This window comes from Periophthalmus magnuspinnatus, chromosome 16 (assembly GCF_009829125.3).
Source record: "Periophthalmus magnuspinnatus isolate fPerMag1 chromosome 16, fPerMag1.2.pri, whole genome shotgun sequence".
Lineage (NCBI taxonomy): Eukaryota > Metazoa > Chordata > Actinopteri > Gobiiformes > Gobiidae > Periophthalmus > Periophthalmus magnuspinnatus.
This window is the reverse complement of record NC_047141.1, coordinates 29,196,410-29,340,588: the sequence shown is the minus strand read 5'-3', so window position 1 is coordinate 29,340,588 and position 144,179 is coordinate 29,196,410. Positions and strand designations below refer to the sequence as shown.

The window sequence follows — 144,179 nt, the reverse complement described above, 5'->3', positions numbered from 1 at the left end:
CTTGTGATGTCATCATGTGGTGATACAGGAAGTGCCCCACTGTGTTTTTAAACTCCACACACCTTCATTTCTAGAATCATTTGGATCATTTCAGCTCCTGGAATTGCCAATCTCTGCTGACCTAAAGGTAAAAGGTAGACGTTAACTTTAAAACTACCACTTCATGACATCACAAGGTGGAACAGAGCATTTTGAGCTTTAGAGATGTAGACAGACTAATAATAAAGTGTTACTCAAACGTGTGAATGAAACAACTTAAAGCTCACAAGAGTCCATTTTATGCACTAACATGAGACCCTTAATAATGATTATGTCAAAATGACTAAACAAAAACCTTATTAAAGATGTAAACTTTATCACTAAGAACATTTAAATTCATATATTTCATCTTTCTGGTTGGGGAACACTACAGGGATGTAAAGGTCAAGGTCACTATGGTGAACTGGTCCTGAACTTCTCTGGTGGAGCGTTGTCTCCATGGAGATGTTATTGCTTTGCCTGGAATGTTCCACGATGTGTCATTAAAGTGATATATATATTTTATGCTGCACAATATCATCAAAGCACGTTCTTACTTTGTGGATTTTGTTTAGTAAAAATGTCATTAAAGCTTTTTTTTTATTATTCTGGTTTATCGCCACGAGATGAGCGGGTGATGCAGATCGAGGTACAGGTCAAATCTATGGAGAGGAGAGCAGATTTAGACCTGGAGTTGTGTTTTGTTTCATTCACACACGTTTAACACACGAACCCTGCGGATTTAGGCCGAGTTAAAAATGGAAAACACTCTGTTCCACCTTGTGATGTCATCATGTGGTAATGCAGGAAGTGCTCCTCTGTGTTTTTAAACTCTACACACCTTCATTTCTAGAATCATTTAGATCATTTCAGCTCTGGAATTGACAATCTCTGCTGACCTAAAGATAAAAGGTAGACGTTAACTTGAAAACTACCACTTGATGACATCACAAGGTGGAACAGAGCATTTTGAGCTTTGGAGATGTTACAGACTAATAATAAAGAGTGACTCAAACATGTGTGAATGAAACAAAACACAACTCCAGGTCTGTTTTTGACAAGGGAACAACATTTTAAAGTAACTAAAAGCTCACGCGACTCCATTTTGTGTAGAACCTTTAAGGTGAATTACTTAAATGTGCACTGTGGAACTTTTCTAGAACAGCGTAAGCCACCTACTCGTCTCCGTGGAGATGTTATTGCTTTACCAAGACGCTCCACAGTAGAACCTCAAACGTACACATCTACACAGACACAACCACGTTTAGAGGAAGTTAGAGGTCAGATCTGTGGAAAAGCGAGCACATTTATAGTAAGAAAGTGAGTTTTTCAAGGTATTTTTGCGAATTAATACAGCTTTAATTGAACAAATGCACGATAGACACTGTATATTCAATGCCGTACTGCGGAACATTCAAGGCAAAGCGATAACACACTTACATTAAACATTAGAAATAATCATTTGAGACGAGGACAAATGGAAAAATAGCGTCAGACTAGTCGTTAGCTGCAACCCTGCGAATATAAATATATCTATACACGCTGTTATGAAACTCCAATCTCAACTGGTCAACTCAATTAAACATTATTACGACAAATATTTATAACAAATGAGGGATATTTTGAGTTATGCAAATGAGTGACTGTAAGACTGAAATGAGCGTGAGATGTGAACACAGCTGCAGCGCCTTCCGTCTTCAAATACCAATAGCTGCATTTGACCGCTAGCCATCATTTTCCCCTCTCATAACGGCGCAGAACGCAAATAATTTCCTTTTGTAATTTAACTGTCCAAGCAGATCCTTCTCCGCGGAGCTATATGCAAATGAATACAGTAATCATACAGCACAACAAAAGCAGGAGCTGTGAGCGGTCTCTCAGCGCGCTCCTTCGCTCTCCCGTCTCTACAGATGTCTATCTTATTATTTGGGACCACGGCTTAATGAAACAGAAAATCCTCCTCTGATGGCATCTTTTTTGGGAGAGAGCTATCAGCACTTCACCAATTACACGCATCCATTACGGCTAACAAGCGCTCACTCACACCGAACCGTATTCAACCTGGTCTGTCTGCCACCGCTCTCCTCCAATCAAATTAAAGAGACAGACTGGCCGCACGAGGAGAGTCGAATATCACGATCGTCTAGGAGTCTGCTGGTTCTTGAGGTACTTGAACTTTCTGGTGATATGCAAAACTAGAATATTAAGTGTTTTTTTGGCAATGAGGGCCAGCTCCAGCTCGTGGTGCCTAAGACGAGACTTAAAACCAGAGGAGACACAGCCTTTTCTGTGGCTGGTCCAAAGCTCTGGAATGTTCTGCCTCCTCACGTCAAAACAGCTCCACTGTGGAGAGTTTTAAGTCTCGTCTTAAGACCCACTTTTACTCTCTGGGTTTTGACTCTGCGTGAGTCTTATGGTCCTCTGTCTTTTATTGATTTGTTCCTTTTGATTTTATTTGCTTGTTTTATTTGATTTTATTGTTTTATTGGTTATTGTTTTATTGCTTTTATATACATATTTATTATTTTAATTTTGCTATTTGATTTTAGTCTAAATGTTGATTTACTTAATTAGTTGTTTTTATTTATAATGTATTTGTGCAGCACTTTGGAAACTGCGTTTGTTTGTGAAATGTGCGATATAAATAAAGTGGATTGGATTCGAATGAGCTCACAAACATTGGTATAAAGCAGGACTGTCAAACTCGCGGAACCGGGGCCAATTGCGGCCCGCGAGATGATATTTTGTGACCCGCAGGATAATATGAAAGTTTAATGTAGAGCCAAAACACTCGCGCTGTGTACTCCCGTCACAAAAGATTCAACTAATAACGATGTATATCCATAAAATCCACAAGAATTGGCATATTTTTCATGTATGTTGAAAACAGCGATGACTTTTGAGATTTTAACAAAGCTTTTTTTTGTGAAATACTTGATGCGGCTCAGCTTCATCCAGGTATAAAGTGATATTTTTGCATCATAGTTAAACGGCTCATATCACACTGTTTTCTGATCTGTGTTATGATGTTGTTTCCTCATCACAAACAGACCTGTGTTTTCTTGTTTCATTCACACATGTTTAAGACACAAAACGCTGCATATTTAGGCGTAGCTCTTCTCTCAAATGGAAATCACTCTGTTCCATCTAGAATCACTTGAGTACAGCTGCAGTGTGACTCTGAAGTGCTGTAGGTTTGCAATTTGTTTTCTCCCCCGACAAAACCCACAATGTCGATGAAACGTTCTGCACCGACAAAGACGCCTACGAAGGTTTGAACTTTGTGTTTAAACAAGAGAGAAATGTGAGAAAAGTGTATAAAGTGTGTGGTGAGGCGTTTTACAGCAAAAAACATACTGAACAAAAGGTAAAAAGTAGATGTTAATTTGAAAACTACCACTTCATGACATCACAAAGTGGAGTTTTTGAGGAGGTAACAGCATTAGAACATGGCTCAAACTCACTTTTGCGTAATACAGGAGCTTTAAAGACACATTATGTAACTTTTCTGGTAAAGAGTCTACCACTGGTTTGTCCCAATGAAGTGTTATGTTATTGCTTTGCCTGGAATATTCCATAGACTGGCATTAGACCTATCACACTGCATGTAGCTCACAGCTGCTTATTTAATGCCGCACTGTGGAACTTTACAGACCATGCAATAACATCTCCATGGAAACGAGCAGGTGACGGATCCTCCACCAGATAAGTTCCATAGTGCAGCTTTTCACCAGGTCATTCTTCTTCTGCTTGAAAATGATTTAGTTCTGGTCTAAGTGCTAGTGTAGTCCTAATATAAATCCTGGTTTAGTCTTAGTTTAGTCCTGGTCTAAGTTCTGGTTTAGTCCTTATTTAGTTCTGGTCTAAGTCCTGGTGTAGTTTTGGTCTAAATCCTGCTTTAGTCTTGGTCTAAATCCTGGTTTAGTCCTGGTCTAAATCCTGGTTTATTCCTCATTTAGTCCGGGTTCAGTCCTAGTCTAAATCCTGGTTTAGTCCTTATTTAGTCCTGGTTTAAGTCCTGGTGTAGACCTGGTCTAAATCCTGGTTCAGTCCTGGTCTAAATCGAATTATTCCTTATTTAGTCCTGGTTCAGTCCTGGTCTAAATCCTGATTTAGTCCTTATTTAGTCTTGGTCTAAATCCTGGTTTAGTCCTGGTCTAAGTCCTGGTGTAGTCCTGGTCTAAATTCTGATTTAGTCTTAGGTCATATTCACACTAGCACTGGTTAGTACACTTTAATCGAACTCTAGTTCTTTTGGACACAAAGTCCGGTTCGTTTGGTCAGGTGTGAATGCACAATCGAACTCTGATACGGTCCAAAAAAGCGAACTCTGGTCCGCCAAACAAACCTAGGTCTCGTCCGGTTGAAGTGAACTCTGGTACGGTTCGAATGCATATGTGAACGCCAAGCGGACCACAGGCCGCTCCAAAGACAGGAAGCGGATTACATGCAGAGCATTCTGGGTAAATAAAACCAAAACAAACATGGGTGCAAAGCTAGCGGAGCGGAGAAATGGCTCGTGGTCAGACGTGGAGTGAAGAGGAGGTAAAAGCCCTCATAGAAATATGGTCTGACCAAAATATATGTCAGTTACTCGTGACCACGCACAAAAACAACGAGGTTTATAAATTAATAAGTGAAAAAATGAAAGCAGTAGGATTCCCCCGCACTGTAGCGCAATGTCGGACAAAAGTAAAAAAACTTCGTCAACAATACATAAAAATACGTTGACCAATAGACAAGCGGCGTCTATTGGTTTCCTTCCATGGTTTTTGGTACAGCGCCACCACATGTGAAGGATTAGACAAGCTTCTCAAAAGGTTTGGTTCGTTTGACAAAAAGCAGTGTGAAAGCAAACCGCTCCAGTTGAAAATCTTAACAATGTTTCAATTTTGGTCCCGAATCGAACCGAGTCTACTGGACCATTAGGTGTGAAAACCACCTACGTCCTTATTTAGTCCTGGTCTAAATCCTGGTTCAGTCCTGGTCTAAATCCTGTTTTAGTCTTGATTAGTCTGATGCTTAAGCCTCATTAGGACACACATGTTGACAGCAGCCCTGACACAGTCGTATACAAACATAATTATTCCAGCTCAAATGGATCATAAAAAGTATGTTTTTAGTGGAATAATCTTTTAAAGATTTTCTGAACAGGATCTTTCTCATTGTGATGCCAGTCAGCCCCACGATAACTGTGGCTGTAGTAATGTAATATAAAGTGCCTTGGAGGGTTTTAAAAAGAGCTATAATATCTGAATAAATTATTATTGTAAAAGAAGAGGTTTTATTGAAATCTTAACTGTCCCGTCCAATCCTGTCCTCCATAAACTGACAGGCGTATTTAGAGTGGACTTCAAACGTATTCCTGACACATTATCATTACTAAAATCGTACTTATTTTGGTCCGTATCACCCGCTCTCGTGTAACACTCAGCGTCTGTGTGTTTTTAATGAAGGAGAGTCTGCTCTGATTTGGACAAGGGGAAAAACAAACGACCTCGTGCCGCCCCATGAGGGTTTTGGCAGCAGATTAGGACCTGTCAACATGGCCGACAAACCCAAAGAAGCATGATTTCCATATTTACTCCACTGTGTACCCAGCGCTATTCCAACCGCTAGCATTAGCATAAGCAAACAACATGCTCTGAAACCAAACATGTGACGAGAAGAACCACGGAAAAAAACTCATCTGTGTCTGTCACAAGTGGAACAAACACAATATGTTTCATCTGAGGCGACAGGTTTAAAAGTGAATGAAAAATACACAAATATTTATACACCAGCTGATACTACTACCATGGCTACTATTACTACAGCTACTACAACTATGGCTACCACTACTGATACTGCTGTTACTACTGCTATTACTACTGCTACTAATATGGCTGCTACTACTACAACTACGGCTACCTCTACTGATACTGCTATTACTACTGCTACTACTATTACTGCTGCTACTACTGCTAATACTGCTATTATTACTACTGCTACTACAACAACTATTACTACTGCTATTAGTATTGCTGCTGCTACCACTACTACTGCTACTACTACTACTACTAATATGGTTGCTACTACTACTGCATTAACTACTACTGCTATTACTATTGCTACCACTACTTCTGCTGTTATTGCTGCAACTACTGCTACTGCTGCTACTGCTACTGCTACTGCTACTACTACTACTACTACTACTACTACTACTACTACTACTGCTAATAGTGCTATTACTACTATTGCTATTATTATTGCTGCTACTACTACTGCTGCTACTGAGCCTACTACTGCTACTGCTACAACTACTATGGCTGCTACTACTGCTACTACTACTACTACTGCTGCTATTATTATTGCTACTACTACTGATACTATTGCTACTTCTACTACTACTGACGCTACTGCTACGTCTACTGCAAAGCCTACTTCTATTTCTATTACTACAGCTCCTACTTCTACTTCTACTACTACTACATCTGACACAAAACTCAAATCAGTGTTTCCTCTAAATAAATGAGTACTACAGTTTGAGCAGGATCCATATAAACTAACAAACATGTACTGCAGTAACCTGAGAGTGTACTGTTAGTGGCCTGGTTGAGAAAGGAAGGGCATCTGGCATAAAAGTCACAATACAAAACGATTACTACTGTGGCAGCATTGCCCGACTGTGGAGAGATTAACCTTCAGAGCTGTGACTGGAAGGGCATCTGGAGTAAAAGTCTGCCAAAGTCACCATGTAAAACGATTACTACTATTACAGCGTTTACTGGTTGAACAGAAGCCGCGGTAAAGTAACATCTGTGTACATTAGGCTTCAGAGTACACTGGCTGGTGGTGAGAGGAAGGGCATCTGGCGTAAAAGTCTGCCAAAATCACCATGCAAAACGATTACTACTGTTACAGCTTTGAGTGAGTGACTGGTGGAACAGAAATCATCGTAAACTCACATGTGGACACAGTAACCTTCAGAGGACACGGGCTGGTTGTGTTAGGAAGGGCATCTGGCATAAAAAAGTCACTAAATTACTACATTACACTATATTACAGCACTGACTGGTTGAATAGAGCCCATAGTAAACTCACATGTGGACAGAGTAACCGTATTTTCCGGAGCAGACAAAAAAAACAAAAACATATATTTCACATATAAGTCGCATCTGCGTGTAAGTCGCACCAGTCAAAAAACACATAATAATAATAATGAAGAAAAAATATATATTTCACATATAAGTCCCACTGGAGTATATGTCACACCGTGCAAAAAAATGCATAATAATGAAGGGAAAAAAATTTACATATAAGTCGCACTGTGCAAAAAAAAAAAAAAAAAAGCATAATAATGAAGAAAAAAAAAAATTCACATATAAGTCACATCTGAGTATAAGTCGCACTGTGCAAAAAAAAAAAAAAAAAGCATAATAATGAAGAAAAAAAATATATAGTAAGTATAAGTATAAGTCGCACTGGAGTACAAGTTGCACCTGTCAAAAAATGCATAGTAATGAACAAAAAAAGCAAAACAGTCGGATCTGAGTATAAGTCGCACCCCTGACCAAACTATGAAAAAAAGTGTGATTTGTACTCCGAAAAATACAGTAACCATCAGAGTTGTGATAAGAAGGACATCTGGCATAAAAATCTGCTAAAGTCACCATGTAACTTTCAGAGTACACTGGCTGGTTGTGATGGGAAGGGCATCTGGCATAAAAGTCTACTACATTATGAACATCACCATGTAACTTTCAGAGTCGCAGTTTTTTTCATAGTTTGTCCGGGGGTGTGACTTATACTCAGATGCGACTTATATGTGAAATTATTAAAATATATAATTTTACGTCTTCGTTATCATCACACTGATGACCACACGGGGGTGCTCTAGAATTGCGCGCCAGTATGTTTGTTTTTTCTGCTTTATTTATCTGATTAACTGTTAATGTCTTACGTTAACAAACCAGACACGTGTTCAGTTCTGTCTGTGCTTCATGGAGCTGAATAAATATAAATGTGTTACGTTAACGTGATGTACTGATATTGTGTTCTGCGTCCTGATTGGCTAAGGGACTGTTTTAATTTTTGATTTACGTATAATATTATTACTATTATTTACTTTGTAATGATTTATATATTTTTTTTTTATTATTTCTTGTGTGATGCTCTTATTCATTGATTTACTCAAGATTTGTGTGAGTAATTAATTAATTTATTTTTGTATTATTATTATTATTATTGTTATTATTACTATATTTTGTTATTATTATTACTTATATTATTTTTTGTATTATTATTTTTTTAAGTTGTATTTCTTGTTATATAAAAAATTAAAAAGGTGTGTATGCATTTGCTGTTTTAAATCAGTGTACTGTAATATTTGTTCACACATTAATAAAAATATGAAACAAAAAAGAAACAAACGTAACCCCTGCGATAAACGAGGGACCACTGTACTGCTATTCAGCCTGTTGTTCTCTATTTTATTATTATTATTTTTATTTTAACTTTTCTTTCAAGATAAAATGTTTGTTCTTAGTCTTGGATTTTGTAAAATAAATTCCCCGCCAAAAAACTGCGACTTATAGTCCAGAGCGACTTACATATGTTTTTTTTCTTCATTATTATGCATTTTTTGGCTGGTGCGACTTATACTCCAGCGCAATTTATACTCCAGAAAATACGGTACAATGCCTGGTTGTATTGCGAAGGGCATCTGGCATAAAAAGTCACAAACTTACAACAATACAGCGCTGACCGGTTGAACAGAGCACATATAAAGTCACATGTGGACACAGTAACCTTCAGAGTACAGTGTGTGCACAATACAAATGGGCAGAGAAAGCCTCAGCTGTGGACCCAACCTTTGCTACGGCACAGAGCGGCGAGCAGGTTGTGAACAAAATGTGCTCAAGGGGGAGGATGAAAGAGGGGGAGAGGGGCAGAGAGAGAGGGAGAGACGGAGAGTGGGAGAGAGGGCTGCTGGGATAATGAGGCGCCACAGAACAAGGTAAATTGTGGGGGTATCTTAATCTTTCATCCCAGGCTTCCAAGATGGATTCCCTTTGGGCTGCGGCAAAGTGTGAGCGGCACGCACACACCGGCGTTCAACAGGCACGAGGCAGGAGCTGCCCGATACGGGAGGGAACGCACCTGCCAATTGGCGTTTTCCAGCAAATCCTACTTAAAAATGAGTCTTTGGTTCAAAAAAAAAAGTGACGAAAAAACACTGGGAAAAGAAATATCTACGACGCAAAGTGAGTCGTGTAGTTTTAGGTTTATTTAAATGGACCAAACCAGATGGAAAGACTGTGGCTCCTTCATTTAAACAAAGATTAAATGAATTAAAATAAGTTCATATTGTTTAGTTTGCAGGTATAAAGTGTGTGGTGAGGGGTTTTACAGCAAAAAACATAGAGAATAACTGTAAAAAATAAAGCTGATACTTCTCAGATTTCGCTTATTGCGGGTTATTTTTAGAACGTGACCTCCAAGATAAACGAGGGACCACTGTATCACAATTTTCTTGGCGCTAGATCATAATTTTGATTTCATGATTCTTGAAAACTTTGTATGTTTATATTGTCTTATCGAGGCTGACCAGTAGGAGGCGTGGGTGGGCAAAAGTGTATAAAGTATAAAGTGTGTGGTGAGGGGTTTTACAGTCTTAAAACATATAGAATTATTGTAAAAAATAAAATAATACTTGACGGATTTCACCTATTGCGGGTTATTTTAAAAACGTAACCCCCGCGATAAAGGAGGGGCCGCTGTATTTCTTCTTAAAGACGTACTATGTAACTTTTCGGGTAGGATCTGGGGTCTGCTTGTTGTGTTGCTTTGCTCTGATCTGAAGGTTGGCGGTTCGAATCTCGCTCTCAACATAAACATCAGTGGTTGAGCGTTCAGATCCGCTGGCCCACAGGTTGGCGGTACGATTCCAGCTCCTACAGATGAATGCTGCAGTTGTGTCTTTGGGCAAGACACTTAACACTGTGAATGGGTGTGTGGTTCCTTCATGTAAAGTGCGTTTTCGAGTCTTGAAGGTAAAAAAGCGCTGTATAAATGTGTCCGTTTTTAGAATACTCCAAAGTATGGCATTAAACTTATCAATCTCCATGGAGACGACGTTACCTACACATACATGTCTGATCTGTTGAGCTCATTTACAGTAAGAATACATTATTTTAAAGGTAATTTCCACAAACAAAATCACCTGTAAAGACAGATACAGTACATTTAATGCCATCCATCCATCCATCCATTTTCTTCCGCTTATCCGGGGCCGGGTCGCGGGGGCAGCAGTCTAAGCAGGGACTCCCAGACTTCCCTCACCCCGGACACGTCCTCCAGCTCCTCCGGTGGGACCCCAAGGCGTTCCCAGGCCAGCCGAGAGACATAGTCCCTCCAGCGTGTCCTGGGTCTTCCCCGGGGCCTCCTCCCGGTGGGACATGCCCAGAACACCTCCCTAGGGAGGCGTCCAGGAGGCATCCTGAGCAGATGCCCGAGCCACCTCAGCTGGTTCCTCTCAACGTGTAGGAGCAGCGGCTCTACTCCGAGCTCCTCCCGTGTGACCGAGCTCCTCACCCTATCCCTAAGGGTGCGCCCGGCCACTCTGCGGAGGAAGCCCATTTCAGCCGCTTGTATCCGCGATCTTGTCCTTTCGGTCATTACCCAAAGCTCATGACCATAGGTGAGGGTAGGAACGTAGATTGACCGGTAAATCGAGAGCTTCGCCTTCCGGCTCAGCTCCTTCTTTACCACAACGGACCGATACAGCGACCGCATCACTGCAGACGCTGCACCGATCCGCCTGTCAATCTCACGCTCCATCCTTCCCTCACTCGTGAACAAGACCCCGAGATACTTGAACTCCTCCACTTGGGGCAGAGACTCACCACCCACCCGGAGAGAGCAAACCACCTTTTTCCGGTCGAGAACCATGGCCTCGGATTTGGAGGAGCTGATTCTCATCCCAGCCGCTTCACACTCGGCTGCAAACCGCCCCAGTGCTGCAGGTCCTGGCTCGAAGAAGCCATCAGGACAACATCATCTGCAAACAGCAGAGATGAAATCCTGTGGTTCCCAAACCAGGCCCCCTCCGGCCCCTGGCTGCGCCTAGAAATTCTGTCCATAAATATAATGAACAGAACCGGTGACAAAGGGCAGCCCTGGCGGAGTCCAACATGCACTGGGAACAGGTCTGACTTACTGCCGGCAATGCGAACACAGCTCCTGCTCCGGTCATACAGGGACCGGACAGCCCTTAGCAAAGAGCCCCGGACCCCATACTCCCAGAGCACCCCCCAAAGGACACCACGAGGGACACGGTCGAATGCCTTCTCCAGATCCACAAAACACATGTGGACTGGTTGGGCATACTCCCATGAGCCCTCGAGGACCCGATGGAGAGTATAGAGCTGGTCCAGTGTTCCACGACCAGGACGAAAACCACACTGCTCCTCCTGAATCCGAGGTTCGACTATCGGTCGGATTCTCCTCTCCAGCACCCTGGAATAGACCTTACCGGGAAGGCTGAGGAGTGTGATTCCCCTGTAATTGGAACACACCCTCCGGTCCCCCTTCTTATACAGAGGGACCACCACCCCGGTCTGCCATTCCACAGGTACTGTCCCCGACCGCCACGCGATGTTGCAGAGACGTGTCAGCCAAGACAGTCCCACAACATCCAGAGACTTGAGGTACTCAGGACGGATCTCATCCACCCCCGGAGCCTTGCCACCGAGGAGCTTGCCAACCACCTCAGTGACTTCAGCCAGGGTGATGGACGAGTCCGCCCCTGGGTCCCCAGTTTCTGCTTCCTCCTCGGAAGACGTGACAGTGGGATTGAGGAGATCCTCAAAGTATTCCTTCCACCGCCCGACAACATCCCCAGTCGAGGTCAGCAGCTCTCCACCCGCACTGTAAACAGTGTTGGTGAAGCACTGCTTTCCCCTCCTGAGGCGTCGGACGGTTTGCCAGAATCTCTTTGAGGCCGTCCGATAGTCCTCCTCCATGGCCTCCCCGAACTCCTCCCAACCCCGAGTTTTTGCCTCTGTGACTGCCCGAGCCGCGGCACGCTTGGCCTGCCGGTACTCATCAGCTGCCTCAGGAGTCCCACGAGCCAACAAGGCTCGATAGGACTCCTTCTTCAGCTTGACGGCATCCCTTACTTCCGGTGTCCACCACCGGGTTCGGGGATTGCCGCCGCGACAAGCACCACAGACCTTACGACCACAGCTACGAGCAGCCGCATCAACAATAGAGGTGGAGAACATGGCCCACTCGGAGTCCATGTCTCCAACCTCCCCCGGGATCAGGGAGAAGCTCTCCCGGAGGTGGGAGTTGAAGACCCCCCTGACAGAGGGCTCCGCCAGACGTTCCCAGCAGACCCTCACAATACGCTTGGGCCTGCCAGGTCTGTCCGGCTTCCTCCTCCGCCAGCGGATCCAACTCACCACCAGGTGGTGATCAGTTGACAGCTCAGCCCCTCTCTTCACCCGAGTGTCCAAGACACGCGGTCGGAGGTCAGATGACACGACAACAAAGTCGATCATCGACCTCCGACCTAGAGTGTCCTGGTGCCATGTGCACCGATGGACACCCTTGTGCTCGAACATGGTGTTTGTTATGGACAAGCTGTGACTAGCACAGAAGTCCAATAACAAAACACCGCTCGGGTTCAGATTGGGGAGGCCGTTCCTCCCAATCACGCCCCTCCAAGTGTCACTGTCGTTACCCACATGGGCGTTGAAGTCCCCCAGGAGAACAACGGAGTCCCCGGTTGGTGCACTGTCTAGTACCCCTCCCAGGGACTCCAAGAAGGCCGGGTACTCTGCACTGCTGTTTGGCCCGTAGGCCGACACAACAGTGAGAGACCTGTCCCCGACCCGAAGGCGCAGGGACGCGACCCTCTCGTTCACCGGAGTGAACCCCAACACGCAGCGGCTGAGCTGTGGGGCAATGAGCAAGCCCACACCAGCTCGCCGCCGCTCCCCGCGGGCAACGCCAGAGAAATGGAGAGTCCAACCCCTCTCAAGAAGTTGGGTTCCAGAGCCCAAGCTGTGCATGGAGGTGAGGCCGACTATATCTAGCCGGTAACGCTCAACCTCCCGCACAAGCTCAGGCTCCTTCCCCCCCAGCGAGGTGACATTCCATGTCCCCAGAGCTAGTCTCCATGTCCGGAGATCCGGTCGTCGAGGTCCCCGCCTTCGACTGCTACCCGGATCTCTCCGCACCCGCCCCTCATGGCTCCTCCCGCAGGTGGTGGGTCCACGGGAGGACATTTAATGCCGTACTGTGGAATAATCCAGGCAAAGCAATAACGTCTCCATGGATACCAGCAGCACACAGGCTAAATGTAATTGTTTTTGAGAGGTTGGACTGGGCAGAGCTGGTTGTTTGTTGGGAGACAGTCTGCATTTCCGCGGTGGCATTGATTGGTCATTATTTCCGTGTTTGGGCAGAATTCACGGGACGAGTAAACATCCCGTCTGTGAACGCGGGACAAACGGCTACGATGGGAAAAGACGCGGTTTAAATGGACTGTAAGAGGCCAAAATATGAGCTCCTCTGCCTCTGCGGGAAGAAACGAGGGAGGGAAGCAAACTGTTAATGAAGATGTGACTCCAGTGAAATGTGATGAGTTGTTTTTTTGTTTTTTTTGCTGATTTATTTCCTGGTGAATCCAAACTGACACGTCTGTTTGTTTTGTACAGACTGACACCGGCCTGGTCCCCACGTCCTGTGTTGTGTCACATGGAAAACGAAGGAGCTGATTGGTTGATTCACAAATGATTTACACATAAAATCCCATTTGTATCACCTCAGATTAACAGAATTTACCGCTTTCCTCATTGATTCTGATTCCACAACGTTTTCAGTCCTTTGTGATATTTTTTTCCCTTTATTTTTCACGATCATTATCAGAATCAAAAGACTTTTATCGCCATTGTCAGTGAACACAACTCACAAACTGGGCACTCGATTCGTTGATAAAGTGCAACACAAAAACACTGAATAATAATAACATAAAAACGTAGACACATCGCTATTATAATTAAAAATATATACAACAACATCAGAACAACAGTGCAAACATGACATATTAAGAGGACTGGTATTCCTGATATGGAGGGGCCGTGCATGTCCCTGATTGGCTAATCCACCTGTCAATAATGCCCCTTTGAGGAAGATCCACCAGTGACAGACTCATATCTTCATAAAGAATCGAAGAAATGTGTAAATCCTTGCACAGAACACATCCCATAAAACTAAATCATGATAAGAGTTAACGTTAGAGTAAGAGTGTCTGGTTATTTGGTATAAAACCTACATATTAGTACATTTAAGGAGTTATATTGTATTAAAGGTCTATTAAAATAAAGTGGTATCATGTGTTTGATTACGACGATGCAGTTTTATGTAACAGTTTGCATTAGAATGGGGTTATTAGCATGATTACATAACATTTCGTAGTTTAAGTTCGTCTTTATCTCTGTTTTGTGATTGTTTTTGTTGTTGTTGTGTACGTGTGTGTGTGTTTGCTTTGGTAATGGTCACATGGTCATGGTCAAATTTCTGTATAGCGCTTTTCCACGTTCTAAGCAAGAAATACACGCTTTATATCAGGGGCATCAAACTTATTTTCACCAAGGGCCATATCAGCAAAATGGCCGCCATCAAGGGCCAGATGTAATGGCGACAGCGTTAATGTCACTAAATGTAACCGAATGTCGATGTAGACTGTACTGACCCCGCCGCATAACACAAAAAACATACAGGTTTTTCTCCTCAAAGCGCAAACTTATATTCACCTTCACCTTTTTTCCTCCCAACTTCCTTCCACGCCGACAATTTTCCTCTTCATAAACATTTTGTGATGATTATTTGCAAATATTTCTCAGTTCCACTTGCTGGGAAAATCTCATTAGTTTATTTTTAGTGCACAAATTACAGCAGTATAGACTTAAATTAAAAGGCATGACTGTCATTTTAAAATATCTTCTTACAGGCCACATCAAATGACGTGGCGGGCCGCATTTGGCCCCCGGGCCTTGAGTTTGACACATGTGCTTTATATGAAGGAACCACACACACACAGTCATTTGTAGGAGCTGGAATCGCACCGTCAACCTTCAGATCTGGGGACAAACTCTACCAACTGAGCCACTGTCATCTGTTATTAACGTTTGTGTTGGTTATTTTCAGCTCTGTTCAACCAGTTAATGAAACGTTTTATTGAATTCCTTATTATTAAATATATTACCCTTTACATTAACCTCCTGAGACCCGAGCTTTTTCATGACTTTATTAATTTCTCTTTGTTATTTGGGCTTTGATGGCTGTAAAAAAACAGAATTATCTTTTTACATTATGAGAAAAATGATGTCCACATATGAGAAGATTCGTTCTACGTTTTAATCATTTTGACAGAACAAAATAAAGTCACAGTTGAATGATGATTTGCAAAAACTATTTATTAAGCGCCTGGACACAGCAACATTTTTCTTAAGTGTAAAAACAAAATGAGAAACAACAATTGTGCGTAATAAAGTGTTATACTCTTCTGTCACCAGTAAGTGGCAGTATAATGAGCTCATATGTGGACACCAGGACCTTGTACAGAAAATATGACACAAAATTGACTCTTGTGAGCTTTAAAACATGTTATAATGTTGTTTCCTCCTCAAAAACAGACCTGGAGTTGTTTGAGAAACCCGCATTATTAGTCTATCTCCATCTCCAAAGCTCAAAAACGCTCTGTCCCACCTGATGATGTCATGAAGTGGTAGTTTCCAAGTTAACATCTTTTAGTTCAGTAGAGATCGACAATTCCAGGTCTGAAATCATCCGAATGATTCTAGTTTAGTTTGTGGAGTTTAAAAACACATGGGAGCACTTCCTGTATGACCACATGATGACATCACAAGGTGGAACGAAGTGTTTTCAGAACTCAGAAGCCTAAATATGCAAGTTTTTTGTGTTAAACATGTGCGAATGAAGCAAAAAAACACAAATCCAGGTCTGTTTTTCATGAGGAAACAACATTATAACACAGATCAGAGAGCGGTGTAATATAACCCTTTAAATAAACTGTAAATAATACTTTTTTAACGTGTATTTTATCTCGTTGTGGCTTGTTCCTCGTGTCCATTACAGCGTGTACAGTGGAGCGTGTCGAAATAGGGTTAGTGTAAAGATGGAGGAGGGAGGCGAGGGGGGAGGGGCATAAGCACACATAGGATGAAAGGAATACTGGCGGTTTTTTTTTTTTTCTTTTTTCAACTTCACAGATCAAGCCGGGAGTTGTAGAACCCCGCGGCGCTGGGGACATGATGAAAGCAAAACAGGCATCTTTTTTTTCTTTTTTTGTTCACGCAGGCCACCGTACATACGCTCTGTGCAACTGGAGTAACACGGAACAAAAGGATATGAATATGGACAATTACGATCGACAGAAAATCGCAACGAGGAGACGAGGAGATTGTGTTGTACTACACGGAATAAAGCGGAGTGGAGACGAGTTGTAGATCAGACTCGAGGCTCGGAGCGCGGCGCACGGCACATATGTGGATGTTTATGTATGAAGGCGGATACAGGTGCAGAGGGAGAGAGACGCGCTATTCAAATGTTCTGAGCAGAAGTTAAGGCCGGGCTCCAAACGCTCTCTGAGGCCTGATGTGGAAATAACAGCTGTAGCGCGATGTTGTATGTAAAAAAATCTACACGGGAATGCTCACAGTTTGGATCGAGAGTACAGTTGTCTCTCATTATAATGCGGTTTACCTTTCACGGTGTTGCTTTTGGCGCAGTTTTTGCAAGTTTCTCCCCGACAAAACCCACAATTGTTGATGAAACTTTCTGCACCGACAAACGTTCTACGAAGGTTTGAACTTTGTGAGTGTTTAAACGAGAGAGAAATGTGAGAAAATGTTAACGTCTGTGTGAGAAAAGTGTATAAAGTGTGTGGTGAGGGGATTTACAGCCAAAAACATGTAGAATAATTGTAAAAAATAAAGCTGATTACAACTATTACGGGTTATTTTTAGAACGCAACCCCCGCGATAAACGAGGTACCACTGTATTTCACACTTTTAACATTGTGATTTGCCTTGAAAGTTCCACAATACGGCATTAAAGTTTCCTTACAGAGACAATAAAGTGTAGCTTAACCATAACCATAGACTTATCTCCATGGAAACAAGTAGCTACAGGTCAGATCTGTGGAGAATGACTTTAAACATCACAGGCTGTATGAGAAAAGTGTATAAAGTGTGTGGTGAGGGGTTTTTACAGCAAAAAAAACATATAGAATAATTGTAAAAAATAAAGCTGATACTTCGACCGCTGTAATTCGAAGCTTTCTATTAAATCTGATGTTTAAAAGTTGTTATGTCTCGGAGCAGCTTTGGTGTTGTTTAAATCATATTGTACACCATTATACACCGCACACCTCTGGACTCATTACAGAAAGATTGCAGGGGGATTATAATGACGCTTTACGGGTGCTCTTTACGGGTGCTCTTGAGGAGGCCGCGATGGACGAGCGCGACCGAGATGTTTGTCACTTTACAACCTGCACTAAGAACTTTAATGTACAGTTTTATTTGCAGCTGAATAAGTAAGAAAAAGAAATAATAATGTCACTCACAAAGATAAGATTCAGTGTAATCCTCTTCAGTCTAAGATGTGGAGACACTGCTGTGGCTTTTTTTAAAAAACCTAAATGTGATGCGGTCGTTGTATCGGAGGAGCTGAGTCGAAAGGCGGAGGTCTCGATTTACTGGTCAGTCTACGTTCCTGCCTTCACCTACGGTCACGAGCGCTGGGTAATGACCGAAAGGACGAGTTCGCGGATACAAACGGTCGAAATGGACATCCTCCGCAGGGTGGCCGGGACACACTGGAGGGGTATGTTTCTCTGCTGCCCTGGGAACGCCTTGGGGTCCCAACGGAGGAGCTGGAGCATGTGTCTGGGGTGAGGGAAGTCTGGGAGTCCCTGCTTAGACCGCTGCCCCCGTGACCCGGCTTCGGATAAGCATAAGAAAATGGACCAATGGCCCTAAATGTTACTGTTTGTACTGTCACTGTCCTTGTCTGTTTTTAAAAATGGACCATGAGTTCGGAATAAAGATGAATTAAATTGCGTAATCACAAACTGGAAATGTGCTTTAGTGTTAAGCAAAGAGTAATAATATAGAAATTGTAGAAGCAAAGTACAAAATAATCAATAGGGGGAAAAAAACTGTCTCTTGACCCAATCTGTGAGTAAAACATCATCATTTTAAAACAGGAACGTGGGGCTTGGACGTCATTTATCTCTATTTATAACTCCATCCTCAGACCTCAATCAAAATGAGGAAAACAGTAGTGACAGCCAGTATGCTAATAGTGTGAGAGCGCCATTAGCGGCAGGAACGATTATGCAAAATATGACTCAGATATATAAGACCGAGCTAGCAAACAGAAACTGTAAACAATCGGTGCGTTAGTTTCAGTTTCAGTTAAATATAAAGCAGACAACACAAAATGATGTTGGAATAAAACGCAAGTAACGTACGTTCATTTAAAGTTACTGATGATTTGAAATTCGCTCATGTCCCTCCCCACTCTTCACCCCCATTTCACACCACCATATTGTCGCATCAACTCTGTTAAACTCAGAGCGCTAGAACGGTTAAAGGTGCACTGTGTAACTTTTCTTGGCGGGATGTCAGCCACCTGCTTGTCTCCATGGCGATGTTCCTTTTGCCTGTGATGTTTAAAGTCATTCTCCACAGATCTGACCTGCAACTACTTGTTTCCATGGAGATAAGTCTATGGTTATGGTTAACGTACACTTTATTGTCTCTGTAGGGAAGGTTTAATGCCGTATTGTGGAACTTTCAAGGCAAATCACGATGTTAAAAGCGTGAAATACACTGGTCCATCGTTATCATTCTAAAAATAACCCGCAATAGATGAAATCCGCGAAGTATCAGCTTTATTTTTTGCAGTTATTCTCTATGTTTTTGTCTGTAAAACCCCTCACCACACACTTTATACACTTTTCTCATACAGCCTGTGATGTTTAAAGTCATTCTCCACAGATCTGACCTGCAACTACTTGTTTCCATGGAGATAAGTCTATGGTTAAGGTTAACGTACACTTTATTGTCTCTGTAGGGAAGGTTTAATGCCGTATTGTGGAACTTTCAAGGCAAATCACGATGTTAAAAGCGTGAAATACACTGGTCCATCGTTATCATTCTAAAAATAACCCGCAATAGATGAAATCCGCGAAGTATCAGCTTTATTTTTTGCAGTTATTCTCTATGTTTTTGTCTGTAAAACCCCTCACCACACACTTTATACACTTTTCTCACACTGGCGTTAACATTTTCTCACATTTCTCTCTCGTTTAAACTCTCTCAAAGTTCAAACCTTCGTAGGCGCCTTTGTCGGTGCAGAACGTTTCATCGACATTGTGGGTTTTGTCGGGGAGAAAACTGTAAACAATAGGTGTGTTAGTTTCAGTTTCAGTTAAATATAAAGCAGCGTCCAACAGCGATCCGATCAGAACTGAAGAAGCGGAAACGTCTTCACTCGTAAACTTTTGTCCAGTTGACAGAATTTAGTTTTATTTTTAAAGTATAGATAAGTCCCAAGACACATTTTCTGAGTTTGCACAAACAAATAAATCCTCCAGACCGTGCAGATACAAGTACACGGCTTTGGAGTAAACCGCCGCACCAAAAAGCACGTCTCCTTTTACTCGAAACACTCCTGGAATGCTTTCAGAAGAAGACGTATTTGGTTGGAAGTTTGCTGCGGCGTTAACTCATCCCAGCACATGACTCACACTTTTGGAAGGCACATTAACAACAGGGACGGGAATGAAATGAACTGTCTCTCATGTCTGATTATTGATGCATCTCAGTTCAATTCAGATGATTTATGTGTGTTTCAAATCAAACCGCGGCTCGTGTTTCTGTCTTTTGGTGATGTAAACAAGGACGCGCTCGCGAATCGGAAAATTAATCAACAATTCAATCCACTTTCCGCATCCCACAGTGCCACTAAATAGAATACGTACTATATCAAACCGCTCATTATTAAAGATCAGTAAAAGCTTTTCTAAGACGAAGCCTGAGCGCTGGCATCCAAACGGCGTCTCCTTACGATGATGGATTACACTCGGTGGCTGCAGTGGGCACGCGGGACATCGGGGATCGCTTTATCCTATCCGCTTTCCCATCACGGCCATTAGGGGGCCACGCACGGCGCTGACCCGGGATCAGTGTTTTGGCTGCTCTGATCCAACTGCCTGTAACTCAATCTTATTAGAGCGTTAAGTCATTACGGCATGTACACACCGAGGCCTCACAATGCAATTAGCCATTAGCCCATCACACTGACAAAGCATGGCTAATGAGCTGATCGCGAGCGTACGGGCGCCAAGGCAAAAACACAGCTATGCAGACGAAAGCGGAGAGCTCAGAGTCCGGGTGAAACTGTATTTACGTGTTGAAGAAATGAGCGGGGTTGAAGTATTGTCTGGAAAACCAGCAGATAACGTAGGATTAGTCTGCGCTTTGCTTCTTTCCATTCATTTCTTTTGGGTTTAACTTTACGGCACTGATATTTTATGAATGAAAGAAAAACAAAAACGTGGCTGTGTGCACTTCAACAGACTACTACTACTACTACTACTACTACTTATTACTTAATCAGTTTCTTTATAAGGTGTAGAGAAAAACTGGAGATTGAACCGTTGTCCTTCGTTTTATCGTGATTCAACTTTCGCGGTCTCGCTGTTTCATGTTTTTTTTCTTACATCGTCTGAACGTGCATTGTGTTCTGCGTCCTGATTGGCTGTTGGACTGTAGACCATTGTGTTGTGCGTCCTGATTGGCTGTTGGACTGTAGACCATTGTCCATCAGTCTCCTCCGTGCCGTGTCTCCTGTACAGTACAGAATGTGTTCAGACAAATTTACATAAACGTTGGATCGCAGTGTGACTCTGAAGTGCTGTATGTTTGCAATTTGTTTTCTCCACCGACAAAACCCACAATGTCGATGAAACGTTCTGCACCGACAAAGGCGCCTACGAAGGTTTGAACTTTGAGGATGTTTAAACGAGAGAGAAATGTGAGAAAATGTTAATGCCTGTGTGAGAAAAGTGTATAAAGTGTGTGGTGAGGGGATTTACAGACAAAAACATAGAGAATAACTGTAAAAAATAAAGCTGATACTTCGCCGATTTCAACTATCGTGGGTTATTCTTGGAATGATAACAATGGACCAGTGTATTTCACGCTTTTAACATCGCGATTTGCCTTGAAAGTTCCACAATACGGCATTAAACCTTCTCTACAGAGACAATAAAGTGAACCATAACCATAGACTTATCTCCATGGAAACAAGTAGTTGCAGGTCAGATCTGTGGAGAATGACTTTAAACATCACAGGCAAAAGGAACATCGCCATGGAGACGAGCAGGTGGCAGATTATCCCACCAAGAAAAGTTACACAGTGCACCTTTAACTGTTCTAGTGCTCTGAGTTTAACAGAGTTGATGCGACAATATGGTGGTGTGAAATGGGGATGAAGAGTGGGGAGAGACATGAGCGAATTTCAAATCATCAGTAACTTCAAATGAACGTACGTTACTTGAGTTTTATTCCAACATCATTTTGTGTTTTGTGTCTCGGTCCTGGGCACATCTTTTTTTTTTAAGGGACAAAACTTTTATTTATTTATACTGTGTGTATAGTTTTATAGAAAAGTCGTACATTTGTTTTGCTTTGATAAAAGAGGCGTCGGGTCGTTCGGCTGAAGTCTGAGTGTGTGGGTGAAAGGACTGGATTGTGTTTAGGTCAGACCCGGACAGATCAAAGAGGCCTGAGAGAAACAGACTCAGATCTGTGCGCGCGCACACACACACACACGCACCTAAAACACACATCTAGAACACACACGCTCCTAGAACACACACGCATCTAGAACACACACCTAGAACACACACGCACCTAAAACACACACGCACCTAGAACACACACGCACCTAAAACACACACGCACCTAGAACACACACGCACCTAAAACACACACGCACCTAGAACACACACGCACCTAGAACACACACGCACCTAAAACACACACGCACCTAGAACACACACGCACCTAAAACACACACGCACCTAAAACACACACGCACCTAGAACACACACGCACCTAAAACACACACGCACCTAAAACACACACGCACCTAGAACACACACGCACCTAAAACACACACGCACCTAGAACACACACGCACCTAAAACACACACGCACCTAAAACACACACGCACCTAGAACACACACGCACCTAGAACACAACGCACCTAGAACACACACGCACCTAAAACACACACGCACCTAGAACACACACGCACCTAAAACACACACGCACCTAGAACACACACGCACCTAAAACACACACGCACCTAGAACACAACGCACCTAGAACACACACGCACCTAAAACACACACGCACCTAAAACACACACGCACCTAAAACACACACACGCACCTAAAACACACACGCACCTAAAACACACACGCACCTAAAACACACACGCACCTAGAACACACACGCACCTAAAACACACACGCACCTAGAACACACACGCACCCAGAACACACACGCACCCAGAACACACACGCACCCAAAACACACACGCACCTAGAACACACACGCACCTAAAACACACACGCACCTAGAACACACACGCACCTAGAACACACACGCACCTAGAACACAACGCACCTAGAACACACACGCACCTAGAACACGCACATGCATCTAGAACACGCACATGCACCTAGAACATACACATCCTAAGGACACACTCACCTACAACACACACATACCTGTGCACCTAGAAAACCCACATACACACACACAAACATTCACCTAGAACACATACAAGTACCCTGAAGACACACACAAACATACACATGCACCTAGAACATGTGTGTTTGAAACATACACACACACACCTAGAATACACACAAGCACCCTGAGGACGCACCCACACACACACACGCACCTACAATAAACACACACATGCATCTAGAACAAACACACCCTAACAATACACACACATACACTAGCACCCTAAAGACACACACATGTACACCCCTACACACCCTAAAGACACACACATGTACACACATACACACCCTAAAGACACACACATGTACACCCCTACACACCCTAAAGACACACACGCAAGCACCCAAAGGACACACACACACACACACAATCACCCTAAGGATAAAGATGCTCCCACAAAACACACACAAATACATGTTGGATTTCCTTGCATTCTGGGGACATTACATTGACTTAAATTCATTCCTGAAACTGATCCTAAGTCACAGACTGAATAAACAAGGACTGAGTGAGTGTGATGTCACCACAGCTTCAGCTCCAGTCAAATGAAGCTCGAGGCTAGCGGCCAATCTGAAGCCGAGTTCCATATTTGGAAGTCTGACCGTGTGTATCATAGCAACCAAAGAGCCAATCCAGAGCGAGGCTGTTGAACGTAACACCTCTTCCCGCCTACACCGTTGCTTTAGCAAGGAGCGAGCGCTTAGCAACGCTGTCAATCAAACTTGTTGCTAACGCTAGCGGGAGTGACCTCAGGGAAAGACGGCGCCTGATTTGTCTGTTATTAATGTTCATATCTTGATTTACAGACAATAGTGAAATAAAAAACCCAGGATCACATCGATCGGGTTAATACGAACATTTAAGACCAAAATGACGAGTCTGACAGCAGCATTTACAGAGAGAGGGGCGACAGATTTTCAATAGAAAGTGAATTGGAGCCAGAGTCGATGGAACCGGAAGTGTGCCCATGATCACTTCCTGTTTGGGACGCTGTGGTTAGCAGGTTAGCTATGTCCATTTATATAAACATTCTATGTTCTAAACTTCAACCACAGTCAGTACTTACATAACCTTAATGTAAACTCTAAACTTAATATTTTGACCCATATCTGAACTTTAAATCATTTTGATGACAGGTCCCCACAATGTGTGTGTGAGTGTGTGTGTGTGTGCAGATTTTAGTCCCCACAATGTGACAAATACACACACAAGCACGCAAAGGACACAACAAACACACGCATACACACAAAAGTACTCTAAGGACATGCACACACGCACACACACATACACACACAATCACCCAAAGGACATACACACACACCCAAAGCACACATATACACACAAGCACCCAAAGGACATACACACACACACGCCCACAAAAGTACTCTAAGGACACACACACACAGAGACACACACACAAGTACTCTAAGGGCACACACACGAGCACCCAAAGGTCACACACACACACACACCCAAAGCACACATACACACACTCAAAGGACACACACAAGCACTCAAAGGACACACACTCACACAAACACTCAAAGAACACACACACACAATCACCCAAAGGACACACACACAAGCACCCAAAGCACACAGAGACACACACACGCCCACACACCCCCACACATTGGACACACACACACTGGACACACACACATACACACTGGGGGCACATACACACACACACACCCCGGGGACACACACACACAAAGGGCACACACACACTCACACACACTCCTGTCTGTGTGTGTGACGGAGGCGGTGGGCGATACGTCGTCCGTCAGATCGGCTCCAAATTGTTGCTTTGGGTGAATCCAAAATCAGAAGAAGAAAAAGTGTCCAAATAAAAGACACAAACAAAACGCGACTGTACGGCGCCGTTTGTGCATGTTTAATTTTACACTTCATTAATTTTTTGTGCGATACAACCAAGATATTCCCAGGCACGTTGTAGCACATTAGGCCCCTGATGAGCTGCAAAAACACCATTTGATTATCAGTATAGATAGTAAATTTTTGTCAATATCGCCCACCCCTACGTGAAGGTAATATCCTGTAACACAAGAAGCAACACACATGGCAACAACGCACAACCGAGACAAGATTAACCTGATGTTTGAAAGAAAAGACACACAGAACCACTGGCGTTAATTAAAGAGAATCAGATTTTATGAAGCAATTCTCAGGAAGTTAAGTGCAGCACTGACCCTCCAGCCCCACCCCAGACAGACAATGTCAAATAAACTAACACATTTAAAATAGGGCATAGACCATACCAGTCTGGGCTAGGAGCGACATCACCCGTATAGCAACCCGCCTTAGCAACCCAGAAGTAGGTCTTTTTAGTGTTGGCGAGGTTACTAGAGCAGAACTGGACGGTATCGGAGCCGCTCACACACTCTGGGAACTGCTGGGTTTAATATAGAAGCCCCGGATGTCTTTTCTGTAGACGTCAAACGGCAGCAGCTATAGGCCCGGTCGGCGTCTGACGTCTGGCACGCCCGTGTGTTTCCGTGATATAATTCATGGCCGTGTTAGCCAATGAGGACCCTGTTTGAATTCGGGAGTACCACACGCGCCGTCGCCTCCCGGGTCTCGCAGAAACCAACGCCTGGAGTTTGGAGTTGGAATGAGAAAAAGAACCGTGAGAAGCTGGAAAAAAAAACAACAAAAAACGGGATCTGTTGGGGTTTTTTTTGCCTTCGTGTGCGTGCGTCTGTGTGTGTGCGTGTGTGTTCGCCTGGATGTGAGATCAGATGACTGCAGGCCACGCTTCTGATTGTGGATTATTGAGGTCTGGATTGAAATGGGGGGGATCATGAGCGGCGCAGATATTGTGCGTGTTAAATATGCATGGGATACAAAGAGTGTGTGGGCTTTTCCCGTACGTCTATCAGTCAGAGGAGAACAAGGGAGCGCCGGAGTCATGCTGCAGGGACTGATTAGAGACGTGCGGCAGGCTCGCAGCACGCGCCCTGTCGAATCAAAACACACACGTTTAGCATAAAGGAGGGTGGAGGGTGGGGTAGGGTCGGGGGGTTAACGCTGCTGTCGAGGATGGGGTTAGGAGGGGAGAACAATATAACGCAAAATGAACAGTGTAATGGTATCGATTAAGAGGAAGAAGAAATAGCGCTTAGGTTCATCGTTTGACTCAGATAAACAGTTCCAGTTGAAAATATACAGTTAAAATGTCAGATTTTATTGTGTTTTCTTGTTGGTTTAGTTGTACTTTGCACTAAAATATCGAGAATTTCATAGTTTCGTTTGGTTTAACTTGAAGTTCCTGTGTGTTTATATGTTAACGTTTTTTTTTTAGCTTGATTCTAAGTTGATGGAAAGTACAATATATCATTTTTAACTCTCGTAAAAAGAGGCTAGGCAAGCAGGCAGGTCTACAGCTTAAGACCGCCTTCAGCCTGATTTAAATATTTCAGCTTTTGTTGATTAAAGTAGGAGCGAAAGTGGCTTGGACCAGTACTTTGGGGAGAGACGTTATTCTATATTTGAGATAAACAGTTCCAGTTGAAAATATACAGTTAAAATGTCAAATTTTATTGTGTTTTCTTTGTGGTTTAGTTGTAATTTGCACTAAAATATTGAGAATTTCATAGTTTCGTTTTGATTTTACTTGAACTTCCTGTAAGTTTATAGGCTGACTTTTTTTTACCTTGATTCTAAGTGGATGGAAAGTACAATATATCATTTTTAACTCTCGTAAAATAGGGTTTTGTGTGTCAGACAAGCACATTGATCATGGAAGTTGCAAACGATTGAGCTGCTGTAGTTATTTTGGCAACCCTCCATCATCACTGCGCAAACGTGTTGTGTATTTCAGATATTTTTCAATGTGGAAAAAGTCCCCACAGTGTCGTTATATTGATTTTTAAACATGATATTCCTCCTCGTGTTGCGCAAACCAAACGTTTAGCATGCAAAGTTGATCCCAGGCTCGTCTAGGCAAGCAGGCAGGTCTACAGCTTAAGACCGCCTTCAGCCTGATTTAAATATTTCAGCTTTCGTTGATTAAAGTAGGAGCGAAAGTGGCTTGGACCTGTACTTTGGGGAGGGACATTATTCTATATTACCCAGCAGGTACCAGGTGATGCGGGCGCTAAGGGGCACCATGGCAACGCCGGAAAAATGCCTTGCAACGCCATGGCAACAGCGGCCTCCATCGCTCAGTGTGGTGGTGTGATGCAGCCCAGACTTGCTACAGTGGCGTGGTCGTCAGATACACACTTCAGTCACATCAGCAACAATAACATATTTCATTAATAATTTCTTCAGTCAGGTAATTAGCATCATCTTTAACAATCAGTCAATAGGAGCAAGAACACAGTATCTACTGGTCTCTGTTTTTTGCTAAGTGAGACACAAAAGTGAAAGGACAAAAATAGATGAGTAGCACAGGATCAAACTCAGAAAAAAAAGAGAATTGTGGGAGAATGTTCTTTGATTATAATGAACATATTCGAACCATAGTGTAGGATTAAGCAGGCGAAAGCAAACAGCAGGATGTCTGAAGAGGATTTAACGCTTAAAAGGAACTGAGTGTCAAAATGCAATGCTAGGTAGTACAAGAGTGTGATAGACTGATCGCTAGAGTAGATACAGATGGGTAGAGTTTTGACTTTTACTTGTCTTTTTTGTCACAGGCACTAATGTCTTCACAGTCATATAGGAGGAATCAAAATCCAAAAATGATTTCAGTGTCTAGAATCGCTACAAAGCTAAAACATTGAAAACTATTTTATCTAACACTTCCTCCAAATATACCAAACTTAACTAATATATATACCTGTATGTATATATATATGTATATATTTATTTGTACATATATATTTCTTTATAGATAAATGATAGAATTCAAATGAATACAATAAAATATCTCACAGTATAACATAGTACATTCTCAAAAACATAGTATATATATTCTTTTCTCAGCATGAAAATAAATGAGGAAAAAAAGCCAGAGGGTTTTAAAGAGTCACTTCTGTTCATGCAGTCACAGACGTAAGTTTTAGTGCCTCAATAGAAATCAATGCAAATCACTGACATCCCAGGTTAAAGCCCTGTATATTGGTGGAAAAAGATTGTGTCTTTACTACACAAGAACCAAACGCTGCCCTTAAGTCCCCGCTGCTGCTTAGCGAAGAGAGCTTAAAATCGAAAAAAGTGGCTACCTGGATCCAACGCATTTGCAAACTGATCTACGCAACCCTCTGCCTCAAATCTTTCCATTCAAACATGCAATGAGGGGCCGCGTAACGAAGGGGAGAGAGCCAAACAAAGTCAGTTTTTTTGTTTTTTTTTCAAAGCTGCCCCAAGGATGATCTAGAAAAAGCAACTCATGTGCAGGTAAAAAACGTACAGTTCTGCTCTTGAGTCCAATAAAGAACGGGGAAAATGTAAAGGTGAACTAAGCCTTATTCTGTGACAACATGCACAAACACAGTCTCACATCCCGGGCTAAACATCCCCGACTTCAGCTAGCCTTAGCAACAGCAACCCAAACGCTACTAGAGGAGTCTAAAAGGTGTTGTTTTGCTACATCATGTCAAAGCTACATTCAACTACAGTAGAAGAAGAGCTGGGCTGTGGCTGGTCTTAGTGTGAGAGGTGAGGTGGATAGGTTTGAGTGCGCGGAAAACGATAAAAAAGTAAAACTCGTAAAAGTTTATGTATCACAAGTTGGCACAGTATACACAGTAGATGGCTTTTGGCACACAGAGATACACAATGTAATAATTCACCGCTTAAACAAATCGCTTTTTAATCAGACGTTACAATTACAAATGGGACCAAATTGGATTATGCAAAGTTAGATGAAGAAAAACGCTTTGGATCAGGTGCAGACAAAGTCCCATTGCATCCCTGTCACATTAAAGGAGGAATATTGCTCAAAGTCAACAGTCTGATGATCTCATAGCACGTTATTGTTATTACTGCTCCTCCTCCTCATCCTCATATTACCCAGAATACACCTCTAGCTAAACATTCACAGGTTGCTATTAAGCGTGATCTGCGATAGGACAACACTACGACTATCCCGTCTTTACTTCATCTAATGCAGCTCGGTAACGTTGAGTATTTCCAGGTAACTATAAATAATCGTGTGGGTAAATATGGTACACATCCGGAAAATGTGATTAGGAATTGTGCTTCGTAAAATCCATCTTTATCTGTTTCTGCATCGCTCCGTTGATTGACAATTACAGAATGTCTCAATCGCACCGTATTCTAAAGCCTTCACCAGCATCTGCATAATTCTGCCATAGCTCCAGCCTCACACTATACATCATATAGACATAATAATGAAGCCTCTCACCATTTTCACTCATGCTTATTTAAATATTATGCAGCCATCTAGTGCCAATTACAGATATTGCACCATCATCCCTTATCCACTAACATGTTGACAATAGGTGTAGTTCACAGGAGGAGAAGAGAGTGGGGATTTGGGAAAATAACAGCTCCACAAACCAATCTTGCTTAAAATCTCAAGGGGGAAATTTTGGCTTTGCTATTGATTCACTCCCACCGGTAACACAAGCCACATCCAGCACCCTCTTTATTAAAACACTAACACAGTGAATAAAAAAGGACAGAGACTGGGAGAAGAGTCTACAAAACCAAAGACAGATATTAAATTAATCTGCTACGTCTTCTTGTTTATATTGATTTAAAGTTCAGTTTCTTGTTGAACCTTAGACACTCAACTGTTCAGGTCCTGGGCGGACCAGAGGTGACCAGCTCCAACATGGCGGAGGAGACGCAGATCTTAAAAGGGCTTCTAATAAACCGTGACATCTCTCATGTGGTCCTGGGGTAGAGCTAGATGGGTCTGGCATGTGATGGCAACAAACAGCAAACGGAAAGAAACCAAAGACTGTCCTTGTGCTCAGTAAGTGTGAACAGGCAGACAGAACGAGAGGGTGACTGCATTGCTTTTCTTATCAATGATTTACAAAAGGGAAGAAAAGGGGCAGTCCTTCCAACAGCAAGGAGCAGTCCAAAGGCCAAAAGCTTCAGTTCAAAGGCCAACAGCCAAAAGGACAGAGCCAGAGTTTGAGCAAAAACCCTGGACCCTCTCAGGAGGTTCCCACCACCGAGTTCTTAGAACCAGAGGGAGGGAGACGTCTGTGTGCGCGTGTGTGTCAGCGTGTTTGTGTCGGTGCACAAATATGACATCATTACTCACAGACTGGAGACTTATCCACAGTTGTGACTCGGGGAGGGGAGGAGGACAGACGATGACATCACAAAGCTCAATTCTGAGCGGAGAAGAAGTTCAGGAGGTGCTGTCTCCAGTGATGCAGCCTCACCTTCGCTCTCATCGTCATGGGAACCATCCAAGCGGACGTAGCTCATCTGGGTGTGGCGTCGCACTGTGGCTCTCACCAGAACACGTACAAGGGTCCGTGTGGGAACGCTGTGGCTCACACTGGTCCCAGCGACGGAGCTACAATCCGGGTCTGATCTTGAAGTGATGGTTGCTAGTTGATTTCCGAGGGTCACCAAGGCAGCCACGTCTCTGATGTCACGGGCTGCGGTGGCACCCTGGGGTGCTGCTGTGGTGCTGGCTCTGACGTCTCCCTCTCTCCTGTCCCCCTGTCATACCTCACTCTCCAGGCTGGAGAAGTGGGCGGAGCCTCTGCGGGAGCACAGGCTCTTGGCTTTGAGCGGCAGGTGAGGGGAGTAAAACCTCCGCGGCTGTGGCACAGAGCGCAGTCTCTGGTACTGAAGTTTGGCACTGGCTGAAGCCGGAGCTTGTCCCTGGCTCACCATCCCGACCCCCGGAGGAGGCGAGACGGAGGCCGACGAGGGGGGAGGGGGGATGGGCATGGGGAGCGACGTGGGGGACAGGGAGGGCTGCTGAGGGGGCGACGGAGAGGCTTGAGCCGGATGGTCAGCGGGCTGCGCACCGAGGCTGAGGTTAGATTGGCTGCCTGATTTGGACTGACTTGGGTCAGGTTTTGGGGGGAGGGGCTTGGGTCGAGACCCGCCACTGAAGCTGTGACAGTGGGGCAGGAGCTCCTCCTGGCTGTGGGACGGTGTGGTGGCTCCTCTCTTGGTGTGGGACGTGTGCGAGCGGCCGTGGGCGTGGGGGTAGGGGTGCGGGTGGGGGTACAGGCTGCAGGAGCACATGGTGGATCGTCCCGGCTCATCTCTGTCCCGAGATCTCTTACCCTTCCCACCTTTCCACCGCTTCTCTCCTTTCACTGGGATCTTGTCCATGGACCAGTATCGTCTCGGCGGTGGGAACGCTGTGGGGGGCGGCGGCCACTGCGACCCCAGGCCGCCGCTCCCTCCTCCGGACCCCCAGCCCACACCTGGTCCGGACCCCCAGAAATCAGACCCAATCCAGCCTTCTGCACGAGTGCCGAGCAGGGAGTCGTCTCTGCTGTTCACACTGCCCCCTTTCTCTCTGGAGGGGTACGTTCCGAAGAACCAACCTCCTCCACCTATTCCCCCAATCCCAGAGCTACTGCCCCCTGCGCCCCCCTCCCAGTACCTCTCAAAACGTCCAAACTCACCTGACGAGCCCTCATCCGAATAACTGTCCTCTACCCTGACCCGGTCCCTCTCTGACTCGGACACTGCCCCTCTGCCTGTCCTTCTACCCCTCTCTTCCTCCTCATCGTCATCATCATCATCGTCATCCTCTGAATCCCACTCAGGAAACGACAGCCCCTCTCTGGCCTGTGCTTTCTCTTTCTCATAATGCATTAATAATGGTCTCCGCTCCCCTTGTCTCCCACTGTCCTCCCGGTCCATCCCTCCACTCCTCCGTCTCTTGGTGGACGGGAGAAGCGGGTGGATAGACGTTGGAGTCGTATTCGAGTCTCCCTCTCTCCCGTTGACCCAGAATTTAACAGACGCGGGGAGTTTGTTGAGGTTTGGGTAGCGTTTGGGAGTGCGGTGTGTGGAGCGTGAGGACTTTGGTCGTCTTTCTCTGCTCCGGCTGCTGTCCTCCTCCTCTCTATCATTGCCCTCGTCAGGCCCTTCCCTCCTGGCCCTGTCCCCGTCCCACGAATCACGCACTTTCTCTCCAAATGTGCTCCTGTACTGTGCCGAAAAGGAAGAGTAGTCCTGTATGCCTCCCTCCCTCTCTCCCTCCGCCTCTCCCTCTCTCTCTCCCTCCACATCGCCCTCCTCATTCTCGCTGCGCTTCCCCCCGGTGGATTTTTTATGCTTTTTCGTCTTGATAGCTTTTTTTTTCTTCTTCTTAACTTTCCTACGCTTTCGTTCCCTCTCTCTCTCCCTCTCTCGCTCCTCACGCTTTTTCCTCTTTTTGTTCTTTTTCTTTTTCTTCTTCTCTTTCTCCTTCTCCTTTCTCCTCTTTTTCTCTCGTTTCTGCCTGTCCGCATCACCCACTCCTCCCCTCTCTCTCTCATTCCAACTAGCCCACCATTCTTGGAGTTGGGACAGTTGGCTCCCCACCCTGTCTCTCTCCCGCTCCCTCTCTCTGTCGCCCCAGGACGTGCGGGGTTTCCTGGGAGGAATAGGAGGCGGCAGGCGCCCGTGGCTCAGGGATCGAGGCCGTATAACCGAGCGTTCTCTTTCCCTCCCTCTCCCTAAAAGAAGGCTGGACTCCTCCGTCAACTCCTCATCGTCATCGTCATCCTCGGCGTCAATTCCTCCGGTCCGGTCCCGTGTGCTGCGGGATGAGCTGTAGGAGTACGTGGGAGAGGTGGAGCGGGACGAGGAGGCGGAGGAGGACGTGGACGAGGATGAGGAGGAGGATGAGGAGGAGGTGGTGGTGTAGTGCAGGGACGCTGAAGGGGAGGGAGGGGTGTAAGTGGGGCTGAGGGGCACAGGCATTGGGAGTGAGAGGGGAGGAGACAAGGGTCGTCCTTTTCTCGCTCCTCCCTCCCTCACAATGTCCCGTGCCCCGCCCCTCCGTCCCAGAGGCAGAATGTTCTCATAGAGCGGCCCTCCAGGCTCTTTGGGCTTCTTGGGCCTTCGTTTCCTCCAGAAGGATGAGGGGAGAGGGGGCGAGGGGTGTGGCAGTGGAGGTGTGGGGGGCAGAGGGGCCTGGCTCTTCGGAGGCAGTCTGGGCGTGGCCAGGGGTTTAGTGCCCCCTTTTCCCTGACCTCCACTGCTACCCCCCAAAGCCCTCTTCCCCACCCCATGGTCCAAGCCCTTCTCTGAGTAGAAGGCCACACTGGCAGGGGGAGGCTGGGGGTGGCCCCGGGGGATAGTCTTGGGGGTCTGGGACCCTGCCTGCTGCTCCATGCAGGGCCCCAGTCCCTCAGGGTCAATGGGACCATAGTAGCGCTTATAGCCATCCAATCCCCCGCCTCCTCCAGCAGATGAAGGCCAGTTTGAAGGGGCTTTCTGCGCAAACGGTCCCATGTCGGTGATCCCACCCCTGAGAGCCAGAGGATTGGTTGCTGTAGCAGATTTGGGCAGCCTCCATCGATCTACCACAGCCAGTCGACGATCTGGCCGAGGCAGGAAGGTGGAGCAGGGGAGAGGTGCACCAGCAATAGGATTGTTTGAAGGGCCGAGGGCAGATCCCGAGTGCAGCACGGTGGGAGGGGAGCCGGGCAGAGGCGTTTTGTAGACAGGCTGGGGCTGCTGCTGCGGAGGCGGCTGCTGCTGGGTCAGAGCCAGGGCCGGGCTGGTCATAGACGTGGACACAACGTGAGCCTGGGACGGGACGGTCACCATGGCGGCGTGGTGATGAGAGGGCAGAGTCTTTGGGCCGCCTGGTGCAGTTTCATCCTCAAAACTACAGCAGCTATACATGCCCTGGAACAAGAGAACAATTAATGTAGCACCAATCAACAGAGAAGAGATGACACTAGACGTCGCAGTGTTAAAGAAAACGCACAAACTACAACTGAAGGAGACAGGAGATGTGACAGAGGAAATACAGTTATAATTATTCTATTCAGAGTTCTTCCAGATCGCACATAGCCAATTGTTATCACACAAACATTACACTTTCTATTTATAGTTCTGCATTACATTGTTAGCCTAATGAAGATTTCTAAACCAATGCATAAATTACACAGAGCGGAGGGAGCAAAAAAAAAAAAAGAAAAAAACATTATCAGTGATGCTACTATAATGGCGCGCGCGTGGTCTGCTTGGCCAAGGTCATTGCCAAAGGAACGGGATATCCAGGATGTGAACGGAATTGAATTTTAATTAATCTTTCCAATTGACAGAGCGGGATTGAGTTGACCTTTGACCTCAGCAGCACTCCTACTGCGTGACACAAGGGCAAAACGTCCAAGGATAGACATGTTTATACAGCGGCGTGTTGGGAATAGCTACATCCTGCACGATCCGGGCATTAATACGAGCCCAACAGTCAAATTCAGTAGATTTTTAATTTGGCTAATAACACATCTACCCCCACAATCCAATTTGGTTAGGTTAAATTATATTCACACCTAATGTATGCGATAAATATGGAGGTTAAGCCTGAGTTTAGCTGCTCTGGTTGATAACATGAGCAGATTGCCAACAAGGTATTAATATCAATTACTCTAATACGCACGCAGTACTCATTAGGGTCAATCAATAACAAGGGAAAAAGATTGATACAAAGTCAGTCATAATAACAGGCTGGCCCATTATTTTTAAATGCATCCGTAAAAACTAAACTATCCCCCAAAGCAATTGATTTTGTATCTAAAAATCTTTGTGTTCACAGTTACACTTTGGAATATTCTGCCCTTCAGCATGAGACTGGCCCGAACTATAAACTTTTAAATCCGCACTAAAATCTCCCCTATGTGCCCCGGTGTTTGATACAAGTCGAGCTGTTTTATTTCTGTTTTTACTGTTATTCTTTGACATTTTGAGTTGCTACGGAGTGTCTTTATATTAATTGTAGTTTTTGTCTCGTATTTTAATTATAGTTTTGGATTGTAAAGCAGTTTTGGACTTGACTGGGATTCAGAACACACACTTTTTCAATAGTTTACGAAGATGTGAGTCTGGTCATCATTTCCCTGTTTTCAAATGAGTGTGACTGACAGGTGGATTAGCCAATCAAGGACACTTTATGAGAAAAAAATTGTAAGAAAAAAGGTATAAAAAAACATCACAAGGGGCCAAAAAATATCAATGAAACATCTGAAGAATAAATGAGCGAAGCCTAAACTCTGTTAATCTGAGGTGAGAATTTTGATTTTATTTGTAAATTATACGTGACCAATGAGCTCCTTCGTTTCACACAAAAAAAAGGATCTGATTGGATAATTATGTTTGACACAGTGGAGGGTGTGGGGACCAAACTGATTTTAATCTGTATAAAAAATACAGAAAGATGCTGTATGATTCAGGATTTGTCAGGCAACTTTTGGCCATATGCCGTACTATAAATGAGCTGTATAAATAAATAAAGCTGATCTAATAATTAATTTACAGTAGAGTGTGCAGTTGACATGGACACACTTCTCTACCAAACTATACAGTAGAAATGCATTTTTTTCGATAGAATTGTACTGAAAAAAATCCTATCAAAAGTTTACAGAATTTTACAGAATACAATTTTGATGGAATTTTACAGACTTTTACAGAATGGCTACTGAGTTTTGAAGAAATTTGTTGCTAGGACTGTCCCGATAACACATTTTAAAGTACGATATTTTTTGGGGAAAAAAATATAGACGATAAACGCCACTGACGCTATCACCCTAACGCAGGTTTTCCCCCAAAAATGTATTCTATAAGTGCAGTTTTGTTGATGAACATGAGCTCCCAAACAAACGAAACACTTAAAGAGTCATAGAAGGCACCGACTCAAGCCTCTACAGCTCAAGTCTTCAGAAAAGTACCAAAAAATAACAAAAGGTTCCCATTGGTAGAAAGAAAAAGCCTGTCTCGATAACAGAGAGGTACTGAAACGACTTTACGCTAATGATAAAATAACAATAAACAACAAACAAGCCGCATAATCCCAGTAAACCGTTTTTAAATAGACAGTGTCATTACATACTGCTCCAGCTTTCAGTGGATTTACAGTAATTATAATGATAAATGCACATGTTTGTTTGCGTGTTTCTGTAATGCTTACCCTGCTGATGGCCAGGAGAAAGTCCAGTTTCCCAGAGTTAGTGGCTATGCAGTGGCGTAGCTTCCAATAAACCAAGTGTTCCCAGGCAAAGACCAGCAAGCTGAGCCCCATGGCCACCAGCAGCATGTAGAAGACCCCAGCCATGTTATCAATGTCCAGTTTACTGCTCATCACCTCGATCTTGTCGTTATGGCAGATCCCAGACAGCCAAAGACGCTCCAGCATTTCAATTTCATCTGGTACAGAAAGAGGGGGGAGAAAGAGGGGCACAGGTGAACACAGCGGAAAAACACGGAAAAAAAAAACACGTGAAAAAAGGTAGATCTGTGTATCATCGGTTCACGTCAATCTGAAAGGTGATTTTTAAAAACATAAAAACAAAACTAGGTCAATTTAAATGGTTTCGAGCAGTTATTTCTCATTTAACCTTATGCATTGTGAACGTCAAAGTGCTTTGGACAGATTTCAGAAACCAGAGTGCATTATTATGGTGAAGCTAACAACGACTAGCATGCTAACTTGCACTTCCTCATTAACAGACAGTAAAACGCTTCATAATTAGATGCAGTCAGCACAGAGTGGATTTATTTTGAGCTCAAGAGCTGCTTATACAATATATCTCTTTGGAGGCAAGACATATTTCGCTCAAAAATCAAGTCCAGGGCTTTTAATTGCATAATGAACCATAAACCATAATTCAGTCACAGTTTGTAGAGCAAAACTGAATAAAAGACTGTGTAAAGAAGTCGACTAAGTGAGTGCGACGTCACCCACAGCGTTCAGCTCCAGTCAAATGAAGCTCATCGATGCTACAGCAGGTAGAGCTAAAGGTTAAAGGTAACGCTGTCAATCAAACCTGTGGCTAAATAAAGAAGAAGGCTCCTCATTGGTCTGTTTTTAATGTTCATGTCTTCATTTATGAATAAAACAACCAAATAAAAACACCAGAATCATGTAGAGCGGGTTAATCCGTTCTACATAGAGCCACAGTTGATGGAGTCCACGTCTGCTCACGTTTTCTTTGGAACATGGCGGCTAACAGGTTAGCTATGTCCATTTATATAAACAGTGTATGAGCTGAATATTTCATGACCTGTATCTGTGTCCCAAGATAATAAATGCTGTTTACATATTCAAATCATATACTGACTTTGCTGAAAAATAAATAAATATTGAGTTTTATTATTATCATTATTATTATTATTTTATCATTGTTATTATTGTTGTCGATTTTGTTGTTGTCGTTATTGTCCTCGTTGTTGTCCTCGTAGTTGTTGTCGTCATTGGTGCCATTGTTGTCATTGTTTTCGTCATCGTTGTCGTCGTCCTCCTCATTGTTGTCGTTGTCGTCATTTGTTATCCTCGTCGTTGATGTCCTCATTTTTGTCCTTGTCTTTGTCATTGTTGTTGTCATCATCGTCCTGGTTGTTGTCCTTGTTGTTGTCATTGTCACTGTTGTCGTTGTTGTCATTGTTGTTGTCGCCCTCATTGTCGTTGTTGTTGTCCTTGTTGTTGTCATTGTCGTCATTGTCATTGTTGTTGTTGCTGTTGTCCTCGTTGTCATTGTCGCTGTTGTCCTCATTGTCGCTGTTGCTGTTGTCCTTGTTGTCGTCATTGTTATCCTCGTTGTCGTGGTCATGGTTGTTGTCGCTGTTGTCCTCGTTGTCATTGTTGTCGCTGTTGTCCTCATTGTCGTTGTCATTTTTGTTGTTGTCCTCGTTGTCATGGTTGTTGTCGCTGCCAGTGTTGTTGTTGCTGTTGTCCTAGTTGTCCTTGTCAGTGTTGTTGTTGCTGTTGTCCTCGTTGTCATTGTCATTGTCACTGTTGTCCTCATTGTCGTTGTTGTTGTCATTGTCATTGTCGTCCTCGTCGTTGTCATTGTTGTTGTTGCTGTTGTCCTCGTTGTCATTGTCGCTGTTGTCCTCATTGTCATTGTTGTTGTTGCTGTTGTCCTCATTGTCGCTGTTGCTGTTGTCCTTGTTGTCGTTGTTGTTGTCATTGTTATCCTCGTTGTCGTTGTCATTGTTGTCGTCGTTGTTGTTGTCACTGTTGTTGTTGCTGTCATTGTTGTCGTCGTTGTCCTCGTTGCTGTCGTCGTTGTCATTGTCGTCGTTATCGTTGTCGTCATTATTATTATCATCATTATTCCTATTATTAAGTGTTTGTAATAAACCCAAAAGCTCCGTCTGTGTCTCTGATGTGACCTCAGTGCACGTCGCTGTGGTTACATGACACTGTGTCACATTTTCAAACCCGTCGTCGTCCACGTTACATCCGCTGCTCTTAAACGTGAACCGACAGGAGCCAGTGAAATAATGCGCAAAAGTAATTAGACTTAGCTGCTGCATGAGTATATAACACAGAGGAATACATTGTTGTTTTCCATTAACCAAGGAGAGTGCTTAAGGTCAGAGGTCACTGGAACAAAACAATTGTGTACAAAGCCGGAAGGGAAAGAGGAAGAAGTCGGCGACGGAGAAAGAGAGTCCAAAACAATGATGTCGCGGGGAGAGCAAAAATGGCCCAGACAACCTAATCTCAGCTTTGTAACCGGCCACAAATGAGGAGAGGAGGCGGCCGCAGCACCGTGACGCGAGCCCGGTTAAACAAGCGTGGATGAAGAGGAGAGCGGCCACGAAAGAGCCGCCGAGCTGAGTTTACAGCTAGAGCAAGAGAGCGACCACGAGCTGCAGTCCTGGGAATCAGATGGGAACTATTTACGACGTCTAATTGAGAAAAAGTATTGGGACTGTGGATTGATATTTGAAAATGATGATTATTTGTACAGTACATAATTTAAAGAGGCGGTATTACGCTTCTATGGAGGTATAAATTGTTAACATGATTGTTTCTAGCTTTGTGCAAAATTAGAATACTGCATATATTGTTGATGAAAAAGGCTCCAAAATGGCCAATTGACAAAAAACAAATAAACAAAAAAGCAATTTTCCAAACTATTTTCCATATAAGATAATATTTCAGCATTTTTTTTTTTGATCAATTTACTTTTTTTTGCAATATTTAAACCTCATTCAAAGCATTTACACTCATATTTTAGCACAATTTTTGACTTTAAGTGCTGATTTGCCGGTGCTGCACATACCGAACTTATGCATTTAAACACTGTATCAAACAGCGATTTCCCAGCAGCCATCACTCCTGCCCAACACCGCCTTTCATTTTTTTGAGAATGCTAAATCGCCAGTGACAGTTTATTAAAATAAGTGGTAAGTTTCAGTCTCCTCCCTCTTCTACACTCAAAACTACTGCACATCGCGTCAGGTTTGTGAAGTTGTAGTGTGTTGTTTATAGGGATGGGACGACATGCGATAATATCATTAATCACAAAAAAAACACGGTCTTCAGTTAATCGTTCGTGACGTTTTTTTAATAATCGTGATCATCGCATGTGATTAGAATGGTCTTTACGTCACCAGACTGCCTCATGTTTCCAGTTTCAATACAATGTTTAGATGTTAGTTCAGGTGTTTGTCCACAAGGGGGCACTCTAACACAGCAATGACACTGGTTCTTCATCTCCGTCAGTCATCGTCATGGCGATACATGTGTGGAATTATTACGGATTTGAAAAACAAACCAACACCGATCTGCAGAGCCTGACGGAAAAAAAAATACAGCTCCGAGGACAAACACCAACAACTTACACGAACATTTACGACACAAACATCTGCATCGTTTGACAAACTTGAGCCATAAATATCCATCGTAAGTAACACACGATGAGAAATAAACTATTGAATGTAGTTTGTGTTAGTTTGTAGTTTGTGTTGACGTTGCTATCGCTAGGTTAGCAGTAGCTGAACAGCATTTTGCACAGCTGATAGCACAACTTTCTCTTAGCGGCTGCATCCTTTTACAACAACCATGAATTAATTTGAACCTAAAACCTCCTAGGACACGTTTTTGGGCCACAATTAAAAAAAAAAGTTTTCTCTAGAAGGTCCTGGTGTCCACATATGAGGACATTATACTGCATTAGATTAATAATTAACGTGATAATATTGTTAATAGCGTTTATTTTGGTCACAATAATGGTGAGTCTAAGTTTTAATATCGTCCCATCCCTAATTGTTTATGAAAAATGCCCGTGTGGGAGTATTAGTTACGTTCTCATTAGAAGCGTGGGCTCGCACTCCTAACCATAATCCGAGTTTGAAAAGTACCCGGGAGAGATTGTAAACATGCACGGATTACGTATAAAACCACTTCAGGCTTTGTTTTTGATGAGGGAACAATGTTTTAACGTGGTAGAAAGCACAAAAAAAAGCTGATTTTGCGTAATACCTCCCCTTTAAGCACATCCAGGAGCATTAAAGTGGCACTCACTTTTTGATGCCGGCGCCTCCATGCTCGTCTCCATGGCGACAGCTTTTCCCTTCATGGTCCACACCGATCTATCCGCGCTTTTATTCCACTGTAATTGTATTTTCATCGGAATCTGACCTTTAACTCGTGCTGCCGGCGTCAAATGTTTGATAATATATGTTAAATGCTGCACTGCGGGACACTCCAGACGCACATCCACGGAGACGAGCAGCTGCCACGAGGAAATGTTACATAGTGAACCTTTAATAGCTGGAGGATTAATTCTATGTGGTCGTTTGCAAAGGCGTTTAAAGGGGTTTTATCTGGAGAATTAAAAAAGACGTATAAAATTATAGGCTAACAGTCAGTGATTTGCGAATTATGACGTTTCAAAGAGCGATTGTGAAAAGACAGCCGGGATTTTCAGAATAAAACTTTTACAGACGATCATATAACCTGAAAGGAAATGGTTTTGGTCCCTTTAAAATAAAAGTATAAGCATAGAGTGATAGCTAGCTAAGTCACGTAATTAATATCACTATAAAACAAAGCTAAACAAGGCGATTTACGACAATAGGAAGAAGGAAAAGCGTCTTCATGACAAACTGCAAAAAGCGCCCGGAGATTACAGAGAATCTGAGGAGTGAAAAACAGCGAGCGCTTGGGAAAAAAGAGCGGTGATGGGAAACGAGAGAGACAGAATAAGATGGAGAAGTAGATCCTAATCATTTAATTGTAGCGGAGGGATAGTCCAAATCTCCAGCCAGGTCCCAGACCCCAGGGACCTGAGACTCCAAAGTGTCCACCTACATTATGAAGACCTCCACAAATACGCACAAATACGCACAAATACACGCTCGCCATCTCTCCGAAGACATCTGTAAGCATCGGCCGGGGTTAACATAGCGATGACGGCGGAAAGACGTGATTCATTCGCGATGGAATTAAATAATGTTCGAGACAAGACGATGTTGAAGTGCTTGAGTTTGAATAATCACAAAGAAGAAATGAGCAGCGCTGGAGGATTTTCAAGTGCTGCTCGTCTGGATATTAGCAGCTACGAGGTTTAAATCTGTAAATAAATGTCGTTAATAGGTTTATCGCAGCTGAATCAAAACTGCAATTAAGAGAAAGGCTAAAAGGTTGCAGGGGAACATACTGTCACTGCTAAATACAACACAAATTGGACAAAAATTATGATTCAAAGTCCAAATTCTAATTCAAATTTTGTACTTTTACAGAGTATTTGCCGTATAAAACATATAAAATCTCAAGTTAATCATTGGCTATTTAAAATGGACAGTGTTGGAAGAAATACTTGATTTTGTGTTGTAAAAGTACAGACACAACGACAAAAAAATACTCCCATAAAAGTCAAAGTATCACGTGAAAGTCTACTTAAGTAAAAGTATTAAGTACCTATTTAAAAATGTACTTAAAGAGTAAAAAGTAAAAGGTTTTGAGATATAATAAAGTGTCAAATGTGGTGATTTTGATAAAGATTTGTGCTGGATTTTGTTCAACTGAAACAATTGAATCGATTTTTTTTTTTCTAGCGGTTTTTATTTTTTGTATAATTTTGTTGAACGTGTAAAAAAAACAAACCTTCAGCCTTTTCAGCAGGTCTCAGTAATAAAAAATACTTTTACTTTTACAGTTAAAAAATGCAGTAGAGTAGAAAGTACCTGCTCTCAGATGAAGTGAAGTAAAAAAGTATCATAAAACGTCAAAAAGTAAAAAGTCTCCATTTGAAAAGCGACAGATAAAGTACAGATACCTAAACTTTGTACTTTTACTCCTACTTTTACTCTGTTCGGTTCGACCACTCGATTTCATTAACACCTGTTTAACTACAGCTGGTGAAATACAAACAGAATTCCTCATTTCAAAACATAAATCACAATTCTTCTAGCGATCAGAAACATGTCCTCGTTCCCACATGAGCTCTCATTTTGGCGGGTGAAGCAGCAGTCACCTCCTGTACAACATTATTATCATTATCCAATCAGCCGCGCTCTCTGTCCGCACAACAGATGGAGCCAGACAAAGGTAACAACGCCTCGCTCACACGCCAGCACAATTCCGAACGGGAACACAGGGAATGCCACATGAAAAACTGCACTTCTCCTGTTCATATTTGTCTCCACGTTTATTCATCTTTGGACGAAGGAGGTGAAGGTTATTTGGTTAATCGATAATCTGTGTTATTCAATGTAAAAAAGATGATTTTAAGAACGAAATAATGAATAAAAACACTTGGAATTTAGGTAAAAATAAGTCTTTTCACTTGGATCGACATCTAAAAACTAAACCTAATGTAAAGCGTTTTTTTTTTTTATTTGTTGCACCAACTTTACAGTCACTTTAAAATTTAAAAATGTAATTATAAAGGCAAATAATAAAGATATGTTAATTAGTTTTGTTCTGTTGTACTCAGAGGTTATAACAGTTTTTAATCACATCACATTTAATCACATCACATTGTATTTTTGTATTTCAGGCGATTAAAGAGCCATGTTTTTTGACTGAAACACGAAGAAACAGCTCCTCCTTAAGAGACGCACAGTGTGTATCCCGGTTTATTGGGGATATCTTAAAGATGTTGTGTATCGAACAAAGATATGGGACGTTACTGAACTAAAGCAAAGGATAAAAGATGAGATTACAACCATTGACGAGGGAAGAAATCCAGTCCCGCCTTGATGCTTCGTGCGTCTAACGAAGCCATGTAGAGGTGTAATAAATGAGGTCCAACACTTTTGGAGTACAGAAGAACAAGTCTGATTGAGATATCTCAACAATTGCCTCTGTAATACAGTTGTCCGTCACTATATCGCGGTTCACGTTTCGCGGCCTTGCTGTTTTGTATGTTTGTTTTTTACAGCATATGAAGGTGCATTGTGTTGTGCGTCCTGATTGGCTGTTGGACTGTAGACCATTGTGTTCTGCGTCCTGATTGGCTGTTGGACTGTAGACCATTGTCCATCAGTCTCCTCCGTGCCGTGTCTCCTGTACAGTACAGAATGTGTTCAGACAAATTTACATAAACGTTGGATCGCAGTGTGACTCTGAAGTGCTGTACGTTTGCGATTTGTTTTCTCCCCAAAACCCACAATGTCGATGAAACGTTCTGCACCGACAAATTTCAGAACCGCTTGGACTTGAAAGTGTTTCTCTGCACATAAAGGCGCCTCTGTGGACACCGCTGGAGCAGAGGCAGGTGAGCAGCACATTTAAAGCGATAATCAAGGAAGAGGGATATAATATATAAAGGTTTGAACTTTGAGAGAGTTTGAACGAGAGAGAAATGTGAGAAAATGTTAACGCCTGTGTGAGAAAAGTGTATAAAGTGTGTGGTGAGGGGTTTTACAGCTGTGAAACATATAGAATAACTGTAAAAAATAAAGCTGATACTTCACGGATTTTGATTATTGCGGGTTATTTTTAGAACGTGACCCCCGCGATAAACAAGAGACCAGTGTACTGTATTTTTTCACATTTTTTTGCAGTAGTTGGACATTTTTGTGCAATTTTCGTTCATAATTCAATCTTCTACAGCTCAAATTTACCAAACTAATGACTTTTCTGCTGTTTCTTTTACACATCTATTCTGGGTTATTTTTAGAACAAAACCCCCGCGATAAACGAGGGACCACTGTACATTGTTTTAATTGTAAAGACACTTTAACGGACACACTGTATTTTTGGATATATAGAGTTATACGTACGTCACATATAAAAAGTCCGACAGCGTTCGGATTTGAAGGATCTGAGCGTTCGGTCACGGCCCCATCAGTCGTGAATAACCAGATAATGTTGTTTCTTCTCACAATAATGGAAAGTCTGTTTGAAACGATGACACGGCTCCTGAAGACACTTGACTCGCGTTACATTCTGTCTGCTTTTATACCGCGGCGGCCTCTTTCTCTTTCTTCTCGGGCCCTTCTGATGGCGCTTGTCTCGGCTCTCACTCAGAGCGGATCAGCCCTGCCAAACTTGACAGGTGCGTCAAATCCACACTCCACCTCTGTTTCTCCTGGCGGGTCAGGTCAGGTGGAGCTGGCAAACACTTGCTAGCTCTGCATGTAGCGCACAGCTGTTATTTAGACACAAAACTGCACTGCTGTTTCCCTCCATGTGTGTGTGGATATATAAACACACAAACGTAGAGAAGCCAGAACGTTATATTTCCAAAAGTGTCTCCTGTACAGTACAGAATGTGTTCAGACAAATTTACATAAACGTTGGATCGCAGTGTGACTCTGAAGTGCTGTACGTTTGCAATTTGTTTTCTCCCCGACAAAACCCATGATGTTGATGAAACAATGTTGTTCTGCACCGACAAAGGCGCCTACGAAGGTTTGAACTTTGTGTTTAAGAGAGAGAAATGTGAGAAACGAGGGACCAAACCTACAAACACTTTAAGACAAAAACTGGTTCACCCTAAGGACAAAACCCAGAGTCACAAACAAAGTCATGTGGTCTACTCCCTTCAGTGTGGTGAAGAGTGAAGTGAGTGTTATATTGGAGAAACTAAACAGCTGCTCCAGCAACACCGGCGTGAGAGCAGCTCAGGACCCCAGTCTGCTGTTCAAATGGAGGTGTTGTCTGCCTCCATTTGTTTCTTTCATTCGTTCTTTCTTTTGTTTCTTTCATTTGTTGTTTCTTTTGTTGTTTCTTTCGTTCGTTCGTTCTTTCTTTTGTTTCTTTCATTCTTTCTTTTGTTCTTTTTTCATGATTTCATCCATCCATCCATCCATTTTCTTCCGCTTATCCGGGGCCGGGTCGCGGGGGCAGCAGTCTAAGCAGGGACTCCCAGACTTCCCTCACCCCGGACACGTCCTCCAGCTCCTCCGGTGGGACCCCAAGGCGTTCCCAGGCCAGCTGAGAGACATAGTCCCTCCAGCGTGTCCTGGGTCTTCCCCGGGGCCTCCTCCCGGTGGGACATGCCCAGAACACCTCCCTAGGGAGGCGTCCAGGAGGCATCCTGAGCAGATGCCCGAGCCACCTCAGCTGGTTCCTCTCAACGTGTAGGAGCAGCGGCTCTACTCCGAGCTCCTCCCGTGTGACCGAGCTCCTCACCCTATCCCTAAGGGTGCGCCCGGCCACTCTGCGGAGGAAGCCCATTTCAGCCGCTTGTATCCGCGATCTTGTCCTTTCGGTCATTACCCAAAGCTCATGACCATAGGTGAGGGTAGGAACGTAGATTGACCGGTAAATCGAGAGCTTCGCCTTCCGGCTCAGCTCCTTCTTTACCACAACGGACCGATACAGCGACCGCATCACTGCAGACGCTGCACCGATCCGCCTGTCAATCTCACGCTCCATCCTTCCCTCACTCGTGAACAAGACCCCGAGATACTTGAACTCCTCCACTTGGGGCAGAGACTCACCACCCACCCGGAGAGAGCAAACCACCTTTTTCCGGTCGAGAACCATGGCCTCGGATTTGGAGGAGCTGATTCTCATCCCAGCCGCTTCACACTCGGCTGCAAACCGCCCCAGTGCCTGCTGCAGGTCCTGGCTTGAAGAAGCCATCAGGACAACATCATCTGCAAACAGCAGAGATGAAATCCTGTAGTTCCCAAACCAGGCCCCCTCCGGCCCCTGGCTGCGCCTAGAAATTCTGTCCATAAATATAATGAACAGAACCGGTGACAAAGGGCAGCCCTGGCGGAGTCCAACATGCACTGGGAACAGGTCTGACTTACTGCCGGCAATGCGAACACAGCTCCTGCTCCGGTCATACAGGGACCGGACAGCCCTTAGCAAAGAGCCCCGGACCCCATACTCCCAGAGCACCCCCCAAAGGACACCACGAGGGACACGGTCGAATGCCTTCTCCAGATCCACAAAACACATGTGGACTGGTTGGGCATACTCCCATGAGCCCTCGAGGACCCGATGGAGAGTATAGAGCTGGTCCAGTGTTCCACGACCAGGACGAAAACCACACTGCTCCTCCTGAATCCGAGGTTCGACTATCGGTCGGATTCTCCTCTCCAGTACCCTGGAATAGACCTTACCGGGAAGGCTGAGGAGTGTGATTCCCCTGTAATTGGAACACACCCTCCGGTCCCCCTTCTTATACAGAGGGACCACCACCCCGGTCTGCCATTCCACAGGTACTGTCCCCGACCGCCACGCGATGTTGCAGAGACGTGTCAGCCAAGACAGTCCCACAACATCCAGAGACTTGAGGTACTCAGGACGGATCTCATCCACCCCCGGAGCCTTGCCACCGAGGAGCTTGCCAACCACCTCAGTGACTTCAGCCAGGGTGATGGACGAGTCCGCCTCTGGGTCCCCAGTTTCTGCTTCCTCCTCGGAAGACGTGACAGTGGGATTGAGGAGATCCTCAAAGTATTCCTTCCACCGCCCGACACCATCCCCAGTCGAGGTCAGCAGCTCTCCACCCGCACTGTAAACAGTGTTGGTGAAGCACTGCTTTCCCCTCCTGAGGCGTCGGACGGTTTGCCAGAATCTCTTTGAGGCCGTCCGATAGTCCTCCTCCATGGCCTCCCCGAACTCCTCCCAACCCCGAGTTTTTGCCTCTGTGACTGCCCGAGCCGCGGCACGCTTGGCCTGCCGGTACTCATCAGCTGCCTCAGGAGTCCCACGAGCCAACAAGGCTCGATAGGACTCCTTCTTCAGCTTGACGGCATCCCTTACTTCCGGTGTCCACCACCGGGTTCGGGGATTGCCGCCGCGACAAGCACCACAGACCTTTCGACCACAGCTACGAGCAGCCGCATCAACAATAGAGGTGGAGAACATGGCCCACTCGGAGTCCATGTCTCCAACCTCCCCCGGGATCAGGGAGAAGCTCTCCCGGAGGTGGGAGTTGAAGACTCCCCTGACGGAGGGCTCCGCCAGACGTTCCCAGCAGACCCTCACAATACGCTTGGGCCTGCCAGGTCTGTCCGGCTTCCTCCTCCGCCAGCGGATCCAACTCACCACCAGGTGGTGATCAGTTGACAGCTCAGCCCCTCTCTTCACCCGAGTGTCCAAGACACGCGGTCGGAGGTCAGATGACACGACAACAAAGTCGATCATCGACCTCCGACCTAGAGTGTCCTGGTGCCACGTGCACCGATGGACACCCTTGTGCTCGAACATGGTGTTTGTTATGGACAAGCTGTGGCTAGCACAGAAGTCCAATAACAAAACACCGCTCGGGTTCAGATCGGGGAGGCCGTTCCTCCCAATCACGCCCCTCCAAGTGTCACTGTCGTTACCCACATGGGCGTTGAAGTCCCCCAGGAGAACAACGGAGTCCCCGGTTGGTGCACTGTCTAGTACCCCTCCCAGGGACTCCAAGAAGGCCGGGTACTCTGCACTGCTGTTTGGCCCATAGGCCGACACAACAGTGAGAGACCTGTCCCCGACCCGAAGGCGCAGGGACGCGACCCTCTCGTTCACCGGAGTGAACCCCAACACGCAGCGGCTGAGCTGTGGGGCAATGAGCAAGCCCACACCAGCTCGCCGCCGCTCCCCGCGGGCAACGCCAGAGAAATGGAGAGTCCAACCCCTCTCAAGAAGATGGGTTCCAGAGCCCAAGCTGTGTGTGGAGGTGAGGCCGACTATATCTAGCCGGTAACGCTCAACCTCCCGCACAAGCTCAGGCTCCTTCCCCCCCAGCGAGGTGACATTCCATGTCCCCAGAGCTAGTCTCCATGTCCGGAGATCCGGTCGTCGAGGTCCCCGCCTTCGACTGCTACCCGGATCTCTCTGCACCCGCCCCTCATGGCTCCTCCCGCAGGTGGTGGGTCCACGGGAGGACGGCCCCACGTCGTTTCTTCGGGCTGGGCCCGACCGGGCCCCGTGGGGAAAGGCCCGGCCACCAGGCGCTCGCTGCCGAGCACCCACCCCCGGCCTGGCTCCAGGGTGGGGCCCCGGTAACGCCAGTCCGGGCGACGTAAACGGCCTCGTTGGATTTCTCTTCATGATGGGCTTCTGAACCGCTCTTAGTCAGACCCGTCTCCCAGGACCTGTTTGCCATGGGTGACCCTACCAGGGGCATGAAGCCCCCGACAACATAGCTCCCAGGATCATTCGGGTGCTCAAACCCCTCCACCACGTTAAGGTGGCGGTTCGGTTTTTTCATGATTTCATTCTTTTTAATTCTTTTGTTCTTTCATTCTTTCTTTCGTTCATTCTTTTTTCATTGTTTCATTCTTTTTCATTTTTCTTTCGTTCTTTCTTTCGTTCGTTCATTCTTTTGTTTCTTTCATTCTTTCTTTTGTTCTTTTTTCATGATTTCATTCTTTTTCATTTTTCTTTCGTTCTTTCTTTCGTTCGTTCATTCTTTTGTTTCTTTCATTCTTTCTTTTGTTCTTTTTTCATGATTTCATTCTTTTTCATTTTTCTTTCGTTCGTTCTTTTGTTTCTTTCATTCTTTCTTTCTTTTGTTGTTTCTTTTGTTCTTTTTTCATTATTTCATTCTTTTTCATTCCTTCTTTCGTTCTCTTTTCGTTCATTCATTCTTTCTTTCATTCTTTCTTTTGTTTCTTTCATTTGTTGTTTCTTTCTTTCATTCTTTCTTTCTTTCATTAATTCTTTATTCTGTTGTTTTTTATCTTTCAATGTTTCTTTTTTCAAGAGAGATATGACCAAAAAAAATATTATGAATAAAATAAATGTAATAATATATAATACATTTATTTATGATTCACTCTTCACCCTGTAGAATCTCAGAGTGCTACAAAAAACAAGAACTTTAAATTAAAACTAATCGCTAAATGAAAAACATCAACAATTTTCTAGCTTTTCTAAATAAAAACATCTTTAGATTCACTTTAAAATCCCACCTGAAGATCTGATTTTACAGTTTGAACTTTGTAAAATGATCAGGTTTTGCAGATACAGTTGTGTTTGACCAGTGATGCGTTTATGGGTCAGAAGAAGGATTTTTGTTTCCAATCTGGGATGAAACGGGAAGCGAGAAAAAGGAGTGATTTATAAATGTTTCTCTGATCCAATTTCTTTCTCGTCTTATTAAAAACAAACAAAAAATCACTTTGAATCCACATTTTTGACATGTATTTGAGCAAAATTTGTCTTGCCCCAGCACAATTTAAGTCAAAATAAGACTCCTGTGCACTGTCCGTGTCTAATTATAAAGCGCTGTGCTGTATTCTAATAGTAATCAGGAAGTGTGTGTTCGCATGCTAGTTATTGGTATTACTGTGACAAAAAACTCTGCTCTGGTCTCTGCTTTAAAACTCATTTCAGTGAATAATTAGGATGCTCTGAACGCAAAAAGTAAGTGAGGAATAACTTTGGAAAACATGGTAAGATTTGAGCTGTAGAAAGAAAGAAACAATGAAAGAAAGAATGAAAAAAGAACGAAAGAAACAAAAGAAAGAAAGAACGGAAGAAACAACAAACAAAACAAAAGAATGAAAAAAGAACGAAAGAAACAAAAGAAAAAGAATGAAAGAATGGAAGAGACAACAAAAGAAACAAAACATTGAAAAAAGAACTAAAGAAAGAATGAAAAAAGAATGAAAAAACAAAAGAAAGAAAGAACGGAAGAAATAACAAACAAAACAAAAGAATGAAAAAAGGACGAAAGAAACGAAAGAAAGAAAGAACGGAAGAGACAACAAAAGAAACAAAACATTGAAAAAAGAACTAAAGAAAGAATGAAAAAAGAACGAAAGAAAGAAACAATGAAAAAAGAACGAAAGAAACAATGAAAAAAGAACGAAAAACAAAAGAAAAAAATAATGAAAGAACGGAAGAAACAACAAAAGAATGAAAAAAGAACGAAAAAAACAACGAAAAAAGAACGAAAGAAAGAATGAAAAAAGAACAAAAGAAAGAAACAACAAAAGAAAGAACGGAAGAAGGAAAGAATGAAAGAAAGAATGAAAAAGAACAAATGAAAAAAGAATGAAAGAAAGAAACAACAAAAGAAAGAATGGACGAAAGAATGAAAGAACGAAAAAAGAAAGAAACAACAGAAAGAACAAACAAAAGAAAGAATGAAAAAGAATGAATGAAAAAAGAACAAAAGAAAAAAACAACAAAAGAAAGAACAGACGAGTAATAACTTTGGACCAATGCGAACCGTTTGTTTTTCATTTTTCACATTTTTCCTGACAGTAAAAATCAGACGTCGTTAATAAGACAAAAAAACTCTGAAAAATCTTCCTCCAAAGTCAGAATTCTGCTCCAAACCATATTTTTCACACAGAGCATTGGCTGAAGTTCTCTCGATTAAAAAGACCCAAGCTGCTCATTGACGATTACAAAAGCCCCAATCCAGATCTCTTTTAAAACTTGATTAATTGCGTGGCCATATTTTCCGAAAAACACTGCCAAATTCTTCGATATTCCGTTATTTCTCACTGACTAAAACATTCCCGGGATCTAAATCTTGATGCTAAAAAGGAGCCGTCTGATAAGAGGCAACGAGGATTTTCACTATTCTGCAAAAAAACCCAAACTGCTTTTATCCGGGAAGTGGAGAGCGGGCGGTAGGAGTAAACGATGAAGGATGATACAATCGGAGCGCCGTCATGGCAACGCTCCATGTTTCCGGAGCGCCATCTCCACAGCTCTGACATGAGATGAGTCAGCGGAGCGTTTAAGCATCGGGCGAGGAGGTTTTCCAGTAGAGCTGCGGCGTTAGGCCCGTCATGAGCATGTTTTTCGCAGCGTTAGTTTAAAATACCACACGTTTTTCGCAGCGTTAAAAATATAGCACGTTTTTCGCAGACTTAAAAATACAGCACGTTTTTCGCAGTTATTTTAAAATACCACACGTTTTTCACAGTTATTTTAAAATACAGCACGTTTTTCGCAGCGTTAGTTTAAAATACCGCACGTTTTGCGCAGCGTTAAAAATATAGCACGTTTTTCGCAACGTTTAAAATACCGCACATTTTTCGCAGACTTAAAAATACAGCACGTTTTTCGCAGTTATTTTAAAATACCGCACGTTTTTCGCAGTTATTTTAAAATACTGCACGTTTTTCGCAGCGTTAGTTTAAAATACCGCACGTTTTTCGCAGTTATTTTAAAATACCGCACGTTTTTCGCAGTTATTTTAAAATACTGCACGTTTTTCGCAGTTATTTTAAAATACTGCACGTTTTTCGCAGCGTTAGTTTAAAATACCGCACGTTTTTCGCAGCGTTAGTTTAAAATACCGCACGTTTTCCGCTTCTGTTTTCTATATCGTGTCTAAGTCGAGCTGTGATGAGTGATGTGATGTATTTCTGTCAGTGCTCCGTTTTGGTTTTTGCGACTCCACTGACTCACGAGTAAATCCCTTCTTCACACTTCACACAGTCACTTAAGGTATCCTGCCTCACAACTCAAATCCAACATGGCGTCCGCTCTCACCGTCTCCCCGCCAGTCAATAAAGACACTTGTATTCTTCCCTCGCAACAAAACAGGTGGATGGAGCAGACGAAATAGTCAACAAAAGCACTGCAGTAAAAATAAAGAAGCGTTTTGTGAAATCCAAACACAAAAACCTCCATCCAGTGAAATTCAGATTTATTTAAAACTGATGTCTTTCACGAAGCTTTATAGCCGCTTATATAATATTCACGTGTATTTATGTGTCTCTAAAGGTGCACTATGAGGCTTTTTGGTGAAGGGTCCGGACATCTACTTGTGTGATTGTTTGGCCGGGAATGTTTCACAATACGGCATTTAACTTGTCTAGTTTAGTCTTTAAAGAGCCCGAATAACACTGTTTTATGATGTTTCCTCGTCACAAACAGACCTGGAGTTGTGTTTTGTTTCATTCACATATGTTTAACACACAAACACACCTGCATTTTTAGGATTTAGAGTTTTTTTCTCAAACAGAAAACACTCTGTTGCACCTTGTGATGTCATGAAGTGATACAGGAAGTGCTCCACTCTGTTTTTAAACTTTATCCACATGTTAGAGCCACATGAACCATCTCACACTCTGAGGACTAAACCAGGACTAAACCGGGATTAAACCAGGATTAAACCAGGACTAAACCAGAACTAGACCAGGACTAAACTAGGACTAGCCTGGGACTAAACAGGGGCTAAACCGGGACTAAAGCGGGTTTAAAGCAGGACTAAACTAAGCCTAAACCAGGGCTAAACCAGGTCTAAACCAGGTCTAAACCAGGGCTAAACCAGGACTAAACCAGGGCTAAAGCGGGACTAAAGCGGGACTAAACCAGATCTAAAGCGGGTTTAAAGCAGGACTAAACCAGGACTAAATTAGGACTAAATCAGAACTAAATCAGGACTAAAGCGGGGCTAAACCAGGACTACACCAAGACTACACTAAGACTAAACCAGGACTAAACCATGACTAAAGCAGGACTAAACCAGGCTAAACCAGGACTAAACCAGGTCTAAACATGGAGAATCAGTGTTTGAGTTTTGTGCAGTTTAAACCTGGAACATTCTTCCTGAAGATGTGAAACAGACCTCGACTTTGACAATGTTTAAATCCAGACTCAAACTGTTGTGTTAATCTATGAATATGAAAACTACCACTTGATGACATCACAAGGTGGAACAGAGCATTTTGAGGTTTGGAGATGTGGGCAGACTAATAATAAAGTGTTACTCAAACATGTGTGAATGAAACAAAACACAACTCCAGGTCTGTTTTTGAGGAGGAAACAGTATTACAACATGACTTAAATCTCACAACAGTCCATTACACATAATATAAGACCTTTAAACGTGCATTCTCCCAGTGTGGTGTCTTGCCTCTCTACAGATCTGACTGGTAACTTGTCTCTATGCAATTCACTAACATCCTTATGGAGACAAGCAGGTGGCTGACCCTCCACCAGAAAGGAAAGGTGAGGTACAAAAAATGTAAATATGAAACCTGTCTCTCCTTCATAGATGCACACAACTAATATTTACAGTCTTTGTACCTGATTTTTCCCGTCTTAAAACGAAGAAAAACTGAACTACTTCATTTTAAACAGTTATTCCTCACTGACCTTATGCATCAGAACATCCTAATTATTCACCATGATGAGTTTATAAGCACTTTTCACAACCCTCAGAGACCAGTGTAAAGTTTAGCTGTGACAGTGAAGCTCGAAAAAACACCATTGTCAACAGTAAAATGCTTCATAATGAGATGCAGACAGTTCACAGTGGACGTGTTTCCACCTCAGCAGCTCCTTCTTCCATAGATCTGATCTGGAACAATTCTGCTCAGATTCATGGGGGAAAATCTGGAATAGGGTTTTTCAAACGGCATTTTCTTATGGGACTTGAAATGTAACTCATCATCACAACCATTAGAACAGCTCCCTCTCTCCCTCCGTCCATCACTCCATCATTCTCTCTCCCCCTTCATCACTCTTTCCCTCCTTCCGTCACTCTCTCCCTCCATCATTCTCCCTCTGTGACTCTCTATGACTCTGTCCCTCCTTCACTCTCTTCCTCCTTCTGTCACTCTCTCCCTCCTTCCGTCACTCTCTCCCGCCCTAACCCTCTCTCCCTCTGTCACACTCTCTCCCTCTGTGACTCTCCATCACTCTCTCCCTCCTTTATTCTCTTCCCCCTTCCATCACTCTCTCCCTCCTTCCGTCATGCTCTCCCTCTGTCACACTCTCTCTCCCTCTGTGACTCTCCATCACTCTCTCCCTCCTTTATTCTCTTCCTCCTTCCATCACTCTCTCCCTCCTTTACTCTGTCTCTCCTCTGTCTCCCTCACTTTCTCCCTCCCTCTTTCCCTCCCTTCAACGCTCTCTCCTGCCCTCTCTCCATCCCTTCCTCTATCACTCTCTCCCTCCCTCCACCTGTCACTCTCTCCCTCCCTCCCTCTGTCACTCTCTCCCTCCCTCTATCACTCTCTCCCTCCCTTCATCACTCTCTCCCTCCCTTCATCACTCTCCCTCCATCACTCTCTCCCTCCCTCCCTCCATCACTCTCTCCCTCTCTCTCCTTCCTTCTCTCCCTCCCTCCATCACTCTCTCCTTCCCTCAGTCACATGTCTTCAGATCCATCGTCTTCTTCTCACGTCCCAAACCCCCTCAGCTCTTCCTCCACTTGATTCATCTACCCCCCATGACGCCACCTCTCCTCTCTCCTCCGCAGATCGTTCCTCACCTCTGTCACCCCCCCCCCCCTCCCTCCATTGTCCTAATTATTCCTCCGTTTGCCCCCCACTCACCGTCTCCCACCAGCTGCAGCAGAGCCAGGTCAAGAGGACGTTTCCAGCGTGAGTTCTTGTGCAAGGCGATACCGTAGCCTGTGGTGGCAAATACCTTCCCCGAGCCTATGGTCATCACCTGGAAACGCACAAAACGCCATCAGTGAGACGAAACGCCGCGGTTAGGACTGTCAAAACACGATCGATACTCGGATACTGATCCAATACCAGGGATTCAGCAATACATCAGTCAGACTCTGGATTAAAAAACACACGGATTTGGCTAATGCTAATGCTAAATATTTGATTATATCGCAAAATAAGGCAGTTTTGGAGCAGTTTTCTTCCCGTAGTTGTTAAAGTTTGACACGTTTACCCTTTTCCCGTTGTGCCAAGTTGAAAATAGTACAGAGTATTTTCCTCAGTATTAAAAAGGAGTTATTCACCGTAACATGAGCCTAAGTTTAAACAAAAAAACCTTGTACTGACCTTACAACCTTCGTCCTTCCTGGCCATATAGTTCAACACAGCAGCGTCATAAATAAAAGCATCTAGTTTCCTGTAAAGAAAAAAGATTTAAGAGTTTATTTAAGAGACTAGTTCAGAATACAATTGGGCAACTTTTCAAAATGGGTAACAACAGTATCTATTGATAAGTAAATACCATATTTTCTGGGGTATAAGTCGCTCGTTTTTTCATAGTTTAGCCGAGGGTACGACTTATACTCAGACACAATTTATAATTTATATGCAAAATATGTTTTTTTCTTCATTATTATGCATTTTTTGACTGGTACGACTTATACTCCAGTGCGACTTATATGTGAAATATGTTTTTTTCTTCATTATTATGTATTTTTTGGCTGATGTGACTTATACTTTGGAAATACGGTAATAAAAAAAGTGAAAATTGCAAAGAGCTAAATATGAAATACATATACATAAAAAATATACTGTACATATTTAATAATTGGAATATGGATTAATAAACTGACGGTAAATTTAATATATAACGGTATATTGGTGAAATGTCATCCTGTGGTGTTTATGTAGAATTGAATAGACTATATAAATCTGAAATATATTTATTATTGTGTTGTCTTTCCCCGTCCCGTCTGTGTCGTCATCTGGAGCTGGGCGGAGACTCTGGCACCACCCACTCCACACCTGTAGCCCATGAGCAATCAAGTAAAGCCCTCCACCTCGGGAGTACAAAGGGACTGAGGATCCTACAAACTCCACCAGATCGTCCGTGTATCCTCCGTGCTACAGTTCCGCTTGGCTCAGTCTAGTTTTTGTGATTATGCTCGTAGTACTCAGCTGGTTTTGCTCGTTTTTTGTTTTTTTTTGTCAAATCCCGTTTCTTGGACTCAACTTGCACCTCAGCCTCCGACCCAGCTCTCCACGACCGATACGAACACCTCAGCCTCCGACCCTGCTGTCTACGACCTGCTCCCTCGACAAACATTCACATTTCCTTGTTTGTAATAAACTCTGTCAAACTTTTACCCTGAGTCTGTATCTTTGATTCCCCAAACATTACGGTATTTATGTAAAAATCTTAAATAGAGGCAGTTCATCTCTAACTTCAGGACTAATAACAGCAGGAGTTACAAGGGTCTGGAGAGATTAATGAGGATTTTATGTTCAAGTAATTCATTGAGAGAGGGATTTCATGTTTTTTTGTTTCAGAGCACAGACCGTGAGGTGATGAAACTCAGATAGAAGTACATCCCTGAGTTTTTTTTATAGCAAAAGATTAAGTTTAAATCTGTCAACTGGACAAATCGTTGCAGGAGTGAAGACGTTTGGCTGCTCGTCCAAGCCTCTTCTTCTTCAGTTCTGGTCAGATTGCTGCTGCTGGACACTGCCTTTGTACAGTTGACAGATTTAAACTTCGTCTTTTGCTGTGAATCAGACCTGGACGACTGATGGATTACACAGACATCTCTAAGTTTTATTCAGAGCTCATCAAAATACAAGTTTGTGTTATTGCTTCAAGCTGGAAAAAAAAAAAAAATTAAAAAAAAAATAGAATAATCTGTAAACTTGGTGCCTGTTTAAAAGGGGTTCTTGCTTTATATTGATGGAAAAATAATGTGTTGTGCTGTTTTTTTGTCATGAACTATGTTGATGTTTGTGCCCCATACCACAGATACAGTCATGAGTAAATTAATAAATGAAAAATCAAATTAATATAGTATAAAGTTTTTTTATTTATTTATTTATGTATTCATTTATGTAATTATTATTATCACTATTATCGTTATTATTATCATTATTATCATTATTGTTATTGTTGTGGTCGTTACTGTTATCGTCGTTGTTATTGTTCTTGTTCTTATCTTCGTTGTTATTGTTGTTGTCATTGTCGTTCTTGTTGTCGTGGTTGTTGTTACCGTCGTGGTTGTTGTTACCATCGTTCTTATTGTCGTCGTCATTGTTACCGTCGTCGTCGTTGTTCTTGTTGTTGTCGTTACTGTCGTTGTTGTTCTTGTTGTCGTTATTGTCGTTGTTGTTCTTGTTGTTGTCGTCGTTGTTACCATCGTTGTTGTTGTTGTTACCGTTGTTGTTGTTGTTACCGTTGTTGTTGTTCTTATTGTCGCTGTTGTTCTTATTGTCGGTGTTGTTGTTACCGTCATTGTTGTTCTTGTTGTCGTTGTTACCGTTGTTGTTGTTCTTGGTGTTGTCGTCGTTGCTGTTACCGTCGTTGTTGTTGTTGTTATTGTCGTTGTTGTTTTTGTTGTCGTTGTTCTTGTTGTCGTCATTGTTATCGTCATTGTTGTTGTTATCGTCGTTGTTGTCATTGTTATCATTGTTGTTATCATCGTCGGCGTTGTTGTTATTGTCGTTGTCGTTATTATTTTATTATTTTTATATATATATAAATATTTTTTTAAGAGGTAATTAAAATACTGTACAGTTTTAGGAATTTGGGGGAAAAAAACACACAACTAATTGGGATTTTATTTGGACATTTTGGCATCGTGACTGCACTTAGATTTGCAGTTTATAATTTAAAATAAGTAACCTGCTAATTCTGCTCATTAAAAGTGAGATTTCCTGTCCGCAGCGATCGATCTTTCAGCCTTATCTCTATATGGTGCCGTAAATTGTCCCCGTAGACTCTCCCATTGATGTAAATACTATGTGGAGGCCCGGGGAGGATTCATTCATGATTTGCAGCTTGTGACAGAAAAGCAGAGCACAGCTGAGCCGGGTGCCGTCTGTTCTTTGAGAGAGACGCGTATGCAGCAGACAGGTCGCCGCTTCATACGGAGAGCGGGAGGGGAAAAAAAGAGGAATCATGATGGAGGAGTGAAAGAGGAGTGAAAGAGGAGCGGAGCGGTGACGCATACGGCGGCGTGAGGGAATAAAGTACGGCACAGATCAGATGTGAGAAGAGCAGAGGATTTATACGGAGCGAGGAGCGCAAAGACACACAGAGATTTACAGAGTTCAGGAGCAAAAGACACAGCGGAGGAGCGGGGACTGATCAGGATTATGAAAATACAAACACGAGGAAGGCACGTGGAGAGAGAGCGGAAAATCAAAGGAACGCAAAGTACTGTACGATCAGACCTGGGTAGTACTCAGTTACATTCTGAGTTGGTCAATGGGGAGAGATTAGATGTGGTTGAACAATTTAAATACCTTGGGGTAGTTTTTGACTCTAACCTAAATTTTAAACAGCATGTAAAAAAAAATCTTATATAATTAAATATTAATATCTTAACTAAGTGTAATATTTTGGATCTTGAAAGTTATCAGGTATTTATGGATGCTTGCCTTATTTTTAAAGTTTTAAATGAAGTCGCTGGAACTGTGGGGCCTTTTCAACCTTCAAGAACACTCTGAAACAATAAAAAATAATCAAACATGCAATATTTACTCAAGTTACTTTTCAGAAACTATATTGCTGTTTCAAGGTTCTTTTTTTTTTTTGCTTTCTCCCATGTTATACCCTTGTTCCCTTGTCAAAAACATGTCTGAAGAGGTTTTAGTCGTCATGATGTCCCGTTTGTATAATCATGTGATCTGTCCCAGGCCCTATTCAAACCTTCTTTACAGTTAGCAGTACGATTTAGAGTTAACGTGGTGATCTAAATCTAAATATGTTCACTGTAATACTGCAAAAGACACTGCAAAATCCTCTCCAAACCACATGCACGTGAGGCGTACAACCCCTGAAGTTCATATCTGGCGATTTAAATTTAAATTCAATTCATTTATTTATTTATTTTGAGCATATGTATTTGATTTTTTAAATTTAACCTTACATTACACACACACACACATTTCAACACATCACAAAATGGATTCTTAAAAACAATTACAAATCATAGACTTCATTTCCAAACCTTTCAACATAAATTTTCAGTCTTAGCTTTTTAATCAATCATGTACACTTAAAGCACATTTCACTTTTTTTTTCTTATTTATGCTTGAAAAGGAGTGGGAAAACGGGAAACGTATTAAATCCCACCCCTATTTTTGATTTGAAATGATTCCATCTGTATTTGTGATCTTAAACGCAAACATGGGACGTCAACAAACAGTCAGGAAATATGTCTGTTTTCAAAAGACGTAACGATAGAACAATGTCATTTAAATACAATTTCCATTTTTCCCCAGTGTCCTTCATATTTTTCTTTTTGTAACCTTAGAATATATGTCAGTCTCTACATATCACAAATTTCTTCCACAGTGTAATTCCAGTTGCCAAGCGTAGGGGGCGTCTTCCTTATGCCATTTGTGTGTAATGGCTTTTTTTGATGCTGCCAATAATATCTTGATTAAATATTTGTCCTTTTTTGGGATGTGTGCATGAGTGGTTTACCCAAATACATCATTATGCACGTTCTTGGTGGTGTGTACTCAAATATTTTCCCCATTTCTTCGCCCAAAATATCCCAAAATTGTGACATTATACACATTATACGCCCCACATTGTCTCCAACATGTTTACAAGTCTACAGGTGACAAAAAGCTTTATGTTGACAATTTAAACATTTGTGTTACTTGCGCAGTTCTTTCAGATTTGATTCAGTTTTTCTCATTTTTATTGTTTTTCCAGATCGGTTCTCTTTCAAATTACATTACGAAACTTTAAAGTGCTCATATTACGCCGTTTCCTCGTCACAAACAGACCTGGAGTTGTGTTTTTTGGTTTCCTTCCCACATGTTTAACACACAAACACACCTGTATATTTAGGCTGTGTTCTTCTCTCAAACTGAAAACACCCTGTTCCACCTTGTGATGTCATCATGTGGTAAAACAGGAAGTGCTCCACTGTGTTTTTAAACTCCACACACCTTCATTTCTAGAATCATTTGGATCATTTCAGCTCCTGGAATTGCCAATCTGCACTGGAGTAAAAGGTAAAAAGTAGCTGTTAACTTGAAAACTACCACTTCATGACATCACAAGGTGGAACGGAGCATTTTGAGCTTTGGAAAATGTAGACAAATAATTAATATAAGTGTTAAATTAAATAAGTGTTACTCAAACATGTGTGAATGAAACAAAACACAACTCCAGGTGTGTTTTTGAGGAGGTAAAAACATTAAAAACTCACAAGAAAGTCAGTTTTGCATAATATAGGAACTTTAAATTATAATACACATGTTCTGCCCAGACAGTTACTACTAACAAATTAAAAAGTACTGTGTTTTCTGGAGTATAAGTTGCACTAGCCAAAAAATACATAATTATGACGAAAAAACATATTTCACATATAAGTCGCATCTGAGTATAAGTCGCACCCCCAAACTATGAAAAAAAGTGCGACTTATACTCCAGAAAATATGATAGTAGTACTTTTAATGGACCGCTACTTTGTACTACCACTTGAATATTATTTTGAAGTAACAACACTATTACTGCAGAACCATTTTTGACACCTCCACCCACCTCTGAGTGAGATAAGAGGAAGGAGGATGACAGAAAGTGAAAGAAGTGCTTGTCATTGGGTCCATGTTAATGTTACAGCAGCAGAGTTGAGACACGAGGTGGACAAGGACGACAGAGGCTTAATGTAAACTGGGATTAGGCAAAAGGCGCGCCAAGTGATGGAGAGGAGAGTACACGGCGAGGGAGAGGAGGGTACACGGCGAGGGAGAGGAGGGTACACGGCGAGGGAGAGGAGAGTACACGGCGAGGGAGAGGAGAGTACACGGCGAGGGAGAGGAGAGTACACGGCGAGGGAGCGGAGCGTGGGCAGTGGAGGTGTGACTAAATATCCAAAATACTCACATATTACCATATCGCCATAGACTGTATATGTAAATAGACATAGCTAACCTGCTAGCTGCCGCGTTATAAATACAAAGTGATCATGGACGCACTTATGGCTCCATCGACTCTGGCTCCAGTTCAGTTTCTATTGAATATTGATCATGGATTATGTTAAAAAGTTAAATAATGGTGTAATAATGCGTTGCCTCTTGTAACTCCATAATAAGTTTTTTTGCTTGTTTTGTTATTTATCTGTCCTATGAATGCACTATAATATAAATAAATTAATTGATTAATTAATTAAAAAATAAAAATAAATAAACCATACTTATAAATAAATAAAACTTATAAATCATACTTCTCTCTCAACCAAATGTAGCTTTTCATTAATGAGCAGTATGTAATGTAATAGTTTAACAATGTGTGTGGTTTTTAAACATATTTATATGTGCATTTATGTATATGTGTATGTGTTTGTGTATGTATATGTAGGTATTTATATATATTTTCCTTTTTTTCCCCTTCTCCTTTCTTTTTCATTTCTATATCAACATCACCATCATTATTATTATTATTATTATTATTATTATTATTATTATTGTTATTATTATTGTTATTATTATTATTATTATTATTATTATTATTATCCAAACTGTGCACTGTTCTTGGCTGTTTGTAATATGTAAAATGGTTTGTTGACATTGATGACTGCAGCCAGACAGTGGTAGAACCTAAAGAAGTAAAAGTAGTAATTTAAGTACACATTTTAGGTTTCTGTACTTTACTTAAGTACATTTTACAGTGTGTACTATCATTATATCAGTGTGTACTATCATTGTCGTTGTATGTATCCATTCTTTTTTATGGAAACTATGAAAATAAACAGTAAACAAAAAAGAAAAAAAAAAGAAAAACTCTCCTCTCTCTGTAACTGCGGCTGTCAGACTCATCAGTTTAGTCTTAAATGTTCCTATTAACCCACTCTACATGATCCTGGTGTTTTTTCTTTGGCTATAATGTCGGTAAATCAAAACATGAACATTAATAACAGACAAATCAGGCACCTTTTTTCCCTGACGTCACATTTCTTTATTTATACAGTCTATAGATGTCACAATACTTTGACGGTATGTTATCAGCAGTACTTTTTGGAACATTTCACTCAAGTACGCAGAAGCAGCACTGAAACTTGCTTACGTCTTTTGAAATACAGTATTCACCGTTGGACATGTATTTCATAAACAGCTTGAACAAACTGAACTCTGTATTGTGTGTTCATGGAAAGATGTCAAATAAATTCCCAGATACTAATTGATATAAAAACTAATATTTAAACACAATACTCATATGAATAAGTATCATATATTGAACAGAAAAAAACTACAAAAAGGACAGAGTCGGACCTGTCTTTATCTATGTCAGAACTAGTATAAATTAACAAAGAAATTAACAATTATTCTGTGTTGAAATATACATTCTAGTACTTTTTTATATTGCAGTACTGGAGCTGGCACGTGCATCGTATCAAACTGCGAGGAACCATGTAATTCCCAGCTCTACTGTACAGTGAGGAAGAGTGAGACGACGAAGAGGAGAAAGAGGAGGAGGAGGGAGGAGAGGTGGAGCTGAGAGGAAAAGGTGAGAGGAGGAGTGTGAGGAGCAGGATGTGTGACAAGAGATTGAAGATCACATGCACCAGGCAGATGTGGAAAGAACGACAGAGAAAAAAGAAGAGATGCTGCACACGGTGTTTGAAATGGAAGAAACTGAACGGTGAAATATAGACGTACGTTTATGTCTCAAAATGAAGATTCAGCTCACAGTGGACGTTCATTTATGGTCATTTAAATTGCAATTAACTGCAACTGACTCTGTGCACGTTAGCGCCCGATACCGCACTGTTAGCATCACTACTGTCCAGTTTCGATGAGGTTTTTGCAGAGTCACGCTAAAATGAATAAATATTTAAAGATGAGACAGTGGACAGAGAGCTGCAGGTGGACGTCACGGACAACACGCTAAGAAACCACACAAATACAACGAATCCTTCAGCTGACGACACTTCTGAGTTTAGAAAGACGAATGTTTGAGTCACAATGCTAATGCTAATGCTAATTTTGAAGCGTAATAAATATTAAAACAACAACACAAACTGAAGAATTCTACATTTAAAAATAATCAGGTCATCTTTTAGTTTAATTTGTTTGAATTGTAATAGGTTGTTTATTTTATATCTTTTGTTTTTAATAAAAGTTAGCATAAGCTTTGAGACCATAGAGTATGTGTGTGTGTATGTGTGTGCGTGTCGGGGTGTGTGTGTGTGTGCATGTCTGTGTGGGGGTGTGTCTGTCTGTGTTTGTGTGTGTCTGTGTGTATGTGTGTGTCGGTGTGTACGTGTAGGGGTGTGTCGGGGTGTGCGGGGGTGTGTGTGTCTGTGTATGTGTGTGTGTGTCTGTGTGTAGGGGTGTGTGTGTCTGTGTGTATGTATGTGTGTGTATGTATGTATGTGTGTGTGTGTCTGTGTCTGCGCGTGTCTGTGTGTGCGCGTGTCTGTCTGTGTGTGTGTGTGTCTGGGTGTGCGTGTAGGGGTGTGACTGTGTGTGCGTGTCTGTGTGTGCGTGTCGGGGTGTGTGTGTCTGTGTGTGTGTGTGTCGGGGTGTGTTTGTGTGTGTGTGGTGGGTGTGTGTCTGTGTGTGGGTGTGTGTCTGTGCATATCGGGGTGTGCATGTGTGTGTGTCTGTGCGTGTGGGGGTGTGTGTGTGTGTGTGGTGTGTGTCTGTGCATATCTGTGTGTGCATGTCTGTGTCTGTGCGTGTCTGTGTGCGTGTGTGTGTGTGTCTGTGCGTGGGGGTGTGTGTGGGGGTGGGTGTGCGTGTGTGTTTGTGTGTGTCTGTTAAACGTACCCAGTCTTGAGGTTGATGATGGCCTCCTCCACCCTCCTCTGGTTGTACTTGCCCATGTACTGGTGCATGTCTGGGTAGTTGGAGCGAATATTCTTCTCTGTGCTCCCATTGGGCACAGTGCCAAACTTTAGAGGAGGGTACTGCTCCTCCGGATGCTGAAACTGAGGGGCAAAAAGAGGCATGAGAGTAAGGGAGAGTAAGAGAGCGTGAGAGAGTGAGACAAAGAAAAAGAGTGAAAGAGAGAAACAGAGAGAAAGAGTGTAAGAGAGGAGAGTACTGCTCTTCTGGATGCTGAAAGTGAGGAGCAAACAGAGGCATGACAGAGTGAGAGTGAAAGTGTGTGAGAGTGTGAGAAAGAGACAGAGAAAGAGTGTGAGAGAGAAACTGAGAGAGGAGAGTAATGCTCTTCTGGGTGCTGAAACTGAGGAGCAAAAAGAAGCATGAGAGAGAGTGAGAATGTGAGAGGGCAAGAGAGAGAGAACGAGAGTTTGAGAGTGAGAGAGAGTGACAGAGAAACAGAGAAAAAAAGTGTAATAGAGGAGAGTACTGGTCTTCTGGATGCTGAAACTGAGGGCCAAAAAAGAAGCATGAAGGTGAGAGAGAGTGAGAGTGTGAGAGAGTGAGAGAGACAGAGAGGGAGTGAGAGAGTGTGAGAGAAAAAGAGAGAGTGTGAGAGAGAGCGTGGGCATGAGAGAGTGAGAGTCTGTGAGAGAGCAAGTGAGAGGGAGTGAGAGAGAGTGTGAGAGAGTGAGAGGGAGAAAGCGAGAGTGAGAGAGTGAAAGGGAGCGTGAGAGAGAAAGTGAGGGAGTGAGAGTGTGAGAGAAAGAGAGCGAGAGAGAAAGAGTGAGCGTGAGAATGTGAGAGTGAGAGCGAGAGAAAGAGTGAAAATGTGAGAGAGAGAGCGTGAGAGAGTGAGTGTGTGAGAGAGTGCAAGAAAGAGAGAGAGAAAAAGAGAGTGAGAGCGAGAGAGCAAGAGAGAGAATGAGAGAGACACACCTGACTGTGCACCATTCTGCCTGACCCACTTCTGTCCGCGGTCAACACAAACTAACAACACTTTTCTGAAATAAAAGACAAAATACTGGAGCTAAACCGAAAACAACATAATTATGTAATTGCTGTTTTAAAGATCTGCACAATTAAAATCCTGTAACGTTTATCTGCCAAAAAAAGCTGCAAAATGAACGATAAAAAACAAAGATCAGAAACGAGCGGAGTAATCTTCTAAAAAGGGAACAAACAAAAAAGTGCAGAAATATCCACTTTAATTGTATAAAGCTCAAAAACAAATCGTCAGAATGTGCCAAACGTCCAAACAATTAGCAAAAAAATAAATAAAAAAGTAAATAAAGGAGCTGTGGAACAAACTACTAGTAAAAACACTTATGAATGAACACCAAGTTTACTATTTATTTATCTTAGATTATAAGACTGATGCATGGATAAATGTATAAAATGATAGATACACCTTTTATATTTTTTGTTTAAATCGCTACGGCAACGCTCCTTATTTTCCACCATTATGAAACACCCATGAATTTCTGAACGGAGGTCGTAGACGTATTGCAAATAAGACATTACTGACTATAAAAACCCAACACTTTCATCTGTTTAATATTCAATGAAATGGGATTAAACTAAGACTTTAATTCGTTTTGTGCTGTCTGTTCAGAATCAGTATTCAGGACGTACCTTTTTGTCGGAGAGGCCGGACACAGTGTCGATGTACTCCTCCTGGATCATGAAGGCGGCCAGGTTGGCAGTGTAAGAGGCCAGGAATATGACAGCGAAGAAGGCCCAGATCAGAACCATGATCTTACTGGTGGTTCCTCGGGGGTTCTCCACTGGCACAGAGTTGTTGAAGACAATGGCCCACAGCAGCCACACTGACTTCCCTATGGTAAAAGTCGACCCTCCAGTCTCTGTAAGAAGTGACAAAGAGCAGAGCGTTCAGACTCAGGTAAATTCATCTTTACATAAACTTTAAAGGTGCGTCTCCATGGATGTTATTGCCTGGTCTAGAATGTTCCACAGTTTGGTGTTAAACTTATCACTCTCTGGTGTTTTTGAGTAATAAAAACATGTAATTAAATAAATGGTAGATAGAGAATGCAATGCAGTGTAACATCCCAGACAAAGCAATAACATCTCCATGGAGACAAGATGGCGAACCCTCCAGCCAAAAAGTTACATAATGCAGTGGATTTGAAGGTGGATTATTGCTTATTACTCAATGCACTGAGAAACCTACTGACCTAATCCAACCCTAACCCAGGGAGCTGTGAACTGCCCACAGGAAGAAAAGGCTCCAGTCTGAGTCTGTGATAACAGATACACACATGTCTGCGCACACACATCTGCACACACAAGTCTGCACACACACGTCTGCGCACACACGTCTGCGCACACACGTCTGCACACACGTCTGCTCACACACGTCTGCGCACACACGTCTGCGCACACACGTCTGCACACACGTCTGCACACACGTCTGCTCACACACGTCTGCGCACACACGTCTGCGCACACACACGTCTGCACACACATGTCTGCTCACACACGTCTGCACACACATGTCTGCACACACACGTCTGCACACACAAGTCTGCACACACACGTCTGCACACACAAGTCTGCACACACACGTCTGCACACACACGTCTGCGCACACACGTCTGCGCACACACACGTCTGCACACACATGTCTGCACACACACGTCTGCACACACAAGTCTGCACACACACGTCTGCACACACACGTCTGCACACACACATCTGTATTTATATCTTTCACAGTGGAATCAATCCATCAAATTATTTAAAAAGAGAAAAACTCAAAAGTATAAAAAAAAAAAAAACATTATGCTTTTTTTTATTTTAAAAACCAAATATTGATGTAAAGTAACAGGTCCATTGCTCGTTCTAAGCATCTCAAAGCTCCTGCTGCTGGTCCAGACACAAAACACAACTCTGAGTGGCTGCACACATTTTTTCCATGTTGAGATAAATTTGTTTTGTATTTTCCTACAATGCCACAGCGCCGTGTTCCTCAACGTTCACACAGAACACAAACACATCTCAACAGAGAAGCTCTCCTTCCATCGAGTTCAGTGGGATAAGCAGAAAAAGAAGTGGTTTGATCAGGTTTGGTAGATAAAGTTCAGAGTTATTGTTGGGCCAAAGGCTGTTATGTCTATGGTCACAGTAACACATTGTTTTTTGAACTACTGAAAGAACCTTGTTGGACTAAATGATGCAATCCCTTTTTCACCTGAGATGGGACGTGGTAAAAAAAAAGGAAGTTGTAAACATGTTCACCGGTCCCTTTGTTTTCAATCAGCTGGTGGACGCCTCAGACCTGGACGCGAGTGTTAACAATCCTGTACTGACCGTGATATCAGGACCTCACTTCTGTCGCTCTGCAGGATGTGGGTGTATTACAACTGTGTATTACACGGGACTAAAGGACACACTTTTGCCATTCTGAGGGACAACAGAACTCACTTTTTCTGGTTTGTGGGACAATAGAAACCTTCAAATCAGGCTAGAAATCTAGGGGTAATAATGGACTCAGACTTGAACTTTAACAGCCACATTAAATCAATAACATCTGCAGCTTTTTACCACCTAAAAAACATTGCAAAAATCAAAGGTTTACTGTCAAAGCCAGACTTAGAGAGACTTATCCATGCATTTGTCTCCAGTAGGTTAGACTACTGAAACGTCCTGCTCACTCTCCATACGAGCCTAAACACAGCTGCAGTACATCCAGAACACTGCTGCTCGGGTCCTGACCAGAACCAGGAAGTATGAGCACATAAGTCCTGTGCTCAGGTCTCTGCACTGGCTTCCTGTAGCTCAAAGAATAGACTTTAAAGCAGCTCTGCTTGTGTATAAGTCTCTCCATGGCCTAGGTCCAAAGTATATCTCCGACATGTTAGTGCCATATGAACCATCTCGCAATTTGAGGACCTCAGGGACCGGCCTCCTGCTGTTGCCCAGAGTCAGGACTAAACATGGGGAATCAGCGTTTAAGTTTTATGCAGCTAAAACTTGGAACAATCTTCCTGAAGATGTGAGACAGGCCTCTACTTTGACAATGTTTAAATCAAGGCTCAAAACAGTTCTGTTTAGCTGTGCAAACGATTGAAAGATTTTTATTCTGCACTCTTCTCTTTTAATGTTAATTTTATGATGATTATTTGTGATTATTTATGTTTTGATTTGTGTGATTTTAATGTCTTTCTTATTCTGTAAAGCACTTTGAATTACCTTGTGTATGAATTGTGCTATACAAATAAACTTGCCTTGCCTTTTTTTCTGGTTTGTGGGACAATAGAACACACTTTTTCTGGTTTGTGGGACTACAGAACTCACTTTTTCTGGTTTGTGGGACAACAGAACACACTTTTTCTGGTTTGTGGGACTATAGAACACACTTTTTCTGGTTTGTGGGACGACAGAACACACTTTTTCTGGTTTGTGGGACAACAGAACACACTTTTTCTGGTTTGTGGGACGACAGAACACACTTTCTGGTTTGTGGGACAATAGAACTCACTTTTGCCGGTCTGCAGGCTGCGGTTGTAGCCCACAGGACTGAAGAACTCAAAGATGAAGACGGTCACAGCGACGACGGTCAGACACATGACGAACATCATCACCCACACAGCGGGACTGTAGGGCTCTGAGGGAGAACAGGAGCACAGCCATTGTCAAAGAAAAACAACTAAATTATTACATCACAACAACAACACACCTGCATGAATCTAGGCCTATTGTCCAAAAAATGTTAAAAAAAGGAAAAAAATAAAATGACATGTGTATCTCTCTATGGAGACAAGCAGGTGGATGGTTAAACGAGTTGCTGAGATGATCATGTTTTAGTGTCACTGTGTCAAGTGTGTCATTAACACCAGTTGCTTTTTTAAAATATCATTTAGCACAAAATCTGCAGCAGCTGAATTGAACAGTTCAAACGACCTTATTAAGACAGACTCACATAAATCTGAGTTGCTGTGGCCTGAACGTTAAACAAAATGGTGCAGAGAGTAAAAATGAAGTGTCTGTAAAGGCTTTCTGTCTAAAAGAGCTGTTTTTTCCATAACGGTTCGAGCGCTGCATCGTCCAACAGCCCACTGGAGCTTTGTGTTTGCTGACTGAGTGAAACTATAAGTTGTGAAGACGAGAACAACTAGGAAAAGTAATGGGTAATCTAGATGTAGGACGAGCAGCCAAAGACAGCAGCCATTTATGCTAACTCGACGTTTCTCTTCAGCATATTGGATTGGATTCGGGCCTTCGCTGAGGCACCTGACACAAATGGGACCACTTACCTAAGAAGGCGGATGGTGAAACAGTGCCGTTGCTACGGGAGACCATAACACTGATCCCTGTCTCCACGAAAGGAACAGAGAAATCCACGACCTCTGACCTCTCCTCGTTGATCGTCAGGGATCCGATGGCCATGTCCGCTCGCTTGTACACGACCTAAAGGGAAACGCAAAACAACCGTGGAAGAAAAGAAATACAGAGTCGACTAAGGATGAATCTTTAAGGAAATAATTTTTTTTTTTTTTTTTTTTTTTGTGGAAAGCGTGGCAATTGTGATCAAGATTTACCATTTAATGACTAAATTGATTAAACTATTAATTAAACTAATACAATCAGGCATTTTGAAAGATGTTTGTAAAGGTTAAAGCCATAAACTGTATAAAAAAGTGAATGAAGTGAGTGAGTCAAGCATAGAGTTTGTCTCCGGCCAAATGAAGCTTGTCGACGCTAGACCAGTTATAGGAATTCGGGACCAAAATCCATATTTGGACTTCCTACCGTGAGCATCATAGCAACCACAGAGCCAATACGGAGTAAGATGTTGAAGGTAACGCCTCTTCCTGCTGGCACTGCTGGTTTTGCAGGGGGCGGGTGCTTAACAATGCTGTCAATCAAACCTGTTGCTAACGTACACACTGATTTAGGGACAAAATGGCCAAATAAAAACACTAGGATCATGTAGCGCGGATTAATACGAACCAAAATGACAAGTCTGACAGCAGCAGTTACAGAGAGAGGTGACAGTTTTTCAATGGAAAGTGAATTGGAGCCAGGTGATCATTTTCTGTTTGGAACGTGGCGGCTAGCGGGTTAGCTTTGTCCATTTATATAAACAGTCAGTGGTTAAAACTGAAAGATTAGCACGTTGTACATAATAAAACTCGATAAAATATTTTCTTTTTTGGAGAGGACACTATATTTCCTAGATAAATTTGCTTTCTTTGCAATAGGCTAACTTTGACTTAACATTAAATTTAGCTTTTGTGATAAATCCTGCAGCCGTATTGAAAAATTTGAAAAAACTGACAAATTTATGAGCTATACTAGACACACATATATATAAAAATGTGATGTGTGACTGTTGAATAATGAGAATAATAATAAAAAACACTGTAATCACACAATAATCAATGTTTAAAATGAAAAAATACACTGAAACCAAAATATGCGTGTACCATATAAGGACGTATTGTTGCTCTTCCGTGGTTCGTGTTATAATCCATCCGTTTTTGTGAAATATCTAAACCGCACCTACACATATACAGGCCCCTTTAGCACGTTTCTGCAGCATTAGCATATATTGACGGCATAGCATTGTGAAGCTAATCCAAAACATACCAAACTGTACCCCGCAGTGCGTTCATTCTCAAACCGAGATACCGACCAACGTATATACAAAACTATCCAAAGTATCCAGGAAAAAGTATAGAAAATGCTACGTGGAAAAAAAGTGCTGCTTGTGAAGTGTTAATCTGCATTAGACACGACACATCCGCGCTTCACCGGCAAATAAAGTGAAACAGAAAGCAGCTTCTTCCTTAACCTTGCGAAAACAGACTTGACGGACAGCTCCAACCCGAGTCCAGATATAAATAAAAGTGCAGAGAATATTATGACAAGCCGCGTTTGACAGCTGGACTCAGGGACAGTGACCAAACCCGACTCTGGGGATAAAATCTGTACTAAGATGATTGTATCTTAACCAGCGGAAAACAATTAACTTGAAACATGCGGCTGTGGAAATATTGATTTATTTATCTGCTACAGTCGCGGCTGTAATGGCCCGTTCCATAGACCTGAGGCTGGGGATCGTCTTAACACAGTAACTATCGCCAAATGGAGTCCCGAGATTAAATACAGTTTGGAAATCCAATCATTCTATATTTATAATCGGGCAATAATGTGTTTTCTAATTGCAGTGCGAGTCCTGCATATACGTGTGTTCTATTTATCTGATTTATGGACAGGGACCAGTGGAATAAATGAGATTTTTCTGCGATTTTTTGGAATTTATGTTACAGTACAGCACATAATCAAACCATAGATTGTATAAAGGGAGAGTCAAATGAAGCTTATCGAGGCTAGAGCAGTTATACGGACAAATCTGGAGCTGAGTTCATATTTGGTGATCCGACTGCGTGTATCATAGCAACCAAAGAGCCAATCAGCAGCGCCAACAAAGCTATCAAACCTGTGGCTAACGCTAACAGAAGCGATGTCAGGGAAAGAAGGCAGCTGATTTGTGTCTTATTAATGTTCATATTTAGATTTATGGACACAATAGCGCAATAAATAAATAAATAAATAAATAAATAAAAATACTAGTAAAAATAGTAGAGCGGGTTATTCACTCAAGATATGTGTGATTAATTAATGTATTTATTTTTGTATTATTATTATTTTATTTACTTTTTTCCCCCCAATATTTTATTTCATTCATTAAAACAAAACAAATCAATGCAACATATCTACATACAGTATTCCAGCTTTTGTACAATTATGATAAATGAATGAAAGGGCACAGAAAGAAGCAAAAGCTTATACTATCTGCCCCTTATCAACTCTGACTCTTATTCACTTCCTGAGTATTGCACTGTTACATTATACAAAATCAAACTTAGATGCACAGCTACTTTACAAAAAAAAAACACAAAATCATCCTGTCACATAGCAGTTATATACTTTCTTAATAATGATCATTTCAAGCTTTTCTTAAACATATAAATGGACTTGGATTCTTTAATATTACTTTCAAGACTGACTCCCTTGATTGAAATACATCTTTCCTTTGGTTTTGTTCTAAACTCTGGCTTAGAAAATAAATCAGTTCCTCTTAATTGATATCTACTTTCTCTCTTTAGAAATCTATTTTGCAACTTCTCTGGTGATACTTTTAGATGAGCTTTATACATGGTTTTGAGAATGCTATATTCCACCAATTCATTAAATTTCAACATTTGTGATTGAATAAAAATTGGATTTGTATGTGCTCTATAACCACTTCCATTGATAATTCTAATAGCACGCTTCTGTAAAAGAATGTAGGTTTTACAAGCACTTCCCCACACTTCAATGCAATATGTCATATATGGAACAATCAGTGTGTTATACAATAAGAACAATGCATCTTTGTTGAGAGACTCTTTCACCTTGTGTAATACAGCAATGGTTTGTGATACTTTTGATCTTACTTGCTCTATGTGGGATTTCCACGTCAGCTGCTCATCAATAATAACTCCTAAAAAACGAAATGTACTTGTTCTTTCTATCTCTAATCCTTGTGTGAATAATCTTACCTCTAAATCTTTCTTTTTACAACTAAAGACCATAAATTTAGTTTTAATAATGTTTATAGATAGTTTGTTAGCATTGAACCATTTTAATATATTTGAAACTCATCTTCTACATTTTTTATAACCTCCTTTATGTTTTTTCCGGAGTAAAATAATGTGGTATCATCAGCAAACAAGATGCAATTTAGTAATTTTGATACAGACATAATATCATTCACATAAAGGAGAAAAAGTACTGGCCCCATGACTGACTTTTTATTTATTTACTTTTTAAGCTTTAGTTCTTGTTATATAAAATGAAAAAGGTGTGTATACATTTGTTGTTTTAAATTACAGTGTACTGTAAGATTTCACATATCAATAAAAATATGAAAAAAAAATAATAAAAAGAAATAGTAGAGCGGGTTAATACAAACATTTTAAGACCAACATCACGAGTCTGACAGCAGCAGGTACAGAGAGAGAGAGGCGACAGTTTTTCAATAGAAAGTGAATTGGAGCCAGAGTCGACGGAGCTGGAATCGCGTCCATGATCATTTACAACATTTACTTCAGCCTGTCACGTTGTAACAACATTTTTGGGGGTCAGATTTTATCATGTGGACTTTAACTTTACGCTACTGCTAAATTTTTGGTTATTTTTTGACTGTAAGATCAGATTTAAGCTGTAAAAGTTTGAATTAATAACTTTTCTGACTCATTACAGATGCAAACTCAGTACTAAAGTGTTTAATTCTGCTGTTTATTTATTGCAGCTCATGATTTTTTAACAATATTGTAGATTTGAAATAGTTTTTGAGGTTTAAATCTGCATCACAGTTTCATTATTATCGTTTATTTTCTATATTTATTCCTGCGATACATCGAACTTTAAGCTTTATTACCGTGTCACATTTAGCTCTCGACTCTGGAAGTTATAAATTAAAACAGTCTTTGCCGATTGTGTTCATCCGGCAGTGCGATTGTGATAAATCTCGCAGCCCAAAAAATCTATTTAAAATGCGTTTGTTTTTGTATTAAGAGCGAGAAAACCCCAGCCGCCGCAGTTACACAGACAAACACGCAGATCACACTCTCCCCATGTAAATACGATTGACTAATTAACTGAATATGGCCTCAACTAATCACAACATCTTCTTCATAAACGGCAAATGTAGCATAGCCAATGTTCCGTGCAGTTTTGAATGATAAATGTGTATTTGCGTAACTCAATCCCAGCGCTGTTTCTCCGCTGGTGCAGTGCAGGAGGTTGCCGGTTCCATTAGCCGGAGTGTATGAGTGTGAGTGGAACAAATGACAGCTGTCTGATTGCTGCTGGTTAAGTGGCCATAGCTCTCAGTGCGATTGATTTGACACTTAGTTTTAACTGGTCACCCGTGGCACCAGGCAGGAGCCGGGGCTGAGCGCGGGAGGTAAACAGTAATGCGGTAATGGAACAGATTTTGGAGGAAAAACGCGGCAAACGGTTCAGCTCGACGTGAGGAAAAACCTGTGGACGTATGTTTAGATTTGAGATGTTTTGATCAGTTTAGATTCAGCTGCATACTCATTTTTCTACGATTCCAGCCATTTATCCATTTTCTTTTGCTTATCTAGACCCGGATCATGGGGGCAGCAGTCTAAGCGGCGACTCCCAGACATCCCCCACCCCAGACACTTCTTCCAGTTGGACCCCAAGGAGTTCCCATAGTCCCTCCAATGTGATATGTTTTGATTTGAGATGTTTGATCAGTTTAGATTCAGCAGCACTACACTAATTTTTCTACGATTCCAGCCATCTATCTATTTTCTTCTGTTATCCAGACCTGGATCATGGGGGTAGCAGTCTAAGCAGCAAATCCCACACTTCCCCCACCCCAGACACTTCCTCTAGCTCCTCCAGTTGGACCCCAAGGAGTTCCCATCGTTCCTCCAATATGACCTGGATCTTCCTTGGGGGCCCATTGCTACTATTATTTGATTAAATTCAACTGAAATATGAAACATTTCCATGTCCCGTTGGCCGTTCTTTGCGTTTACTGTTTAAAGAAGCTTTGTCTGTAGTTTTTGGTAATAATCTATATCAAACAAGTAGAATTATTTTACATTTTGTTCATTGTAAACCTCAATATTGATCTAAAATGACTTCATAGGAACAGATCCATTGACTTGTTCACAGTAAAAGTGATTCTCTGCTGCTGGGCTTGCCTCTCCATAGAGCCACCTCACCATCGCAACAAGTGTTTTGAACTTTGAAAAAGGCCAACGCAACGATTTTGAACATTTGAGTATGTAAATCCAGGGCTGTGTGCGGGGATAGTGGGTCAAACGCAGGACAACACTCCTCAAACATGCATGAATCAAATGTAACTGAGTAAGTTAATGAGGCAAAACCATTAGAAGTTGATTCAGTATAATGTACATGTTTAACCCTGTAGCGTCAGATGCTATCGCCGCTGATAGACTCGTAGTTGTGGACTTTCCATTACTGTAACGCCGTAACCAATTGTGCTTCATGTAAATTCAAACGGCGTCTCAAAGCAGAGGCATGGGGCTGTAAGGACTGACATTATAGACCATTATAGCTCGCCTGGATGTTTTTTTTTTCTTTTTTTTAAGCCATAAAAATCATGTTAAAGGAAGTATCAGCATGTACTTTTGCCTTTTTTCACACAACTACCTCTATTTTACACCTCTATCCATATTTATGTTTTCTTTGACGCATCAAATAACTGACTGGGAGAATCCTGGCGGCCCCTGCGCTCTGATTGGTCGTCTTGGAGGGCGACGTAAGCACATTACGTAATGACAGTAACATATTTAAACAGCCCCATGCCTCTGCTTTGAGACGCCGTTTGAATTTACATGAAGCACAATTGGTCGCGGGGTTACGGAAATGGAAAGTTCACAACCGCGAGTCTATTTGCGGCGAAAGCATCCGACGCTATAGGGTTAAAGCTGGAGGAATGTAACAAAATGTACTTAAGTATACATTTTAGGTATCTGTACTTTAATTAACTACATTTTACAGTGGATACTTTTTACTTTTACTTTACTACATTTGAGAGAAAGCACCTGTACTTTCTACTCCTCTACATTTTTAAACTGGACTGAAAAGTAAAAGTATTTTTTTATTACTATTTGACACCTGCTGAAAAAGGGGGTTTATTTTTAACACGTTCATAATATGAAAAAACAAAAAGCAAACAAAAATATACAAATAAAAACAGGAAAAATTATAGATTCAGTTGTTTCTCTTCAAATCTTCAAATCTTTATCAAAATCACCGCATTTGAAGCTTCATTAGATCTCAAAATCTGCACAAAATACTTTTACTTTTTACTCTTTAAGCATATTTTTAAACTTGTACTTTAACACTTTTACTTAAGTAGACTTTTTCATGTGATACTTTTACTTAAATAGACTTGTAGACTTAAGTAGACATGTGATACTTTTGCTTGAGTATGTTTTTGCTCCAGTTTCTGTACTTTTACTTAAGTAACAAAATACTTCTTTCACCACTGGCTAAAAAACACCGAAATATTATGAAAGAGTCACAGTTTTCAAGGAGGAAATGAATCAAAAAGGTGGCGTTTCTCTCATCTTTAAGTACTTTTCAAACTGAATACATCTTTTTACATCCGCCTCATCAAACCCACCTCTCCGATCATGCCGTTCCACACTCCGTCGATCTTCTTGCCGTGTTTCCCATTGGTCACGAGGTACAGGTCGTAGGTGAAGCCCACGATCTTGGCGAGTCTCTTGAGGATGTCGATGCAGAAGCCCTTACAGCACTGCTTCAGGGGGGCCACGCCTTCATGGATCGCACTGCACCGGGACACACGGGGGGCACGGGGTTAGTATGACGGGGTTAGGGCTGCGATTGTGATTAGATTTGGAATTATCTATCTTATCTAGTAGGATTCTGTTCCACCTGCACATTTCATACAACTCCCAGAGCATTAACATTTGAGAAGATTTCAACATTAACTGATGAACTAACGCAAGAGTCCAATACATTTCGGATTATGTTTGTTAAAGATTTTCGTTTCTATCGTCCAAAAAAAAAGACAGGATAGTGACATTTTGCTCTTTGCTGAGGACTTTCTTTTATTAAAATAATTACAGCCCTCGGGATTTGATCACTGTGAACTGAAATTATGATTTTTATCGGATTATAAACCAAAAAAAAAGATAAATAATAATAATGATCTTGTCTTGTAAAGCCTCTCAAAGCGCGTCACTACGGTCTTTATTCATTCACTTCGTGTTTTCTGGTGGTAAGCGAATGTAGAAACAGCTGCCCTGGGGTAAAGTGATGGAAGCGAGCCTGCCAATGACCACGCACACATTTCTACACTAGGGAAGTCAGTGAAGTGTCTTGCCTAAGGACAGAAGAAGAGAACATGGCGCCAGCAGGAATCAATCGTCCAACCTTCAGGACGGGGGACTGAGCCACCGTCAAGGCCAGATAGTCACTCTTATGCACTTCTGTTCACACCGGGGCATCAGGAGCGTCGAGTTTACATGCAAAGTCTACGGTGGACGTGTGTTTTGGCTGCTCCGTAATTTTGCGGCAGGTTTTCAAACCTGAGAGTGGCACAAATCTGGCGCTGACGTGACGTGTCTTGAGCGTTCGGGCCTCGGACGCTCTGTTTCCAAAGTGTCAGACGGAAGAGCTGAAAAATCTAAACTTTTGGCCAATCAGAAAACACGCTCCAGTGATTTAGCGACGTCATTGTCCGGAAAAAGTAGCAAGACATCAGTCAAAAACTAGCTGCAACTTAATTATGCTATACCGTCTACGATAAACGCCGCAGAGCTGATCGCCTCCGATGGGTTTTATGTAATAAATACAATACTAAATGTTAAGTACTAATACTAAAGTCACTCTCTCAAACTGGTCTGCATCGTTCACAAAGACACAGGGAAAACAGAACATCCCAAGGCACTCGCAGACCTCAACGGTATTTTTCTCCGATGTGCTTTCACGATGTCCATGACGCTCCAACAAGAGACGTCCAACGCTTTTTCGACGCCCCAGTGTGAACGTATATTTATACTTGAGTAATTTCTTGGATCAGCCATTTGTACTTTTTCCTGAGTGATTTTTTTTAAAGTGGTGGTGCTCTAAGAAACAGTGAGACTTTTGGCTGCTGCGTCTGCCTCTGGGACAGATGGACAGAGCGAGGGCATAAAGAGTATTGTGGGCAGTTAGTGACATTGATGGACTGGAGCAGCAGAGGTGTCGTCATCCTTTGAGAGGCTGGTGAACCATAAGCTTTACTCTGCCTGACTCACTCATCCTCAGAGGGGACTGGTATTGATCAGGGCTGCACCGAAGAGGCCACAGTTTTGACAAGTGATTTATGTCAGTGCCATTGGAAAGCATCATGAAGACTCCATTCATTATGTTGGCCTTTGTCCTTACTTTTATACGGAGGCTCGTGTTGGTATTGGGATGTCGTCACATAATGTTCTAGTGTTGAATTATTGTGAGAGGAATTATTCAGGAATATGAACAGAGAATCAAGCCTGAATCCTGAATGCAAACTTTCTGAATGAAAAAGTCAAGTTAATGTGACAAAATGGCACTTTACAAATGAGTTTTTTTTGGAGTGAAAGGCTGATTTAAAGGGGAATTATGACACTTTTTGGGTAGTGGGTCCAAAACGTTCTTATTTTTGTGTAGAAGTTGTTGTTTTGCCTGGAATGTTTTACAAAATGGCATAAAACTACTCACGATAATGACTTTATCGACTTATCGGTCAGTATAAGAAGGTGGAACAATATTATTTTGGGGTCAGTTTTTATCGTGAGGACTTTTTCTTTGCACTACTATTGCTAGATTATGTAAAAGGTTTTATTAATAACTTCTATGACTCATTACAGATGCAAACTAACCACTACAATGTTTAATTCTGTTGTTTATTACATCTCATACATTTTCTTAACAAAATTGTACATTTAGAATAGCTTGTGTGGTTTAAATGAGCTCTTGTATTTTTGTGTCAGTGGCATAAATTAGTTTCAATATTATTGTTTATCGTCTATATTTACTTCAGCAATATATCGAACTTCAAAATACATTATAGACCTGCATAAAACGTGGCAATGTCCATGGAGAAAAGTAGGTGACTGCACAAAAAAGTTTTTTACGGCAACAAAAATGCCAAGAACTACTGAGAAAAAACAAAAACAAAACATAAATAGAAAAAATTTGACCTTTTCTGGATGGTTTTAGAAAGGAACTATATTAAACTATACCAGAATTATAAGGAAACACGGTAATATTGAAGAAACAACCTATTTTTATTGTCTGTTTTTGGTATTATTGTGGTATCGAAATATCTATTCAGTCCTTCTTTAAATTAAGAAATAGTTACTATAATTTAAGAGGTTTGCTTCAGTTTGAATCCAGTAAAATAAGAACTAATGTGAAGCAAAGATATGTGTCTGTTTTAGGAATAAAATTTTGGAATGATCTCAATAATGAATTTAAGTCAATTAAAACTCTGTCTAAATTCAAAAAAACTTTAAAGCGTGAATTCATTCATGCATATACATTACAGTAGGTCATATGAGCCAAGATGTTTGTGTTTAAGATATTGATTTAAGTACATAAATTGTGTTATGTGTTGTGTTATGTTACTGTATTGTGGAGTTATGTGTAGGTCAGGATGGGCCCAATCCTTTTTGTGGTTGTAATTAATGAAGGAAATGTTTTTGTTTTGTCTTGTAAACAACCAAAACAAAATGTATTCATTCATCTACAGAACCTTTTCCTTGGTATCTCTTTGCGTTGCTTCCCTATTTATACTATCTTATACCACTTCTCCTCCTGCCCTCCCCTCTTTCCTTTCTATCTTTGAGGGCGTTTTTTCCAAGATTCCAGACTCCAAACTCTCTCTTCTACATCCTGATTGTTGCTCCACACATAATAAAGTCCCATTTTTACTGTATTCTGGCGTTGTGAGTCCTCAAACCTGGCATTGAGAGGTCGTCTGCAGGGCACCGAGTCCCGGATGCAGGTCCCGGAGGCGGCGTCCGCGAGCTCGACGATGACGAACGGCCGCTCCTCCAGAGTCACCACCCGGAGGTGCTGGGCGTCGTCGGGCGGTTTGAGGAACGGGCCGTACCGGGACCAGGCCGGATACCGCAGCCTCAGCACGCCGTTCTCCCACCAGCCTACCTGAGGGAACCAGGGGGAGGAGCGTCAACCGGAGCACGTACATCACACTAATAACACATTAATCATTAAACCCCGTGGCGCCGGTTTAAAATGTCTTCAGTAATGTGCGGACACAGAGTGCGTATTGTGGTTATGAAAGTACCAGGATACTCATATACTTTGGCAACCATGGTACAGATACGGCAAGGAGCTACTTAAAAGACGTTTAAGCCTGTTTCTAATAACAAAAAAACAAGATATACTTATTGAAAAAGCCTGGTAAAGGTTTGAGTTGTTTTGGGAAAGCTGCTACTCCTACTGTATTTGTTACTTCAGTTCGCACATGCTCAGTATAGCGCCCGTGCCAGAAAGCAGTACTGCGTCTACATACCTCAGCATCGTGGGTACTATCAGAATATCCTAGAACAGGAGCGTCAAATATTATCAGTGCACACATTAAAGCAGCATAGACTTAAATTAAAAGGCATGACTGTCATTTTAAAATATCTTCTTGAGGGCCACATAAAATGACGCGGCAGGCCGAATTTGGCCCCCGGGCCTTGAGTTTGACACGTGTCTTAGAGTAACCGGAATACTGTCTTATCCAGGATACTGAAATCAGGATAGTGCGTTTACACGGACACACACCAAACCAGGACACTCAAAAAACAAAACCCAATCATAACTGGGACAGCTGCACACATGTAAACACACACACACACACACACAGGTACTATTTGGACGTTAACAGGAAGTGAGCACAGAATTGTAAAGTTATCGTGAAAATGTCAAGATCCCAGTGTGTCCTGCCTTTTGTTGGACTGTTTTCCCCCTCCCTTCTGTGTTTGAACATGGAGTTGGGCGGAGATTTGGGCTCCACCCGTGCACACCTGCAACTAATCAATAATCAAGAGGCAGGACCTGACGCTCAACGGCCACATCGTCCGCGTATCCACGGCGGTACAACTCTGCGTGGCTCAGTTTCATGTGTTTGCGTTTTGTTACTCGTTCTAAGTTGGATGTTTTTTTTTTGCTCCCTGTCAGATCCCGCTCAGCTCCTCTGTCTCCGCCCCAGCTCTCCACGACACATCTTCCGACCCAGACCACCTCGTCTCTGACCCCGCTGCCCACGCTCTACTCCTGGACTACTGCAAACAACCCCCCGCTCTCAACTCCCTGATCGATCTACCTTCATTTGCGTGTTTAAAAACTGTGAATAAACATTGTTAAACTTTTCCCCCTCGAGTCCTGTCTCTTTGGTCAGTCGTTACAACAGAAAAAAGCACAAATATGTCCAGAATTAAGGGATAAAACATTGCGCTACCCATTTTTTAAACTGCTGTTTTCTTTTTGCTTAGTTTCAGTAATGGCTTTTAAGCTTTTGGCTGGAAAAAGTCCACGACATGGCTGAATAAATCTAACTGATTAAAATAATGCATTCTGTCCAACATTGAGCTCTTTGTGTCCATCTTCTGGCTGTTTACATCTATGCTCCTTCGCAAAATGGTAAAAATTAATTCTTGGGGTATAACGCAATCCAAAGCAACCTTGTTTCACAAAAATACAATGAGTAAATACCTCCAGGACTCGACCAAAATGAGTTCTTCACTGGCACAAATGGACTGTACAAGGCTGTAGTTGTGCCGTTCATTATTTAACAGGCCATAGCTGCTCCTCACTCTCAATATTTATTGTTATGTGATACATGAAGAATGGGCTGACAGTTGTGAGCGTGTGTAAAGACCTCATGATGGATGCTGGTGGTTACTGCAAATTGATTGTATAAAAACGTAATTGTTTTCCATGAAGAAATGGTGGGAGTGAAATGAAAGCGTGCGGAGCTGATTTACATGTGCCTCCATAAACAGGAGCGTGGAGTTTGTGGGACCGAGCGCTGACGCAGGAACTCAACACAAGTGGATTTCACTTCTTAAAGATTTGCTGTGTCATGTGCGCCAGGCTTAAGGTTTTTGTCAAGGTGCCATGACCAAAATCTGCTTGGCTTTTCAATATAGCTTCAGTTGGCGTTTTTTGCTTTGAATACACGTTTGGCTTTATCAGGTAGTATTTGTACTGCACAGTGGATCTGATGTAGTTTGTAAACAGTGACAGAATAATGTACACAAAGAATAAAGCGCTTATGCACACCGGTGTAAGGCTTGGCAGGCGCCTCCCGTCTCCGAGCTGCGCGAGTGACACAGGAAGGTGCTACACTGACAATATTTGGAAAACACTTCGGCCAGTTTTTTTTCAATAGACGCTCAGTCAAGTCACAGCGAGCTGCAAGAAACAGCCTCACCAGTAAACACAGCTTTTATCAGCCGCTCAAGACACACGAAAAAACAACCAGAATCACACTTCATTTCACACCTGCACAATATTGTGGGAAAAACACAGGGGCAAAGCAAAAAGACAGAACCACGTCTGAAAACACTGCTGTTAATTACACACAGTGACTTTAGTAAATGTCCGTTACATTTTGGTCAAATCCTGGAAGCAGCTTTGTGTGTTCATGTGTAAAACAGTGAAACGAGGCTCATGTGGTCACTGGTCCTGGTCTGCAGAGCTCACTGAGCAGAGCTGGAGCTGCGAGCTAATGCTGCAGTGATTGTAAAGAAGAACATTAAATATTCAGGGGCAGGAGCAAAGATGTGCATAAAACACAGATACAGAGAAGTCTCATCATTACTCGGACTCAGCACACTGTGTGCTATATAAGATGTGTACTATGTGTGCAAGAGCCTGTGTGCTATATAAGATGTGTACTATGTGTGCAAGAGCCTGTGTGCTATATAAGATGTGTACTATGTGTGCAAGAGCCTGTGTGCTATATAAGATGTGTACTATGTGTGCAAGAGCCTGTGTGCTATATAAGATGTGTACTATGTGTGCAAGAGCCTGTGTGCTATATAAGATGTGTACTATGTGTGCAAGAGCCTGTGTGCTATATAAGATGTGTACTATGTGTGCAAGAGGCTGTGTGCAAGAGGCTGTGTGCTATATAAGATGTGTACTATGTGTGCATGAGGCTGTGTGCTATATAAGATGTGTACTATGTGTGCAAGAGACTGTGTGCTATATAAGATGTGTACTATGTGTGCAAGAGGCTGTGTGCAAGAGGCTGTGTGCTATATAAGATGTGTACTATGTGTGCATGAGGCTGTGTGCTATATAAGATGTGTACTATGTGTGCATGAGGCTGTGTGCTATATAAGATGTGTACTATGTGTGCATGAGGCTGTGTGCTATATAAGATGTGTACTATGTGTGTATGAGGCTGTGTGCTATATAAGATGTGTGCTATGTGTGCAAGAGGCTGTGTGCAAGAGCCTGTGTGCAAGAGGCTGTGTGCTATATAAGATGTGTACTATGTGTGCAAGAGGCTGTGTGCTATATAAGATGTGTACTATGTGTGCAAGAGGCTGTGTGCAAGAGGCTGTGTGCTATATAAGATGTGTACTATACGTGCAAGAGACTGTGTGCAAGAGGCTGTGTCCTATATAAGATGTGTACTATGTGTGCAAGAGCCTGTGTGCAAGAGGCTGTGTGCTATATAAGATGTGTACTATGTGTGCAAGAGACTGTGTGCAAGAGGCTGTGTGCTATATAAGATGTGCACTATGTGTGCAAGAGGCTGTGTGCAAGAGACTGTGTGCTATATAAGATGTGTACTATGTGTGCAAGAGGCTGTGTGCTATATAAGATGTGTACTATGTGTGCAAGAGGCTGTGTGCTTTATAAGATGTGTACTATATGTGCAAGAGACTGTGTGCTATATAAGATGTGTACTATGTGTGCAAGAGGCTGTGTGCTATATAAGATGTGTACTATGTGTGCAAGAGGCTGTGTGCTTTATAAGATGTGTACTATATGTGCAAGAGACTGTGTGCAAGAGCCTGTGTGCAAGAGGCTGTGTACTATGTGTGCAAGAGGCTGTGTGCTATATAAGATGTGTACTATATGTGCAAGAGACTGTGTGCAAGAGCCTGTGTGCAAGAGGCTGTGTTCAAGGGGCTGTGTGCTATATAAGATGTGTACTACGTGTGCAAGAGGCTGTGTGCTATATAAGATGTGTACTATGTGTGCAAGAGGCTGTGTGCAAGAGATTGTGTGATATAGACTGTGTACAAGAGGCTGTATGCTAGAGGCTGTGTGCAAGAGGCTGTGTGCAAGAGGCTGTGTGCAAGAGGCTTTGTGATATCGACTGTATGCCATATAAGATGTGTATTATGTGTGCAAGAGGCTGTGTGCTACAGGCTGTGTGTAAGAGGCTGTGAGTAAGAGGCTGTGTGCAAGAGGATGTGCTAGAGACTGTGTGCAAGAGACTATGTGATATAGAATGTGTGTTATAGACTGTGTCCTATATAAGCTGTGTACTATGTGTGCAAGAGACTGTGTTATAGACTGTGTGTTACAGACTGTCCTATAGTCTGTGTTCTATAGGCTCTGTTCTATCAACTTTGTGCTATGGGCTCTAGGCTGTGTGCAATGTGAGTACAGTGTGTGTGCAGTGTGTGTGCAGTGTGTGTACAGTGTGTGTACAGTGTGTGTGCAGTGTGTGTACAGTGTGTGTGCAGTGTGTGTAGTGTGTGTACAGAGTGAGTACAGTGTGTGCGGTGTGTGTACAGTGTGTGTACAGTGAGTACAGTGTGTACAAAGAGTACAGTGTGTGTACAGTGTGTGTGCAGTGTGAGTACAGTGCGTGTACAGTGAGTACAGTGTGTGTGCAGTGTGTGTACAGTGTGTGTGCAGTGTGTGTACAGTGTGTGTGCAGTGTGTGTGCAGTGTGAGTACAGGCTGTGTACAGTGAGTACAGTGAGTACAGTGTGTGTGCAGTGTGTGTGCAGTGTGTGTACAGTGTCTGTACAGTGTCTGTGCAGTGTGTGTACAGTGTGTGTACAGTGTGTGTGCAGTGTGTGTACAGTGTGAGTACAGTGTGTGTACTGTGTGTGTACAGTGAGTACAGTGTGTGTAGTGTGTGTGCAGTGTGTGTACAGTGTGTGTGCAGTGTGTGTGCAGTGTGAGTACAGTATGTGTACAGTGAGTACAGTGTGTGTACAGTGTGTATGTGCAGTGTGTGTACAGTGTGAGTACAGTGTGTGTGCAGTGTGTACAGTGAGTACAGTGTGTGTGCAGTGTGTGTACAGTGTGTGTGCAGTGTGTGTACAGTGTGTGTGCAGTGCGTGTACAGTGAGTAGTGTGTGTACAGTGTGTGTGCAGTGTGAGTACAGTGTGTGTACAGTGTGAGTACAGTGTTTGTAGAGTGAGTACAGTTTGTGTACAGTGTGTGTGCAGTGTGAGTACAGTATGTGTACAGTGAGTACAGTGTGTGTGCAGTGTGTGTACAGTGTGTGTGTGCAGTGTGTGTACAGTGTGTATGTGCAGTGTGTGTACAGTGTGAGTACAGTGTGTGTGCAGTGTGTGTACAGTGTGTGTACAGTGTGTGTGCAGTGTGAGTACAGTGTGTGTGTGCAGTGTGAGTGCAGTGTGTGCGCAGTGTATGCGCAGTGTGAGTACAGTGTGTGTACAGTGTGTATGTGCAGTGTGTGTACAGTGTGAGTACAGTGTGTGTGCAGTGTGTGTACAGTGAGTACAGTGTGTGTGCAGTGTGTGTACAGTGTCTGTGCAGTGTGTGTACAGTGTGTGTGCAGTGTGTGTACAGTGTGTGTACAGTGAGTACAGTGTGTGTACAGTGAGTACAGTGTGTGTGCAGTGTGTGTACAGTGTGTGTACAGTGTGTGTGCAGTGTGAGTACAGTATGTGTACAGTGAGTACAGTGTGTGCAGTGTGTGTACAGAGTGTGTACAGTGTGTATGTGCAGTGTGTGTACAGTGTGAGTACAGTGTGTGTGCGCAGTGTGTGTACAGTGAGTACAGTGTGTGTGCAGTGTGTGTGCAGTGTGTGTACAGTGTGTGTGCAGTGCGTGTACAGTGAGTAGTGTGTGTACAGTGTGTGTGCAGTGTGAGTACAGTGTGTGTACAGTGAGTACAGTGTTTGTAGAGTGAGTACAGTTTGTGTACAGTGTGTGTGCAGTGTGTGTATAGTGTGAGTAGTGTCTGTACAGTGAGTACAGTGTGTACAGTGTGTGTGCAGTGAGTACAGTGTATGTACAGTGAGTACAGTGTGTGTGCAGTGTGTGTACAGTGTGAGTACAGTATGTGTACAGTGTGTGTGTAGTGAGCACAGTGTGTGTGCAGTGTGTGTACAGTGCGTGTGCAGTGTGAGTACAGTGTGTGTACAGTGTGAGTACAGTGTGTGTTCAGTGTGAGTACAGTGTGTGTACAGTGAGAACAGTGTGTGTACAGTGACTACAGTGTGAGTACAGTGTGTGTGCAGTGTGTACAGTGTGTGTACAGTGTGTGTGTACAGTGTGTGTACATTGAGTAGTGTGTGTACAGTGTGTGCGCAGGATGTGTAGTGTGTGTGTACAGTGTGTGTACAGTGTGTGTACAGTGTGTGTATAGTGAGTACAGTGTGTGTACAGTGTGTGTGCAGTGTGAGTACAGTGTGTGTACAGTGAGTACAGTGTGTGTACAGTGTGTGTGCAGTGTGAGTACAGTGTGTGTGCAGTGTGTGTGCGCAGTGTGTGTACAGTGTGTGTAGTGTGTGTGCAGAGTGTGTACAGTGTGTGTGCAGTGAGTGCAGTGTGTGTGCACAGTGTGAGTGCAGTGTGAGTACAGTGTGTGTGCAGTGTGTGTGCAGTGTGTGCGCAGTGTGTGTGCAGTGTGAGTACAGTGTGTGTGTGCAGTGTGAGTGCAGTGTGTGCGCAGTGTGTGTGCAGTGTGAGTACAGTGTGTGTACAGTGTGTGTGCAGTGTGTGTACAGTGTGAGTACAGTGTGTGTACAGTGTGTGTGCAGTGTGTGTACAGTGTGTGTACAGTGTGAGTACAGTGTGTGTGTGCAGTGTGTGTGCAATGTGTGTACACTGTGAGTACAGTGTGTGTGCAGTGTGTGCACAGTGTGAGTGCAGTGTGAGTACAGTGTGTGTGCAGTGTGTGTGCAGTGTGCGTACAGTGTGAGTACAGTGTGTGTGTGCAGTGTGAGTGCAGTGTGTGCGCAGTGTATGCGCAGTGTGAGTACAGTGTGTGTACAGTGTGCGTGCAGTGTGTGTACAGTGTGAGTACAGTGTGTGTGCAGTGTGTGTGCAGTGTGTGTACAGTGTGTGTACAGTGTGTGTGCAGTGTGTGTACAGTGTGAGTACAGTGTGTGTACAGTGTGTGTGCAGTGTGTGTACAGTGTGAGTACAGTGTGTGTGTGCAGTGTGAGTGCAGTGTGTGTACACTGTGAGTACAGTGTGTGTGCAGTGTGTGTACAGTGTGTGTGCAGTGTGTGTACAGTGTGTGTGCAGTGTGTGTACAGTGTGTGTGCAGTGTGTGTATAGTGTGTGTGCAGTGTGTGTACAGTGTGAGTATGCTGTGTGTACAGGGGATGTTAGGAAACGTGTGAAGCTCACAATAGCACTCACACACGTGGCTGTGTGTGTGTCTGTGTGTGCGTGCGTGGGGGTGTGTGCGCGTGTGTGTGTGCGTGCGTGTGTGGGCGTGGCTGTGTGTGTGTGTGTGCATGCGTGTGCCGGGGTGCGTGTGTGTGTGCGAGGGGGTGTGTGTGTATGTGTGTGGGTGTGTGTGTGGGGGTGTGTGTGTATGTGTGTGTGCGTGCGTGTGCGTGCATGTGTGTGTGTGTGTGTGGGCGGGCTCTGTACCCCAGGTTAGCGGAGAGTCGGAGGACCAGCTTCTAATTGAAAGGGATTTGTGGGATAAGGCAGAAGTCAGCTCGCTGCAGCACGCTGTGACTGGACTCTGGTGAGCTGTTAAGCCCAGCAGGAGGCTGAGAAGCACCAATGTGTGGATCCACTGTATCTATAGTGTGTGTGTGTATGTGTCTATGTGCGTGCGTGTGTGTGTGTGGTTATGTGAGGAGGGAGGGGCTGAGTGTCAGTGTATAGTGGAAAAAAGCAGCGCAGCCATGTCTTCTGACACTGACAAGTGTAAAATCCTGGAGTCTTACAGAGAAGCATTTTGAGCAGGTGACAACAGCCTTATAAAGCAGCACTTTACAGAATGTGCAAGACAAGACACAGCAACTGGTGCACAGCTAAATATATAGTTTTACTTTATACCACATGTCTGACAAACTAATGCAAGAATCACATTTCAAAACATGTTTGAAAAAGGAACATTCAAGTCACTCAAAGCTCTTTACATCAAGGAACCTTTCACTCAATCACAAACACATTCATACGCCAGTGCAGACTCAGCTGGAATCGCACCCCCAACCTGACCACAATGATGTTTATGTCGAGAGCAGGGACAATCTACCGTCAACTGAGCTAGTGCTGCACATCTAAACTACAGGGTTAACAGTTTTTATGCAGAATAAGACCAGATATTTTGTTGTTTGTGAAGGAAATTATGATCCATAGCCTCCTGTCAAACGGCGATTTTGATTTGGTTACGGTTCATCTTGCAGCACCAGCCCATAAACCACATCTCTACTACACGTCCAGCTAGTCAATTTATTTTAACCGATCATCAATTTTAGATGGACTCCTTGTCTTTAGCTCCCCGCAGCAGAAGAATCCTCCCTGGCAGCTCAGCGGGGGCATAACTGAGCGGTCAAATGGTCATCGTGAGTGCACACGGCCTGCGGCGATGGTACTGAGGCATACATCAGCGAGGCTCTGACCTGCCTGTCCCTGTCGGAGAACACCGTCGTATAGAAGGACATGTTCACGCTAACGCTCACATGTGCAGCTCTGCTTAAATCAGCACAAACCCAGCTCTCATTTACAATAAAAGCCTTTTGTTCTCGCGCCTCTGCAGCAGCCCATAAATGAGTCCACAGCCACATCCACTAAACATATGCTTCATGTAATGCAGAAGAGCCTTCACACACACACCCACATACACACACACACACCCACACACACGCACACACACGTTGGGTTTCTATTCATTTATGGATTTACATTCATTTAACCATAGCAGCTTCTTGTTTAACCCAAACCTCAACCCATTTCAACCCTGAATTTTAGATGTTGTTGTTGTTGATCTAATCATAAAGGATTCACCACATCAACACTGAGTCCTGGTTTAGTACTGGTTTAGTTCTAGTTCTAAGCCAGGACTGAACCAGAACAAAATCTAAATCTATGACTAAGTCAGGACTTAGACTGGGACTACACCAGGACTTAGACCAGAACTACACCCAGAGTTAGATCAGGACTAAACTAGGACTACAACAAGACTACACCAGAACTAAACCAAGATTAAACCAGGATTTAGACCAGGACTAAATAAGGACTAAACCAGGACTTAGACCAAAACTAAACCAAGAATACACCAGGAATTAGACCAGGACTAAATAAGGACTAAACCAGGACTTAGACCAGGACTACACCCAGATTTAGATCAGGACTAAACCAGGACAACAACAAGAGTACACCAGAACTAAACCAGAACTTAAACTAGGACTACACCTGGACTTAGACCAGACCTAATCCAAGACAAAACTAGGATTTAGACCAGGACTACACCAAGACGTAGACCAGGACTATACCAAGACTAAACCAGGACTAAATAAGAACTAAACCAGCACTTAGACCAGAACTAAACCTGGATTTAGACCAGGACTAAACCAGGACTACAACAAGACTACACCAGAACTACACCAGGACTAAACCGGGACTTAGACCAGGACTAAATAAGCACTAAACCGGACTGATTTAGTACTGGTTTAGTTCTAGTTCTAAGCCAGGCCTGAACCAGAACAAAATCAGGACTTAGAGTGGGACTACACCAGGACTTAGACCAGAACAACACCCAGACTTAGATCAGGACTAAATCAGGACTACAACAAGACTACACCAGAACTAAACCAAGATTAAACCAGGATTTAGAGCAGGACTAAATAAGGACTAAATCAGGACCTAGACCAAAACTAAACCAAGAATACATCAGGAATTAGACCAGGACTAAATAAGGACTAAAGCAGGACTTAGACCAGGACTATACCAAGACAAAACCAGGACTTAGACCAAAACAAAACAAAGACTACACCAGAACTTAGACCAGGACTAAATAAGAACTAAACCAGGACTTAGACTGGAACTACACCCAGATTTAGACCAGGACTTACACCAGGACTACAACAAGACTACACCAAAACTAAACCAGGACTTAGACCAGGACTGAAACAGGACCAGACCAAACCTACATCAGGACTAAGCTGGTGTCAATCCAGGACCAGACAGACCCATAAAGAGCTAGAACTGTGTGGACGGATGATATAACACAAAAACATATAGAAATTCATCTTACATCTTCCCATCCGCGTCCAGGAGTCCAGGAAATCACATCCAGGAACGGGTTAGCCAGGTATCCGTCGCTGTTGAAGGAGTAGTCCCTGCCACCAAGCGTGATGTTGCTGAAATACCTGTGGGCGATGGAACAAGATGAATGACAGTGAGTAAATACGCGTTCAATAGACTCATTATATACACACTTTATCGATTTGGGTTTATGATTTCATGTCAGAGTACCATGCATCACAAAGCCTGTCACTACTTCACCTGAAACAACCTGCTGTTTTTGGTACGAGGTCTGTGTTTTTAAGTCAAATCTTGTAGCAAATGATTAGATTTTTCATTTTCTGCATCTTTGAACCCTGTGCAGCAGCAGTGGATGAGAGCACCGCACTGACTCCTTATGTCACTATTCTGACTTCAGAACACAAAGCCAGACTGTGCCATGACAGATCGGCTGTAATGAAGCAGAAGCCTGTAATTACAGAGAGTGAACAGCAGGTAGCAGTACAAAAGAAAATAGTCTGTCTAATATTGCCCTCTCTCTTAAACATAAATGAACTCATTGATGTAAAAATTGCGATGCTATTTAGGTATTTTCAAGCAGAAGAAAAATGACCTGGTGAATTGTGTAACAGACTGAAGATATTTGAGTATTGTTGACTGTATTGTGCCAGTTTTAACATAAAGAAATCCGTGCTGAGGGTACAGTATGTGCACTGAAGAGTGGCATAACATGAGGTACAATGATAAGCACGGTGGCTTGGCCTACCTGTTACAGTGCACTGCTGTCTGTTTGCAAAGCCTATGAGGAATATATTAAAGCGGCTTCATTAATATACATGAGACATGCTCCACTTGCTACAGATGCTGGGGTAATTTTGCCAACTCACAACTACATGCACCAACAACATCTATTTTGCATGGATGATAGCCAGACCAAAACTCCGATATCCCCGGAGCGGCTGATCTCTGACTCTGCAGCCAGATCGGCATCGATGTAGCTCGATTCTCTTTTACAAAAAACTGTCAAACTACAATTTAGCGTTTTTATTTTTTACATTTCTCACCTCATCCTGCCTCGTAGTCTCTGGGTCTGGTTGGCATCAGTCATGCAGTTGGTGACAAAGTTTGGCCCTCCCGTAGTGCCGTAATCCTTGCGCATGGCCACGGCTCCGTGGGTGAGCACGGACACCCCGCGGGCGATTCTGCGCCTGGGCTCGTCCCTCCAACCCTGCGGCCGCACGGCGAACAGAGCCCGGGGCATCATGTCCATGCTCAGCCCGGACAGAGCGGGACCCACCGCAAACCACATGTGAGACGCACCCGCCTGACCGGCCGCCCACGCCGCCCGGAACACGAGCTCCGCCTCCTCCTGCGAGCAGTACAGCAAACGCACCTACGGGACGGTAGGAGCAGGGACGGGTGAGGGACACACACACACATACAGCCTAGTGAGATCAGGAGGGACAGGGACAGACAGAGATGGACAGACCAGGATGAAACCACGAACAGGCTGGTTCAGATCTGTGTGTGAACTGAAAGAGGCAAGAGAGGAGTGAGCAGGGCCCTGATAAGCTCCATGGGATTAGCCGTATGTTCAGAGAAAATCACACAGAACAAGGCCGCGTGCCAACACCAGCGAGAGGTCAGCTCCTAATGAGCCCCGGCCTGATGAAATGATTTACATTTATGAATAATAACAGTAAAACAAGACGGAGAAATTGTAACAGAGGCTTGGGCAGAAAGAGGAGGGAGGGAGGTTAGAAGTCAAGCACACCTGAGGGAAAGCAAGGTAAGAGGTTAAACTCGGACATGTGTTATTAAGAGCAGAGCAGAACGAAAGGACCTGAGACCACAGACAGGCTACGCGAGGGGAGGGGCCGGAAGGATGGACGTAAAAAACACAGGGCACTCCTTGGAGAATGGGACCATTGGGGACAGTAGAACAGCAAGAGTTGACAGATTTTAGTTAAACAAGGCCCTGGTGAGAAGAGAGCTGCGAGCGGGTACTGTAAACTATCTACTGCAGTGAGCAAGACGGGCAGAAAAACAGCGTTAGAGCAGGTGCATATAAAAAGAAAGACATTAGGGACAGTGGCCACAAATGCTGAGGTAAGGAAGGCTCGAGATGAGGTGCAAAATTGACCAAAGACGGTTTTAGGGGGTTAGAGGGGAAATTGAACAAGGAAGAGTGAATTGACAAAAAGAAAAAAAAAAGATGGATCCAGGGAGGAAGGTTGCGGTGAGCTTAAACGCTGACGGAAACAAAATGCACTATAAGTAAAAAGACGAGCGTAAAGAAAAGAGAAATGGGTCTGTGAGGAGATGAGAAAGAAATGAGAATTAAAGGCCACAGAAGACGAGGGGGCGCAGGCTGAGAGCACATTTTAAGAACGATGGCTTCATTGAATTTTGAACCATAATGGCTTGGCAAAACAATCCCGCCTGTATGCCAATAAAACCTCCAGTGAATTAGAAGAGGAAGAGTGACAGGGGGGAGGGGAGGCTCTTAAGACGCAGACACGCACACACACACAACGTTTAAAATCAGGAAATGAAGAAAAACAGACAAATGCAACAGCGCAAGAACAAACACAGAGGACTTAAAGTGTGCATTAAAGGGACTATCGCTGCGGTTCAGAGTGAAGAAGAACAGCGCCGTTGCCGTGACGTTTAACAATAGGTTGTGTTTTCATGGCTTCACAACATTTTATAACGGCTATAGTTTAAAATGAATGGACAGGTCAAGATTATAAGGTGAGAATTGGCTGCTAAACTGTAAGATTGTGTTGTTTTTTTTGTTTTTTTACTTAGTTTATGGTCAGTTATAGCTTCAGAAAGTAACGTGGTCACTGTTGTCAGCTGAAAAAAACCGTAGTTTAAGCCATAAAATGCATATGATGAGCTAATTCCTAACAAATAATGGTAAGATTCAACATTTGTGGATGATAAATTTAGAGATTTCTTGCATAATCGGCCCCTACATAAGAAAACACAACCGCTACTCAACACTAAACATTCTACTTTTTGTACTTTTTGTCCATGAATATTACGCTTTAACAAGACTTTTCAAACTCCAAAGGCACCTTGTTTTTTCCCTGTGCTATCATTTGAATAATAAATCCATCATGGAAATACCGCATAGCTCTAGTTGTCATGAAACTCGTCAAAACACCAGTAGAGGTTGTGCACAAGGGCTGCATCTGCTGGCGCATTGAAAAGTAAACAAGTTAGCTAAGTAAGATGGAAAAATTACATAAAAATGGCTTCGTAATAGTGGAAATTTGAGCATCTGGCATAATTAGAACACGTCTAGGGAAGCTGTATAGACTTTAAAAGCACAAAGGAGCAATGACATGCAACAACAGGATGCAGATATGTTGGAGAAGAAGACAAGACACCATTAGCACGATTAGCACGATTATTAAAACATGCTTAAATGAACTCCAGATATATGTTTGATGAAGACACAACACATTAAAACATGGTTACAAGCTCCAAAAAGACCGTTTTTAGCAGAATACTGGAGACACGGAGTCCAATTTGAATCATGGTCAAGAGTCAGACATTTCTAATCGTCAATGATCAGCTCGGGGGTTTTTAATCGAGAGGTCTGCACCAAACTGACAGTAAAAACATGTGGTCTGCAGCTCAAATATGACTTTTCTGGTTTAAGTCTATGAAATCGATGCTAAAAGTCATATTTGGGTGTATTTGAAATGAAAAAAACAAATTGAAATTCAAGATAAATCAACAAAAAAAAGAGCAAGCAACTGATTTTCAACCAGACCTAATACACGATAACAAAATTCTCATGTTTGATATATTCCTGAAGCAAATATAGACGATAAACGATAATAACGAAACTAAAAACATGAGCTGTAATAAATAAACCGCAGAATAAAACACTTTAGCACTGAGTTTGCATCTGTAATGAGTCATAAAAGTTATTAATTCAACCTTTTACAGCTTAAATCTTATCATATACTCAAAAAATAGCCAATAAATTACCCAGTAGCGCAAAGAAAATGAACACACGATTAAAAACTGACCCCCCAAAAAATATAGTTCCTGCTTCGTATACTGAAACGATAAGTGGATGTAGTGATTATGCTGACGAGCCTACCTAATACAGTCCCTTTACTACTCCCCATAAACACGGCCAAAGTGTGCGTGTTTAAAAATGCATCGCCTTGACGAAGCAATCAGAGCATTTATTAACCTCAGGAGGCGATGCTTTTAAAGAAAGAAGTGATTGTTATAAGGTGCAATAGGCTCACGCAGCATATACCGCCGCCGTTAACGTTAGCATTAGCGGTGACACTGGCAAAGACGAGGTTAAGGAATCCAATACATGCACCAGCTAATCGACACACACAGGGCTGCAGTGGCCATGCTGAGACATAAGCTATGACATTGAGACTGAGATTAAACCAAGCCCGGAAAACAGAGGGGTCTTGCAGTTATGGGGGAGGGTGGGTGAAGATGCAGTTGTCAGGATGGGCAAACGGTTTCAGGGAATGAAAAGGAGTATCGTCAAAGCCCAGCGAGCTCGTCTCTAGGCAAAGAATTACGTAAGGCAGAAGGGAGGGAAAGAGGATGCTTCGTAAGGTCAAAGTAGATTTAAGGAAAGAAGGACAAAGGGATAACAGATGGACTACGTTGCAGGAGTAGAGGAAACATATGAAAGGCGTAGTCGGAAAAGAAACAAAAAAACAAGCTAACGACGAGCAAGTTTGTAAGAGAAGAGTTAGAACAGGCAAACTGTGTATTCAAACGCAACAAGAGAAAAACACAAATTGTTCTGTCGAAATGGAGTGTTTTGGTAGACTCGGGGAAGACCGGAATGCACCGGAAAGTCTGGAAATAGGTTGCGTTCGTGAGACGTTTTAGAGTTGGATGTTGTCGTAGTTTGAGATGGAGGGCAGGGGCTATTCGTCTATAAAATTCACAAATTTTGAACCAGATTTTGCCATTTGAGCTTATGATTCAACGTCTTTTCAACTGACGAGAATCATGTTTGAGCCAAATTTTGAAGCTATTCTACAAAAATTAAATTGATTGTTTCGACAGAGAGGAAACGTCCAGTAATTACAAAGAACCAGAACCAAATATTTGTATTTTAAATTGCAATTTTGACCTGTTCTTTTAGCTAAACTATGGTCAGTTTAGAAATGCCAGGATGTCGTTTGAACGCAACCTAAAAGTTCCCACGTAAATACCAGAAAGACAACACACTTTACACGGTTTACCTCAGTACAGATAAAGAGGAAACTACATGGATGAAGGTTATTGAGACAGTTATTTGAAGGTAAACCGATGTAAAGTCTTTAGTCTCACTGAGGCCAAAAGACAGAATAAAGTTGTGTTTTTTCTCGTCTCTGTCAGTGCTTCGGCAGATGAGTAGGAAAAGAAGAACTGAGTGATAGAGGAGAGAGGGGAGAGAGAGATGCGGAGGTACAGAGGGAGAGACGAAGAAGGAAGGAAAAAGCTGGGTGCCACCTGTGAGAGAGCGGCCCCTGGTGGTGATGTGCAGCACTTCCTCCTGTCTCCTCCTGTCCCCCTCCCTCCCCCCTGTCTCACCTGCGCCTCGTTCTCCTTCAGCAGCCTGCGCGTGCGAGCCCCCCCTGGGTCATCGGTCACGTTCAGGATCACCACACTCTTCTTCTCCCAGCCGATGAACGAGCCGTCCGTCAGGCCCTCCACCACCGACAGGAAGTCCTGGTATCCATGGTGACGCGTGGAGACCACCGAGAAGGCGGTCCAGTCGTACTCCTCCAGCACCTCGAAGATGACCTCCAGCTGCAGCGCCGTGGATGAGCTGAACTGCAGAAAGATGGAACCTGTCTCCTGATGTGGGACAGAGCAGCACACGGGGGTTAATATACGGCAGAGAAAGTGGAGAGAGTAAAAAGAGTGTGTCAGACGAGTGTGAGAGACGAGTGAGTGAGACGAGTGAGTGAGATGTGTGTGTGAGACGTGTGTGTGAGACGTGTGTGTGAGACGTGTGTGTGAGACGTGTGTGTGAGCCGAGTGTCTGAGCTGAGTGAGTGAGACGTGTGTGTGAGACGTGTGTGTGAGACGTGTGTGTGAGACGTGTGTGTGAGACGAGTGTGAGAGACAAGTGTGAGAGACGAGTGTCTGAGTCGAGTGTCTGAGCCGAGTGTCTGAGACGAGTGAGTGAGACGAGTGAGTGAGACGTGTGTGTGAGACGAGTGAGTGAGACGAGTGTGTGAGACGAGTGTGTGAGACGAGTGTGTGAGACGAGTGAGATGAGTGTGTGAGACAAGTGAGACTAGTGTCTGAGCCAAGTGTCTGAGACGAGTGAGACGAGTGTGTGAGACGAGTGTGTGAGACGAGTGAGTGAGACGAGTGAGTGAGACGAGTGAGTGAGACGAGTGAGTGAGACGAGTGAGTGAGACGAGTGAGACTAGTGTCTGAGACGGATGTGTGAGGCGAGTGTGTGAGACGAGTGTCTGAGACGAGGGAGTGAGACGAGACCAGTTTAAGACGACTGTAAGACGAGTGTGTGAGACACAAGTGTGTGAGATGAGTGTGCGAGACACAAGTGTATCAGACACGAGCGTGTGAGACGAGTGTGTGAGACATATGTTTGAGACACAAGTATGTGAGACGAATGTAAGATGAGTGTGTGAGACACAAGTGTATCAGACACGAGCGTGTGAGATGAGTGTGTGAGACACAAGTGTGTAAGATGAGTGTGTGAGACACAGGTATGTGAGGCACGAGTGTGTGTGATGAGTGTGTGAGACACAAGTGTGTGAGACACAAGTGTGTGAGACACAAGTGTGTGAGACAGTGCTTTGAACTGCACCGTGTTTTTCAGTGTTGCAGCATCAAGGGGTTTGAAGTTTTACAGAACAGCACTAATGCAGCTGCAGGCCACAGCAGCTCCCATTGTTCCAGCGTCTCTCTTGACGTCCAGAAAAACACTTCCTAAAAAGCGAGTCTATTTGCAGCCCATGGTGCAAAGGTGCCTCTTCAAAGAGCGTCATCAAAGAATTTCAATTTTATTTCTCAACAGGAGCTCAACGTGTTATTTGTAAGCACAAATACTTGTCTTAGAATAGTTTTCCAAATTCAAGGAAATCAAACAAAATACCAAAAGTCACCTATATACTTGCTCATCTGATTACTTCCCGCAGGAACATTAGAGCAAGATGGCTGCCATTTGCAGATCAAACAGTCGGACTGGAGCAGCGGCCCTGACCTTCAGTTTGCCCCCTCCCTCTGGACCCTCTCTGCTCCTCTGAATAAAATCACAGGACATCACTGCTCTGTGTTACTGCAACACTCTGACACCTGGCAGTTTATGTTGTACTTTTCATTGGTCCCATGGGGCACTCACATTTCTTAATGTCTTTATAGCTCTCATACTTATTTTTCCTTTTTACCAAACACGTGCGTGTACCCCCCTCCCCTCACAGCCTTCTCCTACCTGAGGCATCCTCCCCAGCCCAGCTCCCCCTCCTACTGCCACTATGGGCAGTCCCGTTTGGGCCGAGACAAACTCCAGCATCGGGGCCAGTGGGCCCCAGGCTGTGCGCGGGGGCCTCTCCTCTTCATACACCAGACCCTGCAGGGGCCGTGCAGCCAGCAGCTCACACAGCTGGGACAGCACAGTCTTTGGACTACTGTCATTCACCTGCAACAGAGACACAGGAACGACACAGGTCAGAGTGAGAGGCACTGTGTCGTATGTACATGTGTATAGTACATACATGTGTGTGTATGTGTACAGCATGTGTGTAGTACATACATGTGTGTATATGTGCACAACATGAGTGTAGTACATACATGTGTGTATATGTGTACAGCATGTGTGTAGTACATACATATGTGTATATGTGTACAGCATGTGTGTAGTACATACATGTGTGCAGTACATGCAGGGTGCTCATATGGGTCTCAGTACATGTGTAGTACATGTGTGTAGTAGATGTGTGTAGTACATACAGGGTGCATGTGTGGGTCTCAGTACATGTGTGTAGTACATACAGGGTGCATGTGTGGGTCTCAGTACATGTGTGTAGTACATACAGGGTGCATGTGTGGGTCTCAGTACATGTGTGTAGTACATACAGGGTGCATGTGTGGGTCTCAGTACATGTGTGTAGTACACATGTAGGTGCAGGTGTAGAGCGTGTGGTGCAGACGGTGCAGGTCAGACTCATTCAGTGAGCGGCTCATTCAGACACAGAGTGAGGGCCGTATGAATAATACAGGGTCAATGTCAGGCCTCGTGTTAAATAGTGAATGAGCAGAGTGTGTCTGACCTGTAGCCAGATGACGTTCGCAGAGCCCCACTGGGTGACCACACTCTCTCCTAAAGACCCGTAGACCCGACCGAAGCCCGGGTACAGCACCCGCCCCCCGGGCCCAGCCACGGCCGCCTCGGCCTGCACCGTGGCTCCGGCGTGGATCACCGCTATGTTGAAGTTCATGATGGCCCCGGCATCGCGCTCCCGCGGGCTGGGCCGGAGCAGGAGGTGGGGGGAGGCGTCCAGCGGACCTGCCCACTCTACCAGCACCAATAGGAGAGAGAGAGTAGGTATGGCGACCATGGCAACCTGCCGAGGGGGGAGGCAGATATATATCGCTCTAAGAGAGGGTGCCTGCGAAGAGAAGGGAAAAGATTAAGTTAGACTCAGGTGTTTGTGCTGCAACAAGCTCCGGTTATTTTCAGAAATAAAATACACACAGCAACGCATGTGTGGGGAAAATGCTAAGTGTGAGAGAGAGGGGCACAAACTGATCAGAGATTGCACACAAGCTGCAGCGAATAATGAATTCTGAATCCAATCATGGCCTAATAAAAGTTAGCGTTGGCTGGAAAAAGCACTGAATGAGGAATATGGAATGCAGAGAGAGGAAAACAATGAAGCCGGGAAAACAAAACTAGATGGAAAGATGAAATGAGCGCTATTTAGGCCGCGGCCGAGCACAAACAAAGCAACAGAGCCTGGCCGTTAGAGGCGAGGGTGAAAACCAAAGACCGCAAATAGCCAACGCAGACAAAGACGGGGGCGGAGGTGGTCATTGTGCCGCGTGAATGATAACAACAATTAAGACGACTGTAAACACACACGCCCTCAGGAAGCACGCGCACTTTTGGAGACTCGCACGATGCCGGCCCGCGCTGCGCCCTCACACTCGTCTAATGATAGAAAGATATGAGGGTTAATGCAGTAAGCACAAACATATGCGCGCACTCTCAAACCACCGCAGACCAAGATAATGACTACCTGTGAGATAGCAGGGTTAATATGTTAGCAGCGCACGCACAGGAACACAGCACATCATTTTCAATTTACTCTTGGTGCCAAATGCCCTCCCTCCTTTTCTCCATTTCCTTCTCTCCACTGCCTTTTCGAATTCTCCATCTCTTCGCCCTATTTCCATAGCTTCAGGTACCAACACAATTGCACTGATTAAAGACCCTGCACCCGATTTTTCCCCCATGTATTTGAGCAACATTTGTCTTACCCCAGTACACGTATATGTTGTATAAGCAGCTCCTGAGGTTAAAATAAGTCCGCCCGTGCCGTCTGCGTCCGATTAGAACACATTTTATCGACGGATAATCGGGAAATGTGTGTTGGCGTGCTGTTGTTAGCTTTAGCATCACGGTAAAACTCCGATAAGAGCTTCAAAACTCATCGTGGTGAATAGTTAGGATGCTTTAAATGCATAAGATAAGTGAGGAATAACTTTGGATCATTGCAAACAGTTTAAAATCAAGTTTTCCTGAAGATGTGAGACAGATTTCTGCTTTGACAACGTTTAAATCCAGGCTCAAAATGGTTCTGTTTCGCTGTGCATACGACTGAAAGGGTTTTTATTCTGCACTCCGCTCTTTTAATGTTAATTTTATGATGATAATTTATGTTTTGATTTGTTTCTATTGTGATTTTAATGCCTTTCTTATTCTGTAAAGCACTTTGAATGACTTTATGTACGATTGTGCCTAGTTCTGTTTTCAAGACGGTAAAAAACAGGTCCTCTGTCTTTTATTTTGGTGCGTTTTGCTTCCTCTGACCCGATCCCCTTTGTCCCTCTCGCTGATCTGTCTTTTCGGGGGGGGGGATTGTGGATTGTCAGGAGGGATGAATGAATGAGAAGCAGAACTGAGGAGCTGAAAAGACGCTTAGTGCTGCCTTCCAGTAATCATTAGAAAGTCCATATTTCAATCAAAACGGTTACAGTGTGAAAGGGGGGAGCAAATCACATCAGACAGGTTTTATATTGGGTTTAACAAGTGCAGGTTTCTTCTTTATGCCGTGCTACGACAGTTTACGCGAGCCTGTACTGACATTTGCATCAAATTTGACCAAAGAAATTAATAAAAATCATATGCGATGCTATAGGGATGTTAAAAGTATCAAGAATTGGACAGTAATCAGTTCTAAAACTAGTAACAGATGAGATAGATACTCATTTGAGGAAGTAGTCTGTGTAGTTCCTCAGTCATCCAGGTATGAAAAAGTTGGACAACTGGACGAAAACGTTGTAGGAGTAAAGGCGTTTCGCTGCTCATCAAGATTACTGCCTTATATCTGTCTGAAGGGAGGCGCGAACTACACCGAAACGGACACAGCTATTGTTTATTTGAGGAAGTACTTCAACAAAAATCACTTTGACAGTTTTAGAATTAGCTTTGGCTTCATCGGTACCAGTATATCGTCAAATAAAATACCATTGTCTAGTGTTTACGAAGTCAGGATATAGTTGTTTCTTGCTATATCTTGGTTCATCTTTCGCGGTCTCGCTGTTTCGCAGATTTTTTTAGTTCAATTTCACGTTTTTTACATCGTCTGAACGTGCATTGTGTTGTGCGTCCTGATTGGCTGTTGGACTGTAGACCATTGTCCATCAGTCTCCTCCGTGCCGTGTCTCCTGTACAGTACAGAATGTGTTCAGACAAATTTACATAAATGTTGGATCGCAGTGTGACTCTGAAGTGCTGTGTGTTTGCAATTTGTTTTCTCCCCGACAAAACCCACAATGTCGATGAAACGTTCTGCACCGACAAAGACGCCTACGAAGGTTTGAACTGTGAGAGAGTTTAAACGAGAAAGAAATGTGAGAAAATATTAATGCCTGTGTGAGAAAAGTGTATAAATTGTGTGGTGAGGGGTTTTACAGCAAAAAACATAGAGAATAATTGTAAAAAATAAAGCTGATATTTCGCGGATTTCTCCTATTGCGCGTTATTTTTAGAACGTAACCCCCGCGATAAATTATCTGCGTAATCCCTCAGTCGTCCAGGTCTGATCCGTAGCAAAAGACGAAGTTTAAATCTGCCAACTGAAGGAGTGAAGACGTTCCGCTGCTCATCAGGAAGCAGTAAAACATCTTCACTCCTTCAACGATTTGTCCAGTTGACAGATTTAAACTTCGTCTTTCGCTGCGTATCGAGTTTTGCCTATTCCTCGGTATCAAAGCAGATGTTGTAGTATCATGAGAGCACTACACCGCTACCACAGTGAATTACAGTCATACCTTACTCCATACAGCAGTACAACAACTCCCCCTTATGTCACAGAGATTCTCCTCACATCATATCAAAGCTGCCTTCATCTCTGCACTGTATCTCCTCACATAAGTCTGTAATCCCTCACGTGTACAGGAGTGGTCCATGCTAGAAACGGTTTCAAAGGGAGTCATCTGGACAGTGTTTTTGAAAATGAAGGTTTCGAAGGCCATCCAGAAGTCGTTTTCATTTTATTTAATAGCTATAAATGCTTTTCTACTATCTCCTTGCACTATCTCTTATACAGCCTACTGCAAAGATTCCATTTATTCACTCTGAGCTTGAAGAAAGTCATGAAAAATTGTCAAAAAAAAAAAAAATTCTCTCGATATTCTGGAATTTAGCAAATAGAAATAATTTTGATAATCCTAATTTATCTAAAACATGAACATTTTAGTTAGATTTCATGTCAGACAGAGAGAGAAAAAAAGCATATGTTTCTTTTTATATAGTGTTTGTACTGTATTTTCTGGAGTATAAGTCAAAAAATGCATAATAATGAAGAAAAAAACGTGGTTGTCAGTGTCACCGTAATGAAGATGTGAAATTATATACTCAGATGCGACTTATATTCCACATATAAGTCACATCTGAGTATAAGTCGCACCCCTGGACAAACTATGAAAAGAAAAAAAAGTGTGACTTATAGGAAGATACCTTAAACTATCCCTACAGTTTAATGACCAGCTGAAGAACTTTGTAAATTCTTGAAACTTCCAACTACTGCGTTTGAGCATAACTTATTTATCTGATAGACTTTTCTTTTTTTTTATACAGTGCTAACTGGTAAATAGTCACGTTTTTTATTAATTTCTCTTTGTTATTTGGGCTGATTGGACCTGATGAGTGTAAAAACAGTTGTAGTTTCGGAGTAAAGTGATGTAAAACGACTGTCCTCATATGTGAAAATTTTAATAATTTTGACAAAACATTTGACTAATAATTTGCAAAAACTATTAAGACCCTGAACACAGCGACATTTTTCCTGAGTAAAAACAAAATGAGAAACAACAATTGTGCCTCTTGGAACAATGTGTCTCGTGTGAAGAGCTACTGACAGGAGCAGGAAGAAATAAATTAATTAATTAAAAAAATATTCTGAACATTCTAAACTCCTAAAAATATTCTAAATTGAACATTTTTGCATTGTTGCTGTTCTTCTTTTTCTAAAAATTGGCATTGTGGCCTAGACAACCCAAAATGTGTGCTCACCCATTCACACAACAGTGTACGCAGAAACTGGGGGCGAGGAGGGTTAAGTGTCTTGCCCAAGGACACAACGTCAGCATTCATTTGTGGGTGTGGGAGCTGGAATCGCACCATCAACCTGTGGGTCAGTGGATCTAACCTCCTCTTGACCAAATGAGCTACTGTCGCTCCAACAATAAACGAAAACAAACAGAAATGACTCTTTGTTCCTAAAACCAGTTGTATTCGTAGACTGTATGGACCATCCTGGGAAAAATGGGCAACTAGCAAGAATATTTCCGATGCCGACTCCTCTCCTAAGACTTGAAACAGATTGAAACACATTTAACTAAGTGTGGCTATAGCACTGCACAATATACTCTCATTTAATGTTATTGTAAAATCAATAGTATTCTCAATATGTTCTTATTTATAATACTGCCGGAGCCATAGTATTCTGCTGGGCGCGTTCCGGAGATGCTAACTTGTATAAATAATCCCCTATCCAAACATCATCAAGCAGCTCTGGAAACATCTGCACGCTTAAGAAAACAAAACAAAAAAGAAACTGTCAAATATATTGTTATGGTATTCACTCGTACATAAATCTACAAACTGATTTTTAAAACGTAATACACAATAAAACCGGTTTTATGAGCGAGACAATATAATCTTCCGCTTGCCTGGCCAGCCCAAACCGCATCAAACGCTTGGACAAAACTTTACAAAGACGTTTGGGTGTGGAGCCGTGTCCCGTTTCTCTGATTACGACCCAGACGTGATTGACGGGCGGATTAACCGGGTACGTTCGTGTCAAAATAAACACGGCAGCTTATTAGTAAAGATGAACAAAAGGGCTGAGAAACAGTGTGGATTTCTGCAGAATCAACAAGCGAAGCCCTGAACGATCTCAGATAAAAGAACAGATATATTTTGTTCTGATTATGAGAGTTTTTGAGAGGAGATCGACTTTTGACGTTTGAGAGACACGTGATACAAATGAGGAGCTGTGGTTGGATCGTTTTGAGTTGGGATGGAGGTTTTTCACGCTCTGTGGTCCATTTTCTAGACCCTTCTGGATTTGGCTGGTCAGGTAAATCTTTAACTAGAATCTTAATCTGTCTAATTTAAAGCGAAGCAATATTTGAACTGTATTTACCACGTTGAAAACAAAGCACTTATAAGAGATTAGGCCTGTCGCAGTCATTACTATAACGACTTATTCAGTGGTCCCTCGTTTATCGCGGGGTTTACGTTCTAAAAATAACCCGCAATAGGCGAAATCCACACATTTTTTACAATTATTCTCTATGTTTTTGGCTGTAAAACCCCTCACCACACACTTTATACACTTTTCTCACACAGGCGTTAACATTTTCTCACTTCTCTCTCTTCTTTAAACACAAAGTTCAAACCTTCGTAGGCGCCTTTGTTGGTGCAGAACGTTTCATCAACATTGTGGGTTTTGTCGGGGAGAAAACAAATCGCAAACGTACAGCACTTCAGAGTCACACCGCGATCCAACATTTATGTAAATTTGTCTGAACACATTCTGTACTGTACAGGAAACACAGCACGAAGGAGACTGATGGACAATGGTCTACAGTCCAACAGCCAATCAGGACGCAGAACACAATGCACGTTTGTATGCTAAAAAAAACCCGGCGAAACAGCGAAACCGTGAAAGGTGAACCGCGATATAGCGAGGGACCACTGTATATGAAAGTTGGAAGAATATATTTTGTGGCTCAATATTTTTCGAGGAGACTTTTTCTTTGCAAAAATGGGGAGATTTGGGATATTTTGTTGTAATACGATACTATTTGTCTATTTGAACCTTGCCGTTGAGCTCCTGTTTCATGGACCCAGATCCTCCCTTTCCTCACCTGACTGGATGACCCAATACCTGGGTTAGGATGACCCCAACCCCACCGTGGATAGGACCTCTCTGTCCCTGAGTTGAGTGGGTTCTGGCTCTACAGACTTGAACTCTTTCTGCAAACGGATAGTTTGCAGTTTAGTCCTGGACACATCTGCAGCTGTCCGTCCATGGGAGTGAATCTCTCCTTCACTGTGGTTCTCCTCGACGTTTCTCTTTTTCCCACTGGGTTTTCTGAGTTTTCCTTTCCCGAGAAGGAGAGTCTAAGGACAGGGGGCACTCTGGGACAATTCTCCATTCGCTTGTTTTCTGCTGATTAATTTACTCGTCTCGTTTCTGTTTCATTGTCGATTTTCTAACTTTCTATTGGTTAAATCAATTCTCATGTTCAGCCCCAAGAGGAAGCTGCTGTTGTGATTTTGGGCTTTACAAAAATAAATTGAATTGAATTGAATTAGTCCCTTTTGTGGCTAATTATTGGGACATTCTGCTATTAATTTTTGCAGCTCGTGTCTTTTAATGAAACAGTCTATTTTAAAATGGGATTATCTTAAATCTTAATTAGTGGCATGACGTACGTTTCAATATTATCGTTAATCGTAGTATTTCTCTGTCTTAAAATGTGTTATTGTGTCATGCAAATATGATGAAAATCTTAAAATCTGACACTAGCTTAAACGCGCAATGCAGTTTTCCTAAAAAGATTTGAGATTTTTAACAGTCTTAACATATTTCTGATTTCTTTTACCATGAGAATTTGATCTAAAACTGTTTTTCTTAACGCAAGGTTATCCTAAACTTAACTTTAACGAACGTTTTTCTACAAATTTTCCCAGATGGTGGATAAAACCATAGCCGCACGATGATTCAAGATGGAGAAAGTAAAGGAGGAGGAGGACAAGGGGACAGAGGGAGGACAAAAAAAGGCGAGGAGGGGAGCGCTGGAGGGAGGCGGAGTCAAATATGTGAGGAGCAGCAGGAAAGGAAATATCGATTAGCTGCATGCGTGTACGTGTCTGGCCTAAACAAATACTCTTTAGTTTTGAGTGACAGGCTGTGGACATATATTAGAGTGTGTGTTTGGTTGTGTGTGTGTGTGTGTGTATGGGAAAAAATACATAAGGAGCAATGTAAAAGATGTTAGTGCGTTAGAGTTTATAAAATGTAACAACGACTATAGTAAAAATGCTGTGTTATGGTTGGACAACATGGCAAAAAGTCATAATTCTCAGCTAAATTTTAATGTTCCCTTAAAAAAAATGGCTTTAAATAATGACAAAACAAGGCAGACTTTTAATCAGAGACGAATGAAAGAAAAAAAAATCAAATGAACGATTGTGATTGTGATTAAAACGTGATGTGGATAAAAGTCGGGTTTGGTTCAGAGTGCACATTGCAGACGAGTTGGTCAAGCGTTTGTCGGCTGATCTGAAGGTTGGTGGTTCAATACTCGTACTCGACATAAACATAATTAGTTGGCGGTGTGATTCCAGCAGTTTCCTTGGGCAAGACACTTAACCAAGCCCCGGGGTCTAAACATGGGCCGTGCTAAATGGTGCATGTCGCGAGTTTAGCCTTTATGCTTCCAGGAGCTTCTGATCCATGTTCTAAACCTGTGGCTCGTTCACGACAGTTGGGCTCGTTCGCATCGTTCACGTGCTCATTTACATCGTACCAAGTTACCGCTCTAACCAATCTGGGCGTGAGTTTAGCTAGAACGGACGTAGAGCGTAACCGAAGCTAACGATTAAAAAGACAACAGATGGATTTTGAGCTGAGAAAAAGTTTATGATCTGAAAATAAGTAAAAATCACTGCAAACTTTGACCTCCATTAAAGTTGTAGGTGCCCCGTCAGCCCCTGTCAGTCTCTGTTAGCCCCTTGTCAGTCCTTCTCAGCTCCTGTCAGTCCTTCTCAGCCCCTGTCAGCCGATGTCAGTCCCTCGTCAGTCTCTGTCAGTCCCTGTTAGTCCGTTAGGCCCTATCAGTCCCCGTCAGTCCTTCTCAGTCCCTGTCAGTCCCCCGTTAGTCCCTGTCAGTCCTTCTCAGCCCCTGTCAGTGCCCCGTTAGTCCCTGTCAGTCCTTCTCAGCCCCTGTCAGCCGATGTCAGTCCCTCGTCAGTCTCTGTCAGACCCCGTCAGTCCCTGTCAGTCCTTCTCAGTCCCGTCAGTCCCCGTTAGCCCCTGTCAGTCTCTGTCAGCCCCTGTCAGTCTCTGTCAGCCCCTGTCAGTCCCCGTCAGCCCGTGTCATCTACTGTCAGTCCCTGCTCTCTATGAGAAAAATCAAGAGGAATTTTTTCACTGTAGTACCAACGAGTGGCCACTAATCCAACTCGAGACGCCTCTAAGCAGCAACACTCTGTCCATGTATTTTAATAGATCCACGCACTTAACCCCCCTCGCCCCCAGTGTGTGTGTGTGTGTGTGTGTGTACACTGGTGTATGAACGTGTGTGTGTGTGAATGTGTGAGTGGATCCTTGATGTAAAGCCTTAAAGCTGGGAAAGCGCTGTATAAAAATGTGACCAAATATAAACTGATCTGAACAACACTTTGATTTGATCGTAATACATATCGTTACACCAAAATGGCTGAACGTCGATGCGGATTAAAATCTCATTAACTGCACAACCCGGGTATACACAGAACCTACTGACAACCAAATAAAAAAAATGCTTTGTTGCTGTTTTACTCGTTGAAGAATGCGGGAAAAGTGAAACCCCAAGATGGCCGTCAACACATCATTTGCTGGAGATGGATTGCGCTGCTGCAGTTTCCAGTCATTACCTGTTAGGGCCTGTCACACTATTTCTCTATGAAGTGTTTTCCGAGGCAGTGCTCCACCAGTGCTCCACCTACCCACGGCTAGACGCTTATACACTACACCAGCCTTATTTTTCCCATAGTCCACTTGGCATCTGTCTCGCTGCTTCTCCCACACAAAGCAAATACAAGTAAATTAGCCCCAAAAATCCTCATTGAAATATCTCTTAGTATAGACTTCATTATGTGCTCCAATCTCGACTTGACACACCGGAAACGCAGGCTCGGGCAGATACAGCCGGAGCAGAGCGGTGCACGGCATTATAGGAAGAGAGTGGAAGATTACGGTTTCATTTGATTTGCCAGTGTAAATGAAGCTTTTGTTAAAATGCAAATCTTTGTAGTTGAGTATTTTTTTTCCTCCAGTGCCTTTAGAAAAAGTCCTCCTTTTCTTTTTGGAACCACTTTTGATCCGGCGGGGTGAATACTACGCGACTAAAACACGCTCCGAATGTTTAAATTAGGCACAATTAATTCAGTGGGTTTGTCTTGAGCTGGTTTTTAGGCAAGGAATCCATTAAAGCTAAAAAAAAAAAAAAAAAAAGGAGTATTAAAGGTGCACAGTGTAACTTTGCTGGTGGGGGTTTTGCCACGTGTTTGTCGCCATGGAGATGTTTCTGTTTTATTTTATTTTCTCTTGCATTTATTCATTGTTAGGAGTGTTTTATTGTTACAAATATATCTTAATAATAACATGCATTCAAACTGTGAGCGTCTGCAAAATGACGTGGTGGCGCAACCAGCTTGTTTCCATGGAGATAACTTAATGCCAGACTGTGGAACATTCCAAGCAAAGCAATAACATCGTCAGGCACAGCGGCAGATGGCGGATCCTCAATCAGAAATGCTACAAAGTGCACTTTTAATGTCATTGTGCGTAGGAAATGTCAAAAATTGTCACATTTTCACGTCGCTCTTTTCTACTTTCAAGGCTCAGGTGGTGAAGTGGGTTAAGTGTCTTGCTCAAGGACACGACAACAGTATTTTTGTGAGACTTGGAACACTCGCACCGCTCTACCTGACAACTCTACCAACAATGTTTATGTCTAGACTGGGATTTGAACCGTCAACCTTCGGATTAGCGGACAAACCATAGACTGTAGAGTACAACTGGACATCGCTATTGCAACTTTAATGTCGCTGTGCTTAGGAAATATAAAATAGTCACATGTTTATATCGCTCTTTTTGACGTTCAAGGCTCAGGTGGTGCGGTGGGTTAAGTGTCTTGCCCAAGGACACAACAACAGTATTTATTTGTGAGAGCTGGAACACTCGCCCCGCTCTACCTCACAGCTCTACCAACAATATTTATGTCTAAAGTGGGATTTGAACCGTCGAGGTTCGAATTAGCGGACAAACCATAGACTGTAAATATAAATCACATGTGTCAAACTCAAGGCCCACGGGCAAAATGTGGCCCGTCATGTCATTTTATGTCAACAAGTCAATTAAATGTATGACTGTCTTAAAATGTCAGCTTATCAGGAGATGGCAAGTTATGCAGCCATATTTTCACATCTATGGGAATGCAGATACAATATTTGTAAATTGAATAAGTAATAAATACATACAGTTTATGAACAATAAAAAAAAATAGTTACATTTATTTAACATTACATCTGACCCTTTGAGAGCGACTATTTTCCTGATGTGGCCCTCGGTGAAAATGTGTTTAATATCTCTGATAGCTATTGCACCTTTAACGTACAAAATATAAATGGTCACATGTTTATATCACTCTTTTTGACGTTTAAGGCTCAGGTGGTGGTTAAGTGTCTTGCTCAAGAGCTCAACAACAGTATTTATTTTTAAGAGCTGGAACACTCGAAAGAATCTGACAGCTCTACCAACAATGTTTATGTCTAGAGTGGGATTTGAACCGTTAACCTTCCGATTAATGGACAAACTATCGACTGTATAGCTAACCTGCTAGCCGCCACGCTCCAATTCACTTTCTATTGAAAAACTGCAGCTTCTCTCTCTGTCACTGCTGCTGTCAGACTCATCCGTTCGCTCTTAAAATGTTCGTATCAACTCACTCTGCATCATCCTGACGTTTTTATTTCACTATTGTGTCTGTAAATCAAGATACGAACATTAACAACAGACCGCTAGCCCCGACGAGCTTCACTTGGCTGGAGTCGGACGCCGCGGTTGACGTCACACTCACTTAGTCCGCTTCTTTTTCTACGGGACAAACATTCTATCATCCGCGCTACCGTCGCTCAGATGAATCTAATGATGTTTATTCATTTTAATGTGGCACGTCTGGAGGTATAATGTGTACAGTACGACACGCTGGCCTAGATTTGAAGAATGAAAATATGTTATTCCGAAATAATGGGATAACTTCTCCGTGCGGAAATCTCCGAGCCGCACCTGTCGTCTTAAATCTGACGCTCCCATCATCACATATGCCCCAGCTCAAATATTGGGATTGTACAAAGACCACGTTACAATTTGTCAATCATTATAATGAGCGCTTCACTATTTTACCAACAGTCTAATTATTTACTTGGCTTTTTTTTTTTTTTTTTTTTAAACAAGAGCGTATTTGCGGCAAACACGGCGGCCGCTGTTCCAAGCAAACTAAAAACACCTTGAGGAATATTTACGGAGCACTTAAGAGCGGCGATAGTCTCTGGCTGACAGAACAGTGGCAGCTCAGGACGAGATGAGAGAGAAAACATCCACGCTGGCAACACAATCGGCTCTTTCTTTCTCTTTCCAAAGACTTCAAACGGAGAATACTTCTTATCAAGACTATTGTATCTGAGATTAAACTTTAGACTTTCCTCTAATTGAGAATATGAATGTGATTATGCAGCTCCCGTATGGGCCGGTCTTAAATTATACAAACAGAAGTAGGCTGCGTTCACGTGAGACCACAGTACAGAGTTTAAAACGTACGTGCACAGCTGGTTTAACTGTCATTTTGCACATTTGTTGCTCTGATTTATGTTTCATTTCGCTGTAGTTACTGGGCTTTTCCGTGTATTAAGTTGCACATCTTCTCCGATACCAGTACTTTAACGATACCTTCTTTCGACACCACTTCCAGAGCAGTTCTTTTATCAGTGCGTGTATATTTTTAAGTGTACATGAATAGCCAATATTATAAAAATATACTTTTACAATCCTTGAATTACGTTATAACTACTGTATTTTCCGGACAATAAGTCGCTCTGGAGTATTAGTCTGAGCTTGAAGAAAGTCATGAAGAATTGTCAAAAAAAAATAAAAATTCTCTCATTATTCTGGCATTTACCAAATAGAAATAATTTTGCTAAATCTAACTGACCTAAAACAGGAAAATTTTAGTCTAATTTCATGTCCGACAGAGAGGGAAAAAAAGCGGATGTGTCTTTTTATATAGTGTATGTACCGTATTTTCCGGATTATAAGACAAAAAATGCATAATAATAAGTCAAAAAATAATAATAATGAAGAAAAAAACACGGTTGCCAGGTTATTGGTGTCACCGTAACGAAGATGTGAAATTATATACTTAGATGCGACTTATATTCCACATATAAGTCGTATCTAAGTATAAGTCGCACCCCCGTTGTTTTCATTTTATTTACTAGCTATAAACGTTTTTCTACTATCTCCTTGCACTATCACTTATACAGCCTACTGCAAAGATTACATTTATTCACTCTGAGCTTGAAGAAAGTCATAAAAAACTGTCTAAAAAAATATATTGTCTCAATATTCTGGCATTTAGCAAATAGAAATAATTTTGATAATCCTAACTGACTTAAAAAAGGAAAATTTTAGTCAGATTTTATGTCAGACGGAGAGAAAAAAAAGTGTATGTTTCTTTTTATATAGTGTTTGTGCTGTATTTTCCAGAGTATAAGTCAAAAAATGCATAATAATGAAGAAAAAAACGCGGTTGTCAGTGTCACCGTAACAAAGATGTGAAATTATATACTCAGATGTGACATATTCTGCATATAAGTTGCATCTGTGAATAAGCCCTGGACAAACTATGAAAAGAAAAAAAAGTGTAACCTATAGTCCTTAAAATACGGTATGTTAATTCATATTTGACTTATGATTTTCAGTATAACTCCAAACAAATGCACAAACAGATGAACCAGAGCACAGCTGATCCTCATGTGGTTCAAGCTTTGACTTTGACACACTGTAACGGCCCTGCGCTGGAGATGCCATGTGTTTTCGCTCGGCATTTTGGTCTCTGGACGCGGTTTCTTCAGCTCTTCCGTTATACCAGTAAGATCATACGCTGGGATATGTTTGGACACATGTAGGACTGCTGTTAAATAAATCAACGAGGTGTGTTCAGCGGCTAATTGAAGCACGTTTTTAAAGCCAAGGGACCAAAAGCTGGCACTGAACAAACGTTTTTCACCGCGTTTTGGTGCCCAGTCCTAGTCATAAATGAACAAAAGTGAAATAATAATAATAATTGTTCATTGTTGACAGTTACCATAAATTTCAGACTATTGAGTGCACCTGAATATAGGCTGTAGAAGCTACATTTGAAAAGAAAATAAATGTTGTACATATATAAGCCTTGTTGTAAAATGAGATATTTACACAGAAAGATGTTGCAAGGAGGGTTTTTTTTGAGTTTTAATTTAAGACACGCTTATTTTCAAACTATAAAACCTAAAAATCGGCACCAACACGACATCAACACGGGATTAACATATCTACAGGTTTAGAAAATAAAACAGCACCAACACGGACCATCTACTTTTATTTCCTCTTAAAGCTTTTGTCGTCTTTTTACATTGACTAAGTTCTTTCCGCTGCTGCTTCCAACGTCGCACCATTGATTCACTCATGCCAAACTTACGTGCAATGGCTCTATTTCCTCCTTTAATACCAAACTTATGTGCAGTCGTTCTATTTAATTCTTTAATGCCAAATTTATGTGCAGTGGCTCTATTTCCTTCTTTAACACAAAATTTACATGCAGTGGCTCTATTTCCTTCTTTAATATCAAACTTATGTGCAGTGGCTCCATTTCCTTCTTTGATACCAAACTTATGTGCAGTGGCTCTATTTCCTTCTTTAATACCAAACTTAGGTGCAGTGGCTCTATTTCCTTCTTCTTTGAGGTCAAACTTACATGCAGTCGCTCTATTTCCTTCTTTAATACCAAACTTGCATGCTTCTTTTATGCATTTCTTTGTGTGTTTTCCATGATGACGCAAAATAACACTTCAAAATCAAAACTAGTGTGTTCTTCAGCACATTATCCTGGGGCGTCAAACATATTTTCACCGAGGGCCACATCAGCAAAATGGTCACTCTCAAAGAGCCACATGCAATGTAAATAAACTACTTTTTTAACTTGTTCATTAACTGTCTCTGTATTTATTTCTTATTCGAGTTACAAATATTACATACACATTTCCATAGATGTAAAAATATGGCTGTATAACTGTATCTCCTGATAAACTGACATTTTAAGACAGTCAAACCTTTTAATTTATCTTGCTGTGGGCCACATAAAATGACTTGGGGGGTCACATTTAGCCCGGGAGCCTTGAGTTTGACACATAATCTTTCCCGACGTCTGTCTCACTTTTGTGTTTACGGCTAGAGAGTGCCCCCCGGTGGACGTTAGCCAGTAGAATCTATAAATTTGCTGCACCGTTGTATAGACCGCAGGGTTCAACTCGAGGGAAAAAAGTAGCGGGTTATAGTTTGAAATTTACGGTAAAACTACTAAGTCATGACGTAAATATGACAAGTGTGTGGCGTTACTGCTAAACAAACAATAAAGTTCAATATTTGTGGGTCATAACTTTGAATATTTCATGCAAAAAATAGTTATATAGGCCCCTTGCCCTTCATCTGAAATTCTACATGAAACCAACGTATCCATGGGTTTTACAACGATGAAAAATTAGCGCCATCACCATAGCAATAAACAAATTAAAACAAAACACTACACCTATTGAAACGTCCTCAAAATGTCGCCCAGGAGCTAAAAACCTGAATTGAAACCCGCCATAGGAAAGGCGCCAGTCGCGTTTTGGAAAGCGGCGGCAGATCAGTTACAGTAAAGCTACGGTACCTCAGCTCCCTCATGACAACCATTGTGAAGAAGAACATCATCATCATCATCATCATCATCACAGCCTCCCAGCGCGGCCAGGGAATCGCACGGCTGAAAACTGGCCACATTTGATCAGTAACCGGTGCTTAACTATAGCTGCTGCTGGAGCCAGGGCCCGCGGTCATGTTTGGCTGAGGTTGGAGGAGACGAGCTGGAGCTGTCTGTAAATGTGAAGCCAGGGAAGTGTCTGAAGCACCTCTCTCCTCTGTCACGGGGTAATGAAGCTGCAGCCACGGGGGGGGGGGGGGGCACAGCTTCATTAACCCGTGTGACAGAGGGGTCCACCGCCTCAAACACGACTGTACAGGGTTCATTTAAGCATGTTCGTCTTCTTTATTGACATATTTTTGGTGGATCGAAGTCAATTACAAGTAACTATAATGATATTTACTTACTTTTTTCCCATATCTGTAGTCTCTATACCTTCTTTTCTCATGCATGAATTACTAGTATTGGCATTTTCCTCTGTCGTCTCCATCGTACCTCTCCAAAATCACGGAAATATCACACACACAGATAGTTTTGGTGTTTTGTTTGTCTTATCACGACTTGTCACTACTGTATATGTGTCGTTACTGTGTCTGTCTTGCATTAAATAAATAAATAAATAAGAAGTAACTATAATAACCAGAACTATGGGTAAATCACATACAGTTTCATTGCCTAAAAACTGAGTAAAAGTTCATTTTTTGTTGGCTAAAACTACCGATATGAAACAAAGGATTGAGCGGTGATCAAGTCCAAGTTTCTCTTTTCAATCAAATAATCTCAAACCAGATTCTGAACAAACTACGTCTTTATACGTCCAATGAGACAACGCAATACAGTTTATCATAGTAAAGTATTACAGTTGTCCGTCACTATATCACGGTCTCGCTGTTTCGCAGATTTTTTTAGTGCAATTTTACATGTTTTTTTTACAAAACGTGCATCGTGTCCTGCGTCCTGATTGGCTGTTGGACTGTAGACCATTGTCCATCAGTCTCCTCCGTGCCGTGTCAAATTTACATAAATGTTGGATCGCAGTGTGACTCTGAAGTGCTGTACGTTTGCAATTTGTTTTCTCCCCGACAAAACCCACAATGTCGATGAAACGTTCTGCACCGACAAAGGCGCCTACGAAGGTTTGAACTTTGAGAGAGTTTAAACGAGAGAGAAATGTGAGAAAATGTTAATGCCTGTGTGAGAAAAGTGTATAAAGTGTGTGGTGAGGGGTTTTACAGCCAAAAACATAGAGAATTATAAAAAATAAAGTTGATACTTCGCAGATTTTTCCTATTGCGGGTTATTTTTAGAGCGTAACCCCCACGATAAACGAGGGACCACTGTATTATGAATGCAGTTAGCATGAACCAAAATGAATTATTCGACAAAATCTAGAGTAAAAGTATAAATAAAAGGCTAAAAGTAAAAAGTAAATTTCTTGTGCAGTACTGTACGGCCGAGCTCTGCTGTGAGCCTGAATCAAGCCCCAAGATGAACACTCAATTATGTCTTTTTTGGTCCATCTCTCAGAGCTTTGCAACGTTCTCTCTGTAATTTTCCTGGGTCCATAGCAGTACTATGGAGAAGATGAGATAAAGTGGCGACGCAGTGTGGCGCCCGGAGTGCACATGTATGCGGTGTGTGTGGATGTGTGTGTGTGTGCGTGTGCGTGTGTGTGTGAGCAGAGCAGAGGAGAGTGCAGCTGCAGCTCAGTGCTCCTCCTGTTAATTGGCCCATACTTCAATCACACCAGTGGAGTGTGTCCTCTCTGACGGAACAGATCCTCTCCAGCTCTCACCCCTCAGTCATGTCGCCCCAAATTTCCATCCTCTGCATCCCTCTATCCCTCCTTTCTCCTTCTCTGGACCCTTTATGGCCCCCCACTCTCCCATTTCATCCCTCCTCTCTCCTTCTGCCGTCATCTCCCTACTTTCTCCCTCTGTCCCTCACTGATAAACCTCTTCTCTCTTCCTCTATTCTCTCTGTCGCTCTTCACCCCTCCTCACCACAGTCCATATGTGCGTTTTTCTCCCTCTCTCCCTCTCTCCTTGACTGCTGTCACTTCATCCGGTCACACACGTCTGCTCTCACTTCTTTATTTACTCTTTCATTCATGTAGTCGTCTTCATTCATGTAAACGTGCTCCGTGTTGCCTCTGTAAACTGCAGCGTGACCTTCTCTGACTCCAAACTACAGCTCCTTATTTCTCTCACAGACGAGTATCCTTCAGCGGTATTCTTCCCATTCTCTTCTCAGCACCTCCCCTCCCTCCCTCCTCTCTCCTAGTGTTTCGTGTGGAGCAGAGGTGTGTGCAGTGTGGAGCAGTGCAGTGTGCAGCAGAGACACAGAGCTGTGTGTTTTACTGCAGCGCTGTAAACAGCAGCATTCAGCTCCAGCACAACGACTGCTGCTGCAATACACTCAAACATACACTCGACTCCTCTGTGCTCCTTTATCTGCTGCTCCTCTGCACCCCTGACCTCCTCTGCACCTCTGACCTTCTCTGCTCCCCTAACCTCTTCTGCTCCTCCCTCCTGTGTTCCTCCTCTGCACCCCTGGCCTCTACTGCTCCTCCTCTACACCTCTGACCTTTTCTGCTCCTCCACACCTCTGACCTCCTCTGCTCCTTCTTCCTCCTCCTCTACACCTCTCTTTTCCTCTACTCATCCCCAGCTCCCTCCTTCTCTGCATCCTCTTCTGCTCTTTCTCTGCTTCTTCTCCTCCTCCCTCCTCTTCTGCACTTCTCTGCTCCTCTGCTCCTACCTCCTCCTCTATTCCTACCTCTTCCTCTGCTCCCACCTCTTCCTTCACTCCCTTCCTCCTCCTTCACTCATCCCTCCTCTTCTGCTCTTCCTCTGCTTCTCCTTCCTCCTCCTCTGCTCCCTCCTCCACTGCTCCCACCTCTTCCTCCACTCCCTTCCTCCTCCTTCACTCATCCCTCCTCTTCTGCTCTTCCTCTGCTGTTTCTTCTTCTCCTCCCTCCTCTTCTGCACTTCTCTGCTCCCACCTCCCCCTCTGTTCCTCTCTCCTCCTCTTCTATTCCTCCCTCTTCCTCTGCTCCCACCTCTTCCTTCACTCCCTTCCTCCTCCTCCTCCTCCTTCACTCATCCCTCCTCTTCTGCTCTTCCTCTGCTTCTCCTCCTCCCTCCTCCATTGCACTTCTCTCCTCCTCTGCTCGTCTGCTTCCACCTCCTCCTCTGCTCCCTGTTGCTCCGCTCCTCCCTCCTCCTCCCTCTGCACCCCTCCTCTTTTCTCCTCATCAGACTTTCAAGTGTCCATCCTGACTGTCCCGTCCTCGTGCAGTGTCTGTGTCCACTCGTCTCCGTCACATGTGTGGTGTTGTGTGGTGTTGTGTGGTGCTGTGTGGTGTTGTGTGGTGCTGTGTGGTGTTGTGTGGTGTTGTGTGGTGCTGTGTGGTGTTGTGTGGTGTTGTGTGGTGTTGTGTGGTGCTGTGTGGTGTTGTGTGGTGTCGTGTGGTGTTGTGTGGTGCTGTGTGGTGCTGTGTGGTGCTGTGTGGTGTTGTGTGGTGCTGTGTGGTGCTGTGTGGTGCTGTGTGGTGCTGTGTGGTGCTGTGTGGTGCTGTGTGGTGCTGTGTGGTGCTGTGTGGTGTTGTGTGGTGTTGTGTGGTGTTGTGTGGTGCTGTGTGGTGCTGTGTGGTGTTGTGTGGTGTTGTGTGGTGTTGTGTGGTGCTGTGTGGTGCTGTGTGGTGCTGTGTGGTGTTGTGTGGTGCTGTGTGGTGCTGTGTGGTGCTGTGTGGTGTTGTGTGGTGTTGTGTGGTGCTGTGTGGTGCTGTGTGGTGCTGTGTGGTGTTGTGTGGTGCTGTGTGGTGCTGTGTGGTGCTGTGTGGTGCTGTGTGGTGTTGTTTTACAGACGACTTGAGGAGATCTAAACCAGATCAGAGCCACAGTTTCATAAAGCGACGGTTAAATGTACATCTGAGCTCATCGATTATGGAAAATAAACTGCCCCTCAACACAAATAAACATGACACAAGGATTATGTCACCACACGTCCTTCTTTTTTCTGTCCCCTCTGTTTGTCCCGCTCTGCTAATGGCACTGGTCTGTCTTTGATTCATTTACAAAAACAAAATGTCTCTACGTCACACGGATGCTGCTTTACAACATTTGGAGAGTGCATTAGTAAAAACCAGAGAACCACCATCTGAAAACAAAAATCGGACGCCCGCAGTTTACTTTGTCCTGTTTTCAAAAGGGAAATTGAGTTTAGTGTAATAAACATCTTCTATATCGTCTATCGTGTCCTTAATATCTTTAGCAGAAAAAAAGACAAATTTTCAAAATAGAGGTATCTGATTTTATAAACTCTATTTAAAAAAGCTTGTACCAGATTTTTTCCCCATGTTTTTGAGCAAAATGAGTCTTACCCTAGAACAGATATATTGTATAAGCAGCTCTTGAGGTAAAATAAGAAATAAGAAAGTATTCTGTTATCCGAGAGTCAGGAAGTGCACATCATTAGCATGCTAGCTGTTGTTAGCTTTCCCGTCATGATCTCTGAGGGTTGTGAAAAGCACTTATTATAAAACTCATCACTGTGAGGAATAACTTTGGACGACTGCAAAGCGTTTTCGTGTATTTAAGACACTAAAAATCAGCTACAGAGCGTTTCACATCCACAAACATTTCCGAGGAGCCTGTGACTTTAAATCCCACATTTCTGTAGTGTCGGAGAAAACGCTTTAGTCCGGAGATTGCATCTGTTAATTGGGCCTGACTCGGGCGTATTGGGGAATACATTTCATTAGTTAAAGTGTAGGGCTGGTTGTGTGTGGCTGGTGGATGCAGAGGGATGAGACGCTGTTGACCTCAGGAGCTGACACACTGTTACACTTCCTCTGACCTCATTCTTAACGCGCTGTTTGGGTCCAAGATGCTGCCTTTGCACACGGCCCCTCCTCCTCTGCTTCTCCTTCCTCCTTTGTACCTCTTTTCTCTTCCTCTGTACTTCCCTCCTCCTCCCCTGCACCCTCTTCGTCCACTCCACCCTTCTCTTCATCTGCACTTCCTCTTTCCATCTCTTTTCGTCGACTCCTCCTTTCTTCTCTGCACCTCCTCTTCTCCTTCCTCCACCTGTGCAACTCCTCTCCACCTCTCTCTTCCTCCACACCTCCCTCCCTCCTTTGCTCCTCCCTCCTCCTCGTCTTCACCTCTGTTCTCCTCTGCTCCTCCCCCTTCCTCTCCACATCCCTCCTCTGCTCCATCTACCACCTCTGCACCTCCTCTCCACCTCTGCACCCTTGTCTCCACCTCTGTACCCTCTCTCCTCCTTTGCTCCTCTGCACCCTCCTCCTCCCTCCTCTCCACCGCCCTCTTTCTTTGCTCCTTCCTCTACCTCTGCACCTCCTCTCCACCTCTGTACCCTCTCTCCTCCTCTTCTCGTCCCTCCTCCTCTGCTCCTCCCCTGCTCACCCACCTCTCCACTACCCTTCTCCTCTCCACCACCCTCCTCCTCTGCACCCTCCCTCTCTCCTCTCCACCTCCCTCCTCCTCTGCTACTCTGCACCCTCCCTCCTCTTCATCTCCCCCTCCTCTGCACCTTCCTCTTCAACTCCCTCTAGTCCCTCCTCCTCTTCTGCATCCTCCTTCCTCCTCTCCACCTCCCTCCTCCTCCGTACCCCCTCCTCTGCTCCTCTGCACCCTCCTCTCCACCTCCCTCCAGGCTGTTGTCTTTGCACACGTCCCTAAATGAGCCGGTCACACTGAAATCAAAGCCGATGGAAGTGATTTTACTAAAGAGACAGGAGGACATCTTTACATCTTATCAAACATATAATATAGGCACTTAAGATAATGAATCCAACCCAGAATGAGAATTAATTAGGACTTTGAAGTGACGGCTGCAACAACAGCAATATGTCTACAGCTTTTGATTTTCCCCAACAAATACGCTGACACTATAAAAAAGGAAAACACATCAAACATATGTGTCATTTAAGTGGAAAAAAATAACAAAGTATTAAACAAACATGTATTTTTAGCCTCACAGATCCATAGAAATCACATCTGTATCGTACATGTGCATCGTAACATTTATATTACCCTCATCCGAGCAAAAAGCGGCACATCTAATGCAAAATATATACACGACCAACGCAAACATGTACGAGCCAGTTGAGCCGCTATATGACTCTATAGGGGTGTGATCTGTCCGTGCTAACGCTGTGCTAATGTTGTGCTAGTGGCCAGAAAAGTCATGCTCATGAATAGGAGCACAGTGCCAAAGGGTTTGTTAGAACTAAGCGGTAGTTAGACATATTAATAGCTCTTTTCATGGTTGGGAAATCAGGGACCCCATGCTGCTTCAAGAGCTGATTTTATCGTCTGTAAACTCAGATTAGAATAATGATAGTGTTTGACCATTGAGTCTACAACTGTGTCGTAAACGCCTGCAGGAATTCTCCACGCACACGAATGACTACACAATGTTTTATATGAAACACAGAGACTTCGGTGTCAAACTTATTCTGGAAAGATGCACAGGATCTGCCCTTTAAAGTTCAGGTTTAAATCGGGATCCAAACATTTCAAATCGTCAATGATCAGCTTGGAACTTTTTAATCGCGATGATGATACTATATCCACTTATCGTTCAGTATATGAAGCTGGAACTATATATTTTTAGGGTAACTGTGGATTGTGTGGACTTTTTCTTTGCACTAATAGGAAATATTTCATTATTTTTTTGACCATACGATAAGATTTGACCCATAAAAGTTTGAATTAATAACTACTATGACTCATTATAGACAGAAAATAACAATTAAAGTGTTTCATTCTGCTGTTTATTTATTCCACCTCATGATTTTTTGACAATATTGTAGATTTAGAATAGTTTTTGTGGGTTAAATCAGCTCTTGGATTAATGTGTCAGTGATATAAATAAGTTTTAATATTATCATTTGTCGTCTATATATATCAAACTTCAAATTGTGTTATTGTGACAGGTCTAACAACAGCCACAGTCAGTAAAACAAGCACAAATGGATAATGGACATTAATAATGGCACATGTATCTTGAGACTGTTGCCTGATTGTACTGTATGTGTGAGTGTAACTGTGTTTTTCTGCGGGCAGTGAGCCCAAGACAAATTTCCCTTTTGGGACAATAAAGCTTATATTATCTTATCTTATCTTAAAAGCACGTGGTTTGGAGTAGAGATTCACCGATATATCGATTGGCTATTTGGCCTTAAATCTCCAGCAGAGGCCGATATTTTTGTTTTGGCCTAAAGAGTAAAGTACAGTACACACAAAGCTTTATTTGAACACTTTAGTGCAAAGAAGTAAAAGCACAAGACGTGACTACACAGCCCTTTTTAGATTTATGGTCAAAACGGCTGTGGGTGAGTTTTTAGTAAATTAAAATCCTATAACTTGATGAAAATAATCAATGTCAGACATATTGGCTCAAAAATATCAGCCGAGTTTATCGGCCGTCAGTTTCTCTGGATTCTAAACAATCAGTATCAGCCATGAAATGCATACTGCACTACACCATTACTACACCACACCATCACTGTACTGTCACTACACCGTTACTGCACTACACCACCACTACTTTACACCATCACCACACCACACCATTACTACACCGTCACTACACTACACCATTACTACACTGTCACTACACCGTCACTACACCACAATGTCACTACGCCATCACTACACTACACCATAGCTACACTGTCACTACACCACACCATTACTACACCGTCACTACACCACAATGTCACTGAGCCGTCACTACACTACACCATAGCTACACTGTCACTACATCACACCATTACTATGCTGTCACTACACCGTTACTACACCGTCACTATACCACCACTACATTATACCATCACCACACCATTACTACACAGTCACTACACCACACCATTACTATGCTGTCACTACACTACAGCGTCACTACACCACATCATTACTACATTGTCACTACATTACACCATCACTACACCACACCGCCATTTACCACTATACCATTACCACACCATTACTACACTGTCACTACATCATTACTACACCATCACCACATCATTACTACACCACACCGTTACCACATCATTACTACACGTCACAACACTGTCACTAAATGTTACTACACCATGCCAGTACTACACCGTCACTACACTGTCACTCCAACACCATTAGTACACCGTCAGTACACTACACCACACCATTACTATGCTGTCACTACACTGTTACTGCACTACACCATTACTACACCGTCACTACACCACCACTACATTACACCATTACTACACCATACCATTACTGTGCTGTCACTACACTACAACGTCAGTACACCACACCATTAATACATTGTCACTACATTACACCATCACTACACCACACCGTCACTATACCACTATACCATTACTGCACCATTACTGCACTGTCACTACATCACACCATTACTACACCATCACTACACCACACCATTACTACACGTCACTACACCACACCATTACTACACCGTCACTACACCACAACATCACTACACCACACCATTACTACACTGTCACTATACCACACCATTACTACACCGTCACAACACCACACCATTACTATGCTGTCACTACACTACAACGTCACTACACCACACCATTACTACATTGTCACTACATTACCCCATCACTACACCACACGTCACTTACCACTATTCCATTACCGCACCATTACTACACTGTCACTACATCACTACTACACCATCACCACATCATTACCACACCATTACTACACGTCACTACACTGTCACTAAACATTACTACACCATGCCAGTACTACACCGTCACTACACTGTCACTCCAACACCATTAGTACACCGTCAGTACACCGTTGCTACACTACACCACACCATTACTACGCCATCACTTAGTGGATTACTATTACAATGTTTATAGTTTTAAAAGATTAAAGTCTTGATTTTTTTAAATTTATTTTTAAGGGATAAAAATCCATCAATTAATACATGGCTTGCTCAGGACACAGTTAGCATGTTGTATATGACACTGAACTTGCTCTGGACCCCTCGTCTCACACTCACGTCCACCGCTCCGTACATATTCATAAAACACTACTACGACCGGGCGACAGCCTCATGAGCGCTCCCGTATAAATACATGTAAGGTCACAGGCTTTCATGTGGAAAGACCCGCGTCTGGGGATCTGGCATTGGGGGAGATTTGCATAACCAGGAGTCAGATATTATTTCAATAAGCTGCGCTGCTCTGAGTTCACTACAGCGGCGTGACAAGAAATCCCATGTACACACAGCATCGCTATGGACACTGTCAAACGGCTTGAATAGAAGTGCTGAGTTAAGGACTAGCCAAGGAGGGTGTATTTCATTTATCCACCTTGACTCCTGACACGATTGGAGAGGGGAGGGGTGGATCCTCGCTGCTCCCAGGTGAACAATAATGCCCCTCTTTTACGCTCTTTAATGTAGGTGTAAATTGTTTGCGAGTTGCTCCGCTCACACGGCTCTGACAGGACGTTCTTACTGCGCATAACCTAGAGCAATTATTTTATTATGTTTGTTTTAATCTGAATATATCTCGCCGCTCATCCAGAAATTCACGAGGGTTTGGAGAGGGGGGGGATAGCTGGAGCCATCAATGCAATGCAATCATCTAAGAATAAACACACGGCTGCACAGGCCAATTTACATAATGAACTAAAAAAAACAGCTTTGAGCTTGAAACCTGGAACAAATTGGAAGACATATTTCTACAGATGTGATTAGACCAAGCGAATAACTCTGCGAAACTGGGCATTTAAATAGAATTAGCAAAAAAGCACAAATGTTTAAACAATAACTATATATTGATCATCTCCCGTTAGCATCCCGAGATGTAGCTGCGGTACACAATTATGCTATGCCCTGCCTGCACCAGCGCCTCCATTAATTCCCTCATTGATTGGCTAGACACTCGGATCACCTAGCAAGATCTAAATCAGTCACTAATTAAAAGAGCAAGATGAAAAGGAGCAGCCACGACAGGCCTGCAGGAGCGGGAAGGTGGAACGCTCTGCTGCTTCCTCACACCAACGAGGAGGAAGAACGAGAGGCTCCACGTGCTGCCGTAATCGTACACCATCTCGTGCTAGGGACAAATTGATTCAACCGGTGGGGGGGGGGGGGGGGGCAATTTATTTAAAGGTTCAGTGTGTAACTTTTCTCCTGGGGGTGTTTGTCCTGGGGCTGTAGTTGACTGGAAAGATTCTCGGTTGACTCTTGGTTGACTCTTGGTTGACTGTGCGAGTAAAAAGGGGGCGTGGCATTAGCGAAAGGTCTTAAAACAAACGCCATGATGCAAAAATGTATAAGTTTGTACTGATAAACAAAGTACTATATCATAAAAATACTGCATAAATTCATAATTAAGTCCCAAATGTCCAGTTAAGTCACTCCATGCTCTTTTTTCTGCTGTTGTCCAACTGAATCGGTTCAAAACAATCAAATAATGACTCAATTACGACGCCATCTACTGTTTAATGACTACAGTTAAAGCTTGTCTCCATGGAGATGTTATTGCTTTGCCTGAAATGTTCCACAATATGACCTTAAACATGTCTTGTGTTTATTAAATTACAGAGACAATAACTTGAAAACATGCATTCTCACTGAGAGTGGGCTTGGTTCTCCACAGAGCTGACGTGCCACTTGGCCTGGTGGTGTCACTTTTTTGTCTCCTTGGAAATAAATACGTTTAATGCTACATTGTGGGACATTCCAAGCAACGTAAGGGCAGCTCTATGGAGATAAACAGGGCCTCTCTTGGTTAATAGACAAATCTGAAATCAGCCAAATGTGACAACTGTAAGAGACAAAACTACATCATGAACTGGAACAAGACCAGGGCCATTTGTGCTGAAAGTAACAAACACCAGCAATGGATCAGAGAGGACAATGAGGTCCACAAACGAGGTCCACAAACGAGGTCCATAAACAAGATCCAAGGAGCATGAACTGGGATGTGGGAGCATACACCTTATCACACACATGGGCTGTAGTCCTGGAGAAAGTGTCAGACATTAGGGGCTGTTAGCTTCATTTACTGGCTGACAAAACCAGGTAATCGCTACAGCATCACTACACTACAAATCACTACACTACACCATCACTACACCATCGCTCTACCGTCACCACAGTACACCATCACTCCACTGTCACCACACTACAACATCACTACACCACACCATAACTACAATACACCATCGCAACACCACACACCGTCACCACACTATACCATCACTACACGAAACATCACTACACCATCACTCTGCCGTCACCACAGTACACCATCACCGCACTACACTGTCACTACACCATCACTACACAACACCATCACTCCACCGTCACCACACTACAACATCGCAACACTATACCATCACTACACGACACATCACTACACCATCGCTCTACCGTTACCACAGTACACCACACATCACTACACCATCACTACACCGTCACTACATTACACCATCACTGCACTACACCACAACTTACACTACATCACTACACCACAATAACTACAATACACCATCACTACATTGTCACTACACCATACCATCACTACTACACACTGTCACTCCACAACACCATCACTACATTATACTATCACTGCACCACACCATCCCTACGCCATCACTACGCTACATCATCACTACACTACACCGTCACTACACCACAACATCACTACACTACACCGTCACTCCACCACCACTCCACAACACCATCACTACACCACACCATCACTTACACTGCAACATCACTACAATACACCATCACAACACCACACCGTCACTACACCACACTGTCACTCCACAACACCATCGCTATGCTACATCATCACTACACTACACCGTCACTACACCACAACATCACTACACTACACCATCACTCCACCACCACTCCACAACACCATCGCTACACCACACCATCACTTACACTGCAACATCACTACAATACACCATCACAACACCACACCGTCACTACACCACACTGTCACTCCACAACACCATCACTATGCTACATCATCACTACACTACACCGTCACTACACCACAACATCACTACACTACACCATCACTCCACCACCACTCCACAACACCATCACTCCACTACAACATCACTACACCACACCATCACTACACCACCACATCACTACAATACACCATCACAACACCACATCGTCACTACACTACATCACCCCATCACTTACACTACACCATCACACCGTCACTACACCACACTATCATTACTACACACTGTCACTACACCACACAATCACTACACCATCACTACACCGTCACCACACTACACTATCACTACATTCTACTATCACTGCACCACACCATCCCTACGCTATCACTACGCTACATCATCACTACACTACACCATCACTACACAATCACCACACTACACCATCACTGCACCACACCACCATGTAACACTTCTGGGGAAGGCTGTAGGAAAGAGCCAAAACATGTAAATGAGGTAAACAAACTCTCCTGTCGCTAATTCTAAGTTTGAAACAGTCGACAAAATTTACTTTACCAAAGATCAACATTATCTCTTGTAAATCCTTTTAGATCTACTGCGTTCACACGTCCATAATCTTGTCCCTTAGGAGAGGATGACTCTTTTTTTATTGTCCCAACAAAAATAAAGTCGCAGTCCATCACAAATATAAGAAGTGCATGTTAAGTGTCTGTGATTATGTTAATAGACCAGGACAATTCACAGTCAAATTAACCGAGAAAAAAAGCTTAAATAAAACTTGACCACAATCATATTTTCCCATAAATATTTTGCAGTATTTTCATTCATTTGTACAATAAAAAACACACCGTAAATGCTGCAAATCTGAGCATTTTTTCCACCTCTGCCGTGCCCTACATTAAAATACAGTATAAACTTCACCCATACAGTGAACGCGTTACATCCGAGTGTTACTGAATAAACACCCAAGGTCACATAGGCACTTTGTATAAATATGTTCACAAAAATATGCTCGAAATATTTTTAGCAGCAGCGGAGCCAGTCTCTCAGCCGCAAGTACCACGTGTCGTTTAAACAGAAGTCAAGCCAGATCCTGTCTCCTTAAGAAGTAACACTGCATAACAATGTGCAAGGGAAGAAAAAACGAAGATCTAAATAGGCTGGGCTGGTGCTGGAGGACAGGTCTGATTTCGACGGTGGAGTTTGCCGTTTAACCGTCAGACTGCAGATGTTTCGACCTGGTTTACGGTTCAAATCTGTGTAATCACTAGATCCACATGAAACAAAAAGTTGAAAGACTTCTCTGTCAGCATGAATAAACAAAAGTGGGATTATTTATTCACAATATCTTCAAAAGTGGTGTCAGTGTTCAAGCCCCCGAAGATGTGAATGTTCAAGCCGTGAAGATTAATAATATGGCGAGTTTGTGGAGCCGATCTTAAACAAATAATGGTACGGATCGACAATTGCGGATCGTAATTTGGACGTTTCTTTCAAAAGCGGTGAGTTAAATAGATCTTTGTCCATCTGCGACTATGGAAACATAAAATCTAGAGCATGAACGTGACCTACTGGTGGTTTTTAATGGAATTACAAACGCAAATGAGAAGATATATTCGTAAGATTTGTTCTATTAGACGCAGTGGTTATAAAAGTTTTGTCCGTGAGTTCCTTAATCAAACATTTCCAGACCGTTGGATTGGAAGACCTCACACCTCTGGATTTCTTTCTATGGAGCTGTGTTAAAGATGTTATGTATCGAACAAAGATATGGGACATACTGAATGAACTAATGCAAAAGATACAAATGAGATTGAACCATTGGTGAAGCTCTGCTGCAGTGAAAACGGCAAGAAATCCATTCCGTCTTTATATGAGCTCCATTAGTCGCATGAAGCATCGAGGTGGATTAAATGAGGTTAAACACTTTGGAAAGTCTGATTGAGAAACATTGCCTGGCCAAAAAAAGGTCGCCACCACAAAGAAAAAGTCACACACTCTAATATTTGGTTGTGACATTGTTTCGATTTCGTTTTCAGATTTATTTCCATCCAGTGTTGCATTAATTTCTCACCAAGATGTTGCATTGATGATGGTGGAGTCTGACGCTGCACAAAGCTTCTCCAGCACATCCCAAAGATTCTCAATGGGGTTAAGGTCTGGACTCTGTGGTGGACAATCCATGTGTGAAAATGATGTCTCATGCTCCTGATCCACTCTTTCACAATTTGAGCTTGATGAATCCTGGCATTGTCATCTTGGAATACGCCCGTGTCATCAGGGAAGAAAAAATCCATTGATGGAATAACCTGGTCATTCAGTATATTCAGCTGACCTCATTCTGCTGAACCTAGACCGGACCAACTGCACCAACCACAACTTATTTGCTTTGTTAAATCCAGGTGGCGACTTTTTTTTTGGCCAGGCAGTGTAGTAATTTTCTACCATAGAAAATGAGGAAATGTTTTAATAACTTGGCTGTTTATAAAGTTTCAGAAAGAGATTTTAAATAACATCTGTCTTATGATCATTATTTACCTCATACTGTAGCTGATTTGACTTGAGCTTTACAAGAAAGTAGTAAGTCAAATGTTTTTTAAAAATCAAACGCATATTCTATTTATTTTGATTTTGTCATGGCTCTGCACAGTGTAAATAACAATTAACAACTATTCAATTAGTTGGTAGCTTGTTCATTTGTTTGTTAATCATTTTAATAGTTGTGATTAATCCAATATTCAGACTGTTGCTGAACCTAGACCGGACCAACTGCAGCAACACCAACATATTTGCTTAGTTAAATCCAGGTGGCGACTTTTTTTTTTGGCCGGGCAGTGTATCTGATGAACAGCCTTTGTAATACATTTTTCAGATTGTGAAGCGACTTTATGGACTCTCTGTATTTTACCATGAAATATCCAAAAGGTAAATTCAGAAATGTTGACCCTGATCATTTCTATTCGTGAACAGACCCAAGAAACCTGTGTATTACAACAAAAAACTGCATATGGACAATATTGGACAATATTTTAGCCGCCCCCGTCTGTATTAAATCATATTGGACGATGTCGTTTGAAATACAGCAATGATTTTAGATTCATTTTAGTGAGTTGAGCTGTTTAGATGTATTGATTCATTTGTTTTGACATAGCTGAAAATTCACACACACACACCAAACGATAGGACAAAATTCAACTAAACTGGGACAAAAACTGGACTAAACCAAGTGCACATCAGGACTAAACCGGGATAAAACCAGGACAAGTGTGAACGTGATCAAGCCGATACTGCTTCTTATTTCAATCTAAGTCATTTTCCAGTAGATTCACAAAGTTGCACTGTTCCGATTGACAAACTTATTCTAAAATTTAAAACCCCACTGTGCAATTTATCAACTCTTAATCCAATTGGAACCCAAATGTTTTAAGTTGTCAGTGATAAGCTCGGGTCATTTTTCATGGCGAGGTCCACGGCCCGTCCTCTGTCTGTAAAAGTGAGTGCTTCAGGCTTGAATACATTAAATACACTGGACTATTTTTTGGCACTGATTAAAAGTATGTTCATGAAATTAAGATCGATCATTTTTATTTGTTCAGAACATTTACTGAATCTAAAACTGTGTTCAGTCAATACAAGAAAAGGAATTACCGCCCTAAGCCGCTGTTTTCTGGCAAAGGATGTGCCGGCAGCTTCTTTCCATGTAGATTGAGTTATTAATGTTCCACAGCACGGCTTTAAACGTGTCAATCTCCATGGCGACAACGTAGTGACACCACCAAGCCAAGTTTCAGGTTAGATCTGTGAAGAGGTGAGCCATTCCCCGTAAAAACGCACATTTTTGAGAGATTTTTGAGCAATGAAACATATATATAGATAGGCTTAATGTCATACTGTGGGACTTTACGAGCAAAGCATTAGCATCTCCATGGAGACAGGCATGTAAAGTTACACAGTGCACAGAACTCATGTAATTTTAAGCCATACTACATATTCATTTTGCAGAGTGTGACTGCGCGGGTTCACAGCACATCTGGATCCTCTCGCTCGTGCAGAGGTGAGAGGAACAGTGTGTGTCACCCTGAACTAAAAACACTGCAGCATCAGGACAGGAAGTAATGCACCGCCCGACGGAGGAGAGGAGGAGGAGGAGGAGAGGGGAGAAGGAGCGGGGAGGGGAAGGAGGGGAAGAGGAGGAGGAGAGGGAGAGAAAGAGGAGGGAGAGGAAGAGGAAAGGAGGGAGGAGGAAAAGGAGGAGAGGGGAGGAGGGGGAGGAGGAGGAGGAGGAGAGGGGAGGAGGAGCGGGGAGGGGAAGGAGGGGAAGAGGAGGAGGAGAGGGAGAGAAAGAGGAGGGAGAGGAAGAGGAAAGGAGGGAGGAGGAAAAGGAGGAGAGGGGGGAGGAGGAGAGGGGAGGGGAAGGAGGAGAGGGGAGGAGGAGGAGCAGGGAGAGGGGAGGAGGAGGAGCAGGGAGAGGGGAGGGGAAGGAGGGGAGGGGAAGGAGGGGAAGAGGAGGAGGAGAGGGAGAGGAAGGAGAGGAAGAGGAAAGGAGGGAGGAGGAAAAGGAGGAGAGGGGAGGAGAAGAGGGGAGGGAGATGAGGAGAGGGGGAAGAGGAGGAGAGGAAGAGGAGCGGGGAGAGGGGAGGGGAAGGAGGGGAAGAGGAGGAGGAGAGGAAAAGGAAAGGAGGGAGGAGGAAAAGGAGGAGAGGGGAGGAGGAGAAGGGAGGGAGAGGAGGAGGAGGGGAAGAGGAGGAGAGGGAGAGGAAGAGGAAAGGAGGGAGGAGGAAGGGGGAGGAGGAAAAGGAGGAGAGGGAGAGAAGGAGGAGGAAGAGGGAAGGAGGAGGAGAAGGAGGAGAGGGGTGGAGGAGCGGGGAGAGGGGAGGGGAAGGAGGAGAGGGAGAGGAAGAGGGGAGGAAGAGGAGAGGAAGAGGAGAGGAAGAGGGGAGGAAGAGGGGAGGAAGAGGAGAGGAAGAAGAGAGGAAGAGGGGAGAAGAGGAGAGGAAGAGGAGAAGAAGAGGAAGAGGAGAGGAAGAGGGGAGGAAGAAGAGAGAAAGAGGGGAGGAAGAGGAGAGGAAGAGGGGAGGAAGAGGGGAGGAAAAGGGGAGGAAGAGGAGAGGAAGAGAGGAGAAGAGTAGAGGAGAGGAAGAGGAGAAGAAGAGGGGAGAAGAGGAGAGGAAGAGGAGAAGAAGAGGAGAGGAAGAGGAGAGAAAGAGGGGAGGAAGAGGAGAGGAAGAGGGGAGAAGAGGAGAGGAAGAGGAGAGGAAGAGGAGAGAAAGAGGGGAGGAAGAGGAGATGAAGTACAGAGACAGATGAGAGAAGAAGAAAAGGATTAGGAGAGGAAGAGGGGAGGAAGAGGAGATGAAGTACAGAGAAAGAGGAGAAGAGAAGAAAAGGACGAGGAGAGGAAGACGAGAGTAAGAGGGTAGGAAGGGTAGAGAAAGAGGCGGCGAAGAAGAGCGCAGAAGGGGAAAAGGAGGAGAGAACGAGGATAAGAAGAAGAGAACGAGAAAGTGGAGAAGAGGACAAAGCAAAGAAGGGAGGAAGAGGAGAGCAGTGGAAGTAAGAATTTAAGCCCAAAGAGTAGATTAGAGAGAGGTACTGCTGGGTAATGAGAGGATGTCAAGACCCCCATTGTCACGTCTGCACACTGCTCCCCACACCCGTAATCCAAAAATCCCTGTTTTTGGCGAAACAAATGAAAGAATCTCATCAATTGTGCTCATGATAATAAGTATGAATGGGGCTAATTTGACTTGGTAACACACTGCAATTAGATAATAACATAATAAAGCTTGTTCCTTGGCGTTAATTTGCAGTGTCTAACTGTCTCACGCATGAATGCCCCTGAGTCACAATGGCTGCCTCCCTTTCGTCGCCGTCGTGAGTACAGCAGTATCACCGCGCTGCCGTTGTATTGTCACACACGAGCCCCTATAAACGGACATCTACGGGACACGCCTCGCATTACAAGGTCACCGCTCCCCTGCGCGCCGCACACCGTCCTCATCCACCGCGTTGAAGCCGCGACCCGCTCCAGCCAGGCATCGATTCCCTGCTACTTCTTATCAACGCTAAGTGCAAAATACGCTAACGACCATCTCCGCATGTGTGTGTTTTTAATCCGAATCCGCCACGTCGTTAGCTAAATGCCGTTTTATTTTACAAGGCCAGCTAAAAGGAAACCGGTAGCAGTCGCTTATTGGGTTTGATTGAAACTTGTGTTAAATAATTGAAAAACGATCATCCACTTCCTAATAACCTGTCGAGGGATTAAAGGAAGTGGAGATTCAAAAAAAAACAAAACAAAACGACCACATGGAATAATAGAAGCTTACGACGTGAATGGAACAAACGGAGCAGGTCCTCGAGTCGGAGCAGATGTACAGCGTTTCTGTCTGTTTCGTTGAGCGGAGAAGGGTTTGGAACTCGCTGAACGGATTTGTACGGAGGAGCAGATAACGGTCTCTGCTAAACGAACTTTTTTGACAAATGGGTGCGTTCGTGTTGGAGACTTTGGTGATGTCGTAGCGGCGGATGTGCAGGGGCATATGGAGCTGTGTGGGACATTTACTGTTGGTTTGGGATTGGCTCCATGAACTTATCTTGTAGTTTTAATTGAAATTTATCACATCTTTGGGGTTGGAAAATGGAAGCACGTTCTGAAATTATTGTGAAAAAAATAACTTCTTTTTTGTTTATTTATAATAATGGAGACGCTGAAGTTTGTGCCACTTTTTGTTTTATGTAGTTGTGCAAACCTGGGCCTGGGAACGCCTTGGGGTCCCACCGGAGGAGCTGGAGGACGTGTCTGGGGTGAGGGAAGTCTGGGAGTCCCTGCTTAGACTGCTGCCCCCGCGACCCGGCCCCGGATAAGCGGAAGAAAATGGATGGATGGATGGATGGATAGTTACAGAGATATTAACCAGGTAATTCCAGGAGCAAACAGGATCAAACAAGGGCAAAACCAGGACTAAACCAGAACCAAACCAGGAGCAAACCAGGGCCAAAGCAGGACCAAACTAGGACCAAACCAGGACCAAAACAGGAGCAAACCAGGAGCAAACCAGAACCAAACCAGGACTAAACCAGGGCCAAACCAGAACAAAACCAAGGCCAAACCAGGACCAAACCAGGAGCAAACCAGGGCCAAACCAAGAGCAAACCAGGATCAAACCACAAGCAAACCAGGGCCAAACCAGGGCCAAACTAGGACCAAACTAGAACTAAACCAGGGCCAAACCAGGCCCAAACCAGGATCAAACCTGGGCCAAACCAAATCTACATCAGGACAAAACTGGAACTCAACCAAAACCAGGACCAAACTAGGAGCAAACAGGATCAAACCAGGCCCAAACCAGGAGCAAACCAGGATTAAACCAGAACCAAACCAGGAGCAAACAGGACTAAACTACGGCCAAACCTGGATCAAACCAGGACCAAACCAGTACCAAACCAGGGCCAAACCAAATCTACATAAGAACAAGAAAATGGCACCACGTTCTGAAACTATTGCAAAAAATAATTTCTATTTTGTTTATTTATAATGATGGAGAAAACGCTGAACTTTGAGCCAGTTTTTGTTTTATGTCGTCATGCAGAGTCGTTACAGAGATATTAAAAAGGTAATTCCACCGTAGAATTGTGACTTGAAGAGCGCTCTCATCAATAACATCATGGAGGTGTGTTTTGTTTTGTTTCTACATTTCAGTAATCTTGTATATTTAGTCTGTCTCTGTGTTCAGACTCCCCTGGTACAGGACCACACAATGTAATCCATGAGGCTCCCAGTTGTGTTTTTAAAATCCACACAACACTTCACTTATATCATTTTAGAGCCCACATAGCTCTCAATGCTAGTCGGCTCTCACAATACATCAAAACTGGGACTAAGCCAAGAACTAAACGTGAAACAGACCAGGACAAAACCAGGACTAGAACAGGACCAAGCCGGGACTAAACCAGGACTAGAACAGGATCAAACCAAATCTACATCAAGAAAAAACTGACTCTCAACCAAATCTACAACCAAACCAGGACCAAACCAGGAGCAAACCAGGGCCAAACTAAGACCAAACCAGGACCAAACAAGCATCAAACCAGGACTAAACCAGGACCAAACTAGGACCAAACAAGGACCAAACAAGGACTAAACCAGGACCAAACAAGGACCAAACAAGGACCAAACCAGGACCAAACCAGGACCAAACAAGAACCAGACAAGGACCAAACAAGGACCAAACAAGGACCAAACAAGGACCAAACCAGGACCAAACAAGGACCAAACAAGGACCAAACCAGGACCAAACCAGGAGCAAACCAGGACCAAACCAGGACCAAACCAGGACCAAAACAGAACCAAACCAAATCTGCATCAGGACAAAACTGGAACTCAACCAAAACTATAGCCAAACAGGACCAAACCAGGACCAAACCAGAACCAAACCAGGACCAAACTATTACCAATCCAGGACAAATAAGATTGCACCCTAAGCCGTTTAGCATTTCTGATGAGAGCAGTATTTAACCTCCAAAAAACGAGCTCACTTTTCAATGAGCCAACAGATGCATCTAACATTTTATACACTCACATTTCGGGCCAATTACGTCTTCAGGTTTATTTTAAGTTATACTGAAGGCATTACAAGCGCTACGGTGGCCAAATAAGGCTGAATGACGCTGGCAAAGCAACTGATTTTCAATGTAGTTTAAAACATGTCCAAGGGAATAAAACTGTGGTAGTTTTACTCCATTACTCCATGTGTTTAAAGGGCCAATATTACACTGTTTTTTGATCTGTGTTATTATGTTATTTCCTCATCACAAACAGACCTGGAGTCGTTTCATTCACACGTTCTTCTCCCCAGCAGATAACACTCTGTTCCACCTTGTGATGTCATCATGTGGTAATACAGGAAGTGCTCCACTGTGTTTTTAAACTCCTCACACCTTCACTGGAATCATTTGGATCATTTCAGCCCCAAATCTCTACTGACCAATAGGTAAAAGGAGCTGTTAACTTGAAAACTACCACTTCATGACATCACAAGGTGGAACAGAACATTTTGAGCTTTGGAGATGTAGACAGACTCATGATAAAGGTACTCAAACATGTAAGAATGAAACAAAACACAACTCCAGGTCTGTTTTTGATGAAGAAACATCTTAACATGGCTCACACCTCACATGGCCTTCACAGTGTATTCATAATGGTCTAAACTTGGTCTAAACTTGGTCTAAACTTGGTCTAAACTTGGTCTAAACTTGGTCTAAACTTGGTCTAAACTTGATTTGTTTTTGTTTAGTCCAGGTCTAGACCAGGTTTAACTCCAGATCAGTTCCTATTTTGACTGTGAACAAATCTGAACCAACTCCAACCTTTGTGAATCCAAATTGCGTCTGTGCTATTGATTCAGTCGTTCTTGCAGGGCTGTTTAAAAAGCCAAATAATTCACAATATGGGACTTTTAATCCACAAGAACAGAGCATCCGCCCATCTCCATAACACGGCTCTTGTCTTCTCTACAGGCTGTAGACGACACACTGAGCCAACTCCATTCAGGTGCAAACACTTGGGTTGGAATTTGGAACAGCCACAAAGTTTCCAGCTCATAAAAATACGACTTTTACGACAACTATTCGGCAGAAGCAGGTCACTAAGCGTTTGTCCATAGTCACTTCAGCACCAAGTCTGTATATTCAACACTAAACCAGGACTAAACCCAAAATAAACTTGGACTAGACCTTGACTAAACAAAAACTAGAACAGGACCCAACCAAAAGTCCACATCAGGTCTAAAACTGGTTATTTCTAGGACCAATAAAACACAGTACGACCAGCTTTCTTCTTCCGCGTGATCCACAGCGACACCAGACATACACCACACACACGTCCAGACATACTTTTTACAAATGCCTCCATTTCCTCTTTTTAATAACCACTTACTCTATCGTTTCCTGCCCCATCCATCACCGTGAAGAAGAGCACCACACTTCGGCAAAACGCTGAACGCCGCAAAACAGTTGGGCCCCATCTCCGCACGGCTTATCTCAGTCTCCACGGTGATATGGGACTGACGAATACAGAGACAATCTAGTACTACTGACACGTGTGGCTGCGGAGGACGGATGGCGGGATTACTTGGGACGTGGATGATTGGGATTGTTTAAGGAAAAATATAATCGGAAGAGCGAGGAAATGAGTTTAAACGATTCTGGTTACTCGTTGTAAAAACTACACCTTGATGAACCTTTATAAAGCATGAATAAAGACTTAAATATAATGAACAAAGTGGATTAATAATGGTTTAGAAAGGGGTTAGGCGTTGGCGTATTGATGAAGTACTCACGAGGTCTAGATCATTCTTAATAAATGATTTGTTCATATGAATTCGTTTATGTTTAGGCCTGAGTAGGTGTAGTTAATATCAAGTGTTACTGTAATTTCCATTGAATCTATACTCCAAAAAAGTAAACATACAAGTAAATTACTATAAAGTGTGGACTATGTGACCAAGGAAAGTCTAAAAGGCAATCGTGAACATGCAGGTGGCTCATCGGTGACTTGGTTGGGGTGACGGTTATAAAAGAAATGTTATTTTAATGATCTGTGAAAGGAGCAGGGTTTATAAGGTTTATCTCCTTCCTGTTCCTTTTGTTCACGCCAATAATGACCCGGCACATAACTGTTAGATTTATGTTAACTGTCTGATTATGTCGTTTTTAACGCTTTAAAATGATGGAAACTGGAACTCAAACAAAGTCAGGAGAAAACTGGGACTAAACAAGGACTAAAACAGGACCAAACCAAATCTACATTGTTACAAAACTGGCACTGAATCAAAATCAGGATCAAACCAAATCTACATCATGACAACACTGACACTCAACCAAAACCAAGACCAAACCAGGACCAAACCAGGACCAAACCAGGACCAAACCAGGACCAAACCAGGACCAAACCAGGACCAAACCAGGAGCAAACCAGGAGCAAACCAGGACCACACCATGACCAAACCACGACCAAACCACGACCAAACCACGACCAAACCAAATTAAAATTGGCACTCAACCAAACCAGGACCAAACAAGAACCAAACCGGGACCAAACCAGGACCAAACCAAGACCAAACCAAGACCAAACCAGGACCAAACCAGGGCCTAACCAGGATCAAACTAGGACCAAACCAGGATCAAACTAGAACCAAACCAGGATCAAACTAGGACCAAACCAGGATCAAACTAGGACCAAACCAAGACCAAACCAGGATCAAACTAGGACCAAACCAAGACCAAACCAGGATCAAACTAGGACCAAACCAAATCTACATCGTTACAAAACTGGCACTGAACCAAAACCAGGATCAAACTAGGATCAAACCAAGACCAAACCAAGACCAAACCAAGACCAAACCAGGACCAAACCAGGGCCTAACCAGGATCAAACTAGGACCAAACCAGGATCAAACTAGGACCAAACCAAGACCAAACCAAGACCAAACCAAGACCAAACCAGGACCAAACCAGGGCCTAACCAGGATCAAACTAGGACCAAACCAGGATCAAACTAGGACCAAACCAGGATCAAACTAGGACCAAACCAAGACCAAACCAGGATCAAACTAGGACCAAACCAAGACCAAACCACGATCAAACTAGGACCAAACCAAATCTACATCGTTACAAAACTGGCACTGAACCAAAACCAGGATCAAACCAGGACCAAACCAGGACCAAACCAGCACCAAACCAAATCTACAAAACTGGCACTTCTGTGACTTGGTTGGGGAACAATTATAAAAGAAATATTATTGTAATGATCTGTGAAAGGAGCAGGGTTTATAAGGTTTATCTCCTTCCTGTTCCTTTTTTTTCACGCCAATAATGACCCGGCACATAACTGTTAGATTTATGTTAACTGTCTGATTATGTCGTTTTTAACGCTTTAAACTGATGCCAAACAAAATGAAACGGCATGAGCGATAAATAAATTAAGTACTTTTCCAAACACGTTCCTAAATTTGAATAAAACACTGAGAAATTAGTAGTTTAGAAGTGAAACTGTTTGTATCCAGTCGCTAGTTCAATATTAAATGTACTGGAACAATGGCATCTCTGGGGCCCCGTGTTAGAAACATATGGAATACCGAACTAACAAGGATCACGGAAAATGGAGCTGGAAGATAAAGGGGAATAAATCATTACTTTTATTATATTTTATTTTGTCTTTGGATATTAACGTACACAACATAAACGAGACATCAGTAACATTCTCCACTAGAAAGAAGGACTGGCATTGAACCTCTTAAAAAGACGACAACGACGAGATTACGGACGATTAGAAGTAGCAGTAGTTGTAGTAGTAGTAGTAGTAGTAGTAGTAGTAGTAGTAGTAGTAGTAGTAGTAGTAGTAGTAGTAGTAGTAGTAGTAGTAGTAGTAGTAGTAGTAGTAGTAGTAGTAGTAGTAGTAGTAGTAGTATAGCATCCCGAACAAGGATAAATGAAGGATTAAGATCTATATTACTTAAAATAGTTGAGATTCACCTTATCCTAACCTACGTACAATGATCTAAAATGTATTACTACTTCTGCCGCTAATGATTCCTTCGCTATATCACTGGATGCTTGTTGTCAGATACTCAATCATCTTTTTGTGTTTTGGATGCACATCCCCGTTCCCATTTCCTTCTGTCGTCGCTTTGGTTTTTCGTGATGCCGTATTTTCCTGAACGTGCTTGTACCTGAACGCAGCTCTGGATCTGCCTGAGCCTGCCTCCTTCCTGTGTGACATTCCCATTCCCAACGGTGGCTGTCACTCATTCGCGGAGAAGCATTCCGCCCCAGCGTTCCCGGCTCAAAGTTGGACGAGCCTGAGCCTACAGCGACAGTCGGATGAAAGACTGCTGATAGCTTGATTATAAAGTTAATGATAATAATGCGGTTATTTAAAGAGATCATTAAAAAGCCATATAAGAGCCAAAAGAGGTCACAAACCAGCCATTCCTAAGAACAAGAATGTGTTTCATCAGACAGGAATGGGATCAGGCTAACCCATGTGCACGCAAGCTAGCATACTCCAATGGAAAACGGCCTAAAGTAATGAGTTACTTTAGGCCGTTTTCCATTTCGTTTAGGATGTTTTTCTGTTTTCCATTCCACATGTGTCAAACTCAAGGCTCGGGGGCCAAATGCGGCCCGCCACGTCATTTTATGTGGCCCGCGAAAAGGTAAATTAAAAGGCATGACTGTCATAAAATAAGTCTATACTGCTTTAATGTGTGCACTGAACATAAATTAAGTGGAGCTGAGAAATATTTGCAAATAATCATCACAAAATGTTCACGAAGAGGAAAATTGTCTGCATTGAAGGACGTTAGAAGGACTTTAAGGAGTAAAACCTGTATTTTTTGCGTTACGAGGCGGGGTCGGCACAATCTACGTCTACATCATTTTGACACCAAACATGGAGCTAAGTATGCAAAAGTTAGCCTGCAAGAAAAACAACAAATTGTCCAATAATAAAAGGCTGTACAACTGTGTGCTCTGACCAGATACACACTTTTAAAAATGTCAGTTTATCAGGAAATATTAAGTTTCACAGACATGTAATATTTGCAACTTTAATAAGTAATAAATACAGAAATGTTTACATTTAATGACATTTATACAGCTGCACAGTTACATTTGGCCCTTGATGGCAACATTTTGCTGATGTGGCCCTCGGAGAAAATGAGTTTGACGCCCCTGCTTTAGGCCGTAACTCATTACTTTAAGCCTTGCACGATAACATATTTTGAAGTTTTACATATCGCTAAAGTAAATAAAGACGCTAACCATTACGCTACTGACACAACAACAACAACAAGAGCAGATTTAAACAGCAAAAACTATTCCAAATCTACAATATTGTTACAAAATGATGAGCAGCAATAAATAAACAGCAGAATGAAACATTTTAGTACTGAGTTTGCATCTGTAATGAGTCATAGAAGTTATTAATTCAACCTTTTACGGCTTAAATCTTATCATACAGCCAAAAATAACCCAAAATTTCCCAGTAGTGCAAAGAAATAGTACACATGATAAAAACTGACCTCAAAAAATACTGTTCGAGCTTCATATACTGAATGATAAGTGCATACAGTTACAAATAGAGCTGAACCGTTTTAGGAAGGAATGTACTGCAGGATTTCAAAGTACACAGTTATTGCAGTTACACTTTACGCCTTAGTCTTGACCCAGTTTAGTTCTCCTGTAGTTTTGTTTTGGTCCTGTTCTAGTCCACGTAAAGTCCAGGTATGAGTTACATTTACTATTTACGCTTTACGCTTTTACCATAAATGTGTCCAGGGCCCATCGGATTAGAGATGAAACAAATATGAACTGGTTTGAACTGATAAACTCATAAAAGGAATGTAAACACGACGTCAGAAACTTCAGGGTTTGAATGGAGTTTACAGTAATCACGTGGGGTGTTTTGTTTTTTGCAGAGGTCCAGAACCATGGCCGGTTTTAGCTTTCAGGGGGGCCTAAGCTGAATTTGTCTCTGGGGCCCCCTCCTGGCTCAGCTATTGGTGATTCACATTTAACAATATTCTGACTCTGCTCTCATCACTTTGACCAGTTGTATTTGTGTTTATTTGACCAACATCAGACAGAAAACATCCAGAATGTCACAACTACCACAGTCACAGGAACAGAACACAGACATATAACATGATTTTTTTGAAATTCTTGAAGTTTCTGGTGGATTTTAATGTGTTCCAGTTGTTGAACACAGTTGTTAATTACATTATGTCGGGTCCTTGCACCGGTGTAAACACATAGCTGTCCTCACCTCTGCCCGACTCAAAAACAAATTTCGCAGCAGCAGATATTTTGCTACTATAGATATAAAACAAATATAATCATTTGAGATGGATATTTAGGCTGCTGTAAACACACAAGCCCTGCGCCCAATAAAACTTCTTATATTATATTATTGTCAGTATAAATGTTTGGGCTCTTGGGGGCCCCCTGTTGGCCTCGGGACCCTAAGGAGCTGCTCAGTCTGCGTATATCCTGAACCGGCCCTGTCCAGAACCATAGCGTTTGCATAGGAACTTTCGATAATCAGGTGTGGTGTTTTGTTGTTTGCAGACGAGCCCACTGAATTTTAAATTGTGGTTTTAATTTGACTGCTGTTAATCCTGCAACTCTAATTAAAACAAACAAACAAAACATAATGGTAAGAAGTTGGCCAACACTAAACTCGTCTTTCAGTGAGATCTAAGAGTGGGTTCCAGGCGCTGGTGCCACTGTCCCACCCTGTGTCTGGATCTTTTATTTGCCTGTGCATGTCATAAACATAATCAATGCTTTTTATTGTCACTTTTACGTCTAATTAGTGTGAGGTGCAGTGGGCCTGTGACGGCTTGGCAGCTGTGACAGCCCACATCAAAGCACATTTGTTTTACCCTCCCCAGTGTTATCAACAAGTTTACTCTCAGTCAGCTCCGGAATAACACTCAACTGAATCATAATATGCACCTATACTCCGCTGGTAATGGTTAAGTATGCAACCATTGAGGAATTCATTTAGACAAAAACACCCCCAAAAGATCTTACACTGTATTTGAATATTATTTGAACTACTTTGACAGTCAAGTATCTTTCTGTCTATCGATCTACGGCGTTAATCTCGCTTTCGACATAAACATCATTAGTAGAGCGGTCAAATCCACTGACCCACAGTTTGGCGGTGTGATTCCAGCTCCCGCAAATGAACGTTGCCGTTGTGTCCTTGGGCAAGACACTTAACCCACCTCTCCCTCAGTGTCTGCATATGAACGTGTGTGTGAATGTGTGAGCTGAAGATGGAAAAGCGCTGTATAAAAATGTGACCCATAGTAACCTTTACAGATACGTCCAACATCACAACTGATTCGATTCTCTGCACAACCACAGTTTTGGCTAAAATCAAAGTTTTTATCAAAGCTGCACTATGTAACTTTTCCAGAGAAGTCCTCATCCCCCTGGTTGTCTCTGTGGAAATGTTATTTTATCCTAAACGTTCCTCAATATGGCGACTATTTCCACGGAGACAAGCGAGTGACACCCCCAAAGTTACAGCTCAGTGAAGTTTTTTAAAGATATTTTTAAGCAATATGTTTAACGCCATACTGTGGAACATTCCAGACTAACCAAACTAAACATCTTCATGACGGAAAGCAAGCGCCAGACCATCTTATCCATATCTTTATCTTTTCGAAATGTGTATTTTCAGCGTATTAGGACCGATTAGCAGTTTAATTGACATTGTAACAGATTCCCGATCGTGTTTACAACTTCAAACTTTCTTTTTAAACGTTCAACTTTTCATACTAAATAATTTCGTGCTCTGCTGATACCCCCATCTCGAAAACTTGTCATGGACTTGAGCACAAAACAGTACACTTCAGAGTGGCAGCTAGCTTTTTCTACTTGGCCATTAGCATCACTGTCATTCCAGGACTAAACGCGGCTTGTGCGTTAAATAACTATGAGGCTGCAATGTGTAATTTTCACTTTAAAAGAGTCAATCTTATAAATAGTGTCTCCTGCTGATCTCACTTTGGAACTTTCTTCTGCAAACCGATGGAAAACATGTATTCGTCACATAAAGTCGTTGCTAGTGAGCGTCGGGGTGGTTTTTGGGAGTATTTTTCTATTGTAAATCAAAGGTTGCTTCCACATTATTCTCAAATGTCAATAGTTAAGAAATGAGCTGGAGGGCAGGTCAGAATTCTGTGGGAGAATTTGATTTTCGCTATAAAAATACAGATGTTTTGACCTGCTTTATGCTTAATATCTTTGCAATTACCCAAACTGACCCAAAGCTCAAAGTCTTCTGTGTCTGATTGCATGGAAACAGAGTTAAAACCATAGTGCGGAACATTCTCCACTGAAATAGAACTGTTTGAGGTCACATGATAGCCAAAGGAACAGCATTACCAGTCAGGTTTGTGGAGATGCAAGACCACTCACATTAAGGACACGTTTTTTAATACATTTTTCAGTGCAATAAAAGCAAAAAAGCTGTTATTTTAGTCTATTTTTGAATAAAAAGTGACACATTGCGGCTTTTAGGCTTGTCACGAAAACACATTTTGCAGCGCGATGTATCGCTGAAGTAAATACACGCGATAAATGATAATATTGAAACTAATTTATGCCACTGACGCAACAATCCTGGGGATTTAAACCACAAAAACTGTTCTAGATTTACAATATTGTTAAAAAGTCATGAGTTTGCATCTGTAATCAGTCAGAGAAGTTATTAATTCAACTTTCTACTGCTCAAATTTCATCATATAGCTTAAAAAAAAATGCCAAAAACTTCCCAGTAGAGCAAAGAAACTGTATAAACGGCCAAAAATCTTGTTCTATGTGTCATATAGCAGCTTTAAAATATTATAAACTAGTTGCATCATTCAAACCCAAAGGCAAGATTATTGTCAGATGAAAAGACTTAACCACAGCAGCCGTAAATGTAAAACATGTGGCTACAATCCTAAAAAATTAAAAGCATAAACATACGTGGATTCTACAGTGAGTTCTTTCGTTCATAAATCATAAATTCGCCGTAGAGAAACATGCCAAACGGCTTCTATGTGAAATGAATACATCAAATTCTTCAAATGCGTTTCACACAACCTTTTGGGAATCAGATTGGCGTCAGCGCAACACGTGCAGAATCCCCCAGAATCAAGGAAAAAGCAGTGAAGAGTGAGAGAGAGAGTAATCGCTCCAAAACACCAGCCTCTGATCTCGTTAAATACTAATTGATAGGCTATGTTAACGAGCTTTACCTTAATTAGTGGTATTAAAAAGAACAGTGGGTGCATCACACGGAAAAAAGGGGATCGTGGATGCTGGGGGGGAGCTTGGGAGGGCATCAGGATTTGAGGAAACTCTCCACTAATGTTGCATCAAACAGCTGATGAAAGGCAAAGGCGTGATGGGGGGAGGAGGAGGAAGAGGAGGAGGAGAGTGAGCAGAGGAAGTCACAGGTTGCTCGGGTTTGCGGAAAGGATCCAGGCTAAAGCAAGAGGAGAGAGGATTGTCAGAAAAGGGGGGAGACGAAAAAGGGGGGAGAGACGAGGGACCGCTGGGTCGGATTGAGCTCTCGGGCTCGGAGCTTTTCTGCGCGGCAGTCGATGAATCAATGAAGTGAAATTGATGAAGAGCGGGAGGTGGGAGAAAACAAGCACACAAATGTTGACTCTATCCTCTTTCTCATCTCCACCTGTGCCTCCCGGCTATCAGGATCCTCACCTCATCTCTCCCCCTGCTCCCCTTTACCCCCTCCTCCCCCTATCGCACTCACACACACTCTTAACACACACACACACACACACAGCTGGGGTACAGTAGCTCATGGGTGACTCTAGCACTGGACCTTGAAGCCAGCCCATGTGGAGAGTATAAGGCAGAGGATAAAAGGCTACACTGCACCACTGGACCTATAAGTCTGACTCTATGAAATGAGAAAGTGGAGCTAGGCCGTCACCTGCGCTTGATTGAAATGGAGATGAGCTGAAGACCCCAGTCAAGAGGGCACAGAGACACCAAACAGCCCCGAGATATGACAAAACAAACAACACATTCATTCTCATTTCCATCCAGATAAATCCCTCCTCAAGTCACTGCAGTGGAGCCGAGGAGAAGCAACACTGTGCTCTGCTCCACGCGCAGGTCAGGCGTCTGAACGCGTCTGAGCGCGGGGGCCTACGCTCGTGCGCGCCTGTTGAGGGGGAAAAAAATATGTTCTGGACGTGCTCCCGAGCCACAAACAAAAGTTATGCTCTTTCAGAAAGCTCGCGCCGCGGGAGCCAAATGCGCCGTGTATGAGGCAGGTCAGCGCGGGGAGCAGTCCTCTCTGGAAACGAGAGGGACAAGTGTGCGCTGCCCAACTGACAAATATTTAAGCATCAACAGCGAAAATAGAGCAG

At 42.9% G+C, this 144,179-nt stretch overlaps 1 protein-coding gene across 1 annotated transcript; it reads right to left on the bottom strand.

Moving 5' to 3' along the window:
* Positions 1 to 25,387: 25,387 nt before the first annotated feature.
* Positions 25,388 to 98,241, bottom strand: LOC117384263 (glutamate receptor ionotropic, NMDA 2D). The gene is made up of 19 exons (XM_055228101.1): positions 97,954 to 98,241; positions 97,116 to 97,322; positions 95,240 to 95,506; positions 90,724 to 91,052; positions 89,670 to 89,784; positions 79,166 to 79,371; positions 75,839 to 76,007; positions 68,910 to 69,063; positions 68,135 to 68,260; positions 65,266 to 65,495; positions 63,574 to 63,734; positions 54,922 to 54,991; positions 54,454 to 54,571; positions 35,978 to 36,213; positions 32,086 to 33,696; positions 30,564 to 32,007; positions 30,264 to 30,485; positions 25,824 to 25,910; positions 25,388 to 25,587 (listed from the first exon to the last, which is right to left on the bottom strand). The coding sequence occupies exons 1-19, from the start codon at positions 98,239 to 98,241 to the stop codon at positions 25,388 to 25,390; spliced, it is 6,240 nt and encodes a 2,079-aa protein (XP_055084076.1).
* Between the last annotated feature and the right edge of the window lie 45,938 nt (positions 98,242 to 144,179).

What these genes read in the sequence shown, in the direction of transcription:
- LOC117384263 (XM_055228101.1), bottom strand. Translation starts at nt 98,241, where the DNA reads ATGGTCGCCATACCTACTCTCTCTCTCCTATTGGTGCTGGTAGAGTGG. An exon ending in CCGGCCTCTCCGACAAAAAG is followed by an intron (nt 63,735 to 65,265) that starts GTACGTCCTGAA and finishes TTTGCCCCTCAG; the next exon opens with TTTCAGCATCCGGAGGAGCA. An exon ending in GCGAGAATGAGGAGGGCGAT is followed by an intron (nt 32,008 to 32,085) that starts GTGGAGGGAGAG and finishes TTTTCGGCACAG; the next exon opens with TACAGGAGCACATTTGGAGA.